Source organism: Eurosta solidaginis, chromosome 1 (assembly GCF_040869045.1).
Source record: "Eurosta solidaginis isolate ZX-2024a chromosome 1, ASM4086904v1, whole genome shotgun sequence".
NCBI lineage: Eukaryota > Metazoa > Arthropoda > Insecta > Diptera > Tephritidae > Eurosta > Eurosta solidaginis.
This window is the reverse complement of record NC_090319.1, coordinates 316,659,725-316,803,903: the sequence shown is the minus strand read 5'-3', so window position 1 is coordinate 316,803,903 and position 144,179 is coordinate 316,659,725. Positions and strand designations below refer to the sequence as shown.

At 34.2% G+C, this 144,179-nt stretch overlaps 1 protein-coding gene across 1 annotated transcript; it reads left to right on the top strand.

Annotated features, from left to right (window-relative positions):
• Positions 1 to 48,467: 48,467 nt before the first annotated feature.
• Positions 48,468 to 139,161, top strand: Dr (muscle segmentation homeobox protein Drop). Its single transcript, XM_067761683.1, has 2 exons — positions 48,468 to 50,534; positions 135,045 to 139,161. The coding sequence occupies exons 1-2, from the start codon at positions 49,106 to 49,108 to the stop codon at positions 135,380 to 135,382; spliced, it is 1,767 nt and encodes a 588-aa protein (XP_067617784.1). The 5' UTR covers positions 48,468 to 49,105; the 3' UTR covers positions 135,383 to 139,161.
• The last annotated feature ends 5,018 nt before the right edge of the window (positions 139,162 to 144,179 follow it).

Genomic DNA, 144,179 nt, shown 5'->3' with positions numbered 1-144,179 from the left:
ACTCAAAGTGGAGTTGCCTTGCAACCTGATGCCACTATTCTTAAAATGGTAGGAGGTTTGATAGACTCCATGACTTACCAAGATAAGACCATGTAATTGTGTCCTCGATTACAAGCTAAATTGGTCCCGAGGATTCGGCTACGAAGTTTTTCGCCTGGGAACATGAAGCCGATAGTCGGGCCACTGATCATGCAATTAGATCCTTGTATTTTGACACAGTGAGGTTGAGCCTAAAGAGGCAGCTACTCACGTTAAAAGTATAATTATTAATTGTTGGTGTATTGTATGGCCTTTTCGTTTTATTATTCAGGGGATGCTGGATATAGTTTTTCCTCTTCATAAGGTCTTGATCTTATGTCAAACCACCGAATAACTGCCCTAATCGTATCATATTATGAAAGGCTTAATGTGGTCATATTAAATCGTTGCCGCGATGGTCGGGATAGTACTGTAAAGGTGCTTGTAACCGGAACTATCCGGATCTATATACGAAAAAGTACCATCAACATCGATAACACTCCCTAGAACCTTCGAGAAGTGTCCTTAACAAAGAGCGTTAATGATATGATTAAATTTGTTTTATTTAAAATCATGCTATTTTGTTTTAAATTAAAAACTCATCTTCTTCATATATAAAAAACACGTGTCACACAATTGAGGCCAATAGACTCCTAAACTACTGAACAGATTTTGAATTTGTTTTGCACCCCGTGTGTAGTTTGATCTAACTTGAAATATAGGATAGGTGATTTGGTGACTAGTGTCTCGAGATATAGGCCAAAACGTGGACCCGGGTACCGCTAGAGTGTGTTTATAGAATATTAATATCAAATGAAAGCTGTTGATGAGTGAGGGTAATTTTCATACCCCTGGGTGACTAGGGTCTCGAGGTATAGGCCAAAAGGTGGACTCGGGTACCCCTAAAGTGTGTTTATAGAATATGGACATCAGATGAAAGCTGTTGATGAGTGCTTTAGTAGAGAGTAATTTTCATACCCCTGGGTGACTAGGGTCTTGAGATATAGGCCAAAGCGTGGACCCGGGTACCCCTAGAGTGTGTTTATAGAATATTGATATCAAATGAAAGCTGTTGATGAGTGCTTTGGTAGAGGGTAATATTCATACCCCTGGGTGACTAGGGTCTCGAGATATAGGCCAAAACGTGGACCCGGGTACCCCTAAAGTGTGTTTATAGAATATGGATATCAAATGAAAGCTGTTGATGAGTGCTTTAGTAGAGAGTAATTTTCATACCCCTGGGTGACTAGGGTCTCGAGATATAGGCCAAAACGTGGACCCGGGTACCCCTAAAGTGTGTTTATAGAATATGGATATCAAATGAAAGCTGTTGATGAGCGCTTTAGTTGAGGGTAATTTTCATACCACTGGGTGACTAGGGTCTCGAGATATAGGCCAAAACGTGGACCCGGGTACCCCTAGAGTGTGTTTATAGAATATTGATACCAAATGAAAGCTGTTGATAAGTGCTTTGGTAGAGGGTAATTTTCATACCCCTGGGTGACTAGGGTCTCGAGATATAGGCCAAAACGTGGACCCGGGTACCCCTAAAGTGTGTTTATAGAATATGGATATCAAATGAAAGCTGTTGATGACTGCTGTAGTAGAGAGTAATTTTCATACCCCTGGGTGACTAGGGTCTCGAGATATATGCCAAAACGTGGACCTGGGTACCCCTAAAGTGTGTTTATAGAATATGGATATCAAATGAAAGCTGTTGATGAGCGCTTTAGTTGAGGGTAATTTTCATACCACTGGGTGACTAGGGTCTCGAGATATAGGCCAAAACGTGGACCCGGGTACCCCTAGAGTGTGTTTATAGAATATTGATATCAAATGAAAGCTGTTGATGAGTGCTTTGGTAGAGGGTAATTTTCATACCCCTGAGTGACTAGGGTCTCGAGATATATGCCAAAACGTGGACCCGGGTAACCCTAAAGTGTGTTTATAGAATATGGATATCAAATGAAAGCTGTTGATGAGTGCTTTAGTAGAGGGTAATTTGCATACCCCTGGGTGACTAGGGTCTCGAGATATATGCCAAAACGTGGACCCGGGTAACCCTAAAGTGTGTTTATAGAATATGGATATCAAATGAAAGCTGTTGATGAGTGCTTTAGTAGAGGGTAATTTGCATATCCCTGGGTGACTAGGGTCTCGAGATATATGCCAAAACGTGTACCCGGGTACCCCTAAAGTGTGTTTATAGAATATGGATATCAAATGAAAGCTGTTGATGAGCGCTTTAGTTGAGGGTAATTTTCATACCACTGGGTGACTAGGGTCTCGAGATATAGGCCAAAACGTTGACCCGGGTACCCCTAAAGTGTGTTTATAGAATATGGATATCAAATGAAAGCTGTTGATGAGTGCTTTAGTAGAGAGTAATTTTCATACCCCTGGGTGACTAGGGTCTCGAGATATAGGCCAAAACGTGTACCCGGGTACCCTTAAAGTGTGTTTATAGAATATGGATATCAAATGAAAGCTGTTGATGAGTGCTTTAGCAGAGAGTAATTTTCATACCCCTGGGTGACTAGGGTCTCGAGATATATGCCAAAACGTGTACCTGGGTCAGACGGAAAAAGCTTATTAAAATGTATGCAGATTGGCCAAATTTAGGGTAGGACATCGTCTGCCGGGTCTTCTAGTATTATATATAAAATTAAATATATATTTTTATTTGAATTTTCATTCATAACCCTAAAGGGATTCACAGTCTTCTTGGCTTTCGAGCTCCAAGTCTACTTGGCTTTCGAGCGCAACTGGCATAAATTCCATTGACATTATTGCACGTTACCAAAAAAGCCACTGTCTCACCCACTTTTTAAGTCAATCGTTTCATTATTCATTTATTTGTTCGTCGTCCCTTCATTGGAGCGTAATGATTCTACGCGTTTTTAATGAGTTCTAGTTCCATCACTTAGCTTTTTTCATTCAAGCCATTTTCAATGTAGCTGCCGTCGGTTTTGGTAACTGGCTGTGGTGCAACAATTTCATTCGCCCGCCACAACAAAAGGAATCGCAAAAATGTAATTTCCGTTTTGCTGTTGCCGCTGCTGCTGCTGCTGCGCTTTTCATACTTGCAAATAAAGAGATCTCTGGCGGATGATAAGCCATTCAAGTGCCTTGCCGCGTTACACCGTTATTATTACCAAGGTAAGTGTATTGTGCAACACATATACATACATACATATTAGTATAATTATGTACATTATAACTTTACAACAACTGCATAGCATTGGAAATCATTATCGTCAGTTTTGTTGATTTCGTCAAGTACATATGTACATCCGTACATACTTTTGAACGTCATTTCATTCCTACATACATACGTCAGCAAATGTGGCATTGAAGCTTCGCTAACCAAAAATACAAAGCTCTTATTTCCACCACAAAAAGCCACTCCTCCTCCAGCACTTCTTGTATGATAATAATAGACGAGTTTATTAATTCTTTCGTTCTATTGTATAATTGAATTTTGTTGTTCATACTTGCCAAACTAATAGGACAATCTAGAAAAGTAATTCGTGGTATTATTTGACGTAAATTATATCTTGTTTTGGAGCCAACGTGGTAGTGTGTTGGCGTACTATACCGAAGATCGCAGGTTCAAGTACAGCCAATTTTTTGTAGAAACCTTTTTCTAAACAGGGTCGTCCCTCGGCAGTACTTGGGAAGTCCCAGTCTAGAGGCGCAACGAAATCCTCAAGTCTGTTTCCAGAAGCACTTTGAACAAAGTAAAAGAAGCGCTTATAACCACTTATAACGCAGTTGGCCGATCGCTCTTATGCTGAACAAACAATTTATGCAAAATAACCAGAAACCTGGGCATCCCAACAGACATCTGATTGAAGAGGCCATGCCTTCGAGGAACTCAAGAAGTCATTTCCGTAAGCAGTGAGAAGAAATCTGGCACTTAAAAACTCAGCCATTTGAAAAAATGAGCATGACAAGGCCCTCAGAAACAAACATAAAAATGCGTCGGCCCAGTTAGCCCCGTTCTTAAAGACAAATACCCTAAAATCGCAGTTGATGAAAGCAGCCTCCCGTGCGTCACTCTAGCTAAATCTGGATACTGTAATAGATTAAACTCTAACATGTTTAGAATCAACCCCGTCATACCCGATGTATGTATGTACCGCTTGTAATGTGTGCCCACATGACACCAACTATCTTTTCCATTGCAATGCCGAACCAACGTACTCCCGTTTGAGAACATTGATGAGAATTAGCGTGTGGTCGCAACTGTTGGATGAGGTGAAGCACTGCTACAACAACAACAACCAAAACTACAACATTAAAACTAGGAATAGAACATGGAAGCCCAGCTAATGTGCATCAAAAATAAAAATATTTCCAATCACAAGTTGAACGCGAAACTCGGCCTTTATCTCCACGCAGATGTGGCCGATCATATTATTAATCTCATTTTTGTTTTGTGTTTACATGCACTTAAAGTTTTAAAGTTGAGTTAGTAACAAAACGTATTATAATAGCTGTTAATGTTGTTGTTCTTTTAACCGTAAAGACATTTGTCAAAGGCTATGGAAGTGTTATGAAACGAGACGGCCATGGCTACCGCGGAAATAACCTTGATCCTCTGTTCTATGCGTATATAAATGTAAGCGTCGTTCAATCATGTGATGTCTCACAAATACCCAAACCGCACTTAACCGCTTTACTCCTCACCAAAATCCTCAATATTTTTTTCCTCGGTGAAGTAAGAATCTTGGCGCTGGTGCGAGAACTTACACAAACAACATTGCGACCGAGTATGCTTCGGTGAGCTGAAATAGCCAACCCTGCAAGTCAAGCTGTTATGCCGACCGTACCTATTGGACAATTGACGACAGCCGAAATTTCTTCTCCATAATCAATAATAGAAAGCTAGGACTCATAAAAAAGAAAAGAAAAGAGAGAGAGAGATAGAATTTTGTCACGACCCATTGAAGATGATACCGTTCAAAGCGATAAGCGATATAGACCCCAGCGGGTTAGGGGATCAGAATATACCCGCGGTAGGTATGCCTGTCGTAAGAGGCGACCAGATTCAAGGGGCTGTGTAGCGCAACCCTTCAGGTTGCCAGCGCAATATATAGCTTCTCCAAACCCAATTGTCAACCTCACCTATCCGCGGCGAATCCTGTTTCCCTAACAAACGAGGCTCTGGCGATCCCAAGCTCCTCATGTAACTTGGGGGTGGGGAGGGGGAATGGCCTGAAGGTTTAATGTGGCCACATAAATCGTTCCCGAGATGGTCGAGCTAGCATCTCAATGGTGCTGTGGTACCGGAGCGTACCGGTTCTGTATCCGGCAAATGACCATCACATCGATAACACTCCCCAAAGCTTTCGGGGAGCAACCTTATCGCTACAACAACAACAACAATATAAGCGATATAGCTCAGAACCTTCAGTTTTATCTCGGTCCCGAGATTGTCGGGCTGGAACATACCGGTTGTATATCTGGCAAAAGACCATTAACATCAATAACACACCCCCAAATTGGAGAAGGGTATAAAACGAAAGGGGAAGAAAGCGGTATAAAAGTATAGGATAGCAATAAGAATTGTTCAGCGCTCTCTAGCCAATGTCAACAGATAACACAGATGTAGCAGCTCGAAGATATTTCACTGAGAAAAACTTTGCGATGAACAACACGATTCCGTAACTCTGTTGAGAATTTTGTGGCTAGGACGGATAGATGATAGAGCAATCGCGATAAGCCTGCTGTTGGAGGAAGAGGACAAGCGATTCAGTCCCAGAACTTTGAGGCCGTTTGACAGCAACTGCATATACATCTAAAGTTTCAAATAGAGGTGGAACTCGCAACATTGAGATCGATATAAATCAAAAGTAAAGAAAGGAGAGCTTGGGAGGTTGATAGGCCGAATGATAAATGTCACGAAACAGTAGCTGTGGCGCTAATTAAGCTTAAAAGTCCTTATGGGCTCATAAGTTACGAAAGTTGGTGTTCCTTAGAGAGGAGAATGTTCAGTGCCATGATTCCGATAAAGCGATATAAACGGAGTTTAAGCCGTTGGATACAATCAAAAATGACAAATAGCCAGAAGCAAAGGAGTAAGAAAGCGACTTTGCGAAACTGAAATTTGCGATGGAAGAAGAAGATGTAGGCGCGGGAGTTACATACATGCCCTATTTTAATTATCAGATTTTTTCGTAACCAAAACTTTTTTTCTAAATATGGCACGTTGGTCTCATTCCACTGTGGACTTTTGAGAGAATAATCTCTTATCGAGGCAAGGAATCAGGTTTCAGAATCCGTCTTTTCCCAAGATTAACCTTTTTTTTAAGAAACTCACCAGACGCTGATCTATTCAATGAAATAATAATAGAGGCCGTAAGGAAGAAGGGCGGTTGGTATAAGGATATAATGGCGAAAAGAATAACATGAACAAGTGGAAGAGAAAGGGGAGAGGAGGACGAAATGCAAGTGAAATTAAGAAGAGAGAGTTGAGCAGAGCCAGCAAAAACTTCTTGAAATTCTTTAAAAAGTAATGAGGCTAAAGCAAAGTTCGCTGAAAAGTTCACCAAATAATTCTTTTTATCATTTTTATACTCAGTTGAGCAGAGCTCACAGAGTATATTAACTTTGATTGAATAACGGTTGGTTGTACAGGTATAAAGGGATCGAGATAGATATAGACTTCCATATATCAAAATCATCAGTATCGAAAAAAAAATCGATTGAGCCATGTCCGTCCGTCCGTCCGTCCGTCTGTCCGTTAACACGATAACTTGAGTAAATTATGAGGTATCTTGATGAAATTTGGTATGTAGGTTCCTAGGCGCTCATCTCAGATCGCTATTTAAAATGAACGATATCGGACAATAACCACGCCCACTTTTTCGATATCGAAAATTTCGAAAAATCGAAAATGTGCGATAATTCATTACCAAATATGGATTAAGCGATAAAACTTGGTAAGTGAGTTGAGGTTATGACGCGGAATAGAGAACTAGTAAAATTTTGGACAATGGGCGTGGCACCGCCCACTTTTAAAAGAAGGTAATTTAGAAGTTTTGCAAGCTGTAATTTGGCAGTCGTTGAATATATCATGACGAAATTTGGCAGGAACGTTACTCTTATCACTATATATCTGCTTAATAAAAATTAGCAAAATCGGAGAACGCAAACGCCCACTTTTTAATTTTTTTTTTTTTTTAAATTCAAATTTTAAAAGAAAAGTTAATATTTTTACAGTATATAAGTAAATTATGTCAACATTCAACTCCAGTAAGGACATGTTGCAACAAAATACAAAAATAAAAGAAAATTTCAAAATGGGCGTGGCGCCCTTTTTCATTTAATTTGTCTAGGATACTTTTAATGCCATAAGTCGAACAAAAATTTACCAATCCTTGTGAAATTTGGTAGAGGCTTAGATTCTAGGACGATAACTGTTTTCTGTGAAAAAGGGCGAAATCGGTTGAAGCCACGCTCAGTTTTTATACACAGTCGACCGTCTGTTCTTCGGCTCGGCCGTTAACACGATAACTTGAGCAAAAATCGATATATCTTTACTAAACTCAGTTCACGTACTTATCTGAACTCACTTTGTATTGGTGTAATAAATGGCCGAAATCCGACTATGACCACGCCCACTTTTTCGATATCGAAAATTCGAAAAATGAAAAAAATGCCATAATTATATACCAAATACTAAGGCCCACTCCTTTTTAAAATACTCATTAACACCTTTCGTTTGATACCCATATCGTACAAAAAAATTCTAGAGTCACCCCTGGCCCACCTTTTTGGCGATATCTCGAAAAGGCATCCATCTATAGAACTAAGGCCCACTCCCTTTTAAAATACTCATTAACACCTTTCATTTGATACCCATATCGTACAAACAAATTCTAGAGTCACCCCTGGTACACCTTTATGGCGATATCTCGAAAAGGCGTCAACATATAGAACTAAGGCCCACGCCCTCTTAAAATACTCATTAACGCCTTTCATTTGATACCCATATCGTACAAACAAATTCTAGAGTCACCCCTGGTCCATCTTTAGGGCGATATCTCAAAAAGGCGTCCATCTATAGAACTTAGACCCACGCCCTTTTAAAATACTCATTAATACCTTTCATTTGATACACATGTCATACAAACACATTCCAGGGTTACCCTAGGTTCTTTTTCCTACATGGTGATTTTCCCTTACTTTGTCTCCACAGCTCTCAACTGAGTATGTAATGTTCGGTTACACCCGAACTTAGCCTTCCTTACTTGTTTTATTTTTTGTTCGAATTTTAAATGTTTTTCGAAAATATATAAAATTTACCATTATCCTAGTATAAGTCATGGTCTAATACCCACAGCTGTTTTATTTTATACAAAGTCATTCGATTAACAACGGCAGATTAGTGGCCATCATAAAAATGGAGCCATAATAATAGACAAATAAAAGAAATTAGTAAACGTAGATTATTTAGATACAAACACACGTGCCTAAACACACACATATACACATATATCTTATAACGTTGTGGTAGTTGCCAATGGTGAAGGCGCAAGCGCTCTCATTCCCTAAGAGGCATGGAAATATTTAGAAAAACCAACAAAGCTTTCGTGCATGTGTGTGTGTGTGAAAACATTCTGTTTAAACAATTAAATATGGCGGAGACAAACTAGAGACCAATTAGGTTCTACGCGTCAAATGCAAATACAAAGGCCAGCTCGTTAGATACAGCACGTTTAGATAAGTAAATACATGTGTACACATATATGATGTACATATATATATGGGGTACTCCATCCCATTTCGACCAATTTTGAATCCGACCCCTTTAGAATTGGCTGAAAGTTTTTCTTCTTTTTCTAGCTTACGAAAGACGTTTTTCAGAAGTTTTTCAAATTTTTTCATCCAACTCAAAAAAAGTTATGAATTTAAAAAAAAAACGCCATTTTTGTTTTCAAAATGCTATAATTTTATCAAAAATCGACCGTTTGGGATCTTTTTTTTAAAAATTTGTTTCTAAATGTACTTTTCGGAAAAAATTCAAAAAAATTTTTAAAGTTTTTTTTTGTAAATTTTCGGTTTTTCGAGATTTTTCGAATTTCGCCCTTTTTTTTCTCATAAAAAACTTCAATCAATTCTGCAATCATCCCCACTAATCCCGGAGTGGGCCGAGAATTTTTTTAAATTTTTTTTTGTATTTTTTCCTAAAAGTACATTTAAAAACATATTAAAAAAAATGATCCCAAACGGTCAATTTTTGAAAAAGTCATAGCATTTTGAAAAAAACACCGTTTCCAACTCAAAATAAGGTTTAGATATTTTGAAAAAAACGGTGTTTTTTTCAAAAAAAACGGTGTTTTTTTCAAAATGCTATAAGGTTTTCAAAAATTGACCGTTTGGGATCATTTTTTTTTTTCAAAAAATATGTTTATAAATGTAATTTTCGGAAAAAATACAAAAAAAAATTTAAAAAAATTCTCGGCCCACTCCGGGATTAGTGGGGATGATTGCAGAATTGATTGAAGTTTTTTATGAGAAAAAAAAGGGCGAAATTCGAAAAATCTCGAAAAACCGAAAATTTACAAAAAAAAACTTTAAAAATTTTTTTGAATTTTTTCCGAAAAGTACATTTAGAAACAAATTTTTAAAAAAAAGATCCCAAACGGTCGATTTTTGATAAAATTATAGCATTTTGAAAACAAAAATGGCGTTTTTTTTTTTTAATTCATAACTTTTTTTGAGTTGGATGAAAAAATTTGAAAAACTTCTGAAAAACGTCTTTCGTAAGCTAGAAAAAGAAGAAAAACTTTCAGCCAATTCTAAAGGGGTCGGGTTCAAAATTGGTCGAAATGGGATGGAATACCCCATATGTATACCATATTTTCTGTGCTGGATTACAAAAGAGCGCGTGTTAAAATAACAACTTAAAGATATTTCAAGGAACTATACTGTTAAAAATACCTATGGAAAAATTAGGTTAAAAAAACAGGCAAAATTAAAAACAGCTTACGATTGCTTAATTCAAAAACAACTCGTGATACCAAATAAATAACAAATTATTATGTTTTACTCTTAAAAGCTCGGCTGCGGCCAATTATAGGGGAGTGGCGTTTATGAATACAAATGCAAAAATAATGTAGGGTGTGCTCAATGAAAGGCTGTCGTGTTGGATTGAAGACAATAACATCATGTCAGAGTATCAAGCAGGATTTCGTAAAAACTATTCCACAGCCGACAACCTTTACAATTTAGCCACCATCGTAAAGTTGAAATTTAATGAAAAAAAGAAAGTATACGCTGTGTTCATAGATCTTAAGGCGGTGTTCGATAAAATCCCTAGAAAATTACTTATTTACAAACTAATACTGTTTTCACACAGAAACTTAATGATCTCATTTCACCTTCTAACGAAATCGTAAATTTTTTGCTTTCACACAGAAGTAACTGCTCGATTAGTATGAAGGATGAAATATCAAGCGAATAAAATAACAATGCTATATGACAGACAATCATGGCGGAACGATACAAGGTGGCAGCATGGTGACATACATATATACATAAATAAGGATTCCATGTACTTTGTTTTTGTAAATTCGATGGACAAATGTCAAAATCGTACTGCGCCTGAAGTTTATGTATCAAATCAAATAAAAAAAGATTATAATCAGCTGTGCGATGCGGCCACCTTGTATCGTTCCGCCATGCAGACAATGACATTTACTTTGACAAATGACATTTTTAGCACTGAACACACCAAAAACTTAGAAGCGGAAGGCTGCCAACAGAGTTGCATTGTGCTTTTGCTTTCATTAGGCATTCGATTAGCTACTAATGAAATAATTATAGATTCGAATTTTGTAGGGAAAATTGAGCTCAATAAGCGTCTTATGTAGAAAACTGCCTTTATTATTCAATAAGCCGTCTGTGTGAAAACAGTATAAGAAGCATAAGTGTTTCAAGCAAATTCGTAGATTTTATTGAGCAGGTTTATGAGACGGCAAATTTGGAAGTCTAGAACGGAAGCGAAGTGTCCGATAGCTTTAACACAACTTCTGCTGTCAAACAAGGCTGTTTACTCTCCCCTCTTCTATTTGCATTATATTTAAATGACCTGCATGAGTATTTAACGGGTGATTTCCCAATAGAAGAACTGAACATAAGGTTGCTGCTATATGCAGATGATATAGTAATTTTCTCCGATGATGCACAAATGGTACAGATTCGTAACCTTGAAACATATTGCGAATGTTGGACTTTAGAGATAAATTTAGCCAAATCAGCAGTTATGGTGTTTAGGAAAGGAGGTCGGCTATCTAACAGGGGTAACAAGGTAAATATACAAAGGGGAACAACTGAAAATAGTAGCTGAATATACATATTTAGCAGTAACGCTCACACCAAAAATGGTATTTACACAGCATCTAGAAAACAAGAATGCTTCTGCGAAGGCAAGCATAAATGCAACTTGGGGTACGTATTTAAATAACGACCAAATTTCAATGAAGGCAAAGAGGCAAATGTACAATGCGATCTGTAGAGCTATACAAGGGTATGCAGCGCAAATATGGGGTTCTGAAATGTTTAGCGAGGTAGACAAATTGCAATGTTACTTCTTCAAATGAATTTATAGGCTCCCCAACTACAATCCAACTTACGCAACAATGCTGGAATCAGTTATGGAAAACGGACATTTGTACACACTAAATCTGCATTTGAGGTACGTTTACAAGGCATTGTTTGAATATAGTGAAAATAGATTGCCAAGAATATTGTCAAAAAAAGTTCTACACAAAAATCTATTTTGGGCACAGAGATTAAACGCTTTGGGAAATGAGGCAAACCTAGTTTGGAATGAAGAGACGACAAGACAAGCATGGAAAAATAATAATTTCTTATTATTATCGCACTTAAAAGCTGAAGACAGAGTGAGAATTTGGCGAAAATCACTGAGTAGTGAAAATCGAATTTATAAATGCCTGGACCATAATTTAGGGACGCAGTATTTTAAAGAAAGCGAGATGCGACTTAGTTTAGAGGCCGCACACTCTGCAACCTCAATGAAACGGAAAACATACACCATTTCTTAGGCCAATGTCCTATATTAAGGCCTTTTAGACGAGTTTGTTTTGAAAGAGCATATTTAGGGGATGAGGAAGTAATCGTTGTGCTTAATGGGGAAAACGATCCTGATTGGAAAAAACTGATTAACTATATTACTGGTGCTCTGAAATACAGAAAACTAATAATAACAGAATTTGAAAATTTTTAATTTGAATATAAACATAAGCGATTAATTTGACTTTGTGTTTTCATTTTGAAATTGTGAATAAATTTAAGCTAGAAGCCAAATTTATATAAATCCAACAACTCCGACAGACGACTAACAAGTCGTTGTCGTATTCTTTATTTTTCAAAATATATTTTTAAGAAAATCCAACCGATTTTGTTTAGACTTAAGGCAAAATACTTAGGTTAAATATTTTGAAATAAAGAAGTATCTATCTATCTACATTCTAAATCAGTTTTGCTGAAAATTATGTCGAAAATAGTAGGCAACACATTAACGAATATTATCGACCTAAAATTACACAACTAATTTTTTAGACATTTTTGTTGATTTTTAAACAAAATAAGTGTAAAATTTTACACAATAACGTCTAAATTTTGATTACCTTTTGAACATAATATGTTCAATTTTCTGCATTTCTTGTTTAGTAAAAACAAATACAAAGATATTTATGTATGTATACATATGCATATATACAGTACCGAGCAAAAGAAAAGTAATCAGCCTATTTTCTAAAGGTATATTTTCATTATATATAATATAGTTTATATTAAATAAGATGATTGCTTTACGATAACACGGTACAATTTATTTTTTGAAATTTTCTTTTACACTAATATAAGAGAAACAAGAATTATAATTACATTTTTATATGTTCTTAGGAATAAGGAAATACTTTTCCAGAAGTTTCGTTACAGTTTTGGCTAATTTTGCCATACTAAAGCTTAAAAATTCAATTTTATAAGGAAAGAAAAATACATATATCTTTTTAGATAAAAATTAATATTCAATTGACAGCGCAAGATTTTTATATTTTTAAATAATAAAAAAGGGAACGCAATATTTACCGCCTTTGGCACTTATTTACTCAGACATACTAAGGCTTTATTTAAATATAACTTATGGGAATTCTAAAATATATTAATTTTTCTTAAATTGTTTATATTTAGTTTTTTTCCTCGCATTTGTGAGGGGTAAAATCTAAAAAAAATATCTCATTAAGAATTCAAAAGTTTGTGATATTTTCTTAGGATAAACTACATTAAAATAATAATAGTAGCAGAGCAGCTGTAAAACTACATCCACAATATTAAAATCATCCTCCTTAAATGTAATTTCGTTTTCAAAGCAAATATAAGCTACGTGGGCACAGCTATCCAGTGGTGATGTTGCTAGGAATTAAAAAATAAAACAAAACTTACCACAAGGAGATTACGGACGAAATAAAATATTTATTAAAACAAAATGATTTCCCAGACAACATTATAAACTCCCTAATTAAAAGATCAAAATACAATATTCAGCATCAAATTCAAGACAAACCCAAACTATTCAAATCGGTAACTTACGTACCCCATTTATCTGAACGCTTAATGATGTCAGATTGCTACGACAAAGAGAAAATAAAAATATCTCACAAGCCTACAAGTACCCTTAAAAACATATTTAACAGAACTAAGTCAAAAATACCGGAAATGGACAAAAGTAATGTCATTTATAAAATCCCATGTAATGGAAACCAGAAAGAGCTGTGCAACAAGGTATACGTTGGTACAACCAAATCAGAACTAAAAACGCGATTGGCACAGCACAAATCAGACACCAAACAATGCCAAAATTCTTTTACACATAGAACTGCGCTAATGGCACACTGTGCATCGAGCGGACACTCTCCCAATTTCGCTAAAGCATCCATCTTACAGCAAGAAGCAAATTATTCCAAGCGTTTCTCACTTGAAATGTTACACATTATAAACACTCCGCCAAATATACGACTGAACTACAAGACTGACACGGACAACGTCGCGCATATTTACAGACATTTAATTACAAATAAAGTAGTAACAAACTCCACCCCTAAGCAAGAGGACGTGTAAATTAATGTATGTCATTTGTTGTTACTGTTTCATCAATATTTTGTTTATATAATGTTATTTGTATGTATAGATTTTGCAGTTTATATCCCTGAGGACGGTTACCGCGGAGTAACCGAAATATATCGGATTTTTAAAGAAAACTTGTGTTTATTTTTTAATTGACCTCGAGCCTGCAAAAATATATAATAAAAAAAATTAAATTGGAAAAATGTATAACTAAGATCGTTTATAGAATGGAAATTTACCAACTATTGATATCCAGGGAGTTGGTTCTTCTATGTCGCTTTTTATTTCTTCGATTGTTGATCCAAACTATAAATAGAAAAATATATATTAAAGAAATTTATGATAGTATGTAAGTTTAAAATTTCAATACCTTGTAATCTTTGAAAATAAATGTATCTTTCTCCTTAAAATAATTGCAAATAGCTTTCAAAATTAATTTTTCATCTGCGTCTTGTTCGATACCGAAAAAAGGTTTCATTTTGCTACAGGATGCATAAAATGTTTGCCTAAATGTTTCAACCTTCAGTCCCATAACTTTATTGAAGTGATCATAAAGGCATTCCTTTCGAAAAATCATAGGCCAGTCATTTAAAATATCTTTAACTGTTGGAGTTTGTTGCGAATCATTGAAAAAACTTCTTAGAAGTGAAAACAGTTTCATTTTCAACTGCACTCAAATTTTTCTTTTGATACATTGATATTAAATATTGTTTTTTAGTAAGGGCGTCTTTGTTATTATCGTCTGTTTCTAGTGGTTGTAAATTTACACAACTTCTGGATAATGCGTTTAAAATTCTTTTTTTGTGAGGCATACGAGAGTTTACAGATTTCATTTTTGATGCAGTGTTCAAAAAATTGTTACGGTTTCTCATAGTAGCGATTAATGAAACTGCGTAATGCGACATGACATTTCCTTCGCCATCTCTCTCAATAAATGAAACTGGGTATTTTCTTGAAGCTTTCTGTGCAATAGTTCTATAGACATTCATTGGTATATACCATGATATACCCCGCAGTTCGTCGACTAAAACATTTGCGAATGACTTTAGGAGTTTTCCGAGCTTTTGCTTGCTGTTAAGTTTGCCAGTTATTTCAGCAGAAAGCTCAGCCCAAGGGATCTCAAAGTTATGGAATAAGTCGTTAACAGTTTTCGAATTATCAATAATTTTTGAACAAGAGCTTGTATTTTCCCAAGGTAAGCCTGCACTAGAATCATCAGCGAAAACGTATATTATATTCTGTGTCTCATTATTTTGGCAGCTGTATTGGTTAGGTGCAGAAATTTCATTTTCCAACAAAACTTCTTGTTGGTTAACTGAAGAATAAGAAAAATCAAGATGTTGCTTGTTCTGTTGTGATAATGGCACAAAACTTTGCGTAGGCCCTTCAAGTGTTAAATTTTGAGATTGCGCTGGTGTTATTTTTCTATCATCATCATCAGAGATGGTTAAGACTGGGGATGATCCTGACGCTTCATCTAAAAACGCACTTCGTTTCGTAAAAGATATGCCATTTGGAGTCCAAATTTCATCGCGCTTCAAAATCATAAGAGTACTTTTATCTTACAGAAAACATTCCAAAACTTCGTTGTCATCTATGTCTGTTCCATCAGATTCTAGGACCAGTCTACTACCATTAAGCGCATAGTGCTTTGCTGAAGTTATAAAAAAAAATTTGCTTCAGTTTAAAAAGTACTTGACGTAGAAATAAAATCCTTAAAAAAATCACACTTGTACTTTTTTACTTACCTACTTCAATTATCAAACCAATATTTGGCTGGAAAAACCGTTGGTTCTTATGCACAAGGCCATCATTGTAATCAGAATATATTCTATCATTAGATTGCTTAGACTGGCAGAATATTTCAAAAAATTGATTATCATTCAGTAAACATTTCAAGGATTCCAATAAAGGAATGTAATGGAAAACGCATTCCTTGTGATAATTGTTTACACCAAGGTAGACTTCTTTTGGATCAACAAAGACGCTTTTGTTACCAAAATACTTATTTCGATTTCGCACCGAGAGAACGTCTTCTAAATCTTCTTTTAAGTTTGAGCACTCGAGTAGCTTTGTTATCTCTATTTCCTTTTCAAGTATTTTTTGGGTTAGCAAATATTTCCCTAATTTTTATAATATTAAAATCTATATTTTCCGTAAACATGTTAAGAAACTCTTTTAATAAAAATTGTACACACATCTCCGATACATAAAATTCACATGTCAGTTTATTTAAAATATTTGCAAAACTATTAACTTTAGCATTATTATTATTTAACAGTTCATTATTATTCGATGAAGAATCTTCTTGTACACAAGATGAAGAATCTTCTTGTAGCTCAATATTTGCGAGACTTTGCTGTTCAGTTTTTTTCCAAGTGCAATTTTTTGCCAAGCTAGATTGTTTATGTTTTCGAAACACGTGAGATCGAAAAGAAACTTGATTGCTAAATGATTGAGAGCACGTCATCATCGGGCATGCAACTTTTTCACTACTGGGGAATTGTGTTAAAACGTGGGAGTAAATTTCCTTCAAACTCCTTCCAAAAAATTGGCAAGGATTAACAGAACAACGGATCTGTGTATTAGAAAGCAACTCTTTCTCTCGGAATCCCTTTTTAAGGGGGTGACTTCGGCTGAAATGCACTTCATAAGAATTATAACTTGAAAAAAATTTCCCACATTTTGAAAACAAACACTTGAACATTTGCCCTTTTCACCTCGGTGGCTGTACAGATGTAAATGATAATTTCTTAAGTTAACAAAACTTTTTTCACAAACTTTACACATAAACATTTTTAACAAATAATACTTTGAACTTAATTGTATTATACGTATAATAACAGCAACCAGCACCGAATGAATCTGCTCCAAAAATTATAAAGACAGATATAATAAATTCTGGAGAAATTAACTTTTTAATTGCTGCAAATGACAAAATGGTGAGATTCATCAGCTGATTACCTGATATTTAGACAGCAATACTTAAAATTCAACAACATTTGCCCAAATTCAAACACTTTAGGTGTAAACTTGTATTATTGCGGAAAATTACGCAAATTGTGATTAAAATTAAACAACATCTGCCTAAATACAAGCAATTTAGGTGGGAAATTGGTATTATTGTGGGAAATTACGCAAATTAGGTTTTTTTATTTCGACTAGAGTGAAAATGATTGTTTTTTTTTAGACAAGGAGCACATTTTCAACAAAAATTTACACATAAAATGATCCTAAATTTTGGTAAAAAATTTAGAGTGTATCTATAACGATTGAGACAATGTAAAAGTAATCCATTAATTTAATTAAACTAGAGTTCGCCCAGTGGTTGAAATTCAACCACAGGAAAGGAAAGGAAAGGAAGGGAAAGGAAAGGAAGAAAAATGAATGGAAGGGAAATGAAAATAAGAAAAACATAACTTGTCATTTTAATATAATAATAGGAACATTCGATGGGTAATATAACTAATAAGTAAGCTCAAAATAGGGAAATTTTATATTGCTCTGACAGGAAGAGTATGATTTAATCAATCTGCTTCTCGTAAACAAAAGGTAGGAAAAGGAAAGGTAAGGAAAGAAAAAGAAAGGAAAGAAAAGGAAAGAAAATCAATGAAAGGGAAACGAAAATAAAAGAAATGAAAGAAAAGAAAAGTAGAGGAATGGAAAGGAAATAAAAGGAAAATTAAAAGAAAGGAAAAGAAAGGAAATTAAAGAAAAGGTAAGGAAAGGAAAGGAAAGGAAAGGTAAGGAAAGGAAAGGAAAGGAAAGGAAAGGAAAAGAAAGGAAAGGAAAGAAAAGTAAAGGAAAGGAAACGGAAAGAAAGGAAATGAAAGGAAAGGAAAGGAAATCAAAGGAAAGGAAAGCAAAGAAAAGAAAACAAAGGAAAGGAAAATAAAAGAATAGAATGGAAAAGAAAGGAAAGCAAAGGAAAGAAAAGAATAGACTTGATGCATGATCAGCTATGTATTTTTGTTTAATTTTTATTGTGTACAAAGCAACTCCTCGGCCATGCTCACGATTCAGCATATAGTACACAAAAAGCAAGTACACACACACAGCGTGTCTATAGTATGAATAAGTGCATGTGTAGTGGTGTGACTTTATGTTAAATTTTTTATATTAAAATGACTTTTCAAATTTTTTTTATTTATGGATAACAGTGCAGCTCAAAATTTCCCATCAATACATATAAAATTTGTATATCTTAGAATTATAGTTTAGCAGAAAACGGTTCCACATTTTTTCATTTCGTCTATTTATATATAAGATTAGTTGTATTTCGTTGCTAACTAGTACAATTAAAACACTAGCTAGCTTACCGAATTGCATGGAAAGCAACAATAAAAAGTAATCGATTTGAGTTGGCTAAGCGCTTTCAGTTGAAGCCGCTTAGGTAATTGTCGACCTGATTGATAGTGTTGTATAGTGTTGCATATTCAAAAATAGGGCACTATTGTGAACGAGCGAATGAGATGAACATACGAATGTGCAGATAAACAAAAATAACAAAATAACAGCGTGGCGGCAGGGTGACATACATACAGACAAACACACGCATTTCATGTATTTTGTTTTTGTAATTCTCTGGTTGAGTGTCAAAAACATACTGCGCTAGAAGTAGAAATGTCATAGCAGCGAAAAAAAAAAAGTAACAATTAGCTGATAAACCTGCACCATCTGTATGGTTGAAGCGTTTTCTTCAAGTTCGCTTGAAAAAAAATACACCTATTATTGTGTGTCGATTTTGGCTTAAGTTTTTATGACTTATATTCGAAAGCCTTTTTTTCCCACATTTCAGGAAACCTAGGCGTATGAGCAACATTTTCAATGTTTATTTTTTTACTCGTAAATTTTCAAGGATACATTTCAGCAATTTAAGTTCATACGAGTGATTTGGGCATTTCTTGAGTGTTTTTGTTTTATCTCAAAATTTTAGTTGCATTTCTAAAAATTACTATAAAAGGAAAAAAACGAAGTACCTGCTGTCATCGAGCAAAGAGTCAGTGCATATGCGCAGCCATAATTTCGAAATAGTAAAACACTTCATTTATTTGGGAACCAGAATTATCGCAAACAACAACTCTGAAACCCAGCGATGAGTCACTCTTGCCAATAAATGCCAATTTAGGTCAGGTAGGCAATTGAAAAGTAAAGTCCTCTGTCGGCAAACGAAAATCATGCTCCACAATCCACTTATCCACTGGTGGAGAAGCATGGATCGTGACAACATCAAATAAAGCTTTGAGAGTGTTCGAGGGAAAATTCTTGGAAAGATTTATGCACCTCTACGTGTAGGTGATGGCGAGTAGAGTTATACGCCACCGATAAGTGCCGCCCCCGCACAGTGTAACTTTTTTCACTTTTAGGATGCCAAAAGTCCAAAAAACAATGTTCTACAATCTCAAAAATATTTTGACATGCAACATATTAATAACCAACTGTTAAGAAAATGTATACACAGCAAAGTAAAAACCCACGATCACCATGATAAGCATAATGAGACTTGGATAATTGAAATAAGTGTAAAAATCATTTCACAGTCCAAAATTTTTGACCAATTTTGTGGCCACGTGGTGGATTTTTCAATAACTGTTTTGACTTCAAGCTATTTTATTTAACATACTTGGGTAGTTTGTAACTGCATTGGTAAGTTTCAGCTACGTAGACATTTTTTTAAATTTTATATTTTTTTTGTTTTAGACAGCCACTAAAAGTTTGGTAAGCTTAGAAAATTTTTCGTTTTTCTTTGTAATCGCCAACTTAAGGTCTCTATGCCCTCGCTCACGTATGAAGCGCAGTGACCTAACAATGGAATGTCCCCAATTCATGTCTACAATACTAGATCCCAAAAAAAAAAAAAAAACAGTTATGCCTGACATGGTAAAAACCCATAAAAAGGATACTTGTGCATTGAATAGCCTTCATTGTTTTTCATATGAGTTTTCCCATAGTTAACGAGTTGTGCACTTATCCCATCAACTTATGTTATGTATGTACACCTACCGGAGGGTCGTCTATTATGGGTGATACTTCTAAGCAATTGAGTGCTTCGGGAATATATATATGTATGTATACATCACAAAAACGTCTACCTAACGCTCTGTCGGCACATACATCATCGCAAAAGTGCTACATATGTGGGGCTTCTCCAAAAGATATGAACAATATGCGAGCCCTCTCAGAGCGAAATGTTCACAAAAGCATACTTGCTTTCGGAATTTCTCCTTTACATTCTTGGATACGATGCATGGAATGTATGCTACACAGCGCTTATCGAATGGAAATGAAGACCTGGTGTGTGCGGGGCCAAGAAAATAAGGAAAAGATGAAAAATAAGAAAGAACATATCCAAAATAGATTCATGAAAGAAGTTGGTCTTTTGATTGATATGTCAAAGCAAAAAACCGGCAACACAAATGATGACAACACTGCGAGAAGATTCTCTGGAGAGCCTGAAATAACATCAGACCTAACCGGCATAAACATCAATCTTTTGTAAAGATTTCATACAATACTTTCATGCATAGGATGTGGGTTTCAAATAAATTCTGAAGCTTTTGACCACTATGTGACAGAGACAAGGGTACTATATTTATCGTAATATGCTTGGTACAATATGCCAGTGAGCGTACATAAAATTCTATTTCATGGAAAGAGTATAATCGTGTCTGCTATTCTTCCTATTGGTCAACTTTCGAAAGAAGCTCAAGAGCCCAGAAACAAAGATGCACGAAACTATCGTGAACTTTTCACCACAAAAAAGTCAAGAATTTGTAGTAACTTGGATTTGCTGCACAGATTGCTGATATTGTCAGACCCGTTCATAAACAGTTTGCCGAAAACTCCTAGGTCAAAGCGGCGAGCATTAACGAGTGAAGTTATTGGCTTAAGTAGTATATGAACCAGAGCATGTCGACGATATTGACTCCGACTAACTTTATACCAGTTAAAATACCACTTTTTATTTATAAGTATGTATTTCGATTAAGTTTTTACAAATATATGTAAAAGTTACACTGTGTTCCGCCGCCGATTTGCGACGTTTTTCGCACGCCGCCGCACAGTGTTTCGTGTAGAACAAGCTAGCTGGACAAAATTATTTTATGAGATTTTCCGTTTCATATGCAGTCATTTATTACAACTACGTCATTTTTTTCAGCCATATGTTCTTGTTTTTTTTATTTTTTTCCAAAATTATACTTCATATGCATACATTTGGTTATTTCATATACAGTAACTCATGTCAATAAGTGACATAGATCCAAAAAAATTTAAAGGACTTAAGAATATTACTTTATTGTACTTAAATTGAATGGAATACAAATCTCAATACTGTAAAAAATTCTAAAAATTCGGAAAAAAAATTAAAATTTTTTATGAAAATTCGTCGAATTTTTCAAACATTTTTTAAATATAATTTAGTTTTTGTTGTAGATCGTGACAAATTTTCTTATGGGAATTAGTTAAAATAAATTTGCGAAAGAGAAAATTGTAAGAATTATCCAAAAAGGGATGTCTACTTATTTATGTGAGTGACTGTACATATGTACATACATATTTTGTATTTATTTGAGTATTTATCCTGGCACTACAATTTTTACAAAATTATTTTATAGTACCAGTCAGGAATGTAAAAGTGAATTACAATAATAATAATAACAATGTAAATATTTAAATTAATTATGTGAAAATTACTTATTACAAAAACTTAAAAGTAAAGTATCATACAAAGTAGAAAAGACAATAGATTTAAATTGAATAAAACCTGATCCAACAAAAAGTTATAGGGTAGGTTATGTTTTATAATTATGTTATTATTCGGTATCATCACTTTCATTCAATGAGTCACTTGTGGAATAGTCATGAGCATCAGCAACACTACTGCGAAAGCTTGAAACAACTGGGGTATTTATTGACTCCTCAACATTATCGGTTGACAGCAAGTTTAAGACTTCTGAAGTCAGACTTTTAAATTTTTTCTTAGGTATCTCCCTAAAACTGTTAACTACAGGATCCGATGTTATAAGCAACATATTAATAAGATCTCTATTCGAGGCTTCACGCGTCTGCTTTTGTGTGTTATAATCCCTGAATAGTCTCAAATCTTTGTTACGGGCTTCCTGTGCTTCATCGGAAAGTTGGCCAATAGGTAAAATATCTGATTTTATAATATCAGTACTATGCACTAGAATTTATGAACTGTAACAGGCATATTAAACCATGGATAGAGATCTATGTATAGTTTTTTAGTCTCGACCGCAAATTTTTCAAATCTTTGGATATTTATATTGTACCCAGATGCTAATGCGCGAAGGAGAGTGTCGAATCTTTTGATGAGCGTTATATCCAATCCCGTAATCTCAGCACTAGCTTCAGAATTTTCGAAAAACCTACGAGCAGTGTTGCCGTCATTGGTATTGCCGAAACCTGGTTTTGGTTTATCTTCATCAATCCATTGTATGTACCTGTTTTTATGCCTTGGTGACTGGTGCGGTAGGTTGTGGCAGGTTGAAGTCAATGATCTTCGCCTTTTTGCTTTTGGTGTGCTCTTGTTGACCTTGCGCGTTTATTTTTGTATGTTTTATGGCTACGTGTTTGTTCCCTGTACCAGGGAATTGGTTTTGCCGTTTGTAGATTAGCTTTAAAGGTTCAAATATCTCGTCGGAGCTGGTATGTACATACATCCTATTTTATATGTGGAGATAACAAAATCTACAAAAAAAAAAAATTTTAAATAGATGTGCAATGAATTCGCAATGGTTTTTTCTTTCGACTATTAGAGAATACTTGCGACTATAACATATGCAAAACTAAGCCCGGATGTCCGCGGATGTATGTAACTTTTTTGTCCCTAAAATTAAAAATATAGGGAAAAAATACCTTTTCTTCTTAATAACGGAATGTTAAATATATTGAAAATAATCTAATTGTGAAAGAATTACTATTAAAAAATTTTACTTACCTTCGAGCTTAGAATCCATCAAAAAAATTATATAAAAGTGTTCACTTAAAAGAAATATGAATCTTAATATTCAACAAGAATTTTGCAAATTAATCAATGCCTTTTTCGGCCACTCCTGCCTTGTTACTTCAATTACTCAATATATATGAGCAAAAATATCAAAAAAAAGCAAAAATCCCGTTATTTTGTTTGTTTTCTTTCATTTCTCATTACGCTTTTCTTGGAATAAGAACTTTGTTTTTGTCCAGCTAGCTTGTTCTACACGAAACACTGTGCGCCGCCGAATGTCAAAAATAACGGCGCATTACCATATTTTCTACTCTTTTAAGACTGTCTAGGCTATTTATTGTTCATCTCGAAAATTGGTCCGATATGGTCGAAAGCGGTATCAAGGGATGCGCATAACTGTCAGTTATAAAAATCCAATTGCGAAATTTAACACTTTATAACCGTTCAAAAGTTATTTGAGAAAACAGACGCTTTCAATGCCATCTTAACACGGATTTCGCATCACTGAATTCATCAAGTTATTAAAACAAAACACTTAACCAAAAGTTATATAATAAATTTAAATGCTCACTTCGGATAATTTTTTCATAAAATTAATAAAGTGCAATGAATTTAAATAAAGTGTTCCAAGTCGAACATATTTTTAAATTGTACTCAAGTTGTTAAAGAAGCAAGTTAACCGAAAAAGGTGTCGAATTTTATATCCCGATTGGCTGAAAGGATAAGCGAAATCAGTAATGCCAAATCCTTTATTAGGCTCCAGTGGTTTAAATTCTCCTATGAAAAGATTCTCTGGTCATGCTTAAGTTGCGTATATCTTCAGCACCTATGAGAAGGGATTGAAAAATCACCAAACTATCATTTGCTGAACTATAAAATAGCGTCTGAAATCTTAATTTTGATTTTTACACTTCATCATTCAACACTCAAGTTTCCCGGTTTAACATTTCCTAAAGTTGGCGGCCCTATCCCCAACTAGTCCCTTGGAGTGAATCACATTGGATATAGCCTATCAACCATGATCAAATATGACCAAAACGTGAATACGTAGGCACATATGTATATTTACCAGGTGAGGCTTTGTCCTTCGCAAGAACACTCAAAGTGGTGAAACAAAAGCTTTCTCAAGACAGTCGAATGACCGGGTGTTCTACTAGCCTTACGTAGAGGATAGTCGAACTTGTCTGAAAATGAAGGCGGTTGTCCAGAATGAGATCTGATATCATAAGGCCGGAAACAAAGACTATTGAGGTCAATGTATCAAACACAAATGTCCGCAATGACATCCACTTAGACTGCTTTTGATTTCGACGAAGTTAGAATAGCAATAACCAGATTGAAAAACAACGAGGCCGTGGGCGCTGATGGATTGCCTGCGGAGCTATTCAAGTACGGAGGAGTTGGTAAGGCACATGCAGCAGCTTCTTAGCAAAATATGGGCGGACGAGTGCATGCCCGACGGTTGGAATCTAGGTCTTCTTTGCCCAGTCCACAAGAAGGGGGATACTGCAAAATGCACCAAATATCGTGGAATAAGCCTCCTTAATATCGCATATAAGGTCCTTTCAAGTGTATTGTGCGAAAGATTGAAGCCCACCGTGAACCGGCTGATTGGACCTTATCATTGCGGCTTCAGACCTGGTAAATTTACCATCGACCAGATTTTCACAATGCGCCAAATCTTGGAAAAAAAACCGCGAAAAGAGAATCGACACACATCAACTCTTCGTCGACTTTACAGCCGCCTTCGACAGCACGAAAAGGAGTTGCCTATATGCCGCTATGTCTGAATTTGGTTTCCCCGCAAAACTTAAACGGCTGTGCAAAATGACGTTGAGCAACACCATCAGCTCAGTCAGAATTGGGAAGGACCTCTCCGAGCCGTTCGAAACTAAACGAGGTTTCAGACAGGGTGACTGGGTGAATTACTGGCATATGCTGATGACATTGATATCATCGGCCTAAACAGCCGCGCTGTTAGTTCTGCTTACTCCAAACTGGAAAAAGAAGCGGTAAAATGGGTTTGAAGGTGAATGAGGACAAAACGAAATACCTGCTGTCATCGAGCAAAGAGTCAGCGCATACGCGACTTGGCAACCACGCTACTGTTAGCAGCCATAATTTCGAAATAGTAAAAGACTTCGTTTATTTGGGAACCAGCATCAACACTAGCAAAAACATCAGCACTGAAATCCAGCGAAGAATCAATCTGCCAATAAATGCTACTTTGGACTAGGTAGGCAATTGAAAAGTAAATTCCTCTCTCGGCGAACGAAAATCATACTCTACAAGTCACTTATCGTACCCGTCCTGCTATATGAGGCAGAAGCATGGACCATGACAACAGCAGATGAAGCGGTTTTGGGAGTGTTCGAGAGAAAAGTTCTTCGAAAGATTTATGGACCTCTGCGCGTTGGCGATGGCGAGTACCGAAAAAGATTTAATGATGAACTGTACGAGCTATACGCAGACATCAACATAGTCCAGCGAATTAAAACGCAACGGCTGCGCTGGCTAGGCCATGTTATGCGAATGAAAGATGATGCTCCGGCCAAGAAAGTGTTTCTATCGGAACCCGCCTATGGAAGCAGAGGTAGAGGGCGGCCCCCACTCCGTTGGAAGGACCAGGTGGAAAACGATTTAAACTCTCTTGGTGTGACCAATTGGCGTCGGTTGGCGGAGCGAAGGAGCGACTGGCGCGCCTTGTTGGACGGCCATAACCGTTTAGACGGTTAAGCGCCAATTAAGTAAGTAAGTAAGCTTTTGATTTCGAGGGCGACATCCTTGACCGAATAGTCACTCCCTATCATTTCAAGGCGTTTTTTGGTATAGCTCGAAAGCATATCGCGACAAAAACATCCCTCAGAAAGTCTTCGGGCTACAACTAGAGCTCCTAGGAAAGTAACGTCAACGAAAGTATGAGTTCGAAGTCTCAGTGCTGTAGCTTATGTGCTGGCATATGATATAGGGGCCAGGATGCTTGGTAGCGATTGGTGGTCGGGATTGCTACTGTTCGCACGTCGGGAATTGTAGCTCTTAAATACAGCCGAAATAACTGAAGGTGTCCTTTGGCGTGATCAACAATAAGCCAGCTGAGTCATGTCTATTAGTAGATAATTGATAGCAACCGTAAGTCGCATTTATGCGTGACCAGCATGTACCCACAAAAGATTTAAAGAAATCGTGCCGACGACGGGTATTAGAGTTAGCTCAGAACATCTCCGTCGCTGAAACTACGCTACCAAAGTTTGACCATGTGGGTGTATTTCTCCCTCTCTCCGCAAGGAGCTACTCCAGAAATTTTTGAGCGATCCACGAGATTTTGAGGCAAAAACCGCTGATCTTTCCGAAATGGCCGAAACGTCAACTTCTTTAAATACATATAAACATAACCTTTCCAAATATTATTTTTTTAAATTTTCGCTTTTAAAGCCTCCCAGATCTTCATCCGCAAGTTAATGAAATTGTTCCAGATCGTCAAACATACCTTTGACGTCAGCAGAATGTTTCCATATTCATTATTTGTGTACAATGTGGTACTCTGAAGTCCAACCATTCAATTCAGAGGTTTACGCCGATCACTTTGTCGGCTCGCCAGCCACGCCGCGGTCGCCGATTAAGTGACCGGCGTAAACCTCTAATAGCGAGTAGCGAAGAAGATTTAATAATGATATGTACGAGCTATACGTAGGCATTAACATGGTCCAGCGAATTAAAACACAATGGCTACGCTGGCTAGGCAACGTTATGCGAATGGAAGATGATGCTGCGGCTTAGAACGCGCCTATGAAAGCAAAGGATGAGAGCGGCTCCACTTAGCTGAAACGATCAGAAGAAAACAGATTTAAATTCAGTTGGTGTGATCAAATGGCGCCAGTTAGCAGAGCAATTAAGCATCTGGCGCGCCTTGTTGAACGACCATTACCGTTTAAACGGTTAATTGCTAATTAAGTTAGTAAGTAGAGGGATATATTCGAATATACGGCCACCTAGACGAAATATCCGGATATAGAAGTATGTTCTGAAAAGCATGTGAGTTTCGTCGATCATCCCGAAATTTAGATCAGAAAACGCCAATATTTACATTATGATAACAGTTCTCGGATTTTGCAACCTAATTAGAACTGAAATTTGGATTCAAAACGTCGAAATAGAGAATGGTTGACTCGTTGTAATGTTGTAGGCATCAATTTCAGCAAATCATAACTTTTTCCAGCAGAACACCCTTAACATACATACATACATCATAATTTGTTATAATCTAAATATAATATAATAATATATTCCATAAAGTATTTTCTGAACAAATTTTTACGGAAAAGATTAGTGTCGATTTTTTTTTTTGGAAAGCTTACTTTGTATTTCTCATTTTTTTGTTGGGTATTATTTTCACATTTATAATTAATTAAATAATAAAAAATGCTACATATACGTACCAGTACCTGTCTTTTAAGATGGTTCGAGAAGGTTTGCGTGTAAATAGTTAGTTTTGAGTGAAAGCACGAGCTTGTTGTTTCTAGCCTTATGGTGGAGCATCACAAAAAGGATCCCGATTTGGATTCAAAACATTACTACTACGTTCGAGGAAAATGTACAGAATATTTCATTTGGCAGCTAGAATAGTCCCAAACCTGCTTTACGCGCACTGACTCCTTATAATAAAGCGGCATCATGTGAACCATATCACAGAAAACGTAAGAAGCCACACCCTCTTTTCCAGTATTAATATTTTCTCCTTGGTAATAACACTGTGCAACAGCCGGCTGGGTATTGGAGCAAACCCACTTTTTTGTAGAGATAGTATAGTAGTATTTGTAGAGAGTACTATCTCCGGTTTTCGAAGTTAGCCTCCACAAAATAGATATTGGCTTTCGAAGTTCGAAATTCTACATTTCGAAATTTTATTTTTTTTTTTTGTTAACGCGTTCAGCAAATTAATAAAGTAAAAATGTGAAAATGTGGTCGTGGTCCGCCGTTTTCTTTTATTTGAGTGGCTGAATTCTTTTTTTTGAAAAATTACAGTACGAGCAATTCCAATGGAGAGTATGTGCAGACATGAAGTAGTAGCCACTATCATGGGACTATCTAACTTTTCACCTCGGATAACAGCTGTTATACTAAATTTCTCAAAAAAAAAAGAATTAAGCCCTTCAAATAAGGGAAAAGAGCGGACTACGACCACATTTTTACTTTTTTAATTTGCTGAACGCTTTAACAAAAAAATAAAGATTCGAAATGTAAAATTTCGAACTTCGAAGTCGATATCTATTTTTTGGAAGCTAAATACACGGAGATAGTACTTTGCCTACTTAAGCCTCAATCTCTACAAAAAAGTGGGTTTGGTCCAATACCCAGAAAAAAGTTGATTTTGTCGCATAGTGTAATTGAAGCCAATTAAAAACACCAAGGGAAAAGAACCCCTGCGGGTTAGGAGGTTTAGAATATACCCGCGACATGTACGCCGGTCGTAGGAAGCGATTTGAATACATTCAAGGGGTTGTGTAGCGCAACCTTGAAGGAGTTGCCAGGGTAATTTATAGCTACTCCAACCCAATTGTGAACCTCACCTACCCCTGGCAAATTCTGTTTCCTTAGCGTCCGAGGCTCTGGCGATCCCAAGTTCCTCATGGAACTAGGGAGTGGAGGCGGAATGGCTTAGATGATTAAATGTATTCATATCAAATCCTTCCCAAGATGGTCGGGCTTCTACCTTAATGGTGCTTGTTAGCGGAACGTACTGGATCTATATTCAGTAAAGTAATCATCAATATCTATAAAACTCCCTAAAACCTCAGCGGAGTTTCTTTATCGCTACAACAACAATAAAACTTACCCATAGTCTTCAGCATTTGTGTAGCAAAACAGCGCATATCTCGTGTGTCTGCTTCATTTTTATTATCGAAACTATCGGAACTAGTACTGTGTCTACGTAAGGTTCGTAAAACTCATCTTTAAATCTTCTTCAATACTCACCGTCGACAACACGCAAAAGCTCAGCAGATATTTCAGCGCCCCTTATCAAAGTGGATTTGCTAGGAGAATGAAAGAACGCAATTTTTTCGTCTTTAATCATTTCCTACACACGCCAAGGTTTACGAGGTCTCCTTTCATTTCCATGTCCGATGTTTTCGTTGATATTGGTGTATTCCTACTAGACAGTGACTCTCATGAAAGTGTGCTGGCGCACTTTTCGAAATGTTTTTCTTTTTGGCGATTCGATATACACTTAAAAACTTTCATAAAAATGTTATAATTTGTTAAACAGTGTTTGGGAAGCACTACATGAGCCACTACATTTAGCCCTGGTTGCCACGCTGGCATAAGCATTAGTTCAAAGCATTAGTTTGATGTCGCTTCCTGCAGGGTAAGTTTGCTGCATTTAAATGGCCCGTACGTACATATGTATGTATGTATGAACATATGTTAATAAATATGTTAATGTTGAATAAAAAAAGAAAACAAATATTCTGTTAATGGCAATAAATGCAATTAGAAGCAATCGACACTTTTCAATGGTTGAGTGATATTTCCACACCTTTACGCTTACTTACGCAAGCAGTTGATAGCCGAACAAATACCAACAAGCAGCCATCATCCAGTTACCAGTTATTGCAGCTGAGTAAACTCACCACACTGGAAATCACCCAACAAAATTTCCAGTATTGAGTGAGTAAAACACAGAGAGCAAATCTAAAGTAGTATTTGTGTGATAATTGCTAGACGACAATTTAACGGCGGTTTGAGAATGTGTGTGCAAGAGCGGCGGTAGCAGTGTGTGTGAATGCGCCTGTGCTTATGTATTAGTGATTGTATCTGTGCGTTAACAATTTTCTCAGCATACTGTAAGGGGCGGTAACTTGTACCGTTTCCAATTGTCTAGCATTATCAGTGAATAAGTGAGCAAGTAAATTATTGAGATATTTTCTACTATCTGATGGATACTCAAAAATATTATTGAATAAAATAAAATTAGAAAAAAATTAAAATGTCAGAAAACTTGAATGAGTGCCTGTATGCTTGTGGCTCTATGTGTGAGTGTGAAAGAGTAGAAAAAACTACGCCACAACCTAGATGTGGATAAGCGAGAAAAGCACAGCAATACTTTGAATAATAATAAAAAAAGCCTTTTGCTTAATTTGTTTTTAACTACACATTTATTTATTGCCGCTGTTTGTTTTTGATGTTATTAAATTAGATGGATTTTAAGATCATTTTTTTATAATCCAAAGCTTGAAGCACTCTAATCGACGTAATAGCTACGGCAAATTGCTCAACATTCGTTTTTAATTTTAAATTAATTTTAAATTTTAAATTTTTTCTTTAATTTTCAGAACAATTTAAATTAAATATTTGTAAGTTCCAAGGTATTCACAAAGTAAACCTGAGACAAAATATAAAAACGTTAAATAAGTTACTGCAAAATTTTCATGACATTTAACATTTTACTCACTTACTTAATTGGCGTTTAAACGGTTATGGCCGTCCAACAAGTCACTTCTTCGCTTTGCTAACTGGCGCCAATTGGTCACACCAAGGGAATTGAAGCTCAGCCTTAGATCTCTTCGGAGGTTATCGCGCCTTACATTGTTTTTATTTATATGGCAACATATGTAGGTACTTTCGTACAAAGCTGTCGCAACAACTTTTTTTGTTCATTTGACTATTAAAACGGTCAATTACGAATCAACGATTTGTGCGCAATTGAATCAACATCTTGTTGTGATGGATAAAGATTTACAGAAATTTCGGTTGAATTGACCCGTATTTCGGTTGATTTTGCTAGTCTTTTCCTTTCAGTGTACTTTCTTAGCCCGAGCGTAATCTTTCATTTGCATAACATGGCCTAAAAGTCGTACAGCTCAGCATTAAATTTTCTTCGGTACTCGCCGTCGCCAACGCATAGAGGTGCATAAATCTTTCGAAGAACTTTTACCTCGAACACTCCCAGAGCAGGACGTGAACGATAAGTGAATTGTAGAGCATGATTTACGTTTGCCGAGAGAGAACTTTATTTTTCAATTGCCTACTTAGTAGCATTTATTGCCAAGAGTGACTCTTGGCTGGATTTCAGAGCTCATGTTGTTGTTAGTGTTGATGCTGGTTCCCAAATAAACGAAACTTGTGGATACCAACAGTGACGTGGTTGCTAAGTTGCAAATGCGCCAACTCTTTGCTTGATGACAACAGGTGCTTCGTTTAGTCCTCAATCACCATCAAAACCTGTATTTTCCGCAGGAGCGTAGTGAGGGGGGGGGGGGGGGGGGGCAAGGGCGGTATCTTGCACAGGGCGCTACTCACAGGGGGCGCCAAATGGTCCGCAAAGCAGAACTTCCTGGATAATTTATATTTTTATTATAACTGATTTCTGGAAAAAATTTTCCATATAAAAAATTCATACATACATATATCCAAAACACTTGCGACAGGTTGTGGAATAATTGGAAGCTTATATCTTTTTTTCTCATCTTCAACATTACGATGGGAATTATTAAAAAATGCTTTAACAAAAACTGTCAAACATGAATCCCAAATTCGAGACTCTCTGTGAAGAAGCAATAGAAAAGGCGAAGTATCTTTGTGATAAATGGGAATGTGAAATTTCTCGCGATATGAAGAGTGTTATCGATCGTCTCCAACAAGAAATGCGTACAAGATTTACACGACTAAATGACCTTAATTTTAGATTTGGATTTCTCTTAGACGTTGGTAATTTGTTAAACAAGTATAATAACGACGAAATTGTAAGGACTTGGGTGAATTTTATAATACAGATTTCGATGGAACAGAACTTTTTATAGAAATATGGAGAAGATGTTTTTTCAAAATTTGACTATCTCAGTATTACTAATTTATTTCATTGTAATAGATTCAATTATTTGAAATGTAAACTAGCTGGCAACTTTAAGTTACCAAATATATACCCTGCAAAAATTGTTGGATTACGTGTTCCATTTTCTTCATGTTGGAGTACTCTAACAATACTCCTTTGCAATGCGTTTGCGGACCACCATCAGCCGATCATTGCTCGTTTTTTAACGACCGTGATCACGACACGATGACGATCGAACAGAGTTGCCAAAAGTAAAATATTGCATACAAATAACTGATAATAAAATTTACTATGGTAACTCTGATAAAATGCAATCGCGTAACTGGTTTTATGTATACATAGTATAGTATAGAGAAATATTCCATTTGAAAACCAAATCGTTTTAATTCCCATTTTTCACGGTTATTATTAAACATATATACGACACTTAATTCAAAAATATAATACTATAACATAATATTTACATATATCTACCAAATAAAATGCAAATACATACTACCTACACCCGAAGACAGACATACATATAGTTAAAAAACCAACCACCAAAATTGCAGATATTTAAAGCACGCGTAGGAGTACTTTGGCATATGATTCTCTGTGGGTGCTCCATGGCGTACTACAGTGAAAGTACTTTGGAAAGTACTCTCACGTATGTACTCTATGGAATACTCACATACAAAGCGAGAGTGGACTCACCTACTCCTCTCCTAGGACATCGCAATGTTAATTGGAGCACATTTTTTGTATGAATACAGATTAGTTTTGGAACACTCCTATACTCCCACAGGAGTATTCCTTACATTATTTATGGAGTACTCGCGTTTTTTGAAGGGTACTTCACCACAAATGCATCTCTGTTTAGTTGTCCTTTGCTCACCGCAGCTCTTTCTTCTTTGTTCCGTCATTCGCATATTCCGTTACTTCGAGCGTAATGAATTGATCTACAAAATTCCGTCATTGGGAAATTACCACGCCTAGCGAACGGACGGAGAAAGATACTGGGGTAAGTAATGTGTCTAATTTATTGTCAATTGAATGTTAAATAACCTTTTTTACACATTAATAAACTTGAATATAGCTTGAATCTTCTGGCAATTCATGTTCATCCCAAATCCAACTAAATTGCTACGCTACAATAATGATATTGTTGTTAAATATGTATTTGATCTACTTATAGATGATATTTTCAGCCCATGATAAAAATATAAGAACGTAAAACCATTCCTTCTTCTCAGCGGCCATTATGATTTTTTGATTTTTAAAAAAATTTTTAAATCTCTCTCAAAAGCTTTGTGGAAATGCCAAACCAAAGGATACAAACAAAAATTAAGGCATATTTGACCTTTACAAATGCCCGATAAAAACTAAAAATAAAAATATGTAGATCGAAAATTTGGTTTGAAATTTTTTAGTTTGGCTTTACAGTTTTTATACTCAGTTGAGCAGAGCTCACAGAGTATATTAACTTTGATTGTATAACGGTTGGTTGTACAGGTATAAAGGAATCGAGATAGATATAGACTTCCATATATCAAAATCATCAGTATCGAAAAAAAATTCGATTGAGCCATGTCCGTCCGTCCGACCGTCTGACCGTTAACACGATAACTTGAGTAAATTTTGAGGTATCTTGATGAAATTTGGTATGTAGGTTCCTGGGCACTCATCTCAGATCGCTATTTAAAATGAACGATATGGAACTATAACCAAGATATCGAAAATTTCGAAAAACCGAAAAAGTGCGATAATTCATTACCAAAGACGGATAAAGCGATGAAGCTTGGCAGGTGCGTAGACCTTATGACGCAGAATAGAAAATTAGTAAAATTTTGGACAACGCGCGTGGCACCGCCCACTTTTAAAAGAAGGTAATTTAGAAGTTTTGCAAGCTGTAATTTGGCAGTCGTTGAAGATATCATGATGAAATTTGGCCGGAACGTTACTACTGTTACTATATATGTGCTAAATAAAAATTAGCAAAATTGGATGAAGAACACGCCCACTTTTTAAAAAAAAAATTTTTTTAATTCAAATTTTAACAAAAAATTTATATCTTTACTGTATATAAGTAAATTAAGTCAAAATTCAACTCCAGTAATGATATGATGCAACAAAATACAAAAATAAAAGAAAATTTCAAAATGGGCGTGGCTCCGCCCTTTTTCATTTAATTTGTCTAGGATACTTTTAATGCCATAAGTCGAACAAAAATTTACCAATCCTTGTGAAATTTGGTAGAGGCTTAGATTCTAGGACGATAACTGTTTTCTGTGAAAAAGGGCGAAATCGGTTGAAGCCACGCCCAGTTTTTATTCACAGTCGACCGTCTGTCCTTCCGCTCGGCCCTTAACACGATAACTTGAGCAAAAATCGATATATCTTTACTAAACTCAGTTGACGTACTTATCTAAACTCACTTTGTATTGGTGTAAAAAATGGCCGAAATCCGACTATGACCACGCCCACTTTTTCGATATCGAAAATTACGAAAAATGAAAAAAATGCCATAACTATATACCAAATACGAAAAAAGGGATGAAACATGGTAATTGCATTGGTCTATTGACGCAAAATATAACTTTAGAAAAAAACCTGGTAAAATGGGTGTGACACCTACCATATTAAGTAGAAGAAAATGAAAAAGTTTTGCAGGGCGAAATCAAAAGCCCTTGGAATCTTGGAAGGTACTACATATATAAATAAATTAGCGGTACCCGACAGATGATGTTCTGGATCACCCTGGTCCACATTTTGGTCGATATCTCGAAAACGCCTTCACATATACAACTAAGGGCCACTCCCTTTTAAAACCCTCATTAATACCTTTAATTTGATACCCATATTGTACAAACTCATTCTAGAGTCACCCCTGGTCCACGTTTATGGCGATATCCCTAAATGGCGTCCATCTATAGAACTATGGCCCACTTCCTCTTAAAATAATCTTTAATACCTTCCATTTGATACAAATGTCATACAAACACATTCCAGGGTTACCCTCGGTTCATTTTCCTACACGGTGATTTTCCCTTACTTTGTCTCCACAGCTCTCAACTGAGTATGTAATGTTCGGTTACACCCGAACTTAGCATTCCTTACTTGTTTTAGTTCGGTTTTATAGTTTTTTTTTTTTTTTTTAATTTGTACGATTTAACCTTGCATGGTCAAAATTTGCTCATACCGGCATGCAGGTTACTTCCATCATTAGGGATCTTGCAGCTCTTCGCAGCTGAAAGTTTCACCTAGTCCAACTGGGGAATACTAATTTGTGGAAGTTGAATTTTTCCGTCACCTTTTTCCCCCACTTTGGCATTAAGTGGGACATCCCGATTTTGTTTTGATGACATGCAGAGAGCAGCGCACATATACATTTTCCTGTTTATCATCTACATCGCCTGGGTTAATAGAACACTCAAGAAATTTTAAATAAAATCCTTTAACGGAGGTCCAAGGAATCGAGCAGTTTTTAATATGGTTTTACCAAAAAGAAGTTGCTATTACAGATTTTTGTTCCACATTACAGACGAATAAATTATTTGTGCTATACACCAGGCTGGGGCCATACATAGAAATCGAAGTTGGGGCAGAGTAACGCGCATATCCTTCGGAAGTGTGTATTCTTCTTCGGCTATGTTTGCAAAAGCCGGAGCCTGACTTTGGGGGTCAATTTCCTTACTGTGAAAAACTGAAAAATGTACACTCATTGAAAACTCATTTGCACACACAATTTACACTTTAAATTTTCACCCGATTCTATAAATTATTGTGCACATTGTTTTGCTGCATCAGCGCTGAATTTAAAGGGCTTACGTCAGTGAGGAAATATTCATCAAACGCCATGAAAACAAAAAAGTTATTCTGCAACAGTGCATATGAGTTTTGAATGTCACAATAGTGTGCACTGGATGCCAAGAAAACTCACGAAGTTTTTATCAGTGAGTCTTTTTGTTCACAGGTTTGCTTTACAGAGCTCCAGATCTCGTCATAGGGCTTATGCAGATGTCTTCTTATCTGCTTTGAAGGCGCAACTACATCAATCAATTGTCTCTTGGGATGCCTCGGTGCTCAGACGTCTTAAGAAGATATCCCGTTGCAGTTCTATGTGGGAAATTTGGTAGCCCTGCAACTTCCTCCGTTGCAGCGATTTGAGTGATGCATCTTTGTGCATTGTAGGCAATTTCGGATGCATTTGTATTGAAGCAGAGACTGTGTTCGAACATCACTACCAAAAGTTGTTGGGGTTCCACAGTAGTAACGTTATGCCATCGCAGTGGCAAGTGTGCAAGTTTTACCTCGAGAACAAAATGGCCGTATGTACAATAAATCAGTATCAATTCCTGTGATTGAAAAATTTGAAGAGGCAAGGGATATAAAAAAATAATTTGCCCCGGGTGCAAGAAACCCTCACTACGTCACTGCTTTTCCGCTTCTATTTTCAATTTGGAGTAGGGACAGCTTACCGCGCTGGTGTTCAGGCCGATGATATCAATGTCATTAGTATACGCCATCGCTCGCTTTTATAGAATATTGTCCAAGAGCGGTTAAGTTCTGCAGCTAGTATAATTTTCTCCAGCATCAAATTAAAGAAATCACCCTCTCTGAAACCTCGTTTAGCCCCGAATGGCTCGTAGAGATCCTTCCCAATTCGGACTGAGCTGATGGTGTTGCTCAACATCATTTTGCACAGCCGTTTAAGTTTTGCGGGGAAACTAATATAGCGGCATATAGGCAGCTCTTTTCGATCTGCCTAAGGCGCCTTTAAATCGACGAAGAGATCATGTGTGCCAATTAGTTTTCACGTTTTGCTTTCCAATATTTGGCTTATTGTGAAAACCTGGTCGATGGTTAATTTACCAGGTCTGAAGCCACACTGATAAATCCCAATCAGCCTATTCACGGTGGGCTTCACTATTTCGCAGAACACACTTGACACAACCGTATATGCGATATTAAGAACGCTGATTCCGCGATAGTTGGCGCAGTTTACAGGATATCCTTGCTTGTGAACTGAGCAAAGAACACTTAGGTTCCAATCGTCGGGCATACACTCGTCCGACGATATTTTGCAAAGAAGCTGATGGTATGCCTTACCAACTCCTCGACGCCGTATTTGAATAGATCCGCTTGCAATCCATCAGCTCCCGCGGCCTTACTGGGTTTTAATCTGCTAGTTTATATCCATACTTCATCATAATTGGGTGGGGGACATTCATTCCATCATCATCGATTGCGGGATGGGGTTCATCATATCTGTGTGGCAAATCGCTGTCTATATTTAAGATAGCAGAGAAGTGTTCCTTCCATAATCTAAGTACTCTGTGGACATCGGCTACAAGGTCACCGTTTTCGTTCTAACAGCAGTTTGTGCCGGACTTTAATGTTTACCTAAGTTGAAAGCTCGCGAAAAGTAACAACTTGCTCGAAACTCGACAGTAACCTTGTACTTCTTTAAACTTGTACTTTGTTAAATTGCATGAGTTAATAGAATAAAAAAATTCTAAATTTTCAAACGATGTTTTTTGGACATGATTTCTAGAAAAATATTTCAAATTAGCGTTTCCAAAAAACTTTCGAAAACGGGTCTATCTGTATACAATTTTTTGTATTTAAGAATTATTCAACACCCTAAGCTCTCTTGATTACCTGAAACAAAAAATAATTAATACACTTGGCGCGGTATACCTCCGATGACACTAAGGCCGTCTTCTTTTCCGATTTGCGTAGTGCTACTTCTATATTTTCCTATAAACGGGCAAGGTGGTACCTATATGTTCTATACCGACTCCAAACAATATCTGCAAGGCAGATGAACTTTTTATGAGAAGTTTTTCATGGCAGAAATACATTCGAACTATTAAAACCTTCGCCTTCGACGTTTTTGGTTCAGAAAAATAGTGAGTCAAAAGTTTTAGCTGCTAGATATATCATTTGGTTCAATAATACTGTGCGACAGTGAAAATATATTCTTTTCGAGACAAATCTCAAGTTGTAAGTCTGGTCGAGTATACAAACACTGCGTACTTTGATTGAATATAATTTTTTCTATAAACAGCACAAAATATACTGAACATTTAAATTCTTAGTACCTGGGAGACCGAGCTTTGCTCGGCAACGTTTCGTTGTGCTGGCAACGTTTCTTTTTTTAATTTCGAATAGGTGACAACCCTACTCAAAAATGTCCCTATTATAATCCGGAGTGAAATACCTCTCATTTGATACCCATGTCGGCATATCTCATGCAATTTTTTTTAATTTGGAATAGGTGGCAACCCTACTCAAAAATGTCCCTATTGTAATGCGGAGTGAAATAACTTTCGTTTGATACCCATATCGGCATATCTCATGCATTTTTTTTTCATTTCGAAAAGGTGGCAACCCTACTCAAAAATACGCCTATTGTAATGTGGAGTGAAATACCTTTCGTTTGATACCCATATCCACATATCTCATGCAATTTTTTTTAATTTCGAATAGGTGGCAACCTTGTGGCAACACCTAGGTAGAAAGTCTTAGAAGGCAATACATTATCTCTGTGCCAAATTTCATTTAAATCGGTTGAGCCGTTCCCGAGATCGTTCGGCTATACAAACAAACAAGAATTGCTCGTTTAAAGTTTTAAGATTAAATTTTTTTTTTATAAACAGCAGAAAATATACCGAAAATTTAAATTCTTATTAAAATTTTCGATTTTGTGTAACCGTTTTCTCTATTATTTTTTTTTTACAAGTGTATAGATATATAATACGTTATCTATATACATATATAAAAATCAAATTCTGTGTGTGTGTTCCCTATGAAAACGTGTTTGCCATACTTCAATCATCGCCAAATTTCGGCTCTAGGTCCCTTCGATCAAGACGAAAGTTTTTCATATTTCAGAATTAAGAATTTTAAATCTAAATGTTTTTGTTTTTTGGCTATGCGAACGAACTATCTTCGCTCCCAAAAATGATCATGTTACCAAAATCAATGATCGCATTCAAAACCAATTTCCTGGTGAAGTGACGAAATATAAATCGATCGACACAGTTACAGATGAAGATAAAATTGTGAATTATACAAATGAATTTCTAAACTCCTTAGAACCAAAAGGAATGCCTGCGCATATATCAAATTTGAAAATTGGCTCACCAATCATGCTTCTTCGGAATTTAAACCCACCAAAATTGTGCAATGGAATCAGACTTTGCGTTTAGAAATTAATGCCGAATGTAACCGAAGCAACAATCATCAGCGGTAAAAGCAAAGGTGAAGATGTGCTCATACCACGAAACCCAATGATTCCTACAGATTTGCCATACAATTTTAAGCGCTTGCAGCTTCCTGTACGCCTTGCTTTTGCAATTACAATCAACAAAGCACAAGGACAATTGCTTACTGTTGCAGGCTTAAATTTAGAGAGTCTTTGCTTTTCCCATGGCCAGCTATATATTGCTTGCTCTAGAGATGGAACACCAAACAATTTTTTTATTTTTGCACCGAACGAATAAACCAAAACTATTGTGCACCCACTTGCATTACAATAAGATGCAAGAATAAAAGGTTTTAACAGAAAGTTTCACCAAATATGCGCACAAAATTCAACTCAATTTACAGAACAATAAACTAAATTATCAACAAACAAAACATAAAAAATAATGCAACATTCATTCGATCTCGGGCGTTACAACGTACGCCGGGTATAGCTAGTTTTAGAATAATACCCAGTCAATTCTGTTTTCAACTAGATAAAGCTCTGAAAAACACTTTTCGTTTTGCTTTTGTTTTCAACGATATCATATGAAAATACAATAAAAGAGCAGCTCAAATATCTACTTTCGTTTTTTCCTATGAGTTCCATAAACTTCTGAAACCACTTGGGTTCAATATAAATATTTGGTGTTTACCTATACACGGCCGAAGTGGAGTATTTCAGTTGAATTTCAATGCATTTATTTCAATAGTCGAGTTTTGAACACGCAATTGACGACAGTTTCTTATCTGAATGGTAAACAAAGAAGTTAAGAGCCCCGTTAAATATTCCCTTTGCGATGATAAATAATTTTTGTTCGTGGACTAAACAGAACTAAAGTTATAAGCCAATATATGAGTGCACAAATTGGTTTTTGGTTACTAGCTTCAGATTTTGAGGCTCTATTGGGATGTATGAAGCATGTATTACTTTCAACAAGTAAAGTTTTATTAACGACTATGTCATCAGTGGTGTAGTGAGGTGGGGAGGCATCTTTTCCCGGGCGCTACTCACAGCAGAATAAAGCAGAACTTCCTGGATAATTTGTATTTTTATTATAACTTATTTTTGGAAACAATTTTCTATACTAATGCATGCATATATCTGGAACAATTACGACAGGTTGTGGAATAATTGAAAGCATTTTTTTTCTCACGTTCAAAGTTATAATGGGAATTATAAAAAATGCTTTAACAAAAAGTGGCAAGCAAGAATCTGAAACACGATGGAGCGCCAGAATACAAGCCGTTATCGTTATCGTCGATGGGCTAGAGAATGTAGCAGAACCATTAGCAGAGGACACTAACACCACAAGTAACACTAGAAGCGAAGCTACAGTTCTGCTGCCAAATATACTAAATTTTAGTTTGATAACATTAGTTCATTTCTGATATGAAATCTTAAGAGGATTGATCGTGTGCAGCTCAGATTACAAGATCCGGGGACTAATTTTAGGGAAGCGTATCATGATCTCAAAATATTAGGGACTGAACTATCCAAAATTTAAGACACTCTCTGTGAAGAAGCAAAAAAAAAAGCGAAGTCTCTTTGTGAAAAATGGGATATTGACATAGTAAAACGTGTAAGAAGGCACCGCCCGGAGAATCGGCTAGAGATATTGGTCTGTCCGCTAAATGTGAAATTTCTCGCTTTTTGAAAAGTGTTCTCGATCGTCTCCAACAAGAAATACGTACAAGATTTACATGACTAAATGCCCTTAATTTTATATTTGGATTTCTCTTAGACTTTGGAATTTTTTGAAACAACAATAATAACGACTTAGAAAGAAATTTTAAGAACTTGGGCGAATTTTATAATATAGATTTCGATGGAACGCCACTTTTTATCGAAATATGTGACTAGCGTCAAAAAATATTTTCCCCGGGCGCAAGAAAGCCGCACTACGCCACTGAATGTCATAGATACCAATCAAAGATACATATGTAAGTATGTCGTCCTCTAAGCCAAAAATCCAATTGGCTGGCTTATTTGGCAGATATTAACGATATAGTTACTTGAACATTATTTTTTGATCAAACTTCTACAATTCGCCCATTACATTGGAATATATTTGGCGTACAAATAAGATTATTCATACATTTGTTGAGCATACGTGTATGTACAGTAAAGCGTAGAATAATGTACTGAGTAAACAAATTTGTAAATGTGCTTCCGCAAATCTGGAAAATATTAAAAATGTAGTTATTTATTTACTCAGATAATGACATACGAATGAGATCTGAATTCATTCTTATTTTCTTTTTAATTTTTTTATGTATAGCTAGAATAAAGGGTGCCGATTTAAGGAAAGCGTCGATAAAAGTTGAACGTGGTCAGATAGGCTAATGACTTCTTCAAACGGATTATGTCCTGAGTGAATACCTTTAAAACATTGCATCACTCATTGAAACCAATGGTCAAATATATATGTAGGCCATAAAGAAAAAACTGATTTTGATGTTTTACAGGGTACTGGAAAAAATTTGCTTAATAAAATTAAAATAAAAAAGTATTCGGCGCACGTATTCAACTTTTTTAGTGATATGCTCTACAGGTCCAAGCGTAAGATTTTTTTTAAGGACACATGACTTTTTACAAGCGTTCAGACACAAAATGTATTTCGAGTTCAAAAAATTAAGTTTTGGCAGTGGTTTCACGTCTACAAATTCAAGTCAAAAACTGCATTCACATTTACAATAAACTATGAAAAAATAATTGGAACGTCATTTCGAAAAACAGCTGAACAGGGTTATCACAATTTTTTGATGAACAAAAAACATCGCTAAAGAAATGAAATTGATGTTATTATAATCTTTGTATATTCTTTTATGAATCATTCATACTGTAACGAATTTACTTGCAAATCCTCTTATTTGCCCTTCTGCTAAGTTCGAATCACTAAACTGTCGAATATATAACTCCAATATTGAATAATGGAAAAATGGCCTTTATTAAAGTACTTCACAATAACACTTCTACTTTGCAACTAGCTTGCTTAACAACAAACTCATTGATAGCTCAAATGAAACTCTACTATTGCCCGCCAGACTGCGTGCTTAATCAATAACTGCTTGATAGCTCAACTCAAACTGAATTCCAGCGCCTCTACATTTGCTGCCTTTTATACTCTCTGATTTCAACGTTCGCATCTTCTAGGCGCTTCCAGAATCTACTAGTTGTCATCAGCTATCAAACTTCTCAGCTCTAACTACAATTGCACGATTTTATAGCTTTTCTCATTGCATACTTTCAGGAGTATCTCAGATATATGCATGTGTTTGTGCATTGACCCTCCGCTGCTCGTATACGTACATGGTACATATGTGTAGAGGCAATTATTGTTTCGTTTATGTAGATACATAATGATTGATCTATGGATGTGCATGAGATCACTGTTTAGCATCGGCTTAGAGACAGCAGCACCCCTTAGTTTTGCTAATATTCGTAACAATACAACATTTTTATGCGGCATAAAAGCTGTATACCACTTGTGGAAAATATTTGTTATTTCTTCGAATGGAGAACTGTGAATGTCGTCCATAAGAATAGAAAATTTTCTGATCCAATACCTGCCGTTTTTATACTCAAAAGTGGGTATTTCCTTATGTGGTTATAATTTTCACATAGATTACGAAAACCCAAATATTTGTTAAATAGATAATTTGGTAATAATACGTAAATTGATATATGACGTGAATACCCCCAATTGCATTGACAATTGTACTGAATATGTAGTACTTACATACAGCAGCAAACAAAAAAATGCGATGACAATTTTTATCAAATTTCGTAAATTAAATTCTTGCTCTTTTTATTGTTCATGTTCTAATAAAAGATGTTTATGAATTTTGTACTGAAGCTTTGCATTCCCAAAAACGTAATCGTTCAAAAAACTTTTAAGTGGATCCCTTTATTTAGAATTTAGTTTCCTTTTTTGAGTCTTAAAAGTCCGTGTCAAAAAATTGTCCTCGATGAAAGTTCATGGGAATGCTCGATATCCATAGCATTTTTATAACGAATCATGCATCCTTTTTATTTTTTGGACTTTTTTCAAAAAAAATCCACAAATAAACGCAAAATTTGGACTTCTATTTTATAAGTTCGAAAATAAAAGTTAAATCCGGACTTTTATTTTTTTAGGACAAATAAAAGTCCGGCCCTAGAACTATGGAAGAGCTCATCCAAATGAAACAAATTTTTTACCAATAGATTCTCCTAAATGGCCAGATTTGAAAGCTTTATGGTCATTTGAAAGTTTTTGTTATTAATACCAGAAATTTGTCCTAGAAAAATTAAAACCAACTCCCGTAGTACAATATTTTTACTATTCCATAGTTTACTTGCACCTGTTTTTTTTGCAATAAATTTTGACACACAGCTTTCTGTTGAAGCAACGAGGTTTTTGTATTAAAAAACTTCGTCTGATTTGGATGAGATGTTCCATAGTTATAGGGCTGGACTTTTATACTGTTCTTAGAAAATATAAATCCGAACTTAACTTCTTTTCTCGGATTTATAAAATAAAAGTCTGGACTTAAATGTTTCTTCCGGACAACAAAATTAAAAGTTCAAAAATAATGTTTTCTGAAGGAGTTTTATTATAAAAGGAATAACACAGTTTGGGTGCCTGCTATTACATAAATTTCGATCTTTTTATTTGGGCTTCTATACATTTTTTTGAGTACGCAGTTTTGCAGCCCAATCAATTTTAGAATAATTTTCAATTTTAGAGATCTCTTGAAATTTGCATTAATTTTTGACAAATTTGTTGAACTAAAATTGATTGTGATAAAAACTGCATAGGCACACAAAAAAATTTAGAGAAGTCCAAATAAAAAATTCGAAATTTTCGTGAAATTTTTTCGAGTTTTCGAATTTTTTCGAAAAGCTTTTTGAGAATACAAAATTCATAGAAATTTTTTCTTAAAAGATCGAAATTAAAAAAGGTTACTTTAAATTACCAATTTTGGTAAAAATTGGCACTGGTATTTTCTGTGCGTTGCAGCATGAAGCTACAATTAGAAAAGCAATTGGGGGTATTCACGTCACCTTGTTATCAACTTAGGTATGTATATTAGCGTAGTTCAATTTGTATGGACGAAAGTTAACCGATATCGCGCCATCGACTTTTCGATAGGATTTGTGCTCAGGGAAAAAATTTCCATTACGCATACCCAAAAAAATAATTTTTCCGACTTTGATTTTTAAGATTTTGGAACAAGTGCAGAATACATACATTTGTCAAAAAAAAAAAAAAAAATCGAAGTTTATAGAGATTTTTTTGCTGCTTGCAACGGTGTATTCTAGTGGATGGATTTCAAAAATTAAAAAATCGAAAAATTTCTTATAAAAATACCTTACATATGATGTATATATATCTTTAACTTATCTAGTCTTTATTTACCAAAAATTTGAAAAGGCTCTTTTTTGCATTCGTGAACGTGCTGATATTACCTTATAACTCTTATGTTTATTGTTATGTTAGTCGATCCAACACGGGCTGTGCCATGCACAGTAATTCTGCGTAGAACACCTTTCTGCATCTGCGCTTATAAAAAATAACCCTGGGCTACGCCATGCCAAGTCCGGGTGTGTGGCATAACCGTGGCTACCACCACTGTGATGTCCTTCTGCGAAAGGTGTTCTACGCAGAATTACTGTGCATGGCACAGCCCGTGTTGGATCGACTAACATAACAATAAACATAAGAGTTATAAGGTAATATCAGCACGTTCACGAATGCAAAATTTTAAATAGTTTACCTTTGACATATATTTTAGCAATAAAAATTAGAAATGTTATACATTATGTATTTTTGCAATTAATTAATACAATGCATAAACCCATACATACATAAATAAAATCATTTATATACCTGCATCGATAAAAATAATTGAACTCATATGACACTTTCTTTGTTTTTCGTCCCTAAATAATCAAGTTATACCTTCTAATATAAAGATATATATGCCAAATTAAGGGTAATGTAATTATCTTCAACACAATAGTATTAAAGTATTTTGTCAATAACACATTTTTTCGACTTATTATTCGATTTATGATAAGTTAGCAATCATTTTCCCATAAAAACATAATTTTATTATAGAAATTTCTTCTAAATATAGATGTTTTATATATCAAACAAAACCTTGTTTTATTACCTATCTAAAGACATTACAATTTTCAAGATTGACTCAAAAGTTTCAAAGATATTTTGTTTTAAAAAAAATTTAAAATTTACCTTTTGACGTGGAATAACCTCTATAGTTATTATTTGCAGAAAAAAAATTACACGGTTGAACCCACCATAAACACCACTACCGATACTCATACCTATAAATTTTTTTAATTTGACAAATGTATGTATTCTTAAGTGCAGAAGATTTGTGCCAAGATTTTTTTCATGACCTACTAAAAAAAATTTTCATCTGATTGTAAAATTTTCATGTATACCCTGTCCCACCCAAAATTTCCGCTAAAAACGTTGTCGATAACAGTTTAAACAAAAAAAAATTTTTTTGAAAAAAAAAAACTTATAAATCAAAGTAAAAAAAGTCAAAAAAATTGAAATTTCGCAGGCTCGAAATTTATTTTTTTTGGGTATGTGTAGTGGAACTTTCTTTTCCAGAGCCCAAATCCTATCGAAAAATCGATGGCGCGATATCGGTTAATAAATCGACCCAGTCTAATGTATGTATATGTATGCTTTAAAATTATTTGCAACGTATTTTGTTTTTCTATTCTGGGTAAAATTTATAATCACATACGTAAGCAGAAAAAATTATAGCCGCGGTCATGTGAATATGAATCTATGAAACAAATAAAGAACTGTACGATTAGAACTCATAGATTGTCACTCCATAACTCGAGAACGGCTCGATAGATGGCCATGAAATTTTTAGGAAAGATACAGGAAGGTGATGGTTAGTTGATTTTGAAATCCCAAATCGGTTTAGCCATATATATATAAAAATCAAATTCTGTGTGTGTGTGTGTTCGCTATGGAAACGTATTTCACACACATCAATCATCACCAAATTTTGGTTATGGGTTCTTTCGATCAACGGGAAGGTTTTAGGCTAAAAATAATTTCGATATATAAAAGGGGCGTGGCACCTCCCATACAAATGGAATCTTTGGTACTGCATACCTTTGAAGGTATACATGCCAGAACATTGAAATTCAATGAGGAGTTATATGAGGTCAATCCCTAACACCACCAAGAAAATGCGGAATTGGGAAAAAGGGGGCGTGGAACCTCCCATTCAAATGGAATCTTTGGTACTGCATAACTTTGGAGGTATACATGCCAGAACATTGAAATTCAGTAAGGAGTTATTTGTGGTCAATCCTTAACACCACCAAGAAAATATTGAATTGGGAAAAAGGGGGCGTGGCACCTCCCATACAAATGGAATATATTATACTGCATATATCTGGATGTCGTAATGGTAGGATAATTAAAATTGGGAAGGAGCTATGTGACGTTAAGTCCTAAAACCTCTAGTAAAATGTGGAATGGGGAAAAACTATGGCTGCCGTACAAACTTAAATTATTTTAACACCTAAAGTTTGACTGCATTGTTGAGTTTAGCTGTTATGCCTTTTGGACGTTTAGTAATCTGCCGCTGTTAAAAAAATTGTTTAGCTTCAGTCTATCTACATCTTCTATAAAAATCAAATTCTGTGTGTGTGTTCCCTATGAAAACGTGTTTGCCATACTTCAATCATCACCAAATTTTGGCTCGAGGTTCCTTCGATCAAGACGAAAGTTTTTCATATTTCAGAATTAAGGATTTTAAATTTAAATATTTTTGGTTTTTGGGCAATGCGAACGAACTATCTTAGCTCCCAAAAATGATCATGTTAACAAAATCAATGATCGCTTTCAAAATCAATTTCCTGGTGAAGTGACGAAATATAAATCGATCGACACAGTTACAGATGAAGATAAAATTGTGAATTATCCAAATGAATTTCTATACTCCTTAGAACCGAAAGGAATGCCTGCGCATTTGAAAATTGGTTCACCAGTCATGCTTCTTCGGAATGTAATCAAAGCAACAATCATCAGCGGTAAAAGCAATACAATAATATAAAATAAGATACAATAAGATACAAGAATAAAATGTTTTAACTGAAAATTTCACCAAATATGCGTACAAAATTCATTCAATTTACAGAACAATAAATTAAATTATCAACAAACAAAACAGAAAAAATAACGCAACATCCATTCGATCTCGGGCGTTACAACGTGCGCCTGGTAAAAATAGTATATTATACAACAGATAAATTTATAGGTCAGGCTGACGTGAATGACCCATATCCATATTTTTTTAATATCTATATTTTTCTTAATTCCAGATGATTTTAGTATTTTTTTTTTAAATTATGTTGGTGGCGGTCTTCATATAATTATTTTTTTTAAATATGTAATCGGTATTCTTGTAACTTTGATTTGCAATTTCTTCAAAACACTACTCCTTAAATTTTTCTCATTTTCAGGTTAGTAGTTTTCCTTTTCATCTCTTTTTTACCACACTTCACCAACCCACCCTACTCAATCCAACACAATCCCATACCAATGACAGTAGTCTCTCCAATTTTTATTAGTTGCACACAGCGCAAACCAATTACAACAATGTGCACTTTGCGCCCAAGTGCAAGTGGAGCACAACCATCAACGTGCACACTCACAGCATATATAGCTAACACGCTCGCACAATCAAAACGTAGCAGCCAAGGCGCTATCATAGCTTTTTTTTATTGTTGTTGCTACTATTGATAATGGATTTTGTAGTAGGGGTGTTGGTGTAATGAAATAAATGGACGCTTGCACTCATGTGACTGGTTGAATGTCTGTCTGCCTGCCTGTTTTCTCTTACCGTTAGTGAGGTTTAGTGTGAGTGTATGAATGGCTCCCTGACTCGTCGACTTCTTGGTTGAGAGGTGGTACACAAACGCACCTACCCATATACAATAACATGCATGCGTAGCCTATTTCGTTTTGTGTTTTTGCTACCAATCCCTTTATGTGTGTTTGCTTGAGTGAGTGTATCATAAACCGGCTCGCCGGTCGTCTCACTTAAATACTTTTATGTATGTGCGAGCGTGTGTGTTTGTGTGTTGGTTGTACACGTTGCGTGGAGCGACAACGCTCGCTCAGGTTTTGTGCATACAAAGCGCTGCAATACTCAGCCGCTTCGAATTTATTGTGAGTAGATTTTCAGTTGTAGACCAGTCGTGATCTCAAGCGCATGTGTTTGTCGTGAGAAAATATCGTTTAATAGTTTCAAAGCTCGCTAGCACTTAGATATTTTTTGATATCAAAGCGGGGAATAAAAGTTAAAAGACCAATTGGTAACGCATTGATATGCCGCGTTCGCGATAACAAAGTGAAATATAATTAAAAATAAAAGCAATAATTAATACTTTTGACTAATGAATATTTGTGTTGTTATTGTTTATTCAATGAGTGAGAGCGCGTATTTATAATGGCATTTGTAATTTATTGAAAATAAATGAAGCACTTTAATTGAAACAAACAAATTTTGCGAACAACTAAAAGTGACGGGGTGCATAAATAAAAAAAAAAAAAAAAGAAAAAACAATTTTTGTTATAAAACTACAGTGAAGAAACAAAAAAAAAAAAAAACTCGCCTGGCTGAAAACTAAATTCCTAAAGAGAAAAAAAATGGAACATCAAAGCATGTTATTCGCAAAATTGTAAAACCGTCGCAGCCTAGGCTTTGCGCGCTTTCTAACTCACGCGCAGTTCCATAAAAACTTTCGCAGCTTGCGCCTCTAAAACACTACTTACAAAAGATCTTTTAGCAACCAGCATCTATCTCGTGTTTCCTTAAATTTTCGGCACCTTTCTGTCCCTCCCCCCATGTTAAAACTGTCACCAACAGGAATGACAGTCACTGGTTTACGCACAAGCATGACAAGCCCGACGGTACCGCCGCAAACGGCGTCTGCTGCCATTACCACCACAATGACTTTGACCAGTCCCAGTACGATTGTTGTTAGTCCCATCGCTGCGGCACATCTCATCGGCGGTAATAGCAATAACAATAGCAGCAACTCTAATCGCAATATCAACACTGGTAGTCCTACTTCACCCACCACACTTTTGCTTACGCATCAGCAACAACAAACGCTACAACAACACCTTCTACCGTTACACGCACAATCGCCCCACAGTCATCACACGCATCAGCTAAATAATAAAACAAATTCACGGTTAAGTAATTTTAGCGTTGCCTCGCTACTCGCTGATACGCGATCACCAGCGGCAGCTACGCTATCACCAACGCGCACACACAGCGCCGATACAATGCAAACGGAACCGCGCAATTTATCCAGCAACAACAATATACCAGCCGTCACGCTATCACCTGTTTCGCAAGCGGGTTCTTCGCCGTCATCACCAAATGCGCAGCAACATCCACCCACACACTCCAACTCACACACGCAACCGCCACATCCGCATCCTCATGCACATGCGCATCCGCATGCACATTTCCATTCTGCCGCTGTTGCACATCATGCCCACTTGCTGCATGCTGCAGCGGCTGCACACGCGCAACAACAACATGCAGCTGCAATGGCTGCCGCCGCTGCTGCGCAACAAGCTGCTGTAGCGGCAGCGGCAAATAGCGGTAATGCGCATTTACATAATGCCGCCGCAGCACATCTACGTCATACGCTGAGCGGTGGTTCGGCGGCGGATGCGCCTACAAATCTAGTTACCAATGAAGCGGCTGCGAATCATCATAACAACCAACAGCAACAACAAAATGCATCAGCGTCGCGTATCGGTTCACCTGCAATGTTGGTTAGTGGCGGTCCAAATGCCGCTGATACTTCATCGTCATCATCAGCGACTGCGTTACTAGCAAAACATGAACGCCACTCGCCCATTGGCAGTTCGATTGACTCTGAGTTGGAATATGATGATGATTATAATGATCAGGAGCATGATATTGAGCATGATCATGACGAGGAGGAGGACTCAATTGTCGATATTGAAGATATGAATGCTGATGATTCGCCACGCTCAACACCTGATGGCATGGATAGCAGTAAATCGCCGGAAGCGCTTAGCAATCATATGGGCAATTCACCGCATCTTCTTTCACCAGCAGCGCTGGCCGCTTCAGGTCATGTGCCTATCAGGCCGACGCCGTTTAGTGCGTTAGCTGCAGCAGCGGTGGCGTGGGGCGGTATTGGTGCTGGTGTGCCATGGCCGGGTGCGCGACAAATGCCACCATTTGGACCGCCTGGTCTCTTTCCAGGACAAGGATTCGGTGGAGGTGGTAAGTAAAAACTAAAGCATATAGTCTAAAAAACAAGAAAATTGGGTACGAAAAGCCGTCGGTATAACTGATTAAGTAAAACTTAGCTCGAGAGAATCGCTCTATCAAAAATTGTGAGAGTCAACCACAATAAGTGTTTAAAATGGGTTAGCTTATACTGGTAAAACAGCAACCAAACAAAAAAACTTAAATGGATTTTCATAGTTTAAATGAGTCGAAATCTGTGCGTTATAAAAACAGTCCGTGTAGAGTAAATCTCGGCAAGATAGGTCCATCAGATTTTAAATGAAACTGTCATTGGCCAAAAGAATAGCTTTTGTGAGCAAATTTACGTAAGTCTTTAACGTTTAAGACTTCGACAGGCCGTGATTTGTGATTCTATATAAAGAAAGAAATTATAATAGAAAAATCAACAAAGCGGGTTTGTTGTTTTTGAATTAACAGACAACCGATCTTCTTGCCAAGAGAACGAATTAGTTTAGTCATTTCAACAGTGGAGAAACTGTCAAGTTGACTATATGCTGTAAAAATGACAGATTCGCAATCATACTTATTTTTCTGTTAAAAGAACTGGTTCGATTGGTGATTTCAAAAGCGAACAACTGTCAATATTATTCAAATTCATCAGTAAATTTTAAAGAGAAACTTACGTCCTTATGACTATGGTGCCACAGAAATCTATGTCATATCAACAGCTTTCTTTGTTGCTCTAAAGTTTACGGAAATCTGTTGTTTAAGCAGTTTTCGTTAGAATTGTTTAACTTACCTATGATGAAAGTTTGGTTTTTGTTGATTTGACTGTTGTCAACATGAGTCAGATCTCCCTCTGAGCTTTTGAAGTATAGTTCAAGAAAAGCATATCTCTTAATTCTAGAAACTATTCTAGCTTGCATGAATTGTTAGCGCTTTCTTGTAACTGAGCTTTCATTCGACGTGAAATATCACCGACGCCGCCTTAAAATTTTGTTCTAGCAGCTTTTATCGCTGTGTCGCCATCATAAAAACACTGTGAACACTTAGAACTAGCTTTGTAATAAAACAAAAAAAGAAACACAAGGCGCAATAGCCTCCGAAGAAGTTCTAGGCAGAGCTGTTCTTTCAATTTGCGTCGTGCTCCTTCTAATTTTTCCTACAAATTGACGGGACTTGACCGCCACGGCCAGAAATACTCTCGGAGTGTTTTCCAAATCACTGCCGACGGGTGACCGCGCTTATAAAAACTTTTTTTCTAATTGAAGAAACTTGTTTCTAAAGTTTTTATGTTGCCCAGTATCTTGGGTGTGGTAGGCGGTTGCTATCACCAGTCGCGAAGAAGAGTTTAAGCTTTGGTTCCTAAGGAATATTGGTCTACATGTATTAAGTAACATTTCATACTAACACTAGGCAACTCCACTTTTGCTAATATTTCTCAAAGGCACCAGAAAGGTGTTAAGTGTTGATGCAACATGTTGCTAAACATTTACTCGGCTAAGGTAAAACAATTACGGATGAACTGAGCATGGAGGGTTGAAATGTTAATATGAAATGTTAAGCTTTGTACAGGGAACAAAATTTTATAGAACAACAAGTCGTCACTCTTCTAGATTTTTTACAACTCGACCGAAAAGCTCTTATCATCGCTTAAATACGAATAACAAACAACTCGGACATACTAGGCAATAAGTATTTTCGGCAAAAGTGATATTTTCGAAGTCCGTTTTATAAAAAATACCATCGTTGCTCTGTTGCGAGAAAGACTTTTAATTTGTGGTACTGAATTATTAAGTACACTCATAGAAAAAATCGTTCTAAAACGAACGAAACAAGTTCAAAATTAAGAACATTCGAGGACAAAAGTCTGTTAAGTACGTTTTTTCTTAACTCGTGACCGATGGGCTTGTTTTAAGAACAGATTTTCCAAGCACACCGTTCATATTTTATGACCAGTTTGGTATTGATGTGTGAACGTTCTGTGCTCATTTCAAGCACTATTTGTGCTTAAAATAAGATTTTTCGTTCTCACGCTTCGAGAACGACTTGTGGTCGATTTAACAGTTTTCGTTCTCAATTCAAGAACGGTTTTGGCTTGATCATTGATGGGAGGGGAAAGTATTTTGTTCAATAGGTACCCGTTTATTTTTTATTAATAATAATTTTTTGTCATAAATAAAAATATTTATAACAAAAAAATTTTTATTTTAGTTCAAAAATTTAAGAAAAAATGCATAATAAGCATTTTCTCATACATTTCTCTTATTGAGAAATTATTCTTATTTGAAGACGTAATCTGCATATATAGTTAAAACATTTCATAACAAGTTTGAGAATTACCTGTAAATGGAACTGAACGAATAATAAGAGTTAAAAAATTGCTTTAAAAAATTTTATAGTTTGACGGTGATCGGACTCGCGCCACGCGATCGCAACCGCAACATCGTAACCGCTTGCTCCAAATGTTGTATTTAACATTGTAGTACACACGAATTTTACCGTTTCTTTTTACTTCAACTTAATTTAAGAACATTTTTCTCATTAATAGAACATTTGTTCATATTTTAAGACCTGCCGTTCTCTTTTTAAGAAAATGTTTGTCAGTTCAAGAACAAGGTTGTTGTTTTGAAAACAGGTCGGTCGTGTTTCAAGAACAAAAAAGTAAGAACATGAAAATCTTGAATTGAGTCCGGTGGTGGTGGATTTTAGAACGGCATTTTTCTCTGAGTGTATTTTTAAAACCCATTTGTTAATGTCCAAGTAGAGTGCGTGGAGTACTTGGAGTCTAATGCCAATTACGCTGATTCGAATCTTGCCGGCGGAAAAATTATGAAGCGTCACCCACACCAAGGTCGTCAATTCGTTACTCAATAATCCGTAGTTTTTTTACGTATAATTTGTTTATATCTCCTGTTTTATTCAAAATGTTGGCTAGTTTTGAAAACCCAAAGGAAGTTCAATTTTTTAAAACAAATTACAAAAATTCAATTGTTATTTTTGTTATTTTTGCCCCTAGGTGCATTCTATGCATGTGAACATAATCGCACCAGTCGACACTTGTGAGTTATCTTATAATCTCTAAAAACTATAATTTTGTATTACATCTGTTTACAATAAAACGGGCGATACATACTTTGCTGATATAAAGTTATCGAACACACAATTTATAAAAACCAAGCACAAATCAAAAAACTACGGACAACAGACTAACGAGCCATGTGGAAATAACGGGAAAATAATTTTCTCAAAACAAAAATAAAAATTATTCGTTTTGTTGTGTTGATTTTCCGACAGGTTGGATAATTGATATATATTAGAACGATTTTCCGCCATCCCTTGTCAAATTTGAAGAAAAATTACACTGATGATGGCGCAACGCCGAAATCGGTTTGTCTCTAAACCAAATTTTTACTATAAAACAACAAGAATTTGATAATTATTCTGCAGCTTACAAGGACATATAAATTTTAACAATCCAAAAATTAAATAACCAAGTTACACAATGTCGGCTTCAAGGATAAAAAAAAATATTACTTAATGCCGAGACCCTCTTAAAATAAACTTCAAATTTACGGACTTTTGCAACTTTTCATTTCGTAAGGGTACCAACACAGTCTGGTCCCTATAGCTGATCGAATAAAAATTTTCCTCTTTTGCTTTACCTTAGGTGCCTCCCATAACCTCAAACATGTTTTTAGCAATATATGTATAAGCTTACTTACTTCCTTAATTGGCCCTTAACCATTTAAACGGTTATGGCTGTACAACAAGGCGCGCCAGTCGCTTCTTCTCTCTGCCAACTGGCGACAATTGGTTTCACCAAGGGAGTTTAAATCGTTTTCCACCTGGTCCTTCCAGCGGAGTGGGGGCCGACCTCTTCCTCTGCTTCCATAGACGAGTTCCGATAGAAACACTTTCTTAGCCGGAGCGTCATCTTTCATTCGCATAGCATGGCCTAGCCAGCGCAGCCGCTGCGTTTTAATTCGCTGGACTGTATTGATCGCTGCGTAAAGCTCATCATTAAATCTTCTTCGGTACTCGCCGTCGCCAACGCATAAAGGTCAATACATCTTTCGAAGAACTTTTCTCTCGAACACACCCTGAGCCACTTCATTTGATGTTGTCATGGTCCCTGCTTCTGCACCATATAGCAGTACGGATACGATGAGTGACTTGTAGAGTATGATTTCCGTTTGCCGAGAGAGGACTTTACTTTTTAATTGCCTACCTAGTCCAAAGTAGCATTTATTGCCAAGAGTGATTCTTCGCGGGATTTAGAGCTGATGTTGTTGTTAGGGTTAATGCTGGTTTCCAAGTAAACGAAGTTTTTTACTATTTCGAAATTATGGCTGCCGTAGTGTGCAGTAGCGTGGTTGCAAAGGCGCGTATGCGCTGACTCTTTGCTCGATGAGAGCAGGTACTTCGTTTTGTCCTCATTCATCAACAAATCCGCAATATCCGTCAAAAACCTGAACAGATGTAGCAACAAGAATTCGGACATAAGACGTATGTTGTTCAAAGACGGTTAAATGCTTGGAAAAACGGCTTCTAGGCAGCGAGCGGCATGCGATTTGAACGTATTTGTAGCAGTACCAAGATTTCCTGATCTATGTATCGGAATAGCTCGGATTTCTCCCTAACCCATTGTTGTTCTTTCAATATAACTTTGTTTAATTCGTCACGTTCCATTCCCAATGATTGGATGCACCGACCTCATATTGCTTAGTACTGTTACAACAACAACAGCATGCTTGTGCCATAAAATAATTTCTCATAAACATATGGAAAATGATATGAAATGTGACAGACCACTTCCTGGAAGAACGTAGACTAGCGTATGCCGCACTATAAGGGGCATGGGAGAGCTAACATGAAGTTCATAGAAGTCTAAAAACCGTTTGCGTTTTGAAATATGCAAGGAGAGAAATATTTTAAACAAAAATTAGTTGCAGGGCCAAAGTCTTAACACTTTTAAGCTGAAAGAAGTTTGGTTTTTATGCCAATACATAGTAAGGTGCAATTACCCCCTAATGGATAACTTCCTCATTTCCTCAATCGCAATTAAAAAGCACACAAAAAATTTTAACTAAAAATATTATTCAATCAAAAATGTCAGAAGTTCACACAAAAATTTTAATGAAATGTAAGAAATACCAATAACAACAGCAGCAGCAGCAGGACAGTGGCGTAGTGGGGGAAAATTTGTATTTTTATTATAACTGATTTCTGGACAATATTAATTTCTGAAAAAAATTTTTCTGGAACACTTGCGACAGGTTGTGGAATAATTGAAAGTATATGTCTTTTTTCTCACGTTCAGCGTTACGATGGGAATTATTAAAAAATGCTTTAACAAAAACTGTCAAATGTGAATCTGAAACACGATGAAGCGCTAGAATACAAGCGGTTAGCGTTATCGTCGATGGGTTAGAGAATATAATAGAACAATTAGCAGAGGACACTTACACCACAAGTGACACCAGAGGCGAGCTACAGTTCTGTTGCAAAATATACTAAATTTTAGTTTCATAACAGTAGTTCATTTCTGGTATGAAATCTTAAGGAGAATCAATCGTTTGTAGCTCAGATTACAAGAACAGGGGATAAATTTTGAATAAGCGTATCTTGATCTTAAGTCATTATCGACTGAACTATTCGAAATTCGAGACACTCTCTGTGAAGAAGCAATAGAAAATGCGAAGTTTCGTTGTGGAAAATGGGATGATGTAGTAAAACGTGTAAGAAGACGACGCAAAATGCTCGTAGAATCGGCTAGAGATATTGGTCCTTCCGCAGAATGTGAAATTTCTCGCGTTATGAAAAGTGTGCTCCATCGTCTCCAAACAAGAAATACGTACAAGATTTACACGACTAAGTGACCTTAATTTTAAATTTGGATTTCTCTTAGACGTTGGAAATTTGTTAAACAAGGATAATAACGACTTAGAAAGAAATTGTAAGAACTTATGTGAATTTTATAATACAGATTTCGATGGAACAGAACTTTTTATCGAAATATGTGACTGCAAAATATTGTGACGAATATTAGTGACACTAAGTGATACTCACATCATTAGTCTGATGCTAAGTAAATGAAGCCACAACAACAATAAAGCAGGCAGTCACTTGTATCTACATAAACGAATCAATCATTATGTCTACACATATATACGTACACGCAGCGGAGAGGGATGCACAAACACATGTATATATCTTATCTGAGATGCTCCCAAAAGTAGGCAATTATCTGTGGAAGAATCACTCACATTTACACGCGCATATGAGAAGCTATAACGCGCATCTGTAGTTTTGTTATAGCTTGTAGCAAATTATAGAAATAGAAGCGCCTAGAAATATGTCAAAGAGGAAACCAAAAATGTATAAAAGCAGCATCAGCTGAGGCACTACGAATTCAGTTTGATTTAAGCACGCTATCTGTTGAGCAGTAGAAGTGTTATTGTGAAACTGTTATTGTGAAGTACTTTAATAAAGGCCATTTTGCATCCTGCGCTTCCAGTTTTGATGATACCTGTTCCAAAATTTCTGCCGACATTTCATATATACGTGCCTCTTGCGCTTCCAATTGAGATACCATATATGTCTTTTGGTCTTCCAGATGAGATGACACTTGCGACGTCATTTCTGAAATACGTGCCTCCTGTGATTCCAGTTGGGATGCTATATTTGTCTTCTGTTCTTCCAGTTGAGTTTCCATCTTGGATGCCATATCTGTCTTCTGTTCTTCCAGTTGAGTTTTCATCTTGGACGTTTTGCATGTCTCCTGTAATTCCAGTTGAGTTTCCATCTTGGATGTTATCTGTGTCGACATTTCTGAAATACGCGTTTCTTGTGCTTCAATCTTCGATGTTACTGTCGACGTTTGTGCAGATATTGCAGCCAATATCACGTTCAAGTCTGTCCTGGTAACTGCCTGCGTGTTTCGCTTCTCTCTTCAATTTTTGTTGTTGTCTCGTCCCCATCAGGATGCAAGACGTCATTGTCCATATTAATTCCTTCCGACTGCATAGCGTCTCGTAGCCGTGCTTGAAGTTCGATCTTATTGCCGGTTGTATTCAATCCTTTTTCAGTTGCTGGATCCTTAATTCACTTAACTTCGCCATGTCCTTGTTGTGCCCTGCAACTCTGGAATTTATTCAACAATTCCTCTTCTGACACCAATTGTAACGAATTTTGGAAAATTCCGATTATTTGCAACCTTCTACTAACGTTCGAATCACTAAACTGTTGAATAAATAACTCCACTATTCAATAATGCAAAATGGCTTTATTAAAGTACTTCACAATAACAACTTCACAATAACACTTCTACTGCTCAACAGAGAGCCTGCTTAAATCAAACTGAATTCGTCGTGCCTCAGCTGCTGCTGCTTTTATACTTTTTTTGATTTCCTCGTTGACATATTTCTAGGCGCTTCTATTTCTAGATTTCTAAATACTAGTTAGTTTGCAGCTATAAAATTACCAACTATAACTACGTTTATAGCTTCTCGTATGCGCGTGTATATGTGAGTAATACTTGCACAATTATTGCATACTTTCGGGAGTATCTCAGATATATGCATGTGGTTGTGCGTTGCTTCTCCGTTGCGTGTACGTACATATGTGTAGACATAATGATTGATTCGTTTATCTAGATCAGGGCTATTCAAAACTGAAAGTGCACCTGTATTAGTGAGAGCGCAATCGTCGCGATGATCTTGCGGGTGAATTGATTTGTCATTTAGTCGCTTACTAGCAAGCAACGAGCTAACAAGAAGCATATGTATCGCGCATAATTTTTCATACATATTTTGATACCGATCTGCCGATACTCACCACTGATGTTGCTACGCCAAGTGCCAAGCGCCGACTAAAGCTGGAGTCATTGGTGCCGTTTGTCGTATCGCTGTAGTCGTATCCCTAACGTAATCAGCTGTTTATCGTTACGACGGTAAACCAAAACCCAATTGGTTGGCTACGATACGGTTACGACCTTAGCGGCACCAATAATTGATTGCATTGATTCTCATAAGGATGGTCGAATCAGCTGTTATAAGGTTACCGATACGGTTACCGATAAAGCACCAATGTCTCCAGCTTAACTCAATTAACGACGACAGAGCGAATCATATGCGTGTGAATTGAGAGGGAACAATTGTGCTATGAAATGAATAGCCCTGATCTAGATACAAGTGACTGCCTGCTTTATTGTTGTTGTGGCTTCAACTACTTTGCATCAGACTAATGATGTGAGTATCACTTAGTGTCACTAATATTCGTCACAATATTACTTCGCAGCAGAAAAGAAATTGAACCTAAAACTTCGTTGAATTACTTACTTTTATTATGTCGTATGGAGAAGAGGTTTTTCCAAACTTGCGAGTGGCACTTCAAAAACTCTTGACTACCTCAGTATCAATTGCTAGCTGCGAAGGTTCATTCAGCAAATTAAAACTGATTTCGACAAAAAAATATTTTGTCCCGGGCGCAAGAAAACCTCACTACGCCACTGCAGCAACAGGAGCAAGTGCACCAAAGAGTTCGGCCATTAAAGCATTTACAATTATTTCATGAATTTCTATAGCTATTGTTGTTGTTATTGTTATTGTTAATTTTTACACATTTAAATATTTGAAAATTCTAAAAATACGAACGTTGTTGTCGCCATTAAAGCTTTACCAGCCGCCAGCTGCAAAAAAGCACCACCCAAAGCCAAATTAAAAGAGCGCATACCAGCAAAAACCACAAAAACAACAACAAAAGTAATATAAAAACAAAAGTCCACCACCATTAGCGTAAACAACAACAGCGGGAAGAGCATATTACAACAACTTCAACATACACACCCATACATTTGTATGTCGTAATGTAATTGGATAAATATGTAATGTGTGCTGGTTTAGTTGGTTGATTGGGCGGCTCGACGGCTGGATGACTGGAGGCTTATTGAGAAAAGTCACCAGCGGTTGGTTTTTGTGCGTTGTATTCCAAGCGCGATTCATTTGGTAGTCCACGACGCGCATGGGATTGTTTTTTTTTTTTTCACTGCAAACAATTACAACTCATTGTTTTTCGGCGTTTCGTATTTTTATTACTGTTGTATTTCTTGTTTATTTTTTTTTTACTTCATTGCTATATCTGAAATGTCTGCAATATCAATTGGACTGCGCGCGGAATTAACGTAAACGAGCAATTGCGCGCGGCTGATTGGAGTTAATATGCAATTACGGTATGGGGGCTGAAAAACAACAACAACAACAACAGCAAACAGCAAAACAAAAGCTCATATAATTGTTTCAAAATCTAGAGGGCATTTGTATATTCGTATGTACTTTGTAGACTGCAGTTCGTAACGCGTTTTTCCACTTTTGCTCTGATGGCATTGTCCGCCGCCTTCGGCGTAGCGCAACCAGTCAAAATGCGTGCAATTATCATATTAAATGCAATAAAATGCCCATTTTGGTGTTTTCAACAAAAGCGCACATAAACATATGAATATACACACAAACACACGGCGGCCACCGTGGTGTGATGGTAGCGTGCTCCGCCTACCACACCGGATGCCCTGGGTTCAAACCCCGGGCAAAGCAACATCAAAAATTTTAGAAATAAGGTTTTTCAATTAGAAGAAAATTTTTCTAAGCGGGGTCGCCCCTCGGCAGTGTTTGGCAAGCGCTCCGGGTGTATTTCTGCCATGAAAAGCTCTCAGTGAAAACTCATCTGCCTTGCAGATGCCGTTCGGAGTCGGCATAAAATCATGTAGGTCCCGTCCGGCCAATTTGTAGGGAAAATCAAGAGGAGCACGACGCAAATTGGAAGAGAAGCTCGGCCTTAGATCTCTTCGGAGGTTATTGCGCCTTACATTTATTTATTTATTTATACACACAAACCTATACAGAAATTCAAATGTATGTTTATATTATTACTAATTTTGTTTTACAACAATTTGGCTGATTGCTGCGTCAGCACGGCAGCTTTCTTCCGGTTCTTGAAATAAGCCGAGCGTAAAGTTGAGCCCATGTTGATTTACGCTTCTCTCAGAGGAAATTGCATGGAATTAAATCAAGCATTATTAGCATTTAAAAAACAAATCGTTAATTGTGTGTGTTGAAAAAATATCTGTTACTTAGTAAATCCATTTCTAGTTGCCAAGCTTTAAATTTTTGTTGTTATTTTTTTTTTTTTTTGTAATGTCTATTGATGAAACTCTTGAGGTGCTATATGCACAATTCACACTTTGAAATATGTTGCAAATGTTTTTTAAAAACATATTAATGCAAATGAAAACGTATTCTCAAAGGGGCGTCCAGCCAAGGTTCGCTACACGAAGCAACTTTAGTTCATTGGGTGGTGTCTAATATCACAAATACTACACGAATGCCGTAAAGTATTTTTAAAATTGCATACTGATTTTGCAGCTAAAAGTAGACATTTCAACCAAAATATAATAGCAGTCAATAAGAGTTATGTTAAAAAAGTTCTTGCATATTTGTTGCGAAATTCCTTTTACTTGTGACAGTAGATTCACATTCAAACTCAATTTATTCAAAGTTTCCAAACAAAACGTATAAAATAGAGCTTTCTCTGAAGAAGAAAATGTTAAAATGGAAGTTCTTGAATATGTATTTTCAAATAATTCGAAAGGCTCTTAGCTATTTTATGGGAAGTCGTGGTGGAATCCGATATCAGATTAAGCTATTATCAGTTTCGTAAACATCCGCAAACGATTTCGTTCCATTAATGGAGCAGCTTTTTTGCATACTGTTTTTTTCGAAGTTCATAAGGAACTTCCGCTGGCAATTCTTTACAGCAATTGACCGGACATTTTTAATAGTTGGAGTAAAGCGGTCTGATTTTTTAGTGCGAGCTTAGACTAACACTTTGGCCTCATAAACTTAGACGGGCAATACAACTGAATGTAAACAACCTACCGAAGTGGCAGAGTTAAGTTCTAGTAAAATTGCCAGCAGGTTAAACTAGAACCCAGAAACCACGCCTAAAACTCGCCATATGTGATTATACAACAATTTCTTATCGAATAAACAACGGTTAAATTGACTTTGCCTATTTCATGGTTAAGAGAAAGTGATCGCTAAATGACTCTTCACTATAAACAAAAAAAAAAAAAAAAAAAAAAACTGTGCCTCTCTGCATTTGTCTAAATAAGCTCGTGTCCATTGTTGTTGTTGTTGTTGTAGCGATAAGGTTGCTCCCCGAAGGCCTTTGCCGGATACAGATCCGGTACGCTCCGATACCACAGCACCATTAAGGTGCTAGCCCGACCATCTCGGGAACGATTTATGTGTCCACATTAAACCTTCAGGCCATCCCCTCCCTCCCACCCCCCCGTTCCATGAGGAGCTTGGGGTCGCCAGAGCCTCGACTGTTAGTGAAACAGTATTCGCCGCGGATAGGTGAGGTTGACAATTGGGTTTGGAGAAGCTATATATTGCGCTGGCAACCTGAAGGGTTGCGCTACACACCCCTTGAATCTGGTATTTTAGTCGCCTCTTACGACAGGCATACCTACATCGGGAATATTTTGACCCCCTAACCCGCTGGGGTAGCTCGGGTCCGTCGTATGCGTTTGCGATTCAATATCACACAGAATCACACAGAAACTTAATTAAATCATTTACTTTAATTTATTTTTAAACCTGCAAAGTTTAATGCGTTTTAAGCGTGTTTATACTACTTTTAAAACAACTATATAAAAAATTTGGTTTTTAATTATATTTTTAGGACGAAATTTAACATTCTTTCCTCAACATTTTTTATGTTTAGCAGGAATACCACTACGATTTTCAGAATATCCAGCTTTAAGCAATTTCTAATATATCTTGGTTTTAATTTTAGCCAGATACTTGTAAAATATAATTTTCGATGAAAAGTTTTAAATTGAAACCAAAAAGTTTTACTCGTACCGCGCTTTTAAACTCTTTTGTGTGGTCTATATTATGAGAGGAGAAACTTAATTTTCAATATATTTGGATTTTATTCAATTTTAGTCCATTAGTTTGAAAATTTTAAATTTTCTGGACTAAAATTTAAACCAAAATGTTTCAATTCAAAACAAGTGACATTGCAAGGTTTGTATTTAAAACCAAAAAATGTTTGGTCATACACATAGTATATAGACTAAAAAGTTTAAGATTGAAACCAAAATTTTCAACCATGTATTTTAATGAAATAATTTAGTTTATACACGCAACCACTTAATTTAGTTTCAATTAACGAACATCTGTCAGCGGTATTAAATTTTTTTTACTTTCATAAAATATATTTAAATTGCAAAAGGCTCTGCTTCTCTCTGAATTGGAAGATAATTAAAAACAAATAATGACGAGACTGTATTCGGCTGTGTCGAAGACTTCATACCTTTCATGAATGGGGCAGAACAATAATCTTATCCCGCTCGTAATCTCCAAATAATCGGATGTATAAGATAAGAAATATATAGTGAACAGATGTACATACATAAACGATTTTTAAAACAAATATTAAATAAAAAATGGAAAAAATCCCCTTATCTGAACGATCGGTTATATGGGATATATATTATATATAGCTCCGATCGAAATTATTTCTACAGGAAATCTTCTATGATATATTAGAATATATATCACCAAGTTTCACGTTTTTATATTGGAAACTAAAGGAGAAATGGCCAAAAATCTTTCTATCTGAACGATCGGTTGTATGGGATATATACTATATATAGCTCCGATCAAAGTGGTTTTTTGAAAAAATCTTCTATGATATATTAAAATATATATCACTGAGTTTCACGTTTATAATTTCTAAATTAAGGGAGAAATGGCCAAAAATCTTTCTATCTGAAAGATCGGTTGTATGGGATATAACTATATATAGCTTCGATCAAAGTGATTTTTGCAGGATATCTTCTACGATATATTAGAATATATATAACCGAGTTTCACGTTTATACTTTCGTCTTATCTGAACGATCGGTTGTATGGGAGATATATGTTATAGTGGTCCGATCCTACCGGATCCGACAAATGTCTAATATAATACAAAAATACATCCTTGTGCCAAATTTCATTGAGATATTTCAAAATTTGGGGCACTAGTTTGCCTTCAAACAGCCAGACGGATGGACGGACGGACAGACAGACAGACGGAAATGGCTATGTCAACTCAGTTCGTCGCCCTGATCAATTCGGTATACTTAATGGTGAGTCTTCTACATTTCTCAACGTTACAAACATCGGACTAAAGTTAATATACGATTTCATGTTCATGAAAGGTATAAAAAACACACATGCAGCGTGTTTCATGAACGTTGTACTTAACCATGCGTCTGCTTTTTTACTCAAAAGTAATTTTATTTTTCAGTATATGCTGTATGATTTATTTATATATACTATAGCACTTTTTTTACGCCCAATAATCGTTTTTGTGTAAAACTGTTCAGTTTCAAATCAATTGGCAATATATTTCAAATTTCAAAATAATTTAAAAAATTAAGGTCACTATGAGGAATCTCTCAACCTATTTATAAAAATTGTAATAAAATATGGATCTAATGAGTACACAGTCCTTCAAAGGATTCACTTCAGAGCTATTGTGATTTAAAAAATAGATTATGATCACGGATTTCGAGAATAAAAGCTTCTTAATATTTTAAGTTTATCGAACATTTTTTAGTCTCTTGCGTATAGGTGTATTGTTGGTCAAGTTGTGTCATCCGACATGTTAGATTTTTTTTTATATAAAACAACAAATTAGATATCATGCTATAGGTACATCCATGTATAGTATGAGTACTAACGCTTTTTCAAGTTTATAAATAAAATTTGACCAACGAACTTATCCGCTTAACGGGCACTCACCAAAGTATAATAAAATTCACTGAGGGAGAACGAACCAACCATAACGCTGCCTGGGTATAAAAACCTTAATTGTATGCAAAGATATACGAACTTGTGCAGATGTATGATGCGTACACCACACAAAGGTGATAAAGACCGCACTAGTTTTTACTGCGTCCAACACTTTGTCAATAGCGCGTCGCGACGCCACAAAGCGCGATACAAGCGCATACATATACATACATTCAAATGTGGCACCTTCCGAGTAAGTGAGTGAGCGAAAACCCTTTTGAGTGACAAGCAAAGGCTGTTGCAACATTCACAATAGTTATACATACATACATACATAAAAAGTGCAGCCAGACATACATATTTAAAGGCGCTAGGCTCAAGCTGTCCAAAGTTCATTCCAATTCAAAATGGTAGCAACTGCATTGAATAAAGAAAAACGTGTGTATTTAACATGCATTTGATTGTTGGTATGCTTTTTTGCTGCAGCAGCATAACTTTTTGTTTTTTGCTTGCTTTTGTGAAAGTTCGATTGCACCATAGATATTTGCCGTCGCAATAGCAATAGTATCCTGCCTGTGGGGCCCTTTTCAAATGTTCGCACTCCAAATGTCTCACCTTTTTTATACCCTTCATGAACATGAAATGGTATATTAACTTTGGTCCGATGTTTGTAACGTTGAGAAATATAGAAGATAGACCCACCGAATTTATCAGGGCGACGAATTGACTTGATATAGCCATGTCCGTCTGTCCGTCCGTCTGTCTGTTTGAACGCAAACTAGTCCCTCAAATTTTGAGATATCTCAATGAAATTTGGCACAAGGATGTATTTTTGTATTATATTAGACATTTGTCGGATCAGGTAGGATCGGACCACTATAACATATATCTCCCATATAACCGATCGTTCAGATAAGACGATTTTGGTCATTCCTGCCGCAATTTAGAAAGTATAAACGTGAAACTCGGTGATATATATTCTAATATATCTGAAAATATATCCTGAAAAAATTACTTTGATCGGAGCTATATATAGTATATATCCCATACAACCGATCGTTCAGATAGAAAGATTTTTGGCCATTTCTCCCTTAATTTAGAAATTATAAACGTGAAACTTGGTGATATATAATTTAATATATCATAGAACATTTTCTGAAAAAGTCACTTTGATCGGAGCTATATATAGTATATATCCCATACAACCGATCATTCAGATAGAAAGATTTTTGGCCATTTCTCCCTTAGTTTCAAATATAAAAACGTTAAACTTGGTGATATTTATTCTAATATGTCAGAAGATTTCCTGTAAAAATCATTTCGATCGGAGCTATATATAATATATATCCCATACAACTGATCGTTCAGTTAGAAAGATTTTTGGCCATTTCTCCCTTAATTTAGAAATTATAAACGTGCAACTTGGTGATATATAATTTAATATATCATAGAACATTTTCTGAAAAAGTCACTTTGATCGGAGCTATATATAGTATATATCCCATACAACCGATCATTCAGATAGAAAGATTTTTGGCCATTTCTCCCTTTCAATAATATTTCAAATATAAAAACGTTAAACTTGGTGATATTTATTCTAATATGTCAGAAGATTTCCTGTAAAAATCATTTCGATCGGAGCTATATATAATATATATCCTATACCGATCGTTCAGATAAGGGGTTTTTTGCCATTTTTTACTTTATATTTATCTTAAAAATCGTTTAGGTATGTACATCTTTTCACTATATATTTTTTATCTTATACATCCGATTATTTGGAGATTACGAACGGGATAAGATTATTGTTCAGCCCCATTCATGAAGGGTATGAAGTCTTCGGCACAGCCGAGAACAATCCCGTCCTTACTTGTTTTATATTAATACAATATTCATGAAAATGCATACATTTATGTATGTTTGTTTTTATTGTAATCGTATGCAATGTATGTATGATAGCCTTTGATTTGCCAAATGCAACAATGTATGGCTAATTTAACTGTCTAAATGGAAAAGTTAGTACTAGTGCTTAAATTGCTATAAAGTTATAATTTATAGACCTGAAATATTGAAGCAGTCATTTGCAGCTCACATCCTGTGATTTTAATTACATGAACAGAAAGTTTTGGGTAAATTTTGTTTCATTGTATATAAGTAAGAAATTGGTATTTCTTTTCTGCAATCTATGGCCGCCATGGTATGTGGGTAGTGACTTGTCTTCCAAACCGAGAGTTCCAGTTTCATAACATGTGGCAAGTAAACTTCGACAAATATAGCGAGTGTATTTCGACCGTGAAAAGCAAGAATTCATTCGATCAAACAGAACCTGTGTGTTAAAAATAAGCTCCTCCTAAATCCGTTCAAAATTACAGCAGCGAACACAAAAAAAGCTATAGCAATTTATATCGTTAATTAAATTCTTTTTTTTTTATTTAATTTAACAAAAAACTCCCAAAGTTTTGTAACTGTTTGCATTGCTACAAATTTCAAAATTATTTTTGAAAAAATCGAGATAATTTCACAAAAATATCGCACTTTTAATTTAGGCTGATCGCAGAGTGCGTCTTATAAGCAATGCTGTTTTTATACTCAGTTGAGAAGAGCTCACAGAGTATATTAACTTTGATTGGATAACGGTTGGTTGTATAGGTATAAAGGAATCGAGATAGATATAGACTTCCATATATCAAAATCATCAGTATCGAAAAAAAGTTCGATTGAACCATGTCCGTCCGTCCGTCCGTCCGTCTGTCCGTTAACACGATAACTTGAGTAAATTTTGAGGTATCTTGATGAAATTTGGTATGTAGGTTCCTGGGCACTCATCTCAGATCGCTATTTAAAATGAACGATATCGGACAATAACCACGCTCACTTTTTCGATATCGAAAATTTCGAAAAATTTAAAAAGTGCGATAATTCCTTACCAAATACGGATAAAGCGATGAAACTTGGTAGGTGAGTTCAACTTATGACGCAGAATAGAAATCTAGTAAAATTTTGGACAATGGGCGTGGCACCGCCCACTTTTAAATGAAGGTAATTTAAAAGTTTTGCAAGATGTAATTTGGCAGTCATTGAAGATATCATGATGAAATTTGGCAGGAACGTTACTCCTATTACTATATGTTTGCCTAATAAAAATTAGCAAAATCGGAGAACGACCACGACCACTTTAAAAAAAAATTTTTTTAATGTCAAATTTTAACAAAAAATTTAATATATTTACAGTATATAAGTAAATTATGTTAACATTCAACTCCAGTAATGATATGGTACAACAAAATACAAAAATAAAAGAAAATTTCAAAATGGGCGTGGTTCCGCCCTTTTTCATTTAATTTGTCTAGGATATTTTTTTGCCATAAGTCGAAGAAAAATTTACCAATCCTTGTGAAATTTGGTAGGGGCTTAGATTCTAGGACGATAACTGTTTTCAGTGAAAATCGGTTGAAGCCACGCCCAGTTTTTATACACAGTCGACCGTCTGTCCTTCCGCTCGGCCGTTAAGACGATAAATTGAGCAAAAATCGATATATCTGTACTAAACTCAGTTCACGTACTTATCTGAACTCACTTTGTATTGGTATAAAATATGGCCGAAATCCTACTATGACCACGCCACTTTTTCGATATCAAAAATTACGAAAACAGAAAAAAATGCCATAATTCTATACCAAATACAAAAAAGGGGAATAAACATGGTAATTGGATTGGTTTATTGATGCGAAATATAACTTTAGAAAAAATTTTGTAAAATGGGTGTGACTCCTACCATATTAAGTAGAAGAAAGTGAAAAAGTTCTGCAGGGCGAAATCAAAAGCCCTTGGAATCTTGGCAGGAATACTGTTCGTGGTATTACATATATAAATAAATAAGCGACAGATGATGTTCTGGGTCACCCTGGTCCACATTTTGGTCGATATCTCGAAAACGCCTTCACATATACAACTAAAGGCCACTCCCTTTGAAAGCACTCATTAATACCTTTAATTTGGTACCCATATCGTACAAACACATTACAGAGTCACCCCTGATCCACCTATAGAACTAAGGCCCACTCCCTTTTAAAGTACTTATTAACACCTTTCATTTGATATCCATATCGTACAAACACATTACAGAGTCACCCCTGATCCACCTTTATGGCGATATCCCTAAATGGCGTCCACCTATAGAACTATGGCCCACTCCCTCTTAAAATACTATTTAATACCTTCCATTTGATACAAATGTCATACAAACACGTTCCAGGGTTACCCTAGGTTCATTTTCCTATATGGTGATTTTACCCTATTTTGTCTCCATAGCTCTCAGCTGAGTATGTAATGTTCGGTTACACCCGATCTTAGCTTTCCTTACTTGTTTTATTATAGGAGAGTTCAGGAGTTTGCGCAAATGGTCTAGCATCATTTTATTTGCAAACCGGTGTAATTTTGAAAAGCAAATTAACAACTGTCAAAACAAAACAAAATATGCAAAAAAAAAATTTAAAACGAAAGAAAGTTGTTCACGATCCGTAGCATTCATTTTCTATAGCAAACGTTGCAACACCAAATATGTACAAAAAATTCTGAACTCCCTTTATATATTATCAAGCTTGAAACCATGATAACTTTTACGTTTATCCATAGGTGAGAAATAATATCCATAGCTGTCTATATTGATATTAAAGCAACGCTTCTCGCTACCACTATGTCGTTTGCCTTAAGGCCCGAACACATTCGACTTTTGCGTCATTTTGGCTCTAGCGTCATCTTGAAAGAACGCGCGTGGAAAGTTTTCCTGCCACAATGAATGCAAAAGGAAAACTCAAATTTTAAATTTTTGTCACAATGTATTCGGGTACTTCACTTATAAAATCAAACTGAATGATTTTTCTTTAGATTGCGCTGCTTTTGTGATCTCAGTTGCCTAGTTCGTCTGTGTCCCCAGGGTCTAGACTTTTCGCGAACAGCCTTCTCAATTAGTTGTTTATTTACTTCTCCTATATGTAGTTTATGTAAAATCATATGCACTCTTTATTGCTGCGTTGGTTGGTTGGTTGGTTGCTGTGCTGCTCGGCTATGGAGCCGGGCCCAAGTAGCGCTCTAAGCGCCATTTTGATGCACTTTCTCCTGGAACCAATTATATTTTCGCTGATGTACCCTGCGTATTGTTTTACTCAAACCACTTCGTTAAAACAATAAAACTACTGATGTCCTTGATGCGGAAATTTGACACCGCCCTTAAGTCCGGAAACACATAGTTGCCCAGAGTTCGGGACCGAAAATTCGCGAGGGTTGGGCACCCGCAGAGGAAGTTAGTAACAGATTGCTGCGTAAATGTGTGTGTATTGTCGTCTGCACTCTTAGTTGCTGCCTAGATGTATGCTTAGCTCTTTTCTATTTCATCTGCTTGCCTTGCTGTTGTTGCTGTGTAGCATATATTTACTAGCGGTATAGTGATATATCGAAATTGTTTATATTCGCCACATAATCTTGCACCCGCTATCAAAATTGCAGCCACATATCTCAAAAGGTTTATGTAAATCCCTAATTTTACGAAAACAACATTCAAGAAAGAAGTTAAACTTAAAGAAATGAATACGAATGGCATCCAATTTCGCCAAGCACGTTCGAGTGCTGTACTAAAACCCTTGAATTTAATTTTTCAACCTCCTTCAATGGAATTTTCGACTTACCCCTGACCCTTTAGACAAGTTAATGTCACATTAAATTTAAATTGTCCTTTAAGCCACATACCAACAAGTAAAGAAGCGGCAATAAGTTCATCAAGGCTGACAGCAAAGTGCAAAATTTTCCTACAAACCCATCAACTGAGGATTACAAACAAATCAACGATTGCTTATGACATATATATATAAATACTTGTAGTTGTAATTTAGTTGCTGACATTGACAATGCAACTAATTCCTTTAAAATTGGATTTTCAAACAAATTTGAATGCCAACCACAAAAACAACATGAGAATTCGATGTGCAAGTAAATCGAGTGAGAAAGTCAGCGAGGCAAATGGAAAAAACAGGTGCAAGGTGATTTTGAGTGTTGGCATTTCAGGTAGCCTCAAGTAGGATTAAAAAAAGTGGTAATAAGATAGTTACATAAATATAGATATATCTGGAAAAAGCGAGTAAAAAGCGCTGCAGCAAATCAGCAGCTTGTCAACTTTTTTCTTTTACCTATGCGCCAATCCTTTTGAACGGGCTTGTCGTCACTCACGAAAATTCAGCCGATGTTGTTGGCTTAATCTGCAACTTGCTGTTCTTTTGTTTCTATACCCAGCTTTGAAGAACTTCGTTTATAAATGCCCTATTTTCAGAACCTTAAATAAGCAATGCAAATAAAAAAAAAAAAAATAAATGTAAGGCGCGATAACCTCCGAAGAGATCTAAGGCCGAGCTTCTCTTCCAATTTGCGTCGTGCTCCTCTTTTGATTTTTCCCTACAAATTGGCTGGACGGGACCTACATGTTTTATGCCGACTCCGAACGGCATCTGCAAGGCAGATGAGTTTTCACTGAGAGCTTTTCATGGCAGAAATACAATCGGAGCGCTTGCCAGACACTGCCGAGGGGCGACCCCGCTTAGAAAAATTTTCTTCTAATTGAAAAATCTTATTTCTAAAATTTTGATGTTGCTTTGCCCGGGAGTTGAACCCAGGGCATACGGTGTGATAGGCGGAGCACGTTACCATCACACCACGGAGGCCGCCAATAAGCAATAAGCAATGCAATGAATCATAAAAATGAGTCGAAAATGACTACGAAGGCGAGAATTCGGAGCATTTTATGATGTTTTTTAAAGGAATTCAGCAGCTCGGCCTTAATATTCTCTTTATATTTAAGTTTCAGTACACCACCTCAAAAATATATTCTAGAGTCATTTATGATTCATAGAAGAACTTTTTGCAGTCATATTGGAGCCTTTTTAGATCATTTAAAAATTTTAATTGGAGGCATATCGGCTGACTAAAATATCATCCTATCGCGGCTGCCAGTTCGAAAACGCCGTATATCATAATTACTGTGATTTAAACCCTATTTCATAATTTCATTCACAACCGTTCTATTTCCATTAATAATTTAACTAAAGCTATATATGTTGTTTATGAATTTTTACGAAAATTTCCTCCCTTTTGTTTTAAGTTCTATGAATTTTTTTGAGTATGCTGGGCTTCAAGTCAGCTTTTTTTTGACAAGTTTTTCCCGAAAGTTTCTTAAGATGTTCCTGCATTCAAAGTGTGAATTTTTTTTTATATGGAAGAAAATTTTAAGCACCCTTGGGAAGATTTGCAAATTATTTGTAACGGCTTTGAGATTTTGTTGCATGGTTTTAATTGCAAATTTCATTCAAGTTGTTTTTTAAACATTGAAAACGCAACAAATTTAGTGGATGAAATTAAAAAAAATAGCCACTACTCTTTTTCTATTGGCTGAACGTCGGAGTTGCATTTAGAAGCGGCCCAGCTCATAACTTTGGCGTATCATTTGAGCGTAATATATATTAAATATACGCTAAGATAGGGCATATTTTAACAGATTTTCGAAAAAAAAGCGTGATTTTCGTTTTTAAAAAGTTTGCTGAGATGGGTCGTTTTCGAAAAATCAGCCAAAATAGGTTGATATTCCACTCTGCAGTCGATATACGAGGGTGTTCAGTTTGATCTGTTTACAAGATATTTTGAGTGAACAAATATTTCATTCTCTCTACGAAGCTCATTCCCTCATGGCTTTGTAAACATCTAAGTAGATAAAAAGTTTGCTGCCAACAGCTTCAAAAAGCTCAAAGCAGGAATTCTTTTCCACATCCGTTTTTCTGCACACTTCCTCTTTAGTTATTCGATAAGCTTTCCATTTAATTGAAAAAGCGAAAGATACTTTAATATTAATCAAAATTGCTTTGAAATATATATTGATCCCCTTGTAATGTAAAAGTTGACAACTGTGTATATAACATACGTTTCCACATAAATTTAATATTTTTTTAAATTTTATTAAAGGGACTTCACTTCTTTCCACCGCCCATATATCCAATATCTATTTATCCATTTATTTTGTGTGATGTGTTGTTGTTTGCTATTTTTCTGTTTGCTATTTGTGCTGTGGCTGGATTAATGTCAGCGCTGCTGGTTGTCTGCTATACAACTAAAGTGCCGCCGGACAATTTCTGTTGTTTTTTTTTTTTGTTCCTTTCCTCTTGAAAATATTCATGTGCCGCCGCCAACTGTGCGTCCTTTGTGTGTGACAAGTGTGAGGTACTTAGAACCTCGGCAGGTCGCACGCTGCACATATCAGCTTGTGATAGAGACCAATTGGACATGGATATTTGAGGTAGTGGCAGTATGTCTCTGTGTTAGCAGCAGAGAACGTAGCGTAGCTGGAAGTTAGGCTCACAATGCTTCACATGTCAGATGACCATTTAAGATAAGCAAGATTAGGTGAGTTACAACAGACGCGCTACTGAAAATGTCGTAATTTGGCTACTGAATGTCACTGTAGCTCAATTTTTTTATTGCCGCTGCTGCTACCGCTCCTGCTTAACAGGTAGTTGAATGTGACAAATGGTTGACGGCCGGCAGCAACTACTGTCTTCATATCATTATGCGATTATAAGCGGTAACTTGTGGCTTATCGCAAAACGTGTTACACTTAATTTAGTCAAATTAAATGATAGTTTTGTTGTTGTCATTAATGTATCTATTACTATTACTTACATACTATACATGCTTTAACAAGACAATTAAGAGTTTATGAGATGTGGCCACACACATTGGGCAGCAATATTTTTTTTTTTTTTTTTTGATCTTATAAACACATATATAACATTTTTCGGTTGCACATTTACCTACATCTTGAAGGCAACCCTAAAATTCCCTTAAAATTGAAAATATGTAAAGCCGTCAATAAAAGTATTCTACCTCTTTTTTCATCTGTTGAGGTAATAAAAAAATTGTCACATTGAGACAAAGAAAAATTGAAAAAGAAAAAATCAACAAAAGTCATAAGACCATGCGATAAAAATTTAACCAACAACAACGTTTTTTAAAAAGCAATTTTTTGTATCTTTTGTTGGTAATTAAATAATTTCAGCTGGAATTTTTTTCATGAATAAGCCAAGCTAATTGGGAATTACAAATACATACACTTCAAATTCTTAAACATTGAAAAAATAATAAAATAAAATAAAATTGGAATGCAAAATGAAGGGAAAAAATTTGTAATTAAAAAGGAGTGTCCTTAAAATGTTTCCCAAATTATTAATAAAAAAAGGAGTGTCCTTAGTTTTAAGCTGAATAGGTATGTAATTGGTTTTTAGATATTGGTTTAGTTTCAGTTGAGCTTGAAACATTTCCCAGAAGTTTGTTTTTCTTTCTACGTCTTTCATTGTCATGCTCTATAATTCCCTATTCCTGAGACATTTCCACTCTTACATTCCCTTTTTCATTTAGTCGATTCTTCTACACGAAAAAAGTAAATTTGTTAGGGCATACGAGATGTATTCGAAACATTGCAACCTAAGAGATCGACTTGTAGAACACTAAGTTAACATAAGGCCTTTAAACGAAATGTAACATTAACCCCAAACGAAGAAAATAGTAGCTCTCCAAGAAACAACTATAAAGATTCTTATGTGAGTTCAATTTACTCAAATAAGATCCATTAGCTTTCCGATCCACTAGACTTGAAAATGATTTAATTTAAAAGCATAATCTACTTAATTATTGTTCACACTAAATTTCATTTTATAACGCTTACTGGGTATTTATATCCAAGCAAAACCATCAAAGAAAAGTAAAATCAAGGAAATAAACAGCTGATCACTAAAAATTATGTTGCAGAACTAGAACGCTTTATATTAGAAACCTTCAAATATTTTCCATGCCGCCGTCATCAAAAGTTATATTGACTTATAGCTTTAGAGAAATCATTCACACTATAACTGCTAATATATAAATATTGTAACTAGTATCTAGATATTTAGAAAAAATTATTGTAAACTAAACATATTTTTTATAAAAATAACGTCATGTGATGGAGCAGTGAAAACTTCAGAGGCGAGCCTAAATATATTTAAAAATACATCAGAGTTATCTAAATAACTATATCGAAGGTATTACTTTGGGTGTTTCTACACCGATTGTTATAAGGAACATTTGAATGATTCAGTTAAGTCATGAGAACTGAAAAAATGAACTATACAAAAGACGGATATACGTTAATGCTGAATATCACTTTATATATCGACAAGATATAAAACAGGAGGGAAAATTTTTAACCAAGGGTTCTTCAAAAAGATAATGGTTGTACATTTTTTAAAGAAATGAAAATTAAAAATCATTTTTTTTAATGCTAAATTACTTAAAAAACATTGCAAGTTTAAAATGTAATTCCGCTACCGGAAAACGCCCTAATCGCTCCTTATAATTTTATTTAAAAACGCTCTCTTATAGAACTTGCTTCAATGGCGCTCTATCTACGCATAAATTTAACACATTTTGCTTAGACGTAATGCATTTATGAAAAAAAATTCTGAATTATGACGCTTCTTAAGCAAATCCTTAGCTTGGACTTTTTTGTAAAATGTTTTTAGATAGGGCGTTTACGAACTGGCTGCCAAGTTAAGTGATATTCGAACTAGCGCCCATATGATAGGTTTGTATAAAGAAGCGTCAGAATTTAGACGATTCTAGTTAATCTTTTTTATTATCTGATTTTCTGCGTTCGGAGTTATAAAAGTCGGGATTGGCTTGGAATCAAAAACCTGGAAACATGTTTGCAGGTTGAACAGTTCATAACACAGCATTGTTCTAATAGAAAATCTTTGATGTCGCAGTCAACAGTTGGCTTCAAAACTGGAAACCTTTTAATCAAAATCCATATGCTTAGTTGCGTTACGATGAAAAAAATATATTTCAAGATTTTATTTCAAAACGGACCAAATTTACTTTCAGAATTTTAGAATCAACTTATAGACAAACCAATACTAGTTTATTGGAAGAATTTGTTTCGTATCGGTGAAGTATTTTGCTAATAAAAAATAGATGTGTTTTTTTAAATGTATATACTTCATAGACACAAACCTTTTCTGTCATAGCGTATAACGCATACCAAATTTAATTTGGAGAATAGTGGAGACACACTTTTTGCTAATAGTTTTATGCGCAACAATTTCATAAGTGTAGATAAAGTTATGCAATTAGCAGTCCATATAAAATTTAAGTGCATATGTATATACATGTAAAAAACAAAGCTAATATTAAATCCTGAACCTCTAGCAATAAATAATAATTGTAATAAGTTATACCGACGATACAAAAACTGCATTTTCAACTGGTCTTGATTTCATGAAATCCAACAAAACTATGCGGAAATTAGCAAACCGTTGAAACACCAATAAAATTGTATCGATTATTTAAAGATTTTAACAGTTTAAAAAATTCATTAATAGATCTTGCAAACTACTAAAATTTAAACATACAAACATTTATGATATTAAATATTAAAATCATAATAATAAAAATAAAAAACATATCATCATCGCTTATACATATATACGTAGCTATTTAATTGTACATTAAACTATTTTTCTGCTTCATAGCCAATTTCAAGTTTGCGTTTTAAACTGTAATTACCGCATACAAACATCAACAGCAATAATAAAATGGTAACAATATAATCATAACAATAAAAGAAAAACGGCAATGAAAAAAAATTAATAAATATGCAGCCATTAAAAATGAAGAAAGAAATAAAGTAAGTTGAAGAAAAAGCAAATATAATATAGAAAAAAAAACAATAGAAGCAAAAAGCCAAACCAAATTAGTTTGCTGCAGCGACATATGCCACAGCAAAGAGCAATAACAATAATAATAATAATAGGAATAATAATGGTTGCTACAGCAATAGCAACATAAACGAAGGCGGTAAAAGCAACAGATGTATATAAGGAAAGCGCGATGCCAACTAAACAAATAAATTTACAAATACTTTGTCAGTGTTTCTTACATTTTTTTCTGTTTTTTCTCTCTGGTATTTACTGTAACTGCGAGTGCGCTGTAAGAAGTGACAAAGGGGTTGGGTAATGCTTGCAGCGCGCGCTAAGTTTTGTTTGCTGTTTTGCATAGAGGGTGTGTCTTAAAAATTGCTTTTGCTGTTGCAATTTGTTGTTGTTATTGCTTTGTTGTTGTTGACTGGCTGACTAACCGTCTTAAGGCCGTGACACAATGACATTTTTCATATATATGAATTTAACACAAGCTTATGCATTCCAATAACATCGCCACAATCAACCAAGATGTTGCGTTTGTAAATATGAAGGAACTTCAGACTTCGCAACTGAAGTTTATTACGTCTTGCCCATTCACATACAAAATTTCACGAAGCACTGTTATAAACAGTCTCCCTATACAACAAAATTACTTGCTAACATATTTTGTATCGTAATCGATTGTTATATTTCAGTTTTTAATTGCGAAAAATGTTAGAAAATTTACCAACCAGTGGGAAAAATAATTTCACTTGCAAAGTATGCAAATGAAAAATTCTTCTTCTTATGATTTGCTTGGAACAAAATTTGGGAGATGGCTACTTTTCAATATCAGATGGCGCCAGTGCCGCTCATTCTACCGTTCTCCATAAAAATACGTGCAATCTACTCATAATGTATAAGCTTGTGTTAAACTCATCTATATGAAAAACTGCTTATGTGTCGGAGCTATTACTGTTTGAATGAATAGCTATTAGTAATGTATTATTCACAACCACACCTACAAAGTTGTATTTGCGAACGTACAAGGAGAAATAGTAAAGTTGAAGACTTGCTAGAGCGACATAAAAGCAGTCACATAACTCTCACTAGAGAAGAGAGAGGGAGTGAATATTTTTGAATCCCCATAAACACATCTTGGAGAGCTTTTTCGTATCGGATCCAAGCTTTTCCAGGGACGACGAAGGGACTGGATGCCCAGAATAGACTTCGGCCTACAGTCTCATCGAGCTTAAAATTTTGTCTATGTACTGCTTACACTGGGTTCATTCTCAAATTAATAACGGTAGTCCCATCACTAACTCTGCCTCACACTCTTACATATTTACGTTGCATTATTAACATATCTACAGTTGTATGACTTGCAAAGCACGAACGGCGCATGCAACTCGGCGATTAAGGTTACCATTTTGGTGCAATTGAACCAAAAATTGTGCTTTTCTTATATGCTTACGTTGAGGAAAAAATAGAAATTAATTGTGCTAAACTACTTTTAGTTCTCAAGTTTTGGAATGTATAACATCTAGTTCACAGAGTTCTAATAGTATAAACAGCTGCATAGGATGTTATGAATAGCTAATAGCTTCTTCTTATTACCCAGTATAGAAAAATCCATATTAGAACTTTCAATTGCGAGTATCGGCTTATCGCGAGATTTTCGATATCTCGCTTATGTTATCGTAATTCAATGAAATTGTGAGGGGTTGAAAGATTTCAATTTGTTTTGTTTAGTGAAATGTATGAAATATGAATATAAAAATACCGCCAAGCACATTTTTCACTGGCTTGAATTTGACTGAATTATACTTTTTGTCCTTTTCATACGATTTTTGGTCCCAAATAAAAATGTGGTGTGGAAACCGTGGCGCTAAAATTTTTGAGGATGAGAATAAAAAAAAATGTGCACTAGGTATTTAATTTTTTTCGTCGCCACCATACCACAAAAAGAAACAATAAAATTGACTACCAAATTGACTTTGACAGCTTATAAATATGCAAAAAGTTGAAGCAAAATAAAAGGTGTTGATGGTGGCAGATTATGCTGCTAACTCTAGTTATTTTGACGATGACTATTGTAGCATAATTGTTGTTGTACTTGCTGTTGTTGTGCATGATGGCGTCTCAACAACTTCTGGAGTTTGTTTACTGGTAATTTATTTATTTTTTGTGGTATTTGATTAAAATTGTTGACTTTTGAGTGTTGACTGTTTGGTGCTGGTGACGCGTTGGCGCATCTAATTGCCGCTCTGGTGACTGCCGGCTGACGATGGCATCGTGGCAGTGCATTGTTTGTTTTAAATTTTTTCTCCTTTTTTATTTCGTTTTTACGAAGACGCCAGAAACTAATATTATTTACATTTTGCACGCCATCTGCAATAACAATTACAGTAGGTGCCTAACAAATAATACCATGTAACCAAATACCTGCAACTATACGCTCAACTACATTCTGGGCATGCCATAGCTTGATTGGGTACCTAAAGGCTTGATACACAGCTCAACAATGCGAATTTAAGTAGCTTATTCTGAATGAACTTCAAAATAAGCATAGCTAATTGCTAAGTTTCTAGAGAATCAGAAGAATTTTCTAAGATTAAGTTTTTGGAAATGACAGTTTATATCATTCAAAATAGTGGTTAATGTACTCTTGCTTTAGTCATCGATTCTCGCAGTTCTGCATTTTGAGTTCTCGTCGTTTCTTCTTCTTAAAAGAACCGCTACTTTTATAACAAAGTCTACTTAAGTCAATGTTTTCAAATTTATGCAGTATATCCCAAAACATTTTCAACTCTTAAAAAAAAGTACAAACATTTTTTTTCTGTGGCTTGTCTAAAAATTTGAAAATCTTTAGAGCAAGGAATTTTTGAATCCAATGAATGTCAAAATTTAAGTGAAACTATGTTTTTGCAACCAGCAAATGATTTGGTTAATTTTTTTGTCGAATTAGTGGGGAACTATGTTCGACATTATAGTGTTTCCAATAGTTTTTCTTCGTCATCTCAAAACCATAACTTCTAAAGAAAGAAGATGTAGACTGGAAATGCGAAAACTTTTAACATGAAATAATTGCAACAAAAAAAAAAAAAAAAACAAATTAATAAAAACAAATTCGCTAAATGAAAAAAAAATATTTTTTTTTGTGTATGTATTTATGTTATTAAGAAAATAATGAAAAAAATTTATTTAAAGAAAAAATCAATAAAAAAAAGATTTAAGAACTTTGAAAATATTTTTATTATTTACCAATTATTTGCCAATTTTAGAAAATAGAAAAAAAAAATGGTAAATTAAAAAAGTATTTTATTTTTAGTTTTTTTTTTTGTGTTTGTGTATAAGTTTTGAAAAAAAGTTTCAAATAAAAATTATTACAAAAAAAAAAAAACTAAATAAAAATAAAATTATTTGTTTCGTTTTTGGGCGTTAGTATTTAGAATAATTAAAATTTTTGTTTTTTGGTGTTCGTATTTAAATTATTAAGTAAATAATGAAAAAATTATTTTGGAAAAAAATCAATAAAGAAAAAAATAAAATCAGCGATATGTAGTTTAGAGCCAATTTTAGAAAATAGGACAAAAAAATCCGGTAAATTAAAAAAGTATTTTATTTTTATTTTTTTGTTTTTGTCTATAAGTTTTGAAAAAAAAAAATAGTAAAATAAAAATTATTAAAAAAGAACCACAATAAAAATAAAATTATTTGTCTCGTTTTGGGCATTAGTATTTAGAATAATTAAAATTTTTATTGAGAACAAAGCTAGGCTTTTAAATAAAACACTTGAATGTGGAATTTATTTTGGTTTTATTTCTAATATTTCGACTTTAGTCTGAAGTCACCCTCAGGACTGCAATTAACAATAATACATAATTATTAGAAAACCAAAAATGTATCAACAAACATTCACATATACAAATGCTTTATTTAAAAACCCTTGAGCCCAATAGAAGTTTTAGTAACTTTTAAAATAAGTTTTAAGAATTTCAACATAAAATTAGATTGTCAGAGCCAGTTTTAGAATAAAAAAAAATTCATTTTTATTTTTTATATCTGCCTAGTTTTTGAAAGCATATAAACAAATTTATTTTAGGAAAACAAGCAATAAAAATAAAATTTTAAAATTTTAAAAATAAAATGATTAAGTCAGTCCCAGTGCCGGCTTTCGCTTAAATAAAAAAAAAAATATTTTTCCTTTTTACATATGTTTGCCTACAAGTTCTTAAAGTCATATTAAAAACTGTATTTTAGAAAAAAGGAATAACAAAAAAATTTAAAAAAATTGAAAAAGTAAATTAGTAAATCAGAGCCCGCTTTAGAAAAAAAAATCTTCTTCGCTAAATTAAAAAAATATATATATTTTTATTTATTATATTTGTCTAGTAATGTTTTTAAAAGCAATAAAAATAAAATTTAAAAATTTGAAAAATAAAATGAGCGATATGTTAGACAGAGCAAATTTTAGAATAAAAACATGATAAAAGATTTTAAGGGCTACCTTTTTATAAATGGGCCAAAAAATAGACGGCAATTTTGCCTTTAATACAGACACAGTCTTGTTGAATTTTGACCAAAAACTTTTAACAATGGCTCTTGTAAAAGAATTCTGGGACTTAAAACTATAAAGGTGGAGTGCAATCTTTCAATTTAAGGCAAACCATGTACTTGGGATTAACTAATTGATTATTTAAAATTTAAACACGCGCTCTACCTTTATAATTTTAAATCCCAAAATTATTTTACAAGAGCTATTGTTAAAGTTTTTTAGTCAAAATTCAACAAGACTATGTCTGTATTAAAGGAAAAATTGTCTTCTATTTTTGGTCCATTTATATAAAGGTAGTCCTTAAAATTTTTTTATCATCTTTTTATTTTCAATTTTTTAGTACTGCCTACAAAAAGGCAATTGCAACTTTTATTAGTAATTTAAGTAATTACTAAGTGAAAATTCTTATCTTTATTTATTTGTTCAAAATAGTAAGATTTAAGAGAATTAGTGGAATTTTCGCTGACAACACTGGCGAAAACAACAGAATTCCACCTCACATCATAACAAGAGAATTCCACCTCGTTTCTCAGCTACTTAATGTGCACAGCTGAAAATCGTGGTGAAATTCGCATACGCCTGAAAGTCTAAAAGAATCGTGGTGAAAGTCGCGTGCGCCTAAAAGTATGCAAGGACGTGCATTGAGTTGGGCCTTCAACGAGGTGGAATTCTACAACGCCTGCAACACTCATGAGGCTAGCCTTGAAGGTATGGCCTAATATTCTAAATAGTTCGACTTGTGCGTTACGTAGTTCAAATTTTTTGATCAAACATTGCACTGTCAACGAGTTTTAAACTATATTGTAGGTTTCAAGTCTCTAGATATCCAGGAAGTTAGTTAAAAATCGATTGCAAGATTCCCAAATTAAAACTAGTTTTCTCAATATCTCGATCCATGCGCCACCTAGCGGAATTCTTTTGATAAATTATTGCATTGTCACCGGGTTCTGACTTACGGCCCAAGTTTCATGTCTCTAGCTCATCGGGAAGTTACTCGAAAATCGATCGCCGGATTCCCCGTTTTTTCAGGGATTTTCAGGGATTCGTCTGCCACTTGGCGGCATTTTGTTTTCCACGAATTGTAGTGCCATCGACTCGCAAACCATGTGCTTAGTTTCAAGTCTTGGATCACCGAGAAGTTAGTGGAAAGTGGATCGCAAAATTTCCATTTTAAAATAAATTTTCTGTATATCTCGATGCGTGCGCCACCTAGCGGATTTTTTTCACTTGCATTGTAATGTCTCCCTGATCGGAATTATGTTCTAAGTAGCAAGTGTCTAGCTCAACGGGAAGTTACCGAAAAAGACTTTTCCGTGGGTCAAAAATTCGTATGGAAATGAGGGGACAAACATGAAAGCGACTTAATATTAAGGCAGGAAAATAAAAAAAAGTTTCAAGGTTCGATTCGAGCGCAAGATCAGAAACAATAATTTGTTTTTTTTCTAATGATAATTGGTGTTTTTTTTTATAGTTTTCTATGATTGAAAGATTTTATTTTGTTTTTGAAATAGTAAGTAGAAAATTGTTCAGACAACCTACCATAGCTGCGCAGATAGATCCATTTCGAAGGGTGCTAAGCGTTCATCATCAGTACGCTTTAGGCACGCTGCGCTAACCAGTAAGCTATACATCGGTGGTTTGTTTGACTGATAAATTGCTACTTCTGTTCCTTCTTACCAACTATATTTAATCAGCGTTGCGCCATCTGTTGCAAATCACTGATAATGTTGGATTTGTTTATTGTCAATTACGTTCTTTGACATTCCCAATCTTAAATCTTAAATCAATGCGAATTTTAATGGGCTATGTTGTGAGACCATTCTACCCTATTCTGTGAATTCTCTAAACAAAATTTGAAAGTTATGTGCAGAATTTTGGAATACCAAAAAAAAAAAAAAATTTGAGGAAATACTAAAAGTAGAAATCGAAGATTGTTACATGCAAGAAAACCGAAAAAACGTAAAGCAGCCGATAACTACTTGAGGGGAGAAATTTACATTCAAGACCGACAGCTTCTCTTACTTCGGATGCTGTGTGATCAGGTTCACCTGTCAAATTCAGCCAAAAAATAAGCGAAGTCTCCATAAATTTGAGCATATTTTTGTATTAATAAAAGAATGGGATATTCCACTGTAGGCCTGACCCTGTGCCTTGCCAGCTAAAGTCTAAATTTAGAACTGAATCGGAGAGGAGGATATTAAGTGCCAGATCTCAAAATTTTGACATTTCAAGAACGACTTCTGGGAGATAATCATTGCTTGTTCTCTTGTAAAAATATTTAATAAGTTAAGATTTTGGAATGCAATGAGATTTGGGGTTGAAATTGAACACAAAAATATTTTGGAAATTTTATTATGAAAAAAAATGGTATATATTCATTGTGACTAACTTAGTGAAGCTAGTATATAGACATTAGTTTGTATATGTCGGCTTTAGGCCTTGCACGCCAGCAATGAATGCTGCCAACACTCGCCGCTCAAATTCATGAAGAAAAATGTTGTGCCAAATAAAATTTATTTGCATTAAATCAGCATATAAAACCATATTAGGCGCTTACACCCATTTGCATACCAAACTAAGCATGCCACAACAACAACAAAAAACACAGAAAAAGCACAAAGTCAGCAAAATATGTTGCTCATAGAGGGAGGGGCAAACAAACATGACGAAAAGGAGCAATACCAAGTCGTTGATATATAAAGTGGCAAATGTAAGATTGGTTTGTCGTTACTATTGTTGTAAAGGTACAACTACAAATTCAATTACAAAAACAAATGCAAATATTTTTACTTGCGTGCATTTGTATTTAGATATGTATGTAAGTACATACCGGCAACGGAATACATTTTTAATCGCAACAACATGGCTGTCTTGCTGTCTGACTGTCGGACAGAATGAATGCCTGACTGGTCAGCAACTCTTTCGCGCATAATTTGAATTGCAGGCAATTCGTACTTTGGCTAATTTGATTTAAGATATTTACTTAACCTTTGCGCTTATCTGCGAGCGGGTGTGGTAACAAATAAAATATTAAGCTACACATATACATGCACACAAACATATTCTCATTTCGCCTAATCGAAATGCAATTCACAGCAATAACAACAAATGTGGCAAATAACTTTGTGTAAATATGTATGTATAAACATTTGTTAGTATGTAAGCTGGTGCGTGCGCATTTGCATTTAATTAATTGAATTTTATTGTGAAAATGTAAGAAAAAATAAGCTTTTTGAGGTGTGTAAATGAATTTGTTATTTTTGTTTTATAGGTGCAACTATTTGTGGGCACTAATTTGTGTTATGGCTCGGCAGTAATTGTTGATTAGATGTTCTATGAAATGGAGCAAATAATCGAGTTTGCGCTAGATAAATATGATGATGGCACACGTATATTTATACCTATATGCAGAATGGCCCAAAACTGCTTTTAAATACTTCACCCACGTACTTCTGGGACCAAAACGAACAAGAAATACTTGATATATTTTTTTGCGTTTCATACAGCTTTCACTCATTTCATCTCGGCAGATGGCCGGGGTATAGACTTTCTCATTATCTCTTAAGATAAAAATACTCGCGCTGATCTGAAAATATTTCCGAAAATTGGAAAAAATTAGATTTTTACCGAAATTTGTGTATGCTTAGTCGTGGCTTTCTCACTGCAGTCGGAAAGTTCGGAAAATTTTACTGCGGAAGACTAAGTTTGACACATTGCTCTCAAAGATTTCAATTTATAGTAAGTGGCCTGCAAGAAATATATATGTATAAAACAAGTAAAGGTGTCTAAGTTCGGGTGTAACCGAACATTATATACTCAGCGTGAGCTTCAATTGTACATTTCATTTCAGATAAATTATTTTTCTACATAACACGTGGCACCGCCCGTTTAAAACTAAATGTCTCCCCATTTCCTCTTACAACAAAACTTGATAAGTTAAATATAATTGATTCAAAACTATTTTGCGCTAAGATATAGCTTATGATTTTCGTCTACAACTCTTTTAAAAATCTTTTATATAAAAGTGGGCGTGGTATTTAACGAAACTCGTCCATTTTTTTTTAGAAATATTTTGTGCTATAGGGAAAATGTGTGTACCCATTTTTTTACGATCCGTTGATTTTTCTTCGAGTTATGATTTATCACAAGTGGGCGGTGCCACACCCATTTTAAAAAATGTTTTCAAATTTTTATCAAGAGTCTCAACATCAGTCCACACGTCAAATTTCAGCATTCTAGGTGTATTATTTACTAAATAATCAGGCTTTTGTGTTTTCCAAAATGTTATATGTATAAAAAGTGGGCGTGGTTATCATCCGATTTCGCTCATTTTAAATACCAATCTATTCTGCGTCCAGATAAGCTCGTGTACCAATTGGTGAAGATATCTCAATATTTACTCAAGTAATCGTGTTAACGGACAGATGGACGGACGGACGTACATGTCTCAATCAAATTTTTTTTTCGATACTGATGATTTTGGATATGGAAGTATATATCTATCTCGATTCTTTTATACCCGTACAACCAACCGTTACCCATTCAAAGTTAATATACTCTGTGTGCAAAGCACGCTGAGTATAAAAAAAAATTATCTTCAAGCTTACCACCGTAGAGGCGTTCTCTCCCTTTACATGTTTATAACATACGTTGTATAGGAAAGATTTTTTTTATTATTTGGTATAAAAAAAGGAGAGTTACATACAAATACCTAAAAGGGAAGCTAAAATAATTAAGTTAAAAGAATTATAACTTAATATTGCTATTGAAAAACCCTGAAAAGCGTTGGCAGTTATAGTGTTAACTACTTTGTACTCTTTACTTTAATTTTTAAAATAATTTTAATTGAGTTTTCGTGTTTACTTAAAATTTTGAATAACTTCAAAAGAAGAAAATTCTAATTAGTTGGAAAATATTTAAACTCAAAAATAAACAAAAATAAATTTTATATTGCAAATATAAATAAAAGATTTTTTTTAAATATCAACTTGAATGTTGATATAGCAGTACTTGAAATAGCTCATTAGTGAATAAAAGCGCGCGTTTGAAGCAAGTATGAAAAATTTTTTATTCCCCATTGTCATGCTCATGCTATTTGTATCAACGATTTAGTTTTTTTTTAGGATACCTCTATTATTTCTTCGGGTAAACATTTTGCTAAGAGATAGAAATCCTCCTGCTTTTACCGAAACTCCAGAACCACCTGAAGGATTTAAAAGTTCCTAAAAATTGTTCCTAGGTAAATTTTACTTCACATAACACTAACCAATGGTTGCCTCAACGTTGTTTACACAGTATATAAGTGTCGTTCTCACTTCAATCGAAAGACTTCACTCACTATTCTGTTTCTCTGAACTTTTATATCGAAATCCATAAGTTTTACAATGGCAATACTTTTATTCGCGACACTGGCGCCATCTGACAAGTAGAAAATTTCCAACTTTTGTTGCACGCAAGGCATAATACGAAGAATTCGACATTCGCTTTGGCTAAGGGTGCCATCACAATTTGCAAGTGAAAATATTTTTCCCACTTGTTGGTACCTTTTTAGCATTTTTCACAGTTAAAAACTGCAATTTAACAAATGAATAGGACAAACAAAATATGTTAGCAAGTCTTTTCTTGTATAGTGAGAATGTTCATAACAGTGCTTCGCGAAATTTTGTATGTGAACGCACCTACATATATGAAAAATTTCATTGTGGCTCAACCATAAGTAGGCAACTGTCAAACTATTTCTAAAAATTATAATAAGTTATGGATCTAACGAGTACTTATTGTCTTTAGTTCACATATGTCATTTATCCGATCTATCAGTACAGAGCTATTCTGAGTTTCGATCATGAATACTAAAAATAATACGGGCCCTGATTCGAAAACGCTTTATCTCAGCCAATTATTAAAAAATGCCTCTTTATCACAAATTTCGTTGCCAAAACTAAACACATTTTCAGCTACTATAGAATGTTTTTATAACAAATTCTGAGATAGGTCGGTTTTTATTTATTGCTTACCTAACTGTTTTTTTTTTTAATCTTCACTTGACAGTAGAAGGCTTTCTTTATTTGACTAATCTTTCGACAAATCGAGAGTCGTCGATTTTTTTCCTAGAACTATAAATGGTGGTATTGTCATTCCTGCATAGAAGCACGTACAAAAGAGAAAGTTTTCTTTTTAAATCCATTTTTTTCCTGTTATAAAAAGAATTGACATAAAATATTTTTGATTTTAAACTAATTGTAGCAAAATTTAAGAACTCAGTATTTTTATACCTTTCATGAAAATGAAATGGTATATTAATTTTGCACGAATCTCAAATATGTAAGTCCTTAAAATAGAATAGATAGATCCACCAATAAACATATCGAAATGATCAGGATGAAGAGACAAGCTGGTGGACTATGGTGAGCCGGATGGTGGATCGATTTCCGTGCAACCAAAGGTTGGTGAAACCGATACACGTCAACAATTAATAAGGTGGTGACTTCCGGTGAAACGGGTGTTATTTACTGAAGCCAATTTATTCAGTGGTGGATGGGGAGATGACTCACCAGTGTCGGAGGGAAACTGTGAGGTGGAAATTAGATCTCCTCATTCACTACTCCCTGGACACACAAAAAGGAAGCGACCAAAGTCGCTCACTTCGATCAGGATCGAAAGTACCAGACAAGGTAATGGTATCCGCTCACACGCATGGGGGCGGATCTTACCTTGCTGATGGTTGCGCTCTCGCTAATCATGAAATGCAGATTATTTGTACTTAAGTAGAAGTGGGTATGAAAAGGTTGAGAATTAAACGCCGTCTTAGCTCGCTTGCAGCCAGCTGTTACAGTGGTGGCGTATGTAATAGGGACAGTGCTTTGGTTACAATGGGGCGCATGTAGAAAATACTTGTAATGCAGGTAAAACGGCATTACAATATGTAAACTAGGTCTTAGAAAATCATTCATCCAAACTCAATAAATTAGTTGTGCAGAAAGAATAGATTTGGTTTAAAAGTCTCACCAAAGACTTGTTTGTGGATTACCATAAATTTTCAAATATTTTGAATTGTTACTAGCACTGTCGTTTTATTTTGTTATTTGTTGCATTTGTATCAATTAAAATCGGTTTACACTTGACTCTCATTGACCCCTTATTACATATCTAACATTCATACATACCTAAAAGCTTTACATAAAAAGTATTTAACATCTAATTAAAAATTACATACAAGAAAATAAAACAAATTTGCAGTCGCATTAAAATTGTTGCCATTAAAATTTATTTGTGCAATTTTAAAATTAGTTATGAGACAATCACACGCGAATCACTAAACAACACAAAGTTGTTATACCATATCTATTATCTATAAACTGAATTTGTTTTTTTTTTTTTACATAAATTACATATCCATTAACGGCTGCAGCAAACACGGTGTCTGGAAAACACAAATGGAAGTTATTTCTATGTGTATTTTATGTTTTTGTTTTTTTTTTTTTTTACCTGAAACATGACTTTTGGGGCGCATACCACAGATTAACTCAACATTAATTGCCACAAAGCTATTAGGAATTGTTGTATGTACAAATGTAGCGACAAGTGTTGTATCAATGTTTAAACATATGTGTGTATGTAAGTGGGTAATAATTAATGCGCAGGGCCGAATTAACACTAAACGGGGCCCCAGGCAACCATCAATCTGGGGGCCCTTTTTTACTTCCGTTCCCTTCTTTTTGCGATTAAAAAATACAAACTTATATCTTTCATAAAAATTTTATTGTCACAATGTAATAAAATTGTGATGAATATTAGTAACACTAAGTGATACTCACATCTCTAAGCCGATACTAAGCAGTGACTTGTATGCACATCAACAAATCAATCATTATGTCTACCCATATGTCCATATAAGCAGCTGAGAGCAACGCACAAACACATGCATATATCTGAGATACTCCCAAAAGTAGGCAATAATTTGTGCAAGTATCACTCACATATACACGCGCATATGAGAGGCTATAGGCGTGCATCTGTAGTTATAGCTGATAAGTTTATAGCTGATAAATAAGAAATAGATTCTAGAAATAGAAACGCCTAGAAGTATGCGAGCGACACAGCACAGAGTATAAAAGAGCGCCAGCTGAGCAATCAGAATCAGCTTGATTTAAGCAAGCTATCAGTTGCGAAGTATAAGTGTTATTTTCAAGTAGTCTAATAAAAATCATTTTGCATTATTGAATAGTGAAGTTATTTATTCAACAGTTTAGCGATGCGAACGTTAGCAGAAGATTTGGAATAAGCGGAATTGCACTAAAATCGTTACAATATCAATAAAATTACTATTAACATTTTAAGCATGTCGTTTTCTACATTTATTTTTGGCAAATTCATCAATTATATCATCAATATTGATTTTGTTCAATAAATCTGACTCAATGCAAAGTATACCTAACATCTCGAGTCGCTCTTGTCGCGTTGTAGCTCTTTCAGCAGCTTTGATTCTTTTTAATTGCGAGTAGGATCGTTCGGCAGAACAATTTGTGATCATTAATGCTAAAAAAATCCGGAAAGCTATTTCTATGTTAACAAATACACCGGCTAATTGATCTTCCATTAGAATCTAATACAAATGAATATGAGTTTTTTGTGCATCAGTGTATCTGGAGTTCACGTAACTTTGGAATTGTTTAATTTCAATGAAAAATTCTTCCAAGTATCTAGAATAAAAAATAACTAAGTTATTTATTGCCTCGTAGAGGTCTCCATCACTTAGAGAACAGTTGATGAGAAATGCAAATCTCTATATATTTTCACTGTGAAGATTGTCGATGATTTCGAGGAAATCTTTTGTTCTAAAACCATCGCGAGGCAAAAATTCTACTTCTGGAGCATTTCCATCATTCGATTGTTTTTTTCTACGAGTACGTTTTTAATTTTCTGTATAAACTACACGAGGTAATAATTGTTTTGTATTTTCCTCGAAATCATTGAACTTTTCACGGAATGAAACTAAACTCTCTTCTAACGATCCGTACAAAAAAGCACACGTTTTCAAATCTTCTTTTTCACTTTGCAATGACTTACTCACTGAACGCATAGTAGTCAAAATAGAGTTGAAGGCTTCTACACGCTCTGTTCCAAAAATAACCGAAATTTTCCAAAATAAAAACAAACACTGTACATTTTGAGATAATTCTTTTTTATTATTCAATATACTCTCCTTTCTCTTCGATACACTTCTTTGCACACTAATACAATTTGTGAAATGATTCGGAAATGTCATTTTTAGAAACCTTGTCTAGTTCGTCGGTCGTCGCCTTTTGAATGCGATCAATTGAGGTTTATTTATTTAAGTAAAAATTATTTTCAGTTCTGATTATATTTTTCTTTCAGTCTCCAGAATTTTATGTTTGTAAGAAAATTTTAGAAGCCTTTCATTTTTCGGGGCCCCCCTAAAAATCGGGCCCAGGCAACTGCCTACTTCTAAATCTGACCCTGTTAATGCGTATGTGCATATACAGATATGTCTGTAACATGTAAGCGTTTAATAGAAAAACAATTAAGCAATGGTTACACAGCTTTTATTTTTGGCATGACAATATATGTATATTGTGAAAAAACAAGAACAACAACATATAATTACATATACATATCTACATACATGTTTACAAATATGTACAGCAACAATTAAAAAACAACCCAGACAAGCACTTGGGAGTCCATTTGCTATTGTATCTACCTAAGTAGTAAATGTACATTTTGAACAATCATTGACATATTGGGCACTGGTGGGCCACACAGCATCTTACACCAGTTAATAATAGCTAAACAACCGGCGGCTATAAAAACACATTTCGTTGCCTCACATACATATGTACATGTATGTATGCACTCTTGTTAGTTGGTGCGATCGCTGCGATCCATTTTGGACGCCTTTTTTCGCCAAGTGTTTTTCGCATAGTTGCGCGCAAAACGACAAATTTGGTATTAATTAAAAAAGCAGCGAAGTTATGAAATCGTCCAACAACAATTACAAACAACATACAACCGATCGTGCAAATTGTCGCTCGTCGATCACCTGCACGGATCGGTAACAATTGTACAATAACGTATTGCATACTTGCAAAACTTACAGTGTATATTTTTGCTACTGCGAGTGGCGGGTAAAGTAAATTTGAGCTTAATGTTGTTGATTTTGGGCGAGAGCATAGTTTTTGAATTATCTCTGACTTATTTGATGATATAATTATCATCATCATTAATTGGCCCTTAACTGCCTAACCAAATTTTTCCGTTTCGTAGCAGACCAGCTATTCCTGTTTCCCGACACCAATTGGGAGCACCAAAGGAGGTCAAGTCTTCATCCACCTGCCTCCCCCAACTCAGTGGAGTTCTCCCCCCTTTCTATGCTTCCACACTGCGGTGTAAACTGAAATACTTTCTTGGCCGACGAGTGTTCGCTCATTCGTATAACATGACCTACCCCGTGTAACTTTATGGTCTTTATGTGCTGCACTATCGTCATCGCAAAGCTCATACTACTCATCAATATACCTGATACTTATACCTTACAGATATTATACATTAAATTGATAATGCACGACATACACATTCTCAATGTCGTTTTCGTCTCGTTATATATTGAGGCTGTGACTTCGAAAAGTTCTAGAACTATTCCACATTTGGGGCAATATATCTTAAAATATATTTAAACGAAAAGCCTTTTCTCAATGATTTTAATCTTAGAAACGCAATCAGAGGTACTCATAAGCGATAAAATTAGCTCTGTATTCGTATTCGGAATTTATCGTGGTCGCTGTTTTGGGTATCAGGACCCCAATGAGCTATAGACTTAAAATCCTCACAATTACAAGGAGGATGAAAGTTGCACTAACATTGGTTACTCAGTGCTGAGTGCACAAACAAATGGACAAACACAAAGCAGATAGAGAGGCAGACATAAACTCTAGTCCGGAGTCGGCATTAAACACATATGTCCCATCCAGCCAAATTGTAAGAAAAACTAAAAAAAGCACGTCGCAAATTGGAAAAACAGTTCGGCTTAAATTTAAAGCTTTGAAAAACTAACCAAGTACAGAGCGTTCTGAAAATAAGAATGAAACAATCCTGAATTAAGATCAGTTACCTAAACTACCGTAAATACAGTGCATGAAACGGAAACAAACCGATTTATGTCATCGCCAATTTTCGTTCTGATGATTTTCACATCATTTGGGGACGACTTTTTTGGTAATGTTTGGATCATTTCGGGAATAATTTTAATTTTTTCTTAATTGGTTTATGTAATATTTGATAATTTTGGAAATATGTTAAGGAACAGTTCGGGATCATTTGAATGATTATTTCGGTATCATTGTCACCTAATCGCCATTTTTCGTTCTGATAACTGTTCGAACATTTGGAGACGTTTATTTAATAATTTTAGAATAATTTTGGGAATATTATGAGATCGTTTCGGGCCTATTTTGAATTTTACTTTTAGGTAATATTTCGAAATAATTTTGGATACGTGTGAACGAACATTTCGGGATCTTTTGCACGACTTATTTCGGAATAATATTGGTAATATTTCGAAACTGACTGCTTTGAGATCATCATGGAATAATCTGGTGCCAATTCGAGATGATATAAATTTTTTATCGAAAAAATATGGATTTGCTACCAAAAAGTTATCGACTTGTTATCATTATTTCAAACTTAACAAATCGTTACTCTCTAAGAGAACCCGAAACCAGCAGCACTGGTATTTAGCAGTTCTTTAAAGAGAAGCCATTAAATAACTATTTTCATTGAAAATACCTTGAGAGATTCAGTTAATTTATACAAAACCTTAATAACACTGTGCCATATTCGGTAAGGCATTACTTTAGTTGTCTGTACCTACGAGTCTATTTGTTTTAATGAAGGCAACAAGTTTAATAAAATCACACTGTGCAACATATGCGGTTGGTGTTGCAAGTAAAATACTTGTATGGTTTGATAGGCCACTCGACAGCTTGCGCTCTATACGCGCATTCGATACCAAGATCGATATCTTACCAAATGCAGCTGATCCTGGCAGATCGTGTGACATAAACGCGATGCTATATATACTTAAACAGAGTTACAGGCATACATAGGTACATTTTCACATACATACTTATGAACATTATTAGTTAGATCGATCAAAAGATAGATTGGTTTCGTAGCAGCTGTTGTTTTTGTTATTCTTACGAGCGTTTGACTCTTAGTCCCTGTTATGGTACATTTGTTGCATGCCACATTTTCAGTAATTTTGAGTGACGCACTGTTGGGCTGTTCGACTGACGATTGACTGACTACCAACAACTGTGCTAAGGTTGGTTGGTAGCGCATAATTGCAGGTAGCACAGTTGGATTTGCAAAATAGCCACGAATGGCATGGCGTCTTTCAGCAGGTTGTTTTTAGTACAATAGCAATAACAACAACATTATCAATGATAGCAACAACTTAAATAGTATGTAATTGCAAGGCATATTAATGGTAAATAAAATAGTTGGCTTGAAAAATGCTTTAATTAAAAACTAATTGCCAACAATTTGCAGTGCAATTTAAACTCATTTTCCAGACAACAATTCTACACATTTTGTGTGCAATAATAGCAATAGACAACAATGACAAGATACATGTGTATGTAACTATGTAAACATAAAGTGATAAACACCAAAACATTTTGTTTAATAAGCATTTAGGTAAGTAAAATGTAAGTCTCCTGTCTGACATTGTTGCATATGAACTGTAAGTGTTGCGCGTCCATTGCTGATGTTCGCACTTCGCACAGTGTAACGCTCGCATGTCAGCTGTGGTTGAAAGTTGCTAACAGCTGTTAGTGATATCGCCAAAATTCCTTGAAATCCCCCGTTTCACTCAACAAATGATTTGTTTCCTACATTAGTAGGAATTATATATTAAACTTATATGAAAGAGTTTTCAGAGCTCCAACAGAAATATAGACCACTGTCAAAATAATTACAAGGCAAAAAAAGACTTATTTGGGAAAATAAAAACTCTAAGATATTTCAGCGGGGTCTTCTCAACATATCTAGCAGGGCATAATGCTCTAAAGCTCGTTAATCTTATTTCCTCGATTGTTTTTATTTATATCGGCCTATTGATAAATGATTCAAGGTTCGATTGGAACTCAAGCCCAGAACAATAATTTTTTTCTAATGATAATTATTGTTATTTTTTAATTTTTCTAAAAATAAATTAACAAAATACAATTTTTCAAATTTTGAAAAATTTTAAAAATAACAATAATTATCATTAGAAAAAAATTATTGTTCTTGCCTTGAGCTCGAATCGAATCTTGAATTATTTCCTCTTGTTGGGAACCTACGCTCGCAAAGTAATTGCCCTTCTATAAATAAAATTTTTACATTAAGATATTCGGGACCAAAGAAATGTATGTATTTGAAAAATAATAACTAATGAAAAATATAAAAATTAAATGAACAAAAAGAGCAAATCAAAAACGAAAAGCTTAATTTAAGTAATTTCTGTACATAAAATAAATAGCAATATAAAAAAAAAATTCACTAATTCTTTTTTAATTGCTGCACTTTACAACCAACTTTATTTTACTTTTATTTTAACACTCATTTTTTCCATAGCGCTATTGGTTTATCCATTCTATTTTTGTTAAATTCAGTAACCTTAATTGTATTTTAGTTTCTTTAACTAAACTTTTTATATTTTATCTTATTTCATTTCATTTTTTATTTTGTTGTACCTCATTTTATTTTGTTTTGTTTTATTTTGTTTTATTTTATTTTACTTTGTCTTATTTTATTTTACTTTGTTTTATTTTATAAAAATTTTTTAATTTAAATTTTTTTGTATTTCATTTCATTTTATTTAATCAGTTTTTTTTTATTTTCTTTCACTTAATTTCTTAAAATTATTTTGTTTATTTAATTTCATTTTTTAGCTTTATTCTATTTTATTTTATTTGATATTATCTTGTTTTATTTTCTTTTATTTTGTTTTATTTTATGTTACTTTACTTTATTTTATTTTATTTTATTTTATTTTATTTTATTTTATTTTTATTTATTTTATTGCGTTATTTTATTTTTTCTTTTGTTTTATTTTATTTCATTTTATTTTATTGTATGTTATTTACTCTTTCAATTTTAATAAACTTAAATTTTTTATTGTCTTTTACTTAATTTTTTTAAATTATTTTATTTATTTCAATATATTTATTTTTTTAATTTTATTCTATTTTTTATTTTTTTTATTTTATTTAATTAAATTTTTTTAATTTTATTTAATTTAATTACATTTTATTTTTTTTTTATTTTTTATTATATTTTGCTTTATTTAATGTCATTTTATTTTATTTTGTTTTATTTTATTTTATTATATTTTGCTTTATTTAATGTCATTTTATTTTATTTTGTTTTATTTTATTTTATTATATTTTGTTTTATTTTATTTTATTATATTTTATTTCATTTATTTATTTTTTCGTCGAACACAGACAAAACTTAAAAAATTAATTCTCAGTTGAGCTTTTTTAAATCTCGTTCGTAGTCCTAGATTTTAATATTGATTCACAGTAAAATCGGAGTTCGAATTCGAATACTTTCCTCGGACTGCTATTCACAGCTACAAAATATACTTGAAATATCCCTTGTTTAATTGGATCATTTTTATTTTAATAATATACATTTTTGCACTTTTTGCATTATTGGCAAATCTGGTTAAAATTTCAAATCCCACGAAGTACATATAGAAACAGGAGTTTTTTTCCAACGTACAGACCCATTTTTTGTTAGCGTGCCGGTGTAATCGATTGTTTTCAATTCATGATTGTTCTGCCTTGAAATATAGTCCAAATATAAAATTTGGTTGCAATTGGGCTATATTTTTCATATAAAATCGATGTTTTAAATATCCATTGATATGGTGGTTTGGCGTGTCCACAAAGACAAAGTGCTAAATTTTATCGATTTTTTTCTAATGATAATTATTGTTATTTTTAAATTTTTCTAAAAATAAATTAACAAAATACAATTTTTCAAATTTTGAAAAATTTTAAAAATAACAATAATTATCATTAGAAAAAAATTATTGTTCTTGCCTTGAGCTCGAATCGAATCTTGAATTATTTCCTCTTGTTAGGAAACTACGTTCGCAGAGTAATTGCCCTTCTATAAATAAAATTTTTAAATTAAGATATTCAGGACCAAAGAAATGTATGTATTTGAAAAATAATAACAAATTAAAAATATAAAAATTAAATGAACAAAAAGAGCAAATCAAAAACGAAAAGCTTAATTTAAGTAATTTCTGTACATAAAATAAATAGCAATATAAAAAAAAAAATTCACTAATTCTTTTTTGATTGCTGCACTTTACAACCAACTTTATTTTACTTTTATTTTAACACTCATTTTTTCCATAGCGCTATTGGTTTATCCATTCTATTTTTGTTAAATTCAGTAACCTTAATTGTATTTTAGTTTCTTTAACTAAACTTTTTATATTTTATCTTATTTCATTTCATTTTTTATTTTGTTGTACCTCATTTTATTTTGTTTTGTTTTATTTTGTTTTATTTTATTTTACTTTGTTTTATTTTATTTTACTTTGTTTTATTTTATAAAAATTTTTTAATTTAAACTTTTTTGTATTTCATTTCATTTTATTTAATCAGTTTTTTTTTTTATTTTCTTTCACTTAATTTCTTAAAAATATTTTGTTTATTTAATTTCATTTTTTAGCTTTATTCTATTTTATTTTATTTGATATTATCTTGTTTTATTTTCTTTTATTTTGTTTTATTTTATGTTACTTTACTTTATTTTATTTTATTTTATTTTATTTTTATTTATTTTATTGCGTTATTTTATTTTTTCTTTATTTCATTTTATTTTATTGTATGTTATTTACTTTTTCAATTTTAATAAACTTCAATTTTTTATTGTCTTTTACTTAATTTTTTAAAATTATTTTATTTATTTCAATGTATTTATTTTTTTAATTTTATTCTATTTTTTTATTTTTTTTTATTTTATTTAATTAAATTTTTTTAATTTAATTTAATTACATTTTATTTTTTTTTTATTATATTTTGCTTTATTTAATGTCATTTTATTTTATTTTATTTTGTTTTATTTTATTTTATTATATTTTGCTTTATTTAATGTCATTTTATTTTATTTTGTTTTATTTTATTTTATTATATTTTGTTTTATTTTATTTTATTATATTTTATTTCATTTATTTAGTTTTTCGTCGAACACAGACAAAACTTAAAAAATTAATTCTCAGTTGAGCTTTTTTAAATCTCGTTCGTAGTCCTAGATTTTAATATTGATTCACAGTAAAATCGGAGTTCGAATTCGAATACTTTCCTCGGACTGCTATTCACAGCTACAAAATATACTTGAAATATCCCTTGTTTTTATTTTAATAATATACATTTTTGCACTTTTTGCATTATTGGCAAATCTGGTTAAAATTTCAAATCCCACGAAGTACATATAGAAACAGGAGTTTTTTTCCAACGTACAGACCCATTTTTTTGTTAGCGTGCCGGTGTAATCGATTGTTTTCAATTCATGATTGATCTGCCTTGAAATATAGTCCAAATATAAAATTTGGTTGCAATTGGGCTATATTTTTCATATAAAACCGATGTTTTAAATATCCATTGATATGGGGGTTTGGCGTGTCCACAAAGAAAATGTGTGAGATTTTATCGATTTGCTTCAAATACTTACATATATTTTTCACAACTCATTATATGACCACATAACACTGTGCGCCGCTACTGCCGCATCAAGCCACGAGAAGCTGATGTCAATCGTTGATTTCATAATATGCCTACGACACTCTGGAGAACTCAAATTAATTGCAAATACTTTTAACCAATTTTGGGCAAAAGGCAAATAGATTACTGGAAAAACGAAATTGTTGTAAACTAAAGTGGTGGCAATGGTAGATAATAAAGATAAAGAAGCAGTACGAAGAATATATGTACATACTCAACCAAAACACCGATAAAGTAGTAAGATTTACTATAGCAACCGGCCGACTTACATACAAAACTTCAATAATTGCGCCATCAACACAATAAACTGACAGTCCGCGTTTGGTTGGCGTAAAATTGATGGAGAGACTTGCTGATACTTGACTGATTGTTAAATGGTACTTTAAATGTCACAATTTCCAGCTGCGGCATGTGAGGTGCGCGTATAAATGCATGCCGCACAAGACACAGGGCCACCTGAAGTAAGAAAAAAAAAAAAATAAATAAATTTAAGAGAAATAAAAAACAATAAAATCAGCAGTATTTGCAAGTTGGTACTATGTATTGTAATAAAAATAATCTTATCATACATACACAATAATATACTTAAATATGATTTTGCATTTGGAAGTTATGTTGATTTACATTAATGACTCAAGCCATTGATAGAAACTCGAAAATTTTGACTATCTTTGGCAGCTTTGTTATTTCTTACTATTGCTGTTGCTTTATTATTTAGGCATGCATATATTTTTTATAACCTTGCATGAAATATAATGTATATTTCTTTTGGTACGCTGCCTGAAACTTGAAAGTAATAGAAAAAGAAGATGTAGCGCCATTAATTTGTATACCTAAATGATCAGACCAATAAGCGGAGTAAGTTTGTTCGCCTGCCCATTTAAGCAAACCCTGTAATAAGTGGCGCTGCGTTTCATCACTGCGCTGATACAGAGAAGTGGTTAATATGCAGCACTGTGACGTAGTGACGTCAGTGACTCTAATAACTCTCAAGATTTTAGTATTGTAATGCAGAAGATTGTTGACAAATGGTCGTGGGTAAGCTACGTATGGCCCCCAGGTAGCTATTAAGGGTCCCCACTGCAAATTTGTAGGAAATAATAGAAAATGGAATACAAAAACACATCTTTATGCCACTCTATTTTTTAATACTAGCATGCAGCGGCGGACAGTGGTTTAGGTTGTACTTTCAAGCGGAAAAACTAATTCTTGAGAGTTCTTGAAGTTGACTTATGCTGGAACGAATTCCCGTAATCCCGTGTCAAATCTGCTTTGGAGACCAACCGGTTTCAGCGCTGAGCCATCATTAGTGTAATTTTTCGTTCTTAAGATCGCTGATTATGCATTTATTTAAAAAAACCAAAAATGGCGATCGATTTTTCTAAAAAATAGCAAGACTTAACTCAAAGTAGCTATGTGGGCTGTTTTGAGGATGCTGATCACGAATCAGAAATCATTTATAAAAGGGTCAAGACGACGAATAAAATTTGTATATGTTTAATATAAGAGTCTCATTAAAAAAGTTCACAAACCTAAAATTGTTAGACCCGGTATTTCAATGCAAGTTTAAACTACAGTTAAAGTTGTTTAGAGTTTAACCAATGCCACTTTGTTTGATAACATAAAATTTTGCTGCTCCTGACTTGTCGAGTCATTTTTAACAGTCATAGTTGCAGGGTTAAACTTTAGTTAACTTTGGCTGGAATTCAAAATTGCACTGAAAAACCAAAGCTTGGTTAGATGCCTACATAAGAGAAATTTGCATAGAAATCTTAATGTATCCTCTCTTGCCAGGAAGTTTCTTCTCATAAGATGAAAACTTTGATCCAATGTCAGTTCTGCTTGTTTTCCTAATGGGTATAAAGCCTTCCCCACAGCCGAAGATAGCCTCGTTGTCTCTTCTCTTCTTTTTTTCCCTATAGCGGGCACGTTTTCATCAACGTCATTGTTGTCGTCAATGTCAAACTTTAATAGTCATCATCTTCATCGCCATCATTATCACAAAAGCTACCAATCGTTGTTGAGCACGTACCACTTTTTTATATACGCTTTTTACATTGCCATAGATACTTACATATATATTTACATACATCCATCAGTTAAAAAAGTAAAATTCATTCCATTGGCAATTAAAGACAAATCACCAATTAATTTTTGCAATCCGCTATAGTAACAACAACTATAGCAAAAGTTGAAAATACATACAAACGGTTGGCAGCGAAATTGTTGGTTGGGCTTTGCAAATATTCAAGTGTACATAGCAACATTAAGCAAGGAGAAGTGCTACTGCACACTGGTTTGGTGATCGATCAGGTGATCAAAATGCTGTTTATTGATACAAATATGATTGATTATTTACAGTTATGTCACAGCTGCTTTTGTTGGGTAACAAACATATTTTCGTTATTTGTTTCAATTAGTCAAATAAAGATTTCGATTTAATTAATTTTATTCGAGTATAGCAATCTATAGGATAGCTTCATTTGACATTTTAGTTTTCACCAACACAGGGTGACCATAACAGGGTGACCAAACTCCGGTTAAATCGATAATTATGAATGTTTTGTAGAACCAATCGCAAAAACCTATGGTGAATACACGAAAACCAGACAAATACGACAAACACCAAGCTTTTTTACTTTTGTTTACACCTTTTCTTTGGACTTAACTGAGACGTGAAGCTTCAGCTAGCTTGGAGAAAACGAAAATTTTGTTAATTTATAGATAAGTGACTAAATGAAGATGGTACAAACGGTCTGCTTAGCAGCTCACCATAAAATGCTTGCTCTTTGAAGTATCCCATTGGGTCTCTCGTTGACAGAAACGTGATCAAGTTTTCGCGATATATGTATGGCCTTTTTTAGTATTACGAGCTTGCTTAGATTCTACAGTTAACTCTGCATTTTCTATTTTAAGGACGATTTAGCTGAAGACTTGCCTCTTATTTTATTGTGATGTTTTGAAATTAAAATTGAAAATGACCCCAGTTGATTTGGTTTCAGTTGAAATTGTAATGACTCCCAAAAAAATTCCTAAACTTAATTTTTTTGTTGGGATTATGTCACTGCCTGTGGGTATCATAATATAAATTGGGATAATTTACTCCTGAATCTGAAACGAAGAAAATCGCGAAGTGCGCGAAAGCGGCCAAAGTCGTGTTGTGTGCGGTTCGTGTTTACGTGCCGAAGATTTGCGTCCAAGACTCACTTGCATCCATTAATTTTAAGAAAGTTAAAAAGGTTTTTTCGGGGTATTGACTCATCTGTAGAAACCCATCATATCTATTTCTGCCATGAAAAATTTGTCAGCAGAAACAAAATATTTTGTGGAATAAACCGAAATTTGTTTTATTGATATAAAACAATGTTTTAGGGTTCAAAATAATATAAAAAAAAATCAAACTCTTCATTCATGTGGTTTCATCGAGGCCTTATACTGACAATCTATTCGAATACAATGGTAATTCGAAAGCTATTAAATTATTTCAAATCGAGTTATGAAATAAGAACCCTGGTAATTTGCGTACTAAATAAATATGTTTTTTTTTTTATCATATAAGAGTAATTGCGCAAATTTTTTGTTCCAAACGTTTGCCTCTACCTGTTTTATAAAGCCTTTATATATTTGAGCAAAATATAATAAGTTCAATACTGATTTTATATTTTTTTAAATCAAATGGAAATTTGGATAAATAAATAACGAAAATTTTTTGTTCAAATATTCACCTACGGAAACTATATTCATAGATCTTAAATATATACAAAACGAGTATATTATGAGTAAATTCGGAGGTATTTACACTGATTTATGATGTTTAATGTAATTTTGCATAATAAGGCAAAAAAAAAGACTACCCGAATATTATTAAGTTCTTAAATTTTTTTACAAAATTTTTTGAGGATATGGCTATATTTTTTTTGGGATATGTCACTAAAGATGAAAGTTCATGATGTAGGTGGTATTTTGCACGATTGGCGTAAATTGTTGGTTACTTCACTTTAGCTGATAAGCTTACATAAAAAGAGGTTACTCATACGACGCGGCGACCAGTTGAAAATTATAACAAATTGCTGCTAATATTAGCCTGTTTATCAAACACGTACTTTGTTTTGTTTAAAACCAACCTCTTACACACAAACATATTCGTACCATCGAAAAGACCGCTACCGGAGCGTTTTGGTAACATTTTCATTCATTTTTGTTTTGTACCAAAAAATTAGTTACATACATAGCTACATACAAGTGAAACTAATATACATAAGCGTGTTATAAAACCCAACAATGAATCATTCGCCCTTACAATATGCACGAAATGCCGAAATTCGCAAACGAGTCTTCATTCGCTCTCATATTCTCACAACAAATCTCTAGAAACCTCCAAAATAACTAATCCAATGAAAATTACATTTAGAGTAAGCATTGCCAGCAGAATTTGAAAGCAAAGTCATATTCTACCAAAAATTTGCCAAAAATTCGCGTTCCCCTGTAAGATTTGCAATATCCGTCAAATTAACATTGCGCTTTTGTTCATAACCACCTGTGAACTCGCTTTAAGACTCAAGACCATCCATAGATAAAAAATTGCTCACAACTTCACATTATTGTGATCAGCAGCAGAATACAAAACATCCCATAATTTTCCATTTCTCTTTGCTTTTTTTAACGATTTTGATATGCATTTGATTTTCGTTGCCAGCTTCATTCGCAAAAACACTGTGGTGAAATTTAGATTGGATTGAGTGGCTAGTTAAACGCGCCTAATTTGCACCCATAAATAAGCAGCTGTGATGAGTTATTCATTTAATATTGGTAAAATATCTCACATCTTTATTGAATATAACCGTTCGCTCGATTAGTAATCAATTTACATTATAACACCAGTCATACGCACAAGTGTACATACATATGTATGGAAAACGAATTAGACTCGCACAATTGACCTGTTTTTTAAGTACTCATATACTATTTTCCAATATTTTCCATAGACTCACCAGACCTCCCATTCTATTTACGTCATACGAGGCTGTACGCGTTCTTACATTACAAACGTGTCTACATATATACATATCTACATATGTGTATGCCTAAACGTACATACATATAGTTATGTATGCACTGGAGGCGTTAATAACTGTCACAAAACAGCATTCAAGTGTTAATACACAGCAAAAGTTGCATTGCCATGGTATGAAGATGCCAAAAGTAGGCGCGATGAGACGAACAAAAAACCAGCAACAAAGCATACAAACGAGCAACGATCAGCGCAGTTGTAATGAAATTAGCATATTTAACTTCAACATGTCATAATCGCCAGCTAAAAGATAAAAATACATGAATGCATTTGTTGTGATCGCCGATACGTTGATACGATTTAAACGCTTTTATGGTGGGCACAAACATGCATACGAACAAATATACATACACGCATACGCATGTGGATATAAAGTGTGTATATGATGATTGTTTTTGCTATGCATATGAGTATATTGCAATGATGCAATTGACTGGCTGCTGCACGGTAGCATGCCACACCACTCACATCTTTGCACGCACTCATTCGTTCCCAGCCAAATCATGCCGAACATGCAAACGTATTAATTTCGAGCCGTTTTTGGACCTGAATGTGCATTTGTCTGTCTTACTAACTTGAAGCGCTACGCTGAGCTACCAGGCTGCACATAGATTATGGTGATTCCGATGCCATATGCTGTGACCGGCTGGGGCGTCTGAATGCCTGGTGGCAGTTGTGGCATGCAGAAATTTTTAAATTTACGAAGGCGCAACTATTTTTGTAACACGCTGAGAGCCAGTTATGTCTTTACTGTGTTTTTTTTTGTTTTTTGTGGCTTCACCTCTTTTTTCTCTCGCACAACTAGCGTAAATAGTTGCTCTAAGCAGCGATTTCTTGTTGGTATTTTAAACTGCCAAATGCCATTTGCGGGTATCTAATTATATTTGTTTAGTTGTATGTATTTTCATTGCGCCACTGCGTAGGATGCGCCAACTGTTTTGTCGTCCCTCAAACACACACACATACACACGCATACACGCATACAAGCACGCTAAACGCCCATCATCACTGCAGATTCATAGCCGCCGTCCGGCAACTGATTGCTGGCTGAATGCGCGTGAACACGATAGCTTGTTTGTTCGTTTAGTATTGACTTTTAGCTTAGCCATTGGCGATTAAAAATGCACTTCATTGCTGTGGCATGCACATGTTTAAAGTCAACAAAAGCAACAACAACAACAATTTATGCACTTGCAATGATTTTGTAGCCTAGCCACTTGCTGCTGGAAGAGTAACTCCGGTTATGCTTACCAGTTGTTGCTTTTATTGTTATTGTTGTTTTTTGATTGCATGCAGGACATGCAATTGTTGACATTTTGGTATAATTATTTGTTATAACTGTTGTTGTCACAAGAACGCAAACACGCTTATATGTATGACTGTCAATTAATTTGAAATTAATCATATGAATAAGTATTAACGATCTATTATTCCGTTTAAATTTCGTATATAATTTTCAAACTTAGTTGCTCCAGCGTTATTTTTCTAGGAAGGCTATTGCAACCGAAGGATTTTAAATCCACAATGCAGTTTGCTAATGTATTATTAATTTTTTCGTCGATACCAAAATGCAGCTGTGGCCAAGTGGGGAGACGCATTCTTTGCTGCTCAAAAGATGCTGATTCGATGCCAGATCAGCTAAAAGTCATAAACTTTTTCTACCAAAAGGATGTGTATATTACATATTTCGCAACCGGCAATCATTCATCTTATCGTTTTCGGTGCTTCATCAGATCCTTTTCGGCCCTTAATACGATCCTTGTCAATCCTTTGTTCTCATGCTTCAAAAAGAAAGCTGTCCCTAAATGAATATATCTCTAACTTTTAATACTTATTACTCAAGATTTCATGAGCTTAACACCGGCTTATAATAATTGCATATTCAATTATTATGTTGTGTTAAGAGAAACCGAAAAGAATGAAAGAAATATTTACTGCCATATTGCGATGGTTACATTTCGAAAACCGCCACGTAATCATCATCAGGCAATTTCGTAGTGTTATCAAAGGTTTCACGCAGATTCGAACCACGAATTTTAATAAAAATCAATTTTTTTCTAGAAAACTTGGGTACCACTCTGCAATAATACAACAAAAAGTATTTGTTTTGTTCTTTATATAAAATAAATATTAAAATTTTGATTGAATATATATTTTTCGAAACAAAATGCATTAAAATTGTACAAATTGAGCCAAAATTTAATACTTTAAGTGTAATAGTCTTAAAGTAGCACCAAAATAGCCCAATAATGATCTCAAATTAATCACGAAATCAGTTAAGAAGTGGTCCGAAAATAATTTCAACATAGACCAAAATGATTTTGAAGTGATCTCGAAAGCACCCCCAATAAGTATAGAAGATGTTTTGAATTGACTTAATTAATTGGCGCCTAACCGTTTAAATGGTTATGGCCACACCAAGGGAACTTGAATCGTTTTCCACCTGGTCCTTCCAGCAGAGTGAGTATATACAGTAGGAGGCAAGCAAGATAGAGAACGACAAATTAAAAAAAAAAAAAATCAAACATTATGTTACCTTCAAAATGAAACAAACACATGTCCGGCATTTTTTTTTTTTTTTTATTTTCATTTTAAAACTAAAAATATTTTTTGTATTTTTCACAAATGCCCAACATTTTTCAAGACTTTTCGATGGCACATAAATTCATTACAATCAAGTTGATTGTAGATGTTAATTTTTACAATCAAAATCAAGTTAGATTGCAATGTTGGATTGTAAAATGATTGTAGATTGGAAATTTGCAATCACAAAAAAAAATCAAATTTGTTGCAATCAAATAGGAATAGCATTGATTGATTGTAAATCAAAATTATTAAAAAATCTCAAAAAAAAAATGGTTTTTCCTTTGCTTGAACGTTCAAAGCTCCACTCACAGCTAGCATCGAGGATCCAATAAGAACACACCCTTAACAGAACGGGTTAGAGGCTAACGAAAGCATTGATTGAAATGGATTGCTTATCTAAAACATGGACAGTAGTTTTAAATTTCATGTCTTTAAATTAATTTTATTATGAAGTAATAAATAAGCTATTCCCCAAAAACGTTTTCGAAAAAATTCCTTGAGCTTAGCTTAATAAAAGAAATTTGTAGGTATTAAACAAAATTTACAAAATGTTTAAGAGAAACTATCATTAAATATGCTTCATGTCCTAAGCGGCCTTTGTCCCAATGTTAATTTGATCCTTCATTTTTCAAAACCTTACCTGTGGATACATAAATATGTTTTTCATATACGTTTATGTTTCATGTACAATATACAGTTACATATACATATGTGCGTTTTTATTATACTCAGTTGAGCAGAGCTCACAGAGTATATTAAGTTTGATTGCATAACGGTTGGTTGTACAGGTATAAATGAATCGAGATAGATATAGACTTCCATATATCAAAATAATCAGGATCGATAAAAAATTTGATTGAGCCATGTCCGTCCGTCCGTCCGTCCGTTAACACGATAACTTGAGTAAATTTTGAGATATCTTGATGAAATTTGGTATGTAGGTTCCTGAGAACTCATCTCAGATCGCTATTTAAAATGAACGATATCGGACTATAACCACGCCCACTTTTTCGATATCGAAAATTTCGAAAAACCGAAAAAGTGCAATAATTCATTACCAAAGACGGATAAAACGATGAAACTTAGTAAATGAGTTGAATTTATGACGCAGAATAGAAAATTAGTAAAATTTTGGACAATGGACGTGGCACCGCCCACTTTTAAAAGAAGGTAATTTAAAACTTTTGCAAGCTGTAATTTGGCAGTCGTTGAAGATATCATGATGAAATTTGGCAGGAACGTTACTCCTATTTCTATCTGTACGCTTAATAAAAATTTGCAAAATCGGAGAAGGACCACAGTATATAAGTAAATTATGTCAACATTCAACTCCAGTAATGATATGGTGCAACAAAATACAAAAATAAAAGAAAATTTCAAAATGGGCTTGGCTCCGCCCTTTTTCATTTAATTTGTCTAAGATAATTTTAATGCCATAAGTCGAAGAAAAATTTACCAATCCTTTTGAAATTTGGTATGGCCATAGATTTTATGACGTTAATTGTTTTCTGTGAAAATGGGCGAAATCGGTTGAAGCCACGCCCAGTTTTTATACACAGTCGTCCGCCTGTCCTTCCGCATGGCCGTTAACACGATAACTAGATCGACATATCTTTACTGAACTTAGTTCACGTACTTATCTGAACGCACTTTATCTTGGCATAAAAAATGAACGAAATCCGACTATGACCAGGCCCACTTTTTCGATATCGAAAATTACGAAAAATGAAAAAAAACGCCATAATTCTATACCAAATACGAAAAAAGGGATGAAACAAGGTAATTGGATTGGTTTATTGACGCGAAATATAACTTTAGAAAAAACTTTGTAAAATGGTTGTGACACCTACCATATTAAGTAGAAGAAAATGAAAAAGTTCTGCAGGGCGAAATAAAAAACCCTTGAAATCTTGGCAGGTATTACATATATAAATAAATTAGCGGTATCCAACAGATGATGTTCTAGGTCACCCTGGTCCACATTTTGGTCGATATCTAGACAACGCCTTCACATATACAACTACCACCACTCCTTTTTAAAACCCTCATTATTACCTTTAATTTGATACCCATATCGTACAAACACATTCTAGAGTCACCCCTGGTCCACCTTTATGGCGATATCTCGAAAAGGCGTCCACCTATAGAACTAAGCCCCACGCCCTTTTAAAATACTCTTTAACATCTTTCAACTGATACCCATATCGTACAAACATATTTTAAAGTCACCCCTGGTCCACCTTTATGGCGATATCTCGAAAAGGCGTCCACCTATAGAACTAAGCCCCACGCCCTTTTAAAATACTCATTAACACCTTTCAACTGATACCCATATCGTACAAACATATTTTAAAGTCACCCCTGGTCCACCTTTATGGCGATATCTCGAAAAGGCGTCCACCTATAGAACTAAGCCCCACGCCCTTTTAAAATACTCATTAACACCTTTCAACTGATACCCATATCGTACAAACATATTTTAGACTCACCCCTGGTCCACCTTTATGGCGATATCTCGAAAAGGCGTCCACTTATAGAACTAAGCCCCACGCCCTTTTAAAATACTCATTAACACCTTTCAACTGATACCCATATCGTACAAACATATTCTAGAGTCACCCCTGGTCCACCTTTATGGCGATATCTCGAAAAGGCGTCCACCTATAGAACTATGGCCCACTCCCTCTTAAAATACTCTTTAATACCTTTCATTTGATACACATGTCATACAAACACATTCCAGGGTTTCCCTAGGTTCATTTTCCTACATGGTTATTTTCCCTTATGTTGTCACCATAGCTCTCAACTGAGTATGTAATGTTCGGTTACACCCGAACTTAACCTTCCTTGCTTGTTCTACGTATTTTTTGTGGCCTACATGGCTGCGTGTTGGCATTTTATTGCTTTTACGTCATTACATTGGCTAATTAATGTTTCGCGAACACCAGGCTCACACTCTGCTGCTGCCAACGGCTCCATGACTGCCTTTGATAGTTGGTTTATAAATATTTATTTTGCTTTTGTTTTTCTTTTTTAATTCCTTTTCTTATAAGCTCATTTAATTTTATTTTATTTACGCTTCCTTCATTTTAATTAATTCAGCATTTTACTGTGGTTTGACTGCTTTTTTGCTTGATCCATTTCATTGGATAGCCTTTTTGAGTGTTTTTTTTTGTTGTTTTGGTTATAAAATAGGCTTCAAGTTCCTGTATGTGTATATGTGTGTGTGTATGTGAGCTTTCTCATAAACAATCCTTTCGTTCGCTTTAAAGTAGGTGTTGATGTGTGTGATCACATGAAACAGGCGTTTACCGTTTTTTTTTCTTTTTCCTTCCTTCCATATGTCAAAATATTTTCTTTTCTGATAAGTTGCATGAGCATAAAAATATTTTGTTATGAAAGGAATAGTTCAAAGAAGTCGTGTTTTTATACGCTTAGTAAAAAATTTAATAAATTCTATGTACACATGTCTCATACTGTGTTGCATTATAAATTATGAGTTTGTTTGTTATAACAGCGGGATTTGTTTCCTCATTATTTCAATTAACTGAAGCTATTAAAGAAATGAACTAAGAATGAGTAAGCGGCATAAAAAAATATTGATTACTGATAAGAAAGAATATTTACAGTACTATCAATGAAGCCAAATTAAAGCGGTCGTAAGTGTCTTGAAGTTTGTACAAAATATTTTGCTAAATATTTTTTTGTAAAATTCAGAAGAATATGTGATATAATCCAGGACTAAATATTTAGATGGGATTTCGTATTGATGGTGATGGAGGTTGAGCATGCTTCGCCCTGTTTCATCTATATGTTGTTTTTTTTTGCTAAGGCCCGGTTTTTCAGTAGTTGGTTAAGCTAAGTTTAAACTAAGTTTGGTGAAAACGAAGTCAAATTTAAACTCCAGATAAACAACTGAGCAGTTTTTCAGTCACAGTTTAAAGCCGCCTTTGGGGTAGGCTTTCTTGTACGGCAACATTGGTTTTTAAACGGTTTTATTTAGGTTGACTTGACAGGCTGGCTGGTTGGATGGCTGGCACGAATTTTGTAATTGAAGTTTAAGTAACTTCCCGATAAGCTACAAGCTTGAAACATGGAATATAGTTCAGAACCCGATGACAATGCAATAAGAAGAAAAAAATTGCCGCTAGGTGGCGCAAGGATCGAGATATTCACAAAAATCGTATTTGTGGTCCGATTTGGCTCGTATTTGGAACACATAATACATACAAAAATAGAAAGCGACCTATGGAAAAAATCGCCGATAGGTGGTGCAAGGATCGAGATATTCAAAAAATCGTATTTGCGGTCCGATTTGACTCATATTTGGAACACATAATAAATACGAGAATAGAAAGCCACGTATGAAAAAAAATCGCTGCTAGGTGGCGCAAGGATCGAGATATTCACAAAAATCGTATTTGTGGTCCGATTTGGCTCATATTGGGAACACATAATACATACGAGAATATAAAGCGACCTATGAAAAAAATCGCCGCTAGGTGGCGCAAAGATCGAGATATTCAAAAAAGTCGTATTTGTGGTCCCATTTGGTCCATATTGGAACACATAATACATACATGAAAAGAAAACGACCTATGATGTCCGATTTGGCTCATGTTTGAAACAAATATAACATACAGTCCGGTAGAAGTGACATCAAAATATTTTGGAGTTGGAGGAGGAACAAGCATACTTGACGCAGAGTCGAGTAAAGTCTTTGGAAGGATTATGTATTTAGAACTTAGATTGTAACAAATTGTCACGAAAGAGTACTTGTAATAATGAGACACTAAATGAACTAAATATATTGAGAAACAATAGGCAATTAAATAAAGACTAAAAACTTGAAAATAAAATAATTAAAAAAAAATTTAAGTTAAACGGTTTTATTGAAAACAATACTTACATGAAGAAATAATAATACTAAGAGCTAGAAAATAATTAGGTAGGTCCTAGGTACTAGTCATTTCTATTGATAGTCATATATAAGACCAACTGTACCCTAATCACATTTTTAGAAATTTCACGCGTCCAACGCTTTTATTTAATTTTCAGATCAACGCCCTAGATTGATGAGGAGTGTGATGACTAATACCTAGGACCTACCTAATTATTTTCTAGCGTTTAGTATTATTATTACTTCATGTAAATATTGTTTTCAATAAAATCGTTTAACTTAAATTTTTTTTTTAGTTATTTTATTTTATAATCTACATAGATAATTTGAAGATACGACAATAGCTGGATTTTGCTTACACAAGAAACACCTAAAAGATATTTCTCCAGCGAAATAGATATCTATTTCCGAAGGTGATATCCAACATCATTATCTAGTTATTCTTAAACCAGACAGTTCTCAAGTTGATATCCCACTTCATGCTCCAATTACTATCCAACCTTTGAGAAATTTTGTAAAGTTTATAGTTCTCGAGTTGATCATTAGCATTTTCGAATTATTATCCAACCTTTGGGAGATTTTGAGAAATGTACAGTTCTCAAATGAATATTCAGCACTTTGATATCCTACATTGGAGTTGAAAAAAAATCTCCAAGGTGGTACCACCAAAGTCAACAGCTGTTTATTGTGAGAAATAAACACCTGATTGAAGAAGTAATGAAGCATAAATTATCAAAAATAAATCATATATATTATATTTTATTTCCGTGAAAATACTGTAGTATTGTATTCTTACACTTGAGTCCAGTCAAAGAACCACAAGTTGGGAACTATCATTTTTCAACTTAAGTAATAGCATTTTTCGCTTTATAAAAAATGCCCTCTTTTGCTGAGTACCCTATGATTCTCGAGTTGAGACACTGTTTCTAACAGCTCTTGAGATTTTAGAGGTATTCTTGTTATCAACATGAGCTCTAATGGTAATCAAGCCCAAATGCTTGTTGGGTATATTCGACGCCATTTCGAACGAACGCAAATCACCGATAAGTGAACTAGAGTTTCAACCTGCAAGATCGGCCTCTTAAGCTCAATTTAAACTTCAGTTAAAGTAGACTGAAAAACTGCAGAATAATTTTAAGCGTATTTTAACTGACAAACTGTGTTGAACTTGTACTGAAAAACCGGACCGAATGGGTATATTTACAAATAATGGATTCTTTAAAAATGCTGCACTTTTTAAGTGTAGAAGCTTCGACCTTTGACGCTTTAAGCATGCACATACTTAGGAACGTACAAAATCTTCTTGAACTCCTTATAAAACAAAAATAATGAGTGAAAAACAAAAAAACCAAAAAAATGCAAACTTTACAATTGCATCCGATAAATCAAGAGGAAAGTCAACTGAAAATGAGGAGGAACATTTTAATTTTATGCACAATTTGGTAGCTTGAATGCGTGCCGTAATTGTAATTGTTCACTGTTTTTTTTTTTTTTCTCGGCATGTATTGTATTTTTGGCATGCGAAAACTTTGTTTTGTGTCTATATGCTTATTTTCGGCGCTCAGTAAAAACAAAAACAGGAAATTATTTCAATTATACTTTTACTTATATTCGTTAGTTATGCAGTGGTGTTTGTTTGTTTTATAATTTGATACAGCTTTTGTTTGTGATTTTAATATAAGCATTTTAGTACCAATTATGAAATTGTGTAGCCTTCATTGTGAGCATTTTCGATATAAGAACTGGTACAAAAAGTTCTGCAATTTGAAATTACTAACAATTACGATGTTCTTCATACTTTATCAATGACAGGTAAAGAAAGTTTATCGTTTTATTCCTTGCTTTCCGTAGGGCCAAATTTTTCTCGAGACAGAGAAATTTTGTACAACTGTTTTATTCACTTTTATCCACACTGCTCGCCACATAATTTTTGCTACTGTAACGTCATTTGTTGGTTCCCCTATTCTCAAAAGTTTTGCTTTCATCTGAGCCTAATATCGCTTAAAGTTTTTTCCAACTTTGTTATTTCCGAACCACTTTTAAATGACCCAAATACAATGTTCTGGAGCCAAGTCCGTCCAAAATATAGTTTAACCCTGATATCGTCGTAAGAATGGAAGAAGATGTTTTTGAAGACACTTTTGCACGTAAATTTCTGCGTTGATAGTTCCCATCGTAGAAAATAGTGGACTTATATACCATTCACAAATAACTTGCCAAATCAGAGCTTTCTGCCAAACTTTTCTATTAAGGTAGTTTTTTCCGAATATAAATGATGTTTCCAGACTGCAAGCTGTAGAACTGAATACATTCTTAGGTCCATTTTCAAAAAAATTTCGTCGTCCATAATCGTCCATTTTTGTCTGCCAATTTGGTCTCATAAAGCTTACGTGCTAGCGATATGCTTTTTGACGTCTGTTTTTTTTTTTTTCATTTTGAAACTTTTTCATTTTAGTGGTTTTTAATACCATTTCTCTGCTTGATTCGTGTGACTTGCATAAGCGTAGTTTTTGCTATTTTGGCAACTTCTCTTGTTGACATGGATCAGTTTTTCCTAATTAGGAACAGAAAATTATTCTCCAACTGGTCATCCGCTGATCTCTTTTGGCGGCCAATTCTCTGCTGGTTCGTCACTATGCTTTTATTGAAGTGCAAACCCGTTCTTGCCGTAGTATCATAGGATAATCCTGTGAGGTTTGCCAACTTTTTGTAACTATTTTTAGGATTATTCGTTCAAATTTGATGTGCAAAGTTTTTTATGTAACTCTTCCATCTGACACATTTTCCTCGTTGTTGAATGCTTGACTTCCAAAGCAACAACAACAAATATTTCTTAGTCCAAAGCTCTGCTCCTATTTTTAAATTTACACAGATTTAATTTTAATCACTGCCTATTTAATATATATATATATTGGTTTGCTCTCATTGTGGCGTCTCTTTATTATGTTTTAATTAAACGTTGCATTTGTAAATGGGAACTCAAACGAGCGTGAAGCGTAGGCAGACTTATCTGCGGTAGCATGCCACAAATTAAAAACAACAAAAAAATATGATAAAAGGGATTAAAATTTAAAAGACTAAGGCCAGTTTCAAATAAACAAAGTCTTAAGTTATAGCCATGAGTTAATATGAACACAAGTTAAAAATTGTTTATAATTCATATGGGGTCAGAAATAAACGGAAAAGAAGAAAATTTTGAGCCTTTCCTTTAAATAAATGAACAAAAATCAGAAAAAATTGCCCTTATATATAGACATATTCTTGCTGAACTTTGATTTTTTTATGTAGAAGTTGTAAAAATATTTATGAGAAATAAAAATATAAAAGTGGAGCGCACGGTACTTGAATTGGGAAGTTGGCAGAAAAGCAGTCAGCCATTATATTTTTATTTTTTAATAATTTCGGAAAAATTAAACTACGTGACATCAGGATGGACACAACAACTAAGGCATGACGTAGCTGAATGCGTTTGTAACACTTCAACCATCGTAGGAGTGCGGTCTCAAATCCCACTCCCGGGAGAAAAGGCTTTGAGGAGATTGTCCTGATGTCACATTGTTTAAATTCTTCCCAAATTTAAAAAAAAAAAAAAATTATTAATTAAAAATTGCTTCAAATAAAGGGTTTCATACATTTAAAAAGCAATAAGGGCAACCCCCTCATAATTCATTAGGGCGGGTCGATTTGTGGGGAGGCAAAAAAATCGCCCATTGCTCTGTGAAAATCGTATTCTAGGGATCAAAATAAGAAACTTTGCAGAAGGAACCATATCTCTAAAACGAATTCTGATGTACCCCCCTCCCCCCCCAGGTAGGGGTAAATTTGGAAAAATCCCACTTTGACCCATTTAGAGTGCTCCAATCGAGTCCAAATGTATTACCGACCCCCACTAATTTTGGAGGCCCGACACACCGATGCCAGTGGCACACCTCCTGGAACCCCCCTGGGGGTTCACCATACAAACATTTCAAAAAATCGCCGGTTTTGCACTTTACATGCACTTTACCCCCAGGGGGTTACAGGGGGTATGCCACTGGCATCGGCGGGTCGGGCCTTCAAAGTTAGTGGGGGTCGGTCATACATTTGCACTCGATTGGAGCACTCTAAATGGGTCAAAGTGCGATTTTTCAAAATTCACCCCTACCTTAGGGGGGGGGGGGGGGGAGATCAGAATTCGTTTTAGAGGTATGGTTCCTTCGGCAAAGTTTCTTATTTTGATCCCTAGAATACGATTTTCACAGAGCAATGAGCGATTTTTAAATCGACCCGCCCTATAATTCATACTTTATATTTTTATTTCTCATAAATATTTTTACAATTTCTATGTAAAAAATTTTAAAATCAAAGTTCAGCAAGAATATGTCTTTATATAAAGACACATTTTTCGCTGATTTTTGTCCACTTATATATAGAAAATGCTTAACATTTTTTTATTTTCGTATTTGTTTTCTCCTTTTGATCTTTTGTCACGGTGTCTTAGCCCATTTGTGAAGTTTCACGTTTGTAGCTCAATGAGAATTTACTTAAAAATCGATTGCAAGATTTGTATTGAAAATGTGGACAAACATTCAACCGACCTAATTTAAAGGAAATAAAAAATAATTTGATTGAAACAAATTTATTCAAGTAAAGAACAGAAGGATCTGGAGGATAAGCTCTGTAACTTATTAAAGAAACATGTTTAGTGTGTGCTGCTATTCTTTGCCTTTTCTCAAACTTTTTTAAATATTCAACAAGTTTACCACAGTTGCCACAAAAACTCTAACTTGGACATCTTCATTTCAGTAATTTCTAATAATCAGCGGCATCAAATAAATTGTCACTTTTCAATGCATTACCAACATAAACTCATTTTAAATGTTGCTGCTAATTGCGTGTGTGCGGGAATCATTTTACAAAACGTTTTAACAACCATTGAACCACATACATCAAACAATTTAAGTGTTACGCATGCGCAAAATACTCATAAATATACTGAAATAATTATGTATTATTGTAGAAATTTTATACATGAGGCAAATATTTAAATTATTTTTGATGGCATATTATGCAATAAAAAATCATATAATTCACAATTTAGCAATGCTGGATGAGCTTGCTTAAGCTAATTTCACACAAAACCGCACATATGGCATTTTCTAAAAACAAAAATATACGCATTTATTCCTGGAAAAGTATAAAAAGAAATTCCCGTTCGTGTACATATATGTGGATGTGTGCATGCAGCGGTGCACTTGTGTTGCATTGAGAATTCCAACAGAAACTTGCTTCGGTTTGCTACTTAATTGTCTTATGGTTGGTAGGTACATACATACATACATACGGGGTATTCCATCCCATTTCGACCAATTTTGAACCCGACCCCTTTAGAAAGCTGAAAGTTTTTCTTCTTTTTCTAGCTTACGAAAGACATTTTTCAGAATTTTTTCAAATTTTTTCATCCAACTCAAAAAAAGTTATGAATTTTTTAAAAAACACCGTTTTTGTTTTCAAAATGCTATAACTCTTTCAAAAATTGACTGTTTGGGATCTTTTTTTTTTTAATTTTTATTTAAATGTACTTTTCGGAAAAAATACAAAAAAAATTTTTAAGGTTTTTTTTTTGTAATTTTTCAGTTTTTCGAGATTTTTCGAATTTCGCCATTTTTTTTTTCTCATAAAAAAGTTCAATCAATTCAGCAACCATCCCCACTAATCCCGGAGTGGGCCGAAAATTATTATTATTTTTTTATTTAATTGAAAAAAAAAAAACTTTAAAAATTTTTGTATTTTTTCCGAAAAGTACATTTAACAGCAAATTTAAAAAAAAAAAAAGATCCCAAACGGTCAATTTTTTAAAAATGTTATAGCATTTTGAAAACAAAAACGATGTTTTTTTAAAAATTCATAACTTTTTTTGAGTTGGATGAAAAAATTTTAAAAAATTCTGAAAAACGTCTTTCGTAAACTAGAAAAAGAAGAAAAACTTTCAGCCAATTCTAAAGGTGTCGAGTTCAAAATTTGTCGAAATGGAATGGAATACCCCATATGTTCTCCTACGTTGCAATGAATGCCAACACAAGCAGCAATTTAATTGTCAATTAATTAAGCCACACCAGCCATTAAATCGAAATCTTAACTTTTAGTTGCCCTCATGTCGTCCCAAAAGAATAATGTGAACGTGTGTGTGTGCATGTGTATGTTGTGTGACATTTTTATAGACCCAGTAAACCAAAAATATTTTCGTTTGTGCTAAATCTGATAACTATTTAAGTTGTACCACCCACCCCAAATTCTGTATATTTTTTAGCGGATTCTTGGGCTTTTTATCAATTTAGCCGAAATTTGGGGCTGTTCGAATTATATCAAACTCAGATTCGAATTTATCATACCGGAGTCAACCGAAAGGGTTGATAGATTTGCTGCAGTTTTTTTATTTCGCTCGGAAAACAACAATTCCTATTTGAGTTTTTTCGCTTATGAGACAATAACTATTTCATGTTTTTTTTTTTTTATTTTGCTCAAAAAATAACTGTAATTAGTCTAAGATCACGGGTTAAAATTAAGCTAAAGGCATAACAAAAATTATTATTATTTTTTTATAAATAATATTAGGCCTTCAGCTCGATTCGAACTCGCGATCTTACAAATCAGTAGGCCGATATAACAACCAAAAATTTTAATTATTTTAGTTTCTTATTTTACTGGGAAAATAGCAGTTACTTTTCAGTTTTTACCTCGCCCAGAAAGTTTTTATAGATTTTATTCGCCCCAAAAATAACAGCTATTTTTGGAGTTTTTTTCTTAACTTTTTTATTTCACTCGAAAAAGTAACAGTTTTTTTTAGTTTCGTATTTTGCTTAGAAAATAACAGTAAATTTTCGATGTTTTTTTTTTTCGTCCGGAACAGAACTGCTATTTTTGAGACTTTTATTTCGCTTATTTATGAGTTTTTTACGTCACTTGAAAAATATGATTTTTTTTTAGTTTTTTTATTGCACTCAGAAAAAAAGCAATTTTTTCAATTTTTTGTTTCACTTCGAAAATAACCGTTATTTTTTGAATTTTTTATTTTTCTCAGAAAAACGAAGCTATTTTTAAAAATTCCGCTCCGAAAAAAGCAGAAATTTTTTATTTTGCTCATAAAGTAAAAGTTTGTTTTCCTTTTTTTTCAAAAATAACTATTAATAAAGCGATTTTTATAAAAAAATTTAAGCTGTTATGAGCCTTGGTCTCCTTACTTATGCGCATGTATTAAACTATTTTTAGAAAAAACACAAAATTATTTTTTTAATTATTACATAATTTATTAAATATTTTTTGGGAATAATTGAAACAATGTCACACAAGGACGGACAAGGCGATTATACCTCGTCAATCTCAAAGCCTTTTTCCCGGAGTGCGAATCCCATACTCATACGATGACCAATCTTTTCACAAACATACTAGCGGATGTTTGATTTAAATTTGTTTTTATTTTTAAATTCATATTTAATAGGATTTCCGGATTGTGTGAAAATAGTCTAGCATCATTGCATTTGCAAGATGGTGTAGAATTTTTACACAATACACTAACAAAATATACCACATGAATGCACCAAATCATTGCAAATACGCAACATCAAAAATCGTAGATCAACGTAGAATAGCAATTCAGCAAATTTCAATACACAATAAAACGTGCAATGCTACGGTGCGTAGCTTATCTTTGCTATTGCAACGTTTCCAATAGCAAATGCAAAAAACTCTGAGCTGCCTTTTAGTTTTTACAAAAATGTTGTATCAATAGAGGTTTTTGTAAAGAGTGTTGCTTGTTTTGCTCGCTGGGTTACGCAATAATTTGCAGCGCTATGCGAAGGAGATGAGCTTGAGGTCTTCACGATGTCTGAAGGGATGTCAGTGCTTCTCATATTTCTTGTTGGTGTTGTTGATATTACTACAACTATTCTTCTTATTGTTGGTGTTGTTGTTGTTGTTGCTGTTGCAATTATTATTATTGTTGATTGTTTTGTAGCTGTTGTCACACGGCTGTCACGTCATGTTATCATCATAACGTAATCAAATGAATGTCACAGTAAGAGAAGGCTTTAAAGTAAGGATGAAGAGATATACGAAGTGAGAATGTGGCATCATAAATGCATGAGGTGTGCAGGTACCACTGCTCGTGGTGCTACTGAGTCAAGAATACCTCAAACGCAGTCAATGATGTAGATAGTAGTAATTGTTGTTGTTGGAGTCACATTTTGTTGTGGTGGTTGTTCTTTTGTAGAACCTTTTACTATAATAGCTATACACGTTGACATCACATATTATTACATCTACAGCATTGCACTACTGTTGCTGTTGTTATTTTGTTGAGCGCGCTACAAACTGCTTGTCAATTCTTGGAAATCGAACTTGGCACCAACATCAGCTTCCATATTCAAATTGTTACGCTCACTTGTGTACATTTCAATTCAATTACAACCACAAAACCTTACAAAAAGGAAAATAACGCAACCAAACGTGGTTTAATTGTAGCTTTAATATTGTTGTGAAACAAAGGCAACAACAAGCAAGTTGCACACTTACATATTAACATGACAATGAAAACAACAAAACAAAAAATGTTGATAATAATAAACTAAACTCTCAATTTGGGGAAAGAAACAAATAAAAGTGGCGCACGAGACCCGCAGCATTACCGCATTTTGAATAAAGATGAAGATACCCTGCGAGAAAATCCTTAAGAATGTGCACGTCGAAAATTCTTTTAAAAGTTTGGATAGTTAATCATACTTAGGTTGAGGCCTCCAAATGTGATGACGGCCACAGTTTTGGCAGATCCGATTTAGCTTTTGAAATAAAGGATATTTGAACATATGCTGGAATTTTGATATTGGAGTAAATTTTAAATGGTGCTATTTTCGGCCGCGGTTTTTTTTTTTTGTGGTAGCATGCTCTGCCAACCACGCCGAAGATCATGGATTCACGAACCCAGCAAAGCAACATCAAAAATTTAGAAACAAGTTTTTTCGATTAAAAAAAGATTTTTATAGGCGGGGTCACCCTCCGGCAGTGATTTGGCAAACACTTCGAGTAAGTTTCTGCAATAATAAGCTCTTCAGTGGAAACTCATCTCCAGGTGCCGTTCGAAGTCGGCGTACAACATGTAGGTCGAGCCTAGCCAATTTGTAGAAAAAAAAAAATAAAGGGAACACGACCCAAATCGGAAGAGAAGCTCGGCCTGAAATCTCTTCGGAGGCTATCGCGCCTTGTATTTGGTCAGTAAATCTTTGAGTTTCCTACATTTTTTTAGATTATCGGCGGTATTTAACACAAAATAGCCAACTCAAAAAATGAAAGTTATTTTACGAGCGAAATAAAAATCTCAAAAGATAACTGTTATTTTCCGACTGAAATAAAAAACTCAAAAATAACTCTTATTTTCGGAAAGAAATAAATAACACAAACCGTTATTTTTGGATCGAAAAAAATGCAGAAATAATTAGTTTTTCGAGCGAAATTTTAAAATTAAAAAATAATATTTGTTTTTAATTAAAGTAAAAGAAAACAAGTAAGAACGGGACTGTCTTCGGCTGTGCCGAAGACTTCATACCTTTCATGAATGGGGCTGAACAATAATCTTATACCGTTCGTAATCTCCGAATAATCGGATGTATAAGATAAGAAATATAGAGTGAACAGATCTACACACCTAAACGATTTTTAAGGTAAATATAAAATAAAAAACAGGCAGGTACTTTGTGTGAGGATGCAAAGTTTCAGGTTTTTTGTGGTCTGCGTGTATAAACTATGACTACGAATCAGGTATTTTAACAATATATGACGTAAACGTAACTATTTGATGAAATTTGATGAATTTTGAAGCTTGTAGCCGTAAAAAGGGGGCAAAAATTAGAGTTTATATGGGGTATATAATATATATACCACCGATCTCTATGATTTTTTCAGACAATAATATATGCTATACACGTAAGCATTTGGTGAAATTTGAAGCTTTTAGCTGTTAAAATGGGGCCGAAATCGTAAAAAAAAATATATATACTATATATATATACTATATATACCATCATATATATATTATATATATCACCGATCTCTATGATTTTTTGACACAACAATACATACTATATACGTAAGCAATCGGTGACATTTGAAGCTTATAGCTGTTAAAATGGGGTAGAAATTGCGAAAAGTTTCTTATCTGAACAATCGGTTGTATGAGATATATACTATATATACAACCAATCTCTATGATTTTTTCAGACAACAATATATGCTATATACGTAAGCAATTGGTGAAATTTGAATCTTATATCTGTTAAAATGGGGTAGAAATTGCGAAAAGTTTCTTATCTGAACAATCGGTTGTATGAGATATATACTATATATAGAACCGATCTCTATGATTTTTTCAGACAACAATATATGCTATATACGTAAGCAATTGGTGAAATTTGAAGCTTATATCTGTTAAAATGGGGTAGAAATTGCGAAAAGTTTCTTATCTGAACAATCGGTTGTATGAGATATATACTATATATACAACCGATCTCTATGATTTTTTTAGACAACAATATATGCTATATACGTAAGTATTCGGTGAAATTTGAAGCTTCTAGCTGTTAAAATGGTGCTAAAATTTGCGAAAATATATATATATATATACTATATATATATATACTATATGTACCACCATATATATACTATATATACCACCGATCTTTATGATTTTTTCAGACAACAATATATGCTATATACGTAAACATTCGTTGAAATTTGAAGCCTCTAGCTCTTAAAATAGGGCAGTAATTACGAAAAGTTCCTTATCTGAACAATCGGTTGTGGGGGATATATACTATATATACGACCGATCTCATCAATTTTTTCAGGCAACAATATGTGCAATATACGAAAGTATATGGTGAAGTTTGAAGCTTCAATCCGTTAAATTGGGTAAGATATTACAAAAATCCTCTTTTTCTGAAAAATCGGTTGTATGGAGGATATATGCTATAGTGGTCCGATCCGGTCGGTTCCGACAAATGTCTAATCGGACACCCAAATACACCCGCTCACCAAATTTTATCAAGATATCTCAAAAATTGAGGGACTAGTTTGCATACAAACCGACAGACGACAGACGGACATGGCTAAATCAACTCAGCTCTTCAACCTGATTATTTCGGTATACTTAATGGTGGGTCTATCTATTTTCCTTTAAGGACTTACAATTTTCGGTTTCGTGACGAAATTAATATACCATTTCATTTTCATGAAAGGTATAAAAAGGCAAAATAAAAGATCAATCCATGTATCGGTATTGTGGGGAATGAAAAAACGTAGGTGTGTACTTCTTATGTAGGTGGGATTACCCCTTCCATTTGATTTTTCTACCAATAAAATAGAATACCAATAACATTCTATCCCTGATTATAAATATACCGGCACAAAAAAGTGGGTATGTACATTTAACTCCTAAACTTATACAAAGAGCACTTGTTCAGAGCTAGAAGTTTCCCTACTGGGCATACATACGTATATGTATGCTCATAAGCGATATGGGATCCACATAAAGGACACACATTACAGAAGTGACTTGAAAGTATAAATTTACATATGTATTTGTCGATGCTAGCCTGAGAATCACTAGCGCGCCGAAGTCAATGCTGCTGAGCATGCGCAATGCTAATTGCGCAGGTGTGCCGTACACTCATAAGCGCTAAACAGCCAGACTTTACGGCGGAGCAAAATACCTCCCGAGTGAGTATTTAGTTAACAAAGCTGACCAGAGCAAAATATTACTAAAAACAGCTAAAACACATATTCGCCCATACCAGTGTACCACTACCAGTCCCATGACTCAAAGTAAAGCAGCTCATCAGTAAAGGGACGACAGGAGCAGTAAACATTATGGGTCCATTAAGTAATTAGTGTGACATGTCAAAGTTACGTTTTGCATTGTCGTTCTGTTTTCGATTTTTAATATTAATTTCATTAAGAAAACAAATAAAATCATATACAAAAAACAAAAAAACAAAAAAAAAAAACAACCCACCAACAACAATAAAACTAGTGAACAGGTTGCGAGCAGCGCCTTTTATAATGAGAGTGTTTATTGAGACAGTATATTTATTGGTTTATTGTCGGAGTGTTAAAGAGGTAACGAGGAAAGGCACAAAATAAACGACTATGATCAGCTTACAACACTAGTAAATAAAATAAATAAACAACAACAACAAAACTACTTTATGTTAACTGTCTCGCTAAACTGTCTTTGTAACTGGTTTTGCATCCTCAGTTTCGTTTGACTTTATTGAGACAGTTAAAGATTACGGTGTAGAAATAAAAAGTCTAAAACGAAGGTAACAAACTGCTTCGAAACAATTTGGTAATGATTATGGTAGATAGTTAGTGGATCGTTTATTGGTTTGTGGCTATGCAGGAAAAAACTACACAGTATAAATAACTCTAAAATTTACATTCATGGGTTTATTCTTAGTAATTCGTGCTGTAGTTAATTTAACAGGTATCCAATGATGGAAGAAGGAACAAACTATACTTAAAAGTATTAGCTTTTTAAAATAACACAAATTGGCTGGTGAGTTAATATGTGAATAATAATATCTTTTTAAAAATGATTTTAAGAATTATACTAACATTTGCGTGAAAAGATATAATAAAAAGAAATAGAAGCCTGGTGGAGTAAGACTGTGCTATTGCGGTCTGTGGATTCAATGCTTTTCGGATAAAATAACACAATAAATTTTGAAAACCTACGAAATGCTTTTGCTCTCTAAGGTAAAATTTCTTACGAGTGAGCTCATAAAACTTCAAATTCTTGATGTGAGTAGTTTTTGGTAAAATTATTGGTCTCTTGAGCAAAATGTGCTTAAAATAATGGTAAATGTCGCTTACGTTTTCCGACTAGCATCCCATAATCTTAAACAAATTCCTCAGGCATGTTATCTACCCTTTGCCAAGCTTAAAAACTTACTCCAACCAGTACTCCTCCGGCTCTGAAAATGAACAGAGCATAGAGCAGAGCCTCATATTATTTGTTGTTAAGCGATAGAAAAAAAAATATAATTTTATGTTATTTGCTCTGTAGGGAATTTGTATGCTGTTGTTGGAGCTGATGAGAGAAGAATGAATTCATATATCGTATCTTCAAAATCTGCAAACATCTATTACGCTCTCAGGATGATTTGCATCGGTTATAGTCGCACTTGGATAATCGCATACCCAACATTGGCATCGAAGGCAATTTATTATTTAAAAGTTCATGAGCTTAACACCGGCTTATAATAATTGAATATTCAATAATTATGTTTTTTTTTTTTTTTCTAAGAGAAACTGAAAAGAAAGAAAGAAACATTTACTGGCATATTGCGATGGTACCATTTCGAAAACCGCCACGTAATCATATGAGGCAATTTCGTAATGTTATCAAAAGTTTCACCGAGATTCGAACCGCGAATCACACGGTGAAACTGCAGCTGCCTAGTGGTTCGAATCTCGGCGAAACTTTTGATAACATTAAAAAATTGCCTGATGATGATTACGTGGCGGTTTTCGAAATGGTACCATCGCAATATGCCAGTAAATGTTTCTTTCTTTCATTTCAGTGTCTCTTAGAAAAAAACATAATAATTGAATATTCAATTATTATAAGCCTGTGTTAGGCTCATGAATTCTTAATAATAAGTATAAATCGAACACACCATTAAAACAAACAAACATAAATTATTTAAAAGTTTAATTTTTTAGAATTTCTCCTATATAATCTTTAAATTTTTTACTCATTTAAAAAAATCTTTCGATCTGATGTTTGCTTTCAGTGCCGTTCAAAAAAGATAGGTTGCGTTAGATTGAACTGACCATAGACTCACATAGACTGAATGTGTAAATAGTGTTATCAGGATTTGTTTGACGACCAAACATTAAAAACCTAAACAAAGTACCAGGACCTCTTGGCGAATACTAAAAGTTTTCTAGGACTTTGTTTAGTAACTAAATCGAAATCTGGAAACTCTGGAAGACACATATGCTGTTACAGACGAGGCCTAACTTATGTACAAGCATGTGACGCCAGAAGGCAGTATCCAGTTAATATGCCCATCATGAGCCTTAAATCTTCTCTTTGGCAGCCTAACGTTGTAGGATTTGCACATTAACTTAGAAATTTTGCCGCCCTGCGCTTCTGTTCACGCCTTTTCTGCTAGGTGGCAACTCCTCTCTCCTTTTGATTTCTCCCAAACGTCGTCAAAAAAAAAGGTCGGGTAGTTATTAGAATACAAGTAAATAACAGTTGAGTCACTCGCATTTGAAAACTGAGCTACTGAAATTTTTTAAAAACAATCTAGCCTAGGAAAGTAGAACATCAGGACCTGGAACTGTCAGAAGAGCATCTGCATAGTTTAGCACAACACCGATATTTGGAACGAGCCTTTAATATATCTATATGTATGTATCTGACAATGATATATAGTGCTGGAATGATGTACTTTTTCGATAATAAATAGATAACACATCGAAACAAATTTGTAACACTCCGATAATAAATCGATCACTTTTTTATAGCATAGTGATAATTTCTCGATAAATAGTCGACCATTTTTCTTTAAAAAATTGATAAATTTTTGCTAAGAAATCGGAAAAACTCATCTACAAAAAATAAACGAGAACCTTTGTTATCAATAGCAAATTTATAACACTTTGAGAAAAAATCGATAACTTTTTTATAGCATAGCGATAACTTTTCGATAAAGAGTCAACCATTTTTCTTTAATAAATTGATAAATTTTTGAAAACAAATTGATAACTCATCGATAAAAAAAACGATAACCTTTGTTATCAATCGCAAATTTGTAACACTTTGATAACAAATCGATAACTCGTATATACTTCTTCGATAACACAAAAATTACTAACCGATACTCGCCGGTAAAAATTAGACTGGGTTGGTGCCCTTACGAAAAAAAATTTTTAAGTATAGTCCCTTATTTGTTTTATCCTTCCAAATATAGGCGAAGTGGCGTTTTTTTTGTAACTTAGTCATTTGACATCTGATTTTGCTTTGAAAAACTCTATAATTCCTTCTAATGTTCCTTTCATACTTTAACGTGCTACAACCGGTTTAGTAGACAAAATTGTAGGAAATAACTTCAGAGAATAAAAGCTATTTGAAGCTTAAGGGTGAACTTTTCCAGATTTAATGTATTTTTTTTTCGACCCGGTCTAACGCACACTTTCCGTCGATAACTTATCGATTAATAAGATCTTATCTACATATTTTTCACTCCAATTTGATATGATACTCGTTATAAAACAATTGTACACACAAATTTGATTTCTTCATTTATAATTCCTTAAAATTGTTTAACCCTGAGGTGAGTTCACAGACTCATTTAATTCACTTTTTCAAAAAAGTTTTCCACATGGGAAGGGGGGCTGTAGGCATAGTAAAAAAAACTGCCGTAAAGTTCCCCAAACAATTTTCTTTACTGGGTTTAACTGTAGTATGCATACCAATCGCTGCTTGTGCGTGTGTTTACCTTTATCTTTATCATCGCCCTATCAATAACAAAAAAAGAAAAGAAAAATTATAGACAAATAAATAACACACTGTTTAGTGCGTGTTAAGCCAACAGCTAATAGAATGAAATATGAAAAACATTGATGGCAATAAAAAATTTAAAAGCATTCAATAAATACATACCAAAATGGTCGATTAGTTAAAAATTAAAATAAAATGTATACCTAAAAAATATTTCGAGTACTAAGAAATCGTTATTTATCAGCTCTTAATGACAAAACAAATCTACCTACATACATACATAAATATCAATAAAATAAAGACGGAGGCAGTGAAACGTGAAAGAAGAGGGTAATATTTGTTATCTTCCTTTTGTTTCTTTTGTTTTTTTTTTTTTCGTTTACCTATTAAACGTTTAGCACACCTAATTGGGACACTTTGTAGTTAAGTGATTTATGAAAAGATGTGGGAATATTTTTATTTGAAATTAATTAAAAAAAGACAAGGTGTTTTTATCATAAATCTGTCAACTAATAATTTTAATGCTCAATTTGTATTGGAGCAAATAAAAATATACACAAACAATGTTGATTTTTTCTCAGCAATAAAGCATATATATATATATATATATATATATGTATGCTTAAAAGTGAGATGTGCTGTATGTATGTTTTTTATAATGATTCAAGGTTCGATTCGAGCTCAAGGCCAGAACAATAATTTTTTTCTAATGATAATTATTGTTATTTTTTAATTTTTCTAAATTTGAAAAATTGTATTTTGTTTTTGGAATAGTAAGTAGAAAATTTTTCAGACAACCTGCCATAGCTGCGCAGATAGATCCATTTCGAAGGGTGCTAAGCCTTCATCATCAGTACGCTTTAGGCATGCTGCGCTAACCATTTAGCTATACAGCTGTGGTTTGTTTGAGTGGCAAATGTGCTACTTCTATTCCTTTTACCAACTATATTTATTCAGAAAAAAATTATTGTTCTGGCCTTGAGCTCGAATCGAACCTTGAATCATTTATCAATAGGCCGATAAAAACAAAAAAAAATTGTTTTTTATAATTGTAAATATGTTTTAATAGACTTCACATAGTAAAACACGTAATCAATTTCATCCAAAACATTTGTTAATTTTTATTCAAATAAATTTATTTGCATATTTATATGGCTTTTTCTTGATATATGACTGATAACTGACTCAATAATTATTATTTACTGTTTGTATTCGCAAGGCCAGCTTATTTGGAACATATAAGCTGTGTAAACAAAGACTATGATTTAATAACTCCTGGATCAATTTTTCGAATATATCTAGTATTTTGGAAGAGATTTAAGCTAAAACACAGACATTTTCTTTTACTCCAACGCGCTTCGATACTACTCGTACCTTCTTCAAGGAATCATAGTATACTATAGCAGCGAGCATAAAAACTGCATTTTTTGTATCAAATCCCGTCAATCATTTTGATAAAATTCTGCCATAAGTTCGCAACTATAGCAATCAAAAAAGTTTTAAAATTTTTTTAGTGTACGCAGTTTTGTTAAAACTCTTTCATCTTTCTTTTTTAATTTAATAAGGTATAAATTGTTGGTTTTATAAAAATTCGCATTGGTTTTTAACTTTCGAATGACTTATATAAGTACACAATTAAAGTTTGCGTAAAATAACAAGATGTTTTTCTCATTTAAATCCTGCTAATATTTAGTCGCTAGCACTAAAATCTTCAAGAGTATTATTTGGTTTAAAATTATTTATTGGAGATCACATCAGTCCAGATGTTTAGGTAAAGCGTAACACGTTCACGCTTTTTCTCCAAAAATGTATGCTTTTAATGCTCCTTGTTTCTAGGTTCACTTTAATTTCAACTGCTCGCTCTCTTCCTCAAAAGCCATTATCCTTATTGCTCTTCTTTTCTCGATTTGCTTAGCTACCTAACTACCTTGCATATCTCTTCGCGCTCATTTTGCACTAAATGCCACTGTCAACGCTCTCTCTAAATTCTCACGCTATTTCTCTACATGTTTGTACTTTTTATATTTAATTTTTAGTCATCCTTTTTCATTTTTACTATTTTCCTCTTTCATAATTTATCCCTTTCACTCCTTTTTCTGTTTCTATTTTACTCATCTCGCTTTCTTCCTCAACTTATCCCATTTTCTGGCTTCGTTTGAGTGTCCCTATTTCTATTTTTTATCTACCTTACTTTCATTCTGATTTTTCGTTTCGTTTGTTTGTTTCCGCTTCTCAAATTTTTCCCTACCTTATTATTTTACCTTCTGTGTCTCCTCTTGCATTTTCTTTCCTACTACTTCTCTGATTTTTGATGTACAAATATTGGAATGATTTTCCCGTATCCTCTGCGAAGCTTAGTTTGGGAGCCAATCGAATTCGGCATTGTGCTATTACCAGTGCCGTTTTCTGTTCTTGAATCTCTTCGAACAAAAATTGGCACGAGAGATGACTCATACCAGATTAGACAAGGGTTGATGGAAAATAATTCTAATATACATCAACTTTATCTCTCTTGTTATCCATCACTCTCTCTTTCTTTATTTTTCTCACATTTTTTTTCTATTTTTTTTCTAACTTTTATGTATCTCTTCTTATTTCATTCTCTCACTTTCTTTATTTTTTAACTTTTCGCTCGCATTGTCTCTCACTCTTATTCTGCTAACTGAACTTCCGGATGCTCTTCTCTGTCTCTTTTTTGTTCTTCCTGCATTTAATTTTGCCCCATACTCTCTCATTGTGCTATTGTCAGTGCCGTTTTTGTTCTTGAATCTCCTCGAACGAAATTTGGCAGGAGAGATGGCTCATACCAGATTAGGCAAGAGCTGATGAAAAATAATTCTAATATACATCAAATTTCTCTCTCTTTTTATCCATCACTCTCCCTTTCTTTATTTTTTTCACATCTTTTTATCTTTTTATTCAAATTTTTATGTGTCTCTTCTTATCTCTTTCTCTTACTTTCTCTGTTTTTCAAACTGTTCGCTCACATTCTCTCTCACTCTACTACCCACACGTCTCTCTTTCACTCTTTCTCTCTCAATCCTTGTGTGTCGTACTTCAATCAGACACTATCCCGTATCAAACTTCAATTCGCTATTCCGTGGTATGGCGTTCATTAATCTCTCACTCACTAAATTTTTAATAGATATCAATTGAAGAAATATTATGACAATCTACTACTTTGGTCCTTTAGCTCTCAGATGAAGAAAATACGAGCCAAATCCCTTTTAAATGCAATGTACACAAATATGTCGTACATACACGTACTTAATTGTTCGTGTTCATATAAATGTGATCCAATTACTGCATTTAATGATTGCCACAAGTTCCAATTCTATGTATTCACATATGTTAAATTGTTCATTGTTCATACTGCCGCGACCTCATTTGCTAAATGCCGCAGCACATTCCTGTCGCATCTTTGTGGTTTTGCATTAAAAATTGAACATCGCGGGAAGCTGATCGACCTTTACACTTGCAATTGAACATGATATATGTACATGCGTATGTATGTATGTATATATTTGCTTACATATTCATTGGCATTAAAATACCATGCAGATGGGCATGCCACACATTGTTGCGACTTGCTCCGAGCCGACAAATCAATGTCATCGCACAGCTGCAGCTAAGAGAATGAGTCGAAAAGTGCGCGTGTTTTTGCTATCTTTGTTTTTTTTTTTTTTAATTTTTTTAATACGGTTGGTACAAAAAATATATTCAAATTAAAATTTCGAAACTTTTTTGTTTGCAGAAATTTATACTTTTTTTCTCAATTTTTCAGAAGTCTTTATTTCGCTGCTGGTCTTACATTCCTATCCCCGACCAACTGTTTACTCCGTCAACTTTGTTGGCGCTTTATTTATTGCTTACCATACACATATAAACACATGTATGTTTGTATATATGTAAGTACGTTCTTTCGGGTATGTCACTCAGTCCATCGTGTGACAAATGATTTGGACAGCAAATTTATTGGCCACTTAAATAAGAGCCTCAAGGAAGCACAGATAGCTCTTTTAAGCAAAAAAAACGCACAAAAAATTTCGCGAAAACTCAGAAGAGCCGGAAAAGCAATGCCTTCAGGAATTGTTCACAAACAACTTAGCGCACTTCACTTACATTCACACTTTTAGAACTTTTTGTTGAGTCTAATGTGCTGTGGCTCCTTTTTCTTGCCTCTGTAGTCATTACGTTACTCATACGCCATGGTGTTCCTAGTTTAAAAAATATTTAAAATATTTTGTAAAAACAACTGACGTAAGATTTAGTTTTTTCTTCTAATGCGTTATTACGCGGTTTCATTGTATTGCCTTTGTTAAACTATTTGCTGAATTTCTATAGGTGTTTTTATTGTTGTTGCTTCAGCAAATTTAACCTTAACACTTCCCAGTTTTAATCACCGTCGTGCCGTCAGCAAACGATCGCCTAATTGATTTTCAATTATATGCAAATAGCTGTCAATGCCCCTAGTATAAATAAAAATAAAAATAAAAAATTTGCGCATTAGGGTGGCTCCAAAAAAGTTTTTATTTCTTTGCTTTCTTATTTTTTATGCCTTAAACCACGTTTTGTGAAAATGCAATTTTTTTAATTTTTCTGGATTATCCTTGTGTGCAGTTGCTGTCACGGGAAACGATTCGATGTTTTTTTTAAATATTGCGATATCTCACAAATGCTATTTTTATGAAAGCTTTCATCCGCGATCGCCGTGGTGTGGTGGTGGAGCGCGCTGAGCGCCTGCCATTCCGAATATCCTGGGTTCAAGTCCCGGACAAAGCAACATCAAAAATTTAGAAACACACAAAAAGGATAGATATAGGAGGAGGAATGGGAATAGGAAACGGAACAAGAATAGGAATAGGAAAAGGAATAGGAATAGGAATAGGAATAGGAATTAGTTTAAGAAAAGGAAGAAGAATAGGAATAGGACCAGAAATCGGATTAGGAATTAGAATAATATTATGAAATAGGATTAGGAATAGGTTTCGGAATAAAAATAGAAATAGGAATAGGAAAAGGATAAGGAAAAGGAAAAGGAATAGGATAAGGAATAGGAAACAAGTGGAAAAGGAATATAGATAAAAATAGGAATATCAATAGGAATAGGAGTAGGAAAAGTAATAGTAATAGGAATAGTAGTAGAAATAGGAATACGAATAGAAATGGGAAAAGGAAAAGGCATACGAATAGGATAAGAAATAGGAAAAGGAATAGGAAAAAATAGCAAAAGGAATGCATAGGAATAGAGATAACAAGTAAGGACGGGACTGTCTTCGGCTGTGCCGAAGACTTAATACCTTTCATGAAACGGGCTGAACAATAATCCTATCCCGTTCGTAATCTCCAAATAATCGCATGTACAAGATAAGAAATATATAGTGAACAGATGTACATACCTAAACGATTTTTAAGATAAATATAAAATAAAAAATGGCAAAAAACCCACTTATCTGAACGATCGGTTGTATGGGATATATATTATATATAGCTCCGATCGAAATGATTTTTATAGGAAATCTTCTATGATATATTAGAATATATATCACAAAGTTTAACATTTTTATATTGGAAACTAAGGGGGAAATAGCCAAAAATCTTTCTACCTGAACGATCGGTTGTATGGGATAGGTATATACTATATACATATAGCTTCGATCAAAGTGATTTTTTCAGGAAATCTTCTATGATATATTAAAATATATATCACCGAGTTTCATGTTTATACTTTCATAAATTGCACGCTTATACTTCCAAAATTAAGGGAGAAATGGCCAAAAGATCTTTCTATCTGAACGATCGGTTGTATGGGATATAACTATATATAGCTCCGATCAAAGTGATTTTTTCTGGATATCTTTTATGATATATTAGAATATATATCACTGATTTTCATGTTTATACTTTCTAAATTGCGACAGGAATGACCAAATCGTCTTATCTGAACGATCGGTTGTATGGGAGACATATGTTATAGTGGTCCGATCCTACCGGATCCGACAAATGTCTAATATAATACAAAAATACATCCTTGTGCCAAATTTCATTGAGATATCTCAAAATTTGAGGGACTAGTTTGCGTTCAAACAGATAGACGGACGGACAGACGGAAATGGCTATATCAACTCAGTTCGTCGCCCTGATCAATTCGGTATACTTAATGGTGAGTCTATCTTCTATATTTCTCAACGTTACAAACATCGGACCAAAGTTAATATACCATTTCATGTTCATGAAAGTTATAAAAATAGGTATATCAATAGGAATAGGAGTACGAATAGGAAAAGAAGCATTTCTCTAAAAAAAATATGTGTTAAACTTAGCGTTAGATATATTTAAAAAATTTAAAAACTATTACAATTAACCCAAAAAACTGTCCCATTTCTCTAGCAAGTAACTGTACATAGCACCACATTTGTATGCCCATGTACATATGTATGTAAGGTACATAACCACATAAATAAAGCTCGTGCCACTAACGGAAAAAAAATTGTAATTCTACTAAATAATTAACTTTGAAAGTGGAGTGCAATAAAAACAACAACAACTACATCAAATATAAATAAAACAACTATACAAACAATAGTGTGCAAAAACAAAAACTTAATCCAGCTTGTAAAGGTTGATATCGTTTTAATTGAATTTATTTTTAATTAGCGAAAGTATTTATTTGTGCTTAATTGACAATTGTCTGATCATTTGTCTGTTTGCCTGCAATTTTACTATTGTATATTTGTTTTTTTTTTTAAGCTCTGTTGTGGCTGCTCTTTTGTCAGCGCACTTGAACTGTCATTGTTGTCATTGTAATTGATTGCTTATTTTTAGGATTGTTTTTTTAGTAGTTTTTGTTGCTGTACTGTGTGCATGTTGAGTGTTGACAGCGCTCATTTGTTAAGCGATTTTCAATAAATTTCTTTGTGTGCGCTTTTACTTGTTTGTTGTAATGTAATTTGCGCTTGTTTTTTTTTTTTTTTTTTGCTTGCTGTTTGCTATTTTTTGCATACCATTAACATTTAGCTGTGTGACTTACATAAATTTAGTAACCGTTTTTGAAATTGTCGTGCAGCTTTTGCGAGTTGAGTGAGTAGTGGCCGGTTGTCTATTAAAATAATTGATTGAATGATTTATTTTACATTATTATTTGTTTTGTCGATTTTTGTTATTGGGAGCAGCTGTAGAAAATTTATGCAAAGTGTTGAGTTATTTGCATTTAGCATTTTTATTTGTCATTTGTTAGCAATTTTTCGTCTCAGGTTAAATTAAAAGTTCACTTTGTGGTGTTTAAGCGGGCATTGAACTTTTTGTGATTTGTGAAATCAGATTTTGGGTGGAAATAGTTTGGATAGTGATAGGCTTGAACGAAAATTTATTCCAAAACAAAATTTTAAAGATATACTACTTATATACTATATTATAATCTAAATTGCTTCTAATGAATTCTAAAGTATAGCTCAAATGCTAAAATTGTGGCTTATAGAGGGAAAAGATATTTTCGGAAAAAGTCGGATAAACAGAATGGATCGAAAGGTCTAATTGTTGAAATACAAACGAGCCGTGTAAGGGTTGAAATTTATTGAAACATGAACTTGATGTTTCTAAAGAGCACCATCCCCTTTTATAGCTCTTTTCACGATATCCGCTTAACTTGAGCTTCCATCAGGTTATAGCTAACCCCGTAAGTGTTGCTTTCGTTTTCACGATGCTCTCACTAATTAAATTTCGGCTAACAGTCTCATGATTTATGAATATTTTGGGAAAAATTCAGTGTGAGTATATAAAAACTGAATGAAAGCTGAAAATAGTCGATAAAATAACTTAACATAGTATCAACATAAAAAAGCAAATGTCGAATAACCACTGATGGCCTGATACGAAACATTCATCTCTCTCAATTCGTTTCCAGGAATGGGGCTTGAAATCAGCTGTCCGTTCATTTAATTGTAAACAAAAGTTCATTCGTTTCCAAGAATGGGTCTTGAAATCAGATGGCTATAGAGTTGCCTAAAATACGCAGTAAAAAAACTCCAAGAAATCCGTTCGGTTTCATTATTTTCAAATAAATCAGCAAGTAAGCTGATAAAAACCTGTTAAAATTTATAAAAAAGGCAAAGTTTTGTAGAAATATTTTGTGCTAGATAAGTGAAGAAATATGAAATAATATATTTCGATTGCATTGCTTTGCTTTGTTGCTCTGGCAACGCCATGCGATAACAATGAACGGCTAGCCCTTTGTTTCACTTTGATGCGACCAAAACGTTTATGTACATACATATGTATATCCACATATGCAAAAAATGTATAAGAAATTACGAAGTTAGATCACTTGGTGAAGTATCTGCGTTGTCGTCCGCAAAAGGCTGTGAATTAAACATGTTGCGTTAACCTATACGTGTACCTACAATTTATCTCAGCTGTCAAAAATGGAATGTCGCAACGCTCTACAAAAACATGCCCTTTATGCATCCATTTACATCAATGCGAAGACTAACAAGCTGACTTTTATATCAATCGAAAGTTGCTACCAAAACCCGTTTCGTGTGCAGCCCTTCGACGAAAGGTGTTGTCACTGATAAATTTTCCACGGGTGAAAAAGAGTTTTTTTTCTCCGGATTTGTAATCCTAATAAAAATTCGAGTTTTTTGATATCCCATTTGACAATCTTGAGTAAATTTTCGGTGAAAATCATAAATTAAACCTTTACCATGTAAAATACCCCAAAGTTATTCTGAAATGCCCAAATTTGATTTTGAGCATGATGGCAGCTATGGCGTATATTATAAAAAATGCACATTTTAACGCGCTCTCAGAGAGCGAGAAGTTTCATATTAGGTCATCAGTGCGAATAACTAAAAAGTTTTACTAAGCTCTTGAAAGCGCGCCTATAAGTATTCCACACAACTGGGATTAAAAACATATTGAATTAGTATGTACCCAATAGTGTATAAAGAAATTGTCTTTTGGAATTCATATGGCTGATGGGATAAAGGCATCTGCCTTGACACTAGTATGCAGTTCTTGATGAAGTTTCGATCAGCACATAACGGGAAATAGTACAAGTTAGGGTGTACGCAGCTTCAGTTCAGATACCGAGACGTGCCATCCTCCGATTAGCTACAAATTAATATTTTAGTTCCGACCAATCGGAGTTGAACAGAAGTCGATCAGTAAAAGAGTCTTCGGCCAACGATAGAAAAGTGCTTTTTGTTCTCTCAAATGGACAATTGACTGAAATTTTATACGCCACACAATTTCAATTAATTGTTTTTGGTAATTACTGCAAATTGCCGTATTTAATATACTTATCTCAAATAAGAGTTAATAAAAAAGACGGTTGGAACATAAATTTCATATCTCCGTCTCGGTTTTTTGTACCCAATTCAATGTTTATCTGCTCAAATAAAAACAGTAAAACATATTAAAATATTTTTATAAATATTTCACTATCAAAAAACTAAATTTATTTCATTTTCTCCTCTCTTCTCCAGATAACAATGAACCGCCACGTATCAAATGTAATCTGCGCAAACATAAACCAAATCGTAAACCACGCACCCCCTTCACCACACAACAGCTGCTCTCGCTGGAGAAGAAATTTCGCGAAAAACAATATTTGAGCATAGCAGAACGTGCAGAATTCTCTTCATCTCTACGTTTAACTGAGACACAAGTGAAAATTTGGTTTCAAAATCGACGCGCCAAAGCGAAACGTTTGCAAGAAGCTGAAATTGAAAAAATCAAAATGGCTGCTTTGGGGCGTGGCGGACCAGGTGCACAATGGGCGATGGCCGGTTATTTTCATCCAAGTTTAATGCATTTGGGATAAAAAGGTGTGTGAACATACACACACACATACAAATATGCATACAAAAATAGTCATGCCGCAGTCAATGCTCTATTCACAGTTTTGCTGGAACTATCTGAGCTCACGTACCCAGTTATTAGCACAGTTTTTTTTTTTAGATTTAAGTTTTATCAAATTGCCCTATTGTAGTGGAATGAAAAGGGTAACAGCTGGAGCTAAATACGCAGGTTTTCTGCGCTACCGTTAGAGGTAAAAGCCAAATTAAACTTCCTTAACTCTAACGCCATAGTCGTAACCATACCCATATCCATAATCATCTCAATGTGATCGATTAATGGTGCCTTAACCTAAAAATCGTAAAAATTTTATAAAAATGAAGAAAACGCAAAACATTACAAAAATATTCCGCAAAAAAAATCTCTTAGTCATAACGTATCCAAAACAATGAAGAAAATCTACAAAAAGTTGATATTTTCACCAACTCAAGTATTTTTAGGTTATGAATATGGCGAGAAACCAAAAACCATGGTACGGTTATGGCGTTAGCGTTATTGTATGGCATCATTAATCGATTACATTGATTTCCATAAGGTGGTTCGATCAGATGCTTTATCTGGTTATGGCTTTATGGTTAAAAGTCACCATTAATCGGCCCTTAAGGCGTATTTAAGCGCTTATGGTTTCTGCTTCACCTACGAATTTCACTGCTCACCTTGGCTTTTAGTTGATAAACCTGTATTTGTAGATTTAGTTACCCAAATTGCTGTGATGTTAGCGCATTTTACATTGTAATTGTAAATATTAAAATATAAAAACAAAGATAATAGTTAGTGTTAAAATAAATATAATTATTATTAAAAAAAAAAAAAGGTAAAATTTAAAAAATTTAGAAAATAAAAAATTAAAAAATTATTTGAAATTATATTGAAGTATGGAAAAGCTAATTATAGAAAGATTTGAAAATTTAAAATAAAGTGTGTAACTGAAGATCTAAAAGCAAAATGTAAGACTTTGCAAACATTGACAAAAACTATCGGGTTGGCATACAATTTAAAATTAATGAAATTTATTTGCACATATGCGTGTATATTATCGTCACTGCGGTAAAAGTTACTATTATTTTCATTAAACTTTTACAATAAGAAAAAAAAACTACAATTGCATGAGAACTGCAGTAATATCAATTTCACACAGAATGTTAATGGATTGATTAGTCAAGTTTTCCACACAAAAAACAAGTTATTGCCTGGTTCACTGTAACAGATGACATTCAAAAATAAATTATTATTAAATAATTGAGTTACGAAGAAATTGAAAATGGCACCAAATTTCATTTCTGCGGCGTTCGCAGCAAAAGATGTATGGCCATTTTAAAAACAGTCACATATTTAGTTAGGTGCAATATTTACTTGATCGTTAATGAAGGAAGTGGCCCTGTGAAAAAGAAAAAGTGGTATAACCTTCTGTTATTGCTCAAAGCATCTGTGGCGCGATCTTTATACATTTTTGGAATGGCACACCATTGAAGCAAACTGTTAGATAGAAGATCTTTTAATTCTGATTTCAAAATCATTCCTCAAATTGCAATATAACAGTAAACACTTAGTACACTGAAAGAAAAAGACTGGTAAAATCAACCGAAATACGGGTCAATTCAACCGAAATTTCTGTTCATTTTTATCCATCGCAACAAGATGTTGAATCAACTGCGCACAAATCGTTGATTCGTAATTGACCGTTTTAGTAGTCAAATGAACAAAAAAAAAATTGTTGCGACAGCTTTGTACGAAAGTACCTATGTTGCCATATACATAAATAAATAAAGGTATGGCGCGATAACCTCCGAAGAGATCTAAGGCCGAGCTTCTCTTCCAATTTGCGTCGTGCTCCTCTTGATTTTCCCTACAAATTGGCAGGACGGCACATACATGTTTTATGCCGACTCCGAACGGCATCTGCAAGGCAGATGAGTTTTCACTGAGAGCTTTTCATGGCAGAAATACACTCGGAGCGCTTGCCAAACACTGCCGAGGGGCGACACCGCTTAGAGAAATTTTCTTCTAATTGAAAAACCTTATTTCTAAAATTTTGATGTCGCTTTGCCCGGGGTGCGAACCCAGGGCATACGGTGTGGCAGGCGGAGCACGCTACTATCATACCACGGTGGCCATATACATAAATACGTAAATATGTGAATACATAAATACGCATGCTTGCTACATATACATACATATGTACATACTTACTAAGTGAACTTCAATTGGGCTTACATCAAATATGCTGGCACACATTAAACATTATACATTTTATTTTTTTGTTTTATTAAACGCACTTTCACCAAATTTTATATTTTACAATTTATTTAATTTATAGTTTTGAACTTCGCTTTGCAAATAGAAATGAAAATAATAGTCACAAAACTGTTTCTCAATTCTTTCAGTTGCAGCTCAGCTCATTCTCAATTTCTTCTCTAGTAGTTGCCACACTTGATTGTTTCGAACTTGTAGTATAAATGTTTGACATAACATTTTAAATAGAGAATTTGTAAGTTATGGAAAAGTAAAGAATCAAATCGCTAGAAGGTAATTCACCACTGAGTAACTTTACATGTAATTCGGCAAGTTTAATTTTCGTAACACTTTAAGTTGAAACAATTCCAAAACAACTCAAACTTTTATGTTGTTATCTTATTAGATTCTTTCGCGTGAGTGAAAATTCATAAAAACTTGAGTAAAATGTTACAAACTTCGGAAAAATCCTGTTCTTTCAAGCAAAACGTTTGCAACAACAGGGCGCAATTTTGCATTTCGCTTGGACGAGAAGTTGCAAAATTGTTCCCGATAAATAGGTGTCCCGGTATCTCATAATTTTTTGCACAGTAAATTCAAAAAATGGTTTTTTTCGTTTTGTATTGATAACTGAAAAACTTGTTTTTTGCTGTTTTCCCATTTTGTGTGTTTTTTCGATTTGGTGTTTTCTTATTTTGGTGTTTTTTTTGACAAGTGGCACCATCGTCATAAGTACAAATTAGAGAGCGCAGTGAGCGTAAAACTCTTTTTGAAATTTGCTCATGTATTGACAGTTGATCGCCGTTGAAATGACCTGTAAGATTAGTTGTGTTAATAGAAAAATCAGTTAGATTGATTAGGAATCTGTCAATTTTAAAGAATTGTGTTAACTTAAGATCGGCAGTTTCTCTTCTGTTGAAATGACTAAACCAAAATTTCAAGCAAAAGCCCTCAAAAAGTCACCTAAGTCTGTTGCTGTTGTAAAAAAAAGCGTGCTTTATAAAAATTTAAAATATTGTAATAAACAACTTTTTCGGCTGCAAGGTAGTTAACCAAAAAAGTTTATTAATTAAAATTACATTCAAAACGCAGCCAATTAAATAATAAAGTTAGTGAAAAATCGACCAAAAAAAAAAACTAAATGAAAAAAATATAAAAATAAAATAGACTTGTACATAGAAAAAGAAAGTTTTATGAAAAATCGTGTAAATAAATAATAATCATGTTAATTAGCATTTTAATTTATTTGCTGTACATATAATGTATTTATGAAATAGTTTAAATAAAAATGCAAGCTTGTGTTAATAATGCTCTTAATGTAATTAACACATATTGTATTATAAAGTCATTAAAGCTGGCAATTAACAACGAATGCGTGCATAAACATTTGCAAAAAATTGCATATTATTATATCTAAATATGTACATTTTAAAAAACGTATAAATAAGCAAAAAATAAAAAAATTTATATAAAAAATGCATAAAGCTATTTTCAGCGCTGTAATAAATTAATTAAAAACACTGCAAATATATAAAAATATATTATTTACTTTTAGCCATACTTAAGCATTGTAGATAAACGTACCCTTAGCATAGTAATATAAATAGATACTAATTCGTAAGTGAGAGAAAACAAGTTCCGTATATAGGAATATTAAATTAAAGAAAAGAAAAAAAATTAAAAAATAGTTATTACACATATAAAGAATAATAAAAGAGAAAGCCTTTTTAAAGAAAAAATTATAATTTTTTTTTTTATTTTCTTAATTGTTTTACTATCTTCGCTACTGAATAGAGCTACAAAAGTATCGATATAAATATCGATACATCGAGTACTAGGTTCATGGTGTGGTTAGCGATGTTTATTTCCATATATCGAGTACTGTATTCTCATTTCTTATTCCTTTTTCTAGCGGCAGAATTACCGGCGTCTAAAACCTGTTTATTTTATATGAATACCTAACAAGTTGGTGGCTCTGAATATTGAAAAAATTCTTACAAAAGTTCAATATAAAAGTTATGTTATTTTTTTCATATTATATACACATATATACATGTATTCGTATATGTAGATATACACGCAACAGAAGACATCATTGAGTTGGAAGACGAACATTGTGTTGCCAAAAAGCTACGAAGTACAAAGTCAAGCATTTGGATCCATTTTGACAAAATCAGTAATACTTTTGCAATATGCCACTATTACAAAAATTGTTATAAAACTAGTGGTAATACGTCCAATTTGTTTCACCATCTAGAACGATCGCACACAACTGCAAATTTAGATTCACATAGCTTGCCAAATAAGATTGATTTTTATATGAAAAAACCATATGAAGATGCATCATCACGTAAAAAGGCTTTTGACAGCACCCTACTAGGGTTTAGTCACCGCATACGTTCGCCCTTTTCCCATAGTGGATGACAAAGGGTGTTGTAACTTTGTATGTACCCTCGTTTCGTATAAGCTATCATCGCGGACAACTTTGCAGAATGTGTTTTATGATCGTTTCGAAGTTATGAAGACAAATTTACAAATATATATGGGGTATTCCATCCCATTTCGACCAATTTTGAACCCGACCGCTTTAGAATTGGCTGAAAGTTTTTCTTCTTTTTCTAGCTTACGGAAGACGTTTTACAGCAATTTTTCAAATTTTTTCATCCAACTCAAAAAAAGTTATGAATTAAAAAAAAACACCGTTTTTGTTTTCAAAATGCTATAACTTTTTCAAAAATTGACCGTTTGGGATCTTTTTTTTTTAACTTGTTTTTAAATGTACTTTTCGGAAAAAATTCAAACAAATTTTTAAAGTTTTTTTTTTTGTAATTTTTCAGTTTTTCGAAATTTCGCCCTTTTTTTTCTCATAAAAAACTTCAATCAATTCTGCAATCATCCCCACTAACATTTAAAAACCAATTAAAAAAAAATGATCCCAAATGGTCAATTTTGAAAAAGTTATAGCATTTAAAAAAAAAACACCGTCTTTTTCAAAATATTTAAAACTTATTTTGAGTTGGGAAACGGTGTTTTTTTTTCAAAATGCTATAACTTTTTCAAATATTGACCGTTTGGGATTTTTTTTTTTTTAATTGGTTTTTAAATGTACTTTTCGGAAAAAATACAAAAAAAAATGTTTAAGTTTTTTTTTTTCAATTAAATAAAAAAATAAAATAAAAATTCTCGGCCCACTCCGGGATTAGTGGGGATGATTGCAGAATTGATTGAAGTTTTTTATGAGAAAAAAAGGGCGAAATTCGAAAAATCTCGAAAAACTGAAAAATTACAAAAAAAAATTTAAAAATTTTTTTGAATTTTTTCCGAAAAGTACATTTAAAAACAAATTTTAAAAAAAAAGATCCCAAATGGTCAAATTTTGAAAAAGTTTTAGCATTTTGAAAACAAAAATGTACTTTTCGGAAAAAATACAAAAAAAATTTTAAAGTTTTTTTTTTCAATTAAAAAAAAAAATTTTTTTAAATTCTCGGCCTACTCCGGGATTAGTGGGGATGATTGCAGAATTGATTGAAGTTTTTTATGAGAAAAAAAGGGCGAAATTCGAAAAATCTCGAAAAACTGAAAAATTACAAAAAAAACTTTAACAATTTTTTTGAATTTTTTCCGAAAAGTACATTTAAAAACAAATTTAAAAAAAAAAAAGATCCCAAACGGTCAATTTTGGAAAAAGTTATAGCATTTTGAAAACAAAAACGGTGTTTTTTTTTAATTCATAACTTTTTTTGAGTTGGATGAAAAAATTTGAAAAATTGCTGTAAAACGTCTTCCGTAAGCTAGAAAAAGAAGAAAAACTTTCAGCCAATTCTAAAAGGGTCGGGTTCGAAATGGGATGGAATACCCCATATACATGTACATTAGACTGGGTTGGTCCACATACAAAAAAAAGGTTGTTAATGTCCGCCCCTAAATTTGAAGATTATGTTGAGAGGGTTTCGGAAAAAATTTTTTTAATTTTTTTTGTTCCTTCGAAATACAGCCAAAAAGGTTTTTTCGTTGTAACTTGGTTATTTGACGTTCGATTTTTAAAATTGACATGTCATTATTTTGGCCTTGAGAAGCTTCACATTTCCGTTTAATGTCCTTTTAAGCTATGAAGTCGTTTTCACATGATTAGGTCAACTAACAAAATTTTATCCCCCCCCCCCCCCCCCCCCCCCCCCTAATGTATGTTTTTTTCCTTACCGAACGAAAGTACTTGAAAATGCAAGACAATCTTGCTTTGAAACCATATTATTAAAATAATAAACAAAGAAGTTATAGCACTTTCAATATTTATTGCAACTGTTATTTTACCTGATTCTTATTATACTTAGACCTGAAACTCATGATATTTTTGGGGGAAAAATTGCAGGGTTTGCATTGAAAAGTTAATAAAGATATGCCAAATATCAGAAATAGGGGAAGTCAAAGTAAATAAGTGAGTCAAACCTGTACTTTCGTATTTATAATAATAACGCTAAGCGACAAAATCAACTTTTTTTCTGGGTATTGGACAAACCCACTTTTTCGTAGAGATTGAGGCTTAAGTAAACAAAGTATAATCTCCGTTTTCGAAGTTAGCCTCCAAAAAATAGATATCGGCTTGCGAAGTTTGAAGTTCGAAATTCTACATTTCGATATTTTATTTAATTTTTTTGTTAACGCGTTCAGCAAATTGAACAAGTAAAAATGTTGGCGCGGTCCGCCCTTTTCCCTTATTAGAAGGGCTGGATTCTTTTTTTGAGAAATTTAGTACAACAGCTGTTATACGAGGTGAAAAGTCAGACTCTGATTCTGAATACGACTTCTGACTTCTGACTTTTCACCTTTACTTTTTCAATTTACTGAACGCGTTAACAAGAAAATAAAATTTCGGTTCGAAACACGGAGATGGTTCTTTGTTTACTTAAGCCTCAATCTCTACAAAAAAGTGGGTTTTGTCCAATACCCAGAAAAAAAGTAGATTTTTTCGCATAGCGTTATTAATATAAATACGAAAGTACAGGTTTGACTCACTTATTTACTTTGACTTCCCCTATTAATCCTATTAATCTTCAAATTTAGGGGCGGACATTATCAACTTTTTTTCGACCCAGTCTAGTTTACATACATATATACCTGATATTACTTTTAAATTGAGTAAGCGCTTTTCACTATATAAAAAAAATTCGATATATATCGCGATATATCGATACCCTCCCTCTTAAATATCGAGTAAGCCGAATATCGATTCTTTTGCAGCTCTACCAATGATGCAGTATTTGTTCATTTAATAACTCATTCAATAATAGTTAAATCCCGTTCGCGACACCCCGTCGACAGAACGGAATGGACACGAAATATTCCGTCGCACTTTTTTTCGAATACTCCTAGTTCATCACGTGTTCTCTCGTTACCGTCCAATGGAGCACTTTCGCTATTTCTAATTTATGTATGCATGTCATCTGGAACTAGCTGCTAAGGCGCACATGCACCGCTGCTTATCTTGATGACAAAAAGTACTTTGTCTTGCATCCGTTGTTGTTGTTGTTCTTGCAGCGATAAGGGCACGCCTCGAAGGCCTTGGGTAGTGTTATTGATGTTGATGGTCCCTTGCCGGATGCAGATTCGGCACCTTCTGGTAACAAGCACCATAAAGGTACTAGCCCGACCACATCGGGAATGTTTTGGTATGACCACACGAAACCTTCTAGGCGATCCCGCCCTCTCACCCCCTAGATCCGTAAGGAACTTGGGGTCGCCAGAACCTCGGCTGTTAAGGAAACAGGATTCGACACGGATAAGTGAGGTTGACGATTGGTTGGAGAACCTATACATGGAAAGGATTGCGCCACACAACCACTTGAATCTATTTGGTATTTTAGTCGCCTCTTACGACAGTCATACCTGCCGCTGGTATATTCTATGCACCCCACCCACCGGGGTGAAATGCACTTGTTCGCTCATTTACCTAGAACACTGACATCAACATAACGACGGCAATTGAACGCTCTTGTAATAGTTTATACCATCGCGGTCAACATCTGCATTATCTTTACGAAATCACACTATAGAAGATCAGCTAGTCCTCGGAGAGGTCCTTTCTTCCCAGGCTTCAAATGTTCCGCATTACTTCAAATATTTTGTTCTTTTTCTTCTTGCATGTATAACGATACTACGCGAAAGTTTTGGTGAGTTCCGAAAATTTGGAATTGTAGAATTTGAATTTGTAATTGCCTCTTACGATTGACATGCTAACCGCTGGAATATTTTACGAACCTTTTACCTGCTGGAGAGGAACCGTGCATTATTATAGTTATCAGCCGGTATGTTATGCAGCTCATTGCACTTGAGACATTCGACCTAACGTTTATATCTTCGTGCTTGTCGTTACTTTTCGCTCATCGCGTCACGATAACACTTTTGTTTATCACGCATTTCTGTAGCCACAAGAACCGTTGCCCTGAATGCATCGTAGCCTTTTTCGTGGTGTCGCAACATTCCTCGTCGTACCGATGTTTTTAAGAGCTAACCACGTCTTTTCGTAGTGGCGG

Excerpts from the sequence above, each read along its gene's own strand:
- Dr (XM_067761683.1), top strand. The coding sequence starts at position 49,106 with ATGTTAAAACTGTCACCAACAGGAATGACAGTCACTGGTTTACGCACA. Across the intron at positions 50,535-135,044 it reads ACAAGGATTCGGTGGAGGTG|ATAACAATGAACCGCCACGT; the intron begins GTAAGTAAAAAC and ends TCTCTTCTCCAG.